General features: G+C 38.6%; 1 protein-coding gene across 1 annotated transcript; it reads right to left on the reverse strand.

Annotated features, from left to right (window-relative positions):
- Nucleotides 1-5175: 5175 nt before the first annotated feature.
- On the reverse strand, nucleotides 5176-120524 carry hs3st4 (heparan sulfate (glucosamine) 3-O-sulfotransferase 4). The gene is made up of 2 exons (XM_053612574.1): nucleotides 119612-120524; nucleotides 5176-5906 (listed from the first exon to the last, which is right to left on the reverse strand). The coding sequence occupies exons 1-2, from the start codon at nucleotides 120196-120198 to the stop codon at nucleotides 5252-5254; spliced, it is 1242 nt and encodes a 413-aa protein (XP_053468549.1). The 5' UTR covers nucleotides 120199-120524; the 3' UTR covers nucleotides 5176-5251.
- Between the last annotated feature and the right edge of the window lie 23655 nt (nucleotides 120525-144179).

Genomic DNA, 144179 nt, shown 5'->3' on the forward strand with positions numbered 1-144179 from the left:
AACGTCAGGGATTTATGAAAAACAGGAGATGGTAATGACACCCTGTTATCATAATCACGGCCGTGTTGGCAAACGACAATCACTTGTGGTCCTGATTAAAGAAAAAGAAAAAAAAATCCCTCCTCAAACGGAGCAAATTTCCAGCAACACTGCAAACAACTGAATTGGATTTTTCTTTGTCGGGTATTTTGTTGGTATAAGTAAGCTTCCTGGAGCAGTCGTCCACAATGGCTTGATGGATTGAGTGTCTGAAATAAATAATTGATGGAAATAAATGAACCACAAGCCAAAGAGAACTGTTAATGCTTATCTCATTTTCACAACGCTGAGGGCTCGATTTAAATGTCATAACACAAATGTAACTACAATATTTCTTGACTTGTACAGGGCCGAGTTCAGTAAAAATGGTGCAGGACTAGTATTAGCATATGTTCTATTACATAGTCTATAGTATATGAATAAATCCTTTTTTTCTCTCCTATAACATTTTGCTCTGTCTGAACCCATGCAAACCGTGCTGAATGCTTGTTTTTGATGCTTATGATGAATTTGATTTCTACTTAAATTAAAGGAACTGTATCACATTCTGCCTCACATTAGCATGGCCAGTGTTATTAAAATACCAGCATAAATGAATTTAATAACTTCCTTCAGTAATTCAGTAGCCTAATGCTAAGTGTGTAGTACTTCATTCGTGATTCTAAGAACTGAATACTGAACAGCATATCTGGAATTGTGCAAAAGGGTGTCTATGATTGCAAATGTGATCAAGTATGTTTATCAGCATGGCTTCAGTAAGCAGGCAGTGCTAAAAAATGAGTTCATCTGAACTATGAACCATAATAATAATAATAATAATAATAATAATAATAATAATAATAACAACAAATATTGCTGCAAACAGCAATGATTGGGGTTCAAGCACTTTAGGGCCTTTAAGGACATGCATAAAAATATATTACTTACTAAATCAGAGAAAAATCAAGATCATTTAAAATAAGTTTAAATTATATCGATGTTCATTAATGTCTAATAGCTGCTGAATATTGTTTGTCCGTTAGCGGTCATGTTTTTCAAGATTCACAACTGTCCTCATAGACACTGATGGGACCTTGGACAAAGACACTTGGTGCAAGATTTCAAGTCGATTGGAACAATGGTTCCATGCTTAGCGCCAATTTCATGTTTTGTCCTCTTATAGCACCATCACAAGCTTGGCCATTTTGTGCATGTGACCTCAGATTGAGCCCCTACATAAGTCTGCCAAGTTTGGTGAAAATAATATCTCATTCTTTTCAAGCGTTATAGCCATTTCAGTAAAAGTGACCACATCCTATGAAACCAAGTATAACAAACACTCTATAATAAAACAATTTCAGTGTTCCATAGTGTAGTTGTGAAACCTTATATGATTTATATGAACATGAATATAAAAAGTGCCAGCACCTGAGCAAGTATATTTGCATCCACATACATTTAAATCAAACCCTATGATTTCAACCTTGAACACATATCTGCACTGGAGCCAACCAGGAAAGGAGTGAAAGTTTTAACACTGACAATAACATGTTGCCGAGTCCTGTCCTGTAATAATCAATTTATCTTTAACGTCAAGATTTTCACACAGCAGATGTTTGGTAACACCCTACCGCCTAGTCCATCTGTATTGTCTCTGCACTCGATCACGCTGCCTTTTTTCGTCTACACCATGGACCAAACTGTAAGGAGTGAGATTGCTTTAAAGGCTGGTTACAAAGCATATGTGCGAATCGTTGACGTTTTCCTGATTAATTCCATGCATGACAATGATGTATCACATAATTGTTCTTGAATCAGCTGTTCTTATGCTGTTGAAAAAAGAATTAGCCAGTGAACTTATAGAGGACATTATGGTAAGAGGACCTACTGAAGGTATCCAACAGTGCTGTGTACTGCTTCACATTAGAGCTTATTTTTATAATTTATAATTGTCATTGTGGTAAGCTATGGTAATTCATGTTATGGTAATTCAAACCAAACTCCCAGTGCATCAGATATTGAAGCATGGGCAGAAGCTTTTAACATCACTCTATACACTATTTTGATTCACTGAGTAATCTGTTGTAATCAATGAAAGCCCACTAGTGTCATTGCTCAGACGCAAAAGGCAAACACATTTATTGGCTTTGTAGTTGTTTCTGTGAGATTGGGTGCATTATGAGATTGTGTTTATTTAATTATCAGCTAATTAAGACCAATCTGAACCAATTTCAAAGAGAATAAAATGAACATATTAAATTAACAGATGCTAATGCTATCGAACATTTGGAGAGTGAAAAAAAACACGCAAAAATAAATACTGACAAAATAAACTGAGGTCCAAAAGTCTGAGACCTAATCCTGTCACAATACTTTTGTTGGAAGATATATTGCAACAGAAATAATCGCGATAAATGAAATTATTGTCATTTGAAGACTATTTTATGCCACTGATATAATGATCATATAATAATAGAATAATAATGCACAAGTACACTCTTTCAAAGAGCAATAAACATTTAATTCCATATGATTATTCAGATGCTGGAATTTGAAGGTCAAAAAATAGTTTATGACTCCTGATGAAAATATCATTTACATTTGGTCAATATTTCAGCAATTTTACTCTGACTAAAATGGCATTGAATATTAGTCACACAATCACACATTTTATATATTAACTTAAACACGTATCAACAAAAACATGTAAAAACTGCCCTTATTGTGAAAACCTGATCTTCTGTAATAATAACATTACAATGAGTTCACTACTGTAGTACAATACTGTGAATTCTTTATGCTTTAGTTTTCGTTGTCTGTGTTTTAAGTGTGTTGTTATGGAAAGAGTGTATTCACAACATGACTTACCATTCTAGCTAGCGCCTTTCCTAAGTTCAAGTTCACTTGTGCATTTGTGTCATTTTGTGTAGAAGCGAGCTGTAATATTTGGTTTATGTTGTGTGTAAATATCTGATTAAACTCATATGTGTATAGGCTGCATTTGGGTGAGGTAATTAAGCCGCTAGTAAAGCGCTTCAGTTTACCGCTGTTCATTCACTGTTCAGCTTCAGCTCACGCAGCTTAAGCGGCTCAAACTCTGACATTATTGACTATGACTGGATTATTTCAAACGCTAGAACTATTCTTTCTAGATTTTTCTTCTTCAAAAAACTTTGTTAGTGCATTGGTAATATCTTGCATCCTTTTTTTATTTTTAAAATCAGTGCTAGTGCTTGCTACACATCTTAAATCCGAATGTGCATGTTTTTGCATTTGAATGTGCATTTATATCTTAAACTCGACAAATATTTGAAGTTCGAATTGTAATTTGACAGCACTAGAGCAGATGAGAGGAAAGAAGCAGCACGAATGGTTAAAATGTTGCTGTCAATCACTCTCATGTAAACAAACATGCATGTAAACACAATGAGCTATATCAAGGTCAACAACAATGATCGAGGTCACGTCTATATATCGTACGATAAGTCGATAACATAAGAACGTTAACGACGTAAGACCACAAAAGAAAATTCTTCTATTTTGCAAGCTTAACAAATTTAATAATTTTTTTTATTTATTGCAAATGATATTATCAGCAATAACCTGAGTGAAAAGTAACATTTTACTGAATATTTACATGAGTTTGAAAATGTCTTACTATTTGGTTTGTCTCCCTTTTTTACTTTAATGACATTGTGCAAGTTTGTGCAAAACAAAATGATTCATGTTCGATCAAATCCATGGGAGTGTCGTCTGAACACGTTCTTCAGTAGAAGGGATAAATCTCACGGAATATCTGAATTATTGTAGAAAGGATTTACAAATGCCATATAACAAATGTGCTTAAATTTAAAAACTAATAGGCCTAGTGCTCTATCTTGAATATTGAATACTTAACATTTTGAACATTTCCTTTTTTTTTTGTTTTGATTATTTCTTTAAAACCTTCGATTTATTTCCAGTTATAAATGAAAAAAACAAAACAAAAACAATAACAGAATTTCAATGTGGTCCCAGACTTTTGGACCCAGGGTAGGGAGGTCCTACATTGTTATTTAGCTATAGGAGAGAGTTATAGGTTTTAGACAGTCGAGTGTTTTGATTGGTCAACATTACAGCGTGGCAAAATATATCGTTAATGATGAAGAGACTTCCACAAACAAGAAATGAACTGTTTAGTGGTAAATGTTATACAGTTAAATACTATGACACTGTGCAGATAGGTCTAGCACTAAAAAACAAGATGGATAGAAAATCAAAAGTGTTATTCTTTAGTATGGACTGTGCATTCATTCATCTTTGAAGCACAAGGTTCATCCTCAAAGCCAGTACATGCGTATGCCATTTGTGCTGGAGAGATAAAGCAAATGGGCTTTAAATAGGATTATCGAGTGCGTCAAATTAGTCGAGCCAAAGGCGCCTTTCGGTGTGCGCACTGCAGTGGCGCTACAGGCTTCTGCCCATGTTTCGATATTTGGTGCGTTGGGAATGAGAACATGTTGGGTACATTCCTAAATCCAGTTAAGGAAAACACAAAAATGATGATTGTTTGTTGGAATTAATGTTGATGCTGAATATTCAGTGTAGAAATACAGATGCTTGTGCAGTTCTGTGGAATAAATCTGATCCTACTGTCACAGATTCTGAGTAGATGTAAAAAAATCCTGTGTTAATAAATTTGCTTTGATTCTGAACAAGTAAGACTATATGTCAAGACTGGACAAAATGATTTACTAGAGACACCCTTCAGCAGGTATATATAACATATGTGACGTGATCTAAAAAACACAACAAAAAAATAAACAAATAAAAACAGACCAATAAATCTATATGGCTGAGGGGGTAAGGACACTTTAACTCATTGCATGCATCATCATAGTAGACATGATTTTAGAGCAACGTCGTGTTCAAAAACAAAATGAATAAAAGCATCTTCTTTTCACAAATATAAATATATTTATGTACTGTATAATATGTATATGTATATATATATATATATATATATATATATATATATATATATATATATATATATATATATATATACACACACACAAAAAAAATTGCCACCATGAAGACCATTGGCTTTTTGGGGAATGGATTAAAGAGCAAATTGGTAAAATCTTTGCTCTAAATACAGACAGCTATTACTGATTGGTTGTGCTGAAGCAATGTTGGTGTTTTTTCAAGGGGGTGGGGGTTTAAGCTGGTGGAGCGGCGATGCGCCAGTCTGTCAGTCCCGTGGGCCGGGGGAGTCACCTCCATCCTCCATCTCCCACTGGAAATTCTGCCCTGTCATTTGGTAGAACATATTATTAAAGGGCTTGTAGAACTTGTGCAGTCTGCGGATGACATCCGGCTCTATTTTGGGGTGTGTCCTGCCCTTGGACTTGCCAAGGCACCGTGGGGTGCTGCTGTCCTCAGGCTTCTTCAGGCAGGGGAAGCCTTTGGTCTTGTTGAAGTAGAAGTGCTTGTCGGTGACGATGCGCTTGAGACCCAGGAAGTCCTGCACCTTAGTCATTTCACCGGCCGGATCCGTGATGAGCCGCTCACCACTCACAAAGTGCATCTGTGACAGGGGAAAGTACTGGAGCCAGTTTTCTAGATGCAGCGCATAGATGCCAATACGCAGCGCACTCCATGAGGCGTCAATTATTCCCAGTGTCCGGTTCTTGAAAGCGAGGACCTCGAACGTGGGGATCTCGGGCCGTTTGGACAACGTCTGTGTGTAGTCTGAAATGGCTCGTGTCACTGGGTTGCGCACCACTATGATCAGTTTGATGTCCTTCGCCATTGTGTGAATGCGTTTAGGAGCACTGTTCGTCACAAAATAGCTGGGCGTTTTCTCCATAGTGATCTGGCCCTCCAGCGTCGAAGGCATTAAGTCCCTGAAATGCAAGCAGACCAAAATTAGTAGAATAATATTTCATCTGGAGTAAATATGAATTTAGGTTATATGTGTGTATGGTCCTTAAGAGAACACCAAATGATAGTAGATGTGCAAAATCAGTACAAAGTAGATAACTGGGGGGTGGGGGGGTGCATATACATATAGCAAAAATGTACAACTAATTACATTACATGAAAAGAATGAAAATGATAGAGCAAACATGCATGCTCACTGCTTAATCTGTGTTAGGAGCTGTTTTGGCACTTTAATAAATAAGAGAAATCACTGCATAGCGTTAATGCTTTCTCGCCTGGGGGATCATTTTGTTTTACATCTTTCCTTGTGTCTTTCGGATACACCCAAGTCTTCTTTGTCGAGTCTGCAGTCTACCCTGTCCTCCTCCCTTTAAGCTTAAGAGCGCTTCAGTGCAGGGGGAAACGGTGATTAATTATGACGTTCCCTCGGATCATTTGTAGCAGAGGAGAAATGTCTCTGCCTACAGAGATTTATCGGAAGGGATAGTAGGGAGCAATTTGCCACTGCTGCAAATATTATGTTCAACTTTGTCCTCGGGACTTGCTTGAAAGATGAATCAGTGCACAGGCACAAGTCATTCATGAGTATTAAACGGGAATGAAGAAAACAGTGGTTTCTCACCAAGTCCAATAAATGAGATTTAATCTACATTCTGTGAGCAATTTATAGATTGCATTTAGAAAATCATCATTGTTTTCTTCCTGCTTTCTTCCTCGCTCACGCTGCATCACTGTAAGGGTTTATTTTACCAATAACTTATCAAAATGAAGCTGTATTAAAGCCTTTTATATGTCAACACACAAAGTGTGTAGTTGTAGTATAGCTGAGGATCCATTGTGTCTGCTGGGTCAAAATCAATATCTGAGTTCAGGGTTTGGATATGCTTCTTATGTAACAATACAGACACTTTACTTGGGCTTGTGCAATATTGATTTTTCTCTGATCGTGATTTTTCCATTTTAAAATATCATGATAAATGATTTATTCATCCAGAAACGTTAGCCTAAAAAGTAACAGTGTTATCTGCTGTGCAGAATTTTAAGTGATTCTGCAGTAATATGCAGTAAACAGTATAAAACCCTAAAAGCACCACATAACACACCACATTTTGATGTAATCTCTTTAGAAATCAGTTGTCTGTTGTCCACATAGCCGCCATTTTATCTGTTCATGCTGCTCAGAGTGTTGGACAGGAGACCTCAGTCAAAAGAAAGCAAAACATAACTGTGTACTTAATTTAAACTTCTAATTATCATCACAACTAACATTATTTGTAAAGTGTCATATGTGACACTTTGAGGGTCATGTTTTCGCTTTGGAACTAATTTTTGGCCAAAATGTCCGTTTCAGTGATATTCCTAATAAATATTTAAATATACAGTAATAAACTGATTATAAATATATACTTAAAAGTATACATACACTAGCTATGTTTCCATCTGAGTTGTGAATTTAAACTTGGAATATCACATAAAACATTTGCATAACTTGGAATATTGCACAAAACATAGAGCCGTTTCCATCCCATATGTTCTTGAGAACAAAATCTTCACTTCCGTGGAAACTGGCGCATCTCGCTTCCCGCCATTTTTACTTTTATGAGCCAATTATCCAATCACATGATTTGTTAAGGAAATGTCACATGACTTTTTGATGCACATCGATGAATTTATTAGGTAAATGTGTTTCCACCATGGCTGATATGCTTGTCTTCTTATTGAATAAAAATATATTATAGGCCTCATTTGAATGCATACATTTTTTTAATGCGCATTTTGAAGATTTTATTTTAGTTTCACATCGGGTGTATCCATCCAGCGTTTTTTTAAATTTTATTTATTTATTTATTTTTATTTTTTATTTTAAATGCTATCCCAAACTTCATAGAAAAATATGTGGATGGAAAAAAGCTACTGACAGATTTTATTTCACAGTAATGAACCCAAATTATTTGCCATTTACCGTGACAGTAATCCAGAGCATATGTGGTAGAGGAAGTACCTCTACTTCCTCTACCCCATATATACCACACTTCCTCTAGGGGCTTCCTCTATCACATATATACCACACTTCCTCTAGGGGCTTCCTCTACCACATATATACCACACTTCCTCTAGGGGCTTCCAGGAGGTGTCTGTTAATATCAGAGCATTCGAAATACCTGTGCAGATCATTCCAGGTTTACGTGTCAATCGGATCATCGCTTATTTTACTCAGGAGATAAAATCTGCCATATAACTCGTGCAAGCATACTCTGATGTTTTTGCAGAGCTCCTACACAAAGTGTAACGTGTGATATTGTGACAACGTAATATCACGAAGGGACATCCATCCATGTATCCATCTTCTATACCGCTTATCCTTTTCAGGGTCACGGGGAACCTGGAGCCTATCCCAGGGAGCATCGGGCACAAGGTAGGCACAAGGCCTGCCAATCCATCGCAGGGCACAATCATATACACATTCACACACCCATTCATACACTATGGACACTTTAGATATGCCAATTGAATGCATGAATCGTCTTTGGGGGAGGAAACTGTTATACCGGGAGGAAACCCCCACAGCACGGGGAGAACATGCAAACTCCGCACACACAGGGCCACGGTGGGAATCGAACCCCCGACCCTGGAGGTGTGAGGCAAACATGCTAACCACTAAGCCATCGTGCGACCCCACGAAGGGACAATAATATGGTAATATCAGATAAGCATATTTTTTTGTTTTCACTAAGACAATAAGAGCTATGGCTTTACATGCAAGATAAATTGTAAAGCTTTTGCTCACTCTCTCATGTCTTTCTCTTTATAAAAGCTATGACTTTACTGACTCAGTCAGTCTAATTTAACATGTTTTTGTGTTAAAGCCCCAAATGCTTGAAAATTAAACCAGAAAAATTAAACTATTACTGGTACATGTTACATAACTGTATTTGCTTCATGCAGAAAACACCTCACCTATACATTTTATTTTATGTCAGTCACAAATTTTTGAATGTAAAATATTTTGTTATTAGTATAAGAATGAAATATGTGTGCTACAAAATCAGTGACTTGCTTGTATAGGTCTCATTTTTGATTTTCTCAGTTGCTTGTATGAAGCTAAAATGGAAGTCAATTATTCACATGCGGCACACATTTTAAAATGGACCCCTAAATGAAACATATTAAATGGTGAACACACACACTCACACACACACACACACACACACACACACACACACACACACAGTATGGCCTCTCAGCACATACAGACACTCACTTACAAGTGGCTTTGTAATTTCATTTCTAAGCCAGCGTTGCACTCTTGGTGGGTTATTTCCCAATTGATTATTTCTGCCTATACATGGTATTGAGCTATGACCGTTTGGGATATAATGGGATATAAAACATATTTCTAGCTTGCATGGCACCTAGGAGCAGTATTAGTTTTCATTATGCACCATCAGTAACCTGCTCTTTCTCATGTTTATGAATGGATACATGTTCCCCCATCCTCTCTCCTTTCAAGGTCTTCAGCAGCTGACTATTTAATGTCAAGCACAAACGATAGCTAGGACTGTATGTAGGTGAGAAAAGACATAGAGAGAAATCTCAATGTCTAAGAAAAGGTCATGACAAATCTCCTTAATAGATCCTTGGATAGTGGATAGCTTGGAATACCACACCCACCTTCAACACAGGGCCAAGTTGTCTTAATATTGCGCTCATGCTTCTCTGGATGGTGCAGCAGGACATGCGACTTCTGCTCAAGGTAACCCTTTTCATTTAAGATGGGCCCACTACCAGCCTTTTGTCCTCATCAAGCCTCGGCACAACTCATTATACGTGTAATTGCGGAAATATGGAGATTACGGAGGCCCGATACCTTCATTTGCGATCGAGGTCGAACTCATTTGGGTTGGGAGAGAATCAGTCATGGATGATGTACATTGGAAATGTCAAGCGGGATAGGGAGGTGGAACAGCAAACACAATGCTGATAAACAAGCTGATTTACCTACGCCTCTCCTGGCCATGCACTCAGCCAGAACAGAAAGAACCCTGAAACGTAAAAGCGCCCAGGCATGGGTCGTTCAGGTGGGCAGATAAATAAAGCATGCGGCACTGGAAAAGGCACTTCTCACCATCTGCTGTTTACCTACTCAGACAAATCGCATAACATCCTGTGGCCTTTTGTTCTATAGACCTTGCCATGCTTGTATAACACCTGGATATGACACTTAAGCACAATAAACGATTGTGTTTCACATGGCCTGGTGTGTTATACAACACTTATTTTTAGCCCTAATAACAAACTCAAGCACAAAGACCAATTGTCACCAAAAAGTCATATTTCAGAGCCAGTAAAAACCTAAATTAGCAAGTTCCTGAGAAAGTTTTAGATGTACTCGCTATAATGCCATAAAACCAGTAGTGCAGCAATGCAAACGAATTATAATAATCTGCAGTTGCTTTAGAAGGACGTTCGAACACGGCTTTGCTCTTAGTGCTTTGAAGTTAAAAGCAATTTAATGGCCACTCACGGCAAGTGACAAACATAACGGCAAAAGATCTTCAGAATCACTTTACTCTGGTTTACTCATTTCTCTAAATAAACCTCTACCCTACTTACAATGAGGAGACATTTATTGAAATCTGGCAAAATATGTAGTTTTAGATCCAGCCAACACAAAGCTAAATACATAGAGCAGAGACTCATTTGCTGTACAGACATGGCAATTAAACTGCAATTCTTAGGCTGCAGAATAAAAAAAGGCAAGAGACGTTTTAACCAGCGAATGTAGGTTTTTTAAAAGCTTCATAAAAATGACACTGTTCCATATCACAATTTTATGTATTATTAGTGCTGGTATATCAACGTGGACGTCCTCTCAGAGCATTGCTCCTAAAGCAGGTTCGTTAAGAAGGGAAGGAAGTACAATGTTTTTAATGTTTCACAGCATTTATATGTGTTATGCCTACAGATGCCCAGTCTGAAGGCCAGTATCAGGCCAAAACCAGCATAAAAAAAGTGGATTGGATATATCAGAGGATATATATATATCAGATCCTGTAACAAACAGCAAAGGTTGTACATAGATTTAGAAAAGAAAGTTATTTTTGGAGCTAGAAATGTTTTTTTTTTTCTTTTGTTAGGATAGATTTGATTATATTTCTACTTTATTTTATTATCTACTTTATTATATGTATTATATTTACTGAATAAGTGTTTTTTGTGTGAAAGAGTTTAACTGAAGTGCTTCAGTTTAAAAAAAAAAAACAAACAAACAAACAAAAGAAAGAAAGAAAACAATATCAAAAGGGCCATAGTGACACAGGCACATTTGCCTCTTGGGTTGGGGGTTCGAAGCCTGTCTCCACCCTGTATGCATGGTGTTTGCATGTTCTCCCTGTGCTTTCTGCTGGGTACTCTGGTTTCCTCCCCCAGTCCAAAGCCATGTGTTGTAGGCTGATTGGCATTTCCAAAGTGTCGGTAGGGTGTGAATGGGTGTGTGAGTGTGTGTGCAATTGAACCCTGTGATGGGTTGGCACCCTGTCCAGGTTGTCCCCAGCCTTGTGCCCCAAATTCTCTGGGATAGGCTCCAGGCTTCCCTGTGACCCTGTATAGGATAAGAGGTACAGAAAATGGATGGATTCTTACGTTAGTTTTGGTGCCCTTATGTTAACAGCATTATTTATCAATCCTGAAAACTCTTTAATTCTTTTTATACATCAGTTAGTTCTGGTCCACTAATTTGACTGGTTGAGCAAGGTTTCAAGAGTGCCTATATTTCCTGCAACCTGAACTGCGTTTGAAACCATTACTACAGTAGACTTAGAGACATTATCAGCAGATATGGCAAACAATACTTTTCAGGAATATACTTTTGACTTCATCAGCTTTTCAGATGAAGATGAAAAGGAAGAAGGGACACTGAATGTACAAATCGATGTGAGCTAGCTAGCTTAAGGGATATACAGTTGCAATCAAAATGATTCAACCCCCATTGCAAATCAAGTTTATTGTCAAAATGTACAGACTTTCAGCTGTTTGCAATGAACAAATCAAACAAAAGCAATTGAAATAGTTCAACACAACGAATGTTTCAAGTGGTTTCCCCAAATTCAATTGAAAATGCAACTGATAATGACTTCTCCAGTTTCAAAATTATTCAACCCCCTGAATAGACTCTCTCACAACAGCACAAATATGCAAAACAGGTGTTGTCTCAAGCACACCTGATGCAACTAATCAAGGGCTTCATTAGTTGCACCAGGTGTGCTTGAGCTGGAACACATGAAATACCTGAACTGGCTAGGAGCAGAAAATACATGGAATACCTGTACGGGGTAGAAAGAGGAAGCTATCAATGGCTGAAACCAGATTTCTGAGAAGGCAGGTTGTGAAAAACCCTCGAGTGACTGCAAAAGACCTGCAGCAAGACTTGGTGGCAACAGGCACTGAGGTTTCAGTGAGTATAGTAAGGCACACACTAAATGCAGAAGGTTTCCATGCCAGAACTCCAAGACATACACCACTGCTGATCCAAAAATCACAAGAAAAGTCAACTCAAAATCATATAAATAAGCCACAGAAGTTTTGTTTTGATTCTGTTTTGTGGCGTGATGAAACAAAGCTGGAACTTTTTGTCATGAAGGATCAGCAGTATGTCTGGAGAAAGAAGAATGAAGAAAGAACACTCTGTCCACAGTCAAGCATGGTGGTGGCTCAGTGATGCTCTTGGGCTGCTTTGTGTCCGCTGGCACTGGAAACCTGCAGCATGTGGAAGGCAAGATGGATTCATTGAAGTATCAGGAAATCCTAGGAGAAAACAGCATGCTGTCTGTGAGGAAGCTGAAACTTGGGCATAATTGGACATTCCAACAGGACAGTGATCCCAAGCATACCTCAAATTCCACCAAGACTTGGTTGCAAAAGAAGTACTGGAAGATTCTACAGGGCCATCACAGTCACCTGACTTGAACCCCATACAAAATCTCTGGTGGGATTTGAAGAAGGCGGTTGCAGCACGCAAACCCAAGAATATTAGTGAACTGGAGGCCATTGCTCATGAGGAATGGACTAAGATTCCTCTGGAACACTGCCAGAAGGTGGTGTCTGGCTATGCATCTCGTTTGCAGCAGGTCATAACAGCAAAGGGGTGCTCTACTAAGTACTAAAGATGCTTGTCATGAAGAGGTTGAATAGTTTTGAAACTGGAGAAATTGAAGTTGCATTTTCAGTTGAATTTGGGGAAACCACTTGAAGCATTCGTTGTGTTGAACTATTTCAAGTGCTTTTGTTTGATTTGTTCATTGTAAACAGCTGAAAGTCTGTACATTTTAACAATAAACCTGATTTGCCATGGGGGTTGAATCATTTTGATTGCAACTGTAAAGTGAGTGTGGTTTCTTTGGGATCTATTTTCAGTAGCTGGGCAAAAATAAACAGAACATTTGGCCATATTGTGTCCGAAATGTCACAATGTTAATTTCTTACTTATTGAACTGTTGTATAAAAGCGATATCACATGAGCAAGTGTGTGCTTATACCGAACATAAGCATGCTGCGATTGGCTATGGCCGATATTCAGTAGAACTGCACTCTTGCTTTTGCTAAATTACTTAAACGCCGATGTTTTCACACATAAATGGTAGAAACCCTTTAGAAAGCTATAACTTTTAACTATTCTTGAAGAACTTTTTTTTTCTCCAAGATTGTACAAATCAAAAGCTCTTGACTGATCCCAGAGCAGGTGAATATTCATATAAATGGATGAAAACTAATGAAAATTTATAATGAAGGTAAATGATGTATGATTATAGTACATTTATTATTATTATTATTATTATTATTATTATTATTTCATTTATGTGCTCTGTAGAGTTCATTGGATGAAAGGCATCAAGAATCATTGTATATTTGCTGGCTATGCAGACAAAATCCTTGGAAGACCTTTTTTATAAGACTGTAAAACTATGGAAAATATTTCTTTTTGACACTTGACATGTAATAAGAGCCTGTCATACAGTCTCAATGGCCTCAGTCTGAGAGAAGTGCTAAAGGTATTGTGAATATGGTTATATGGAGAGAGAAAGAGAGGTGAGAGTAGTTAAAATGCCGCCGCTTCCTCCCAGCAGCAAGTAAGCCCATTATGTTGCTGCTGAACTGTTTTCTTCAGTAGGATGGTTAAGAAAAGGAACTGACAGCTGGTCCTGATCAAACTCCCTTTTCTCTGCTCCTCTCCCGCGATCCCCCAGAAGACTGTTCAACTTCCAACAGTGCAGCAGCCTGACACTTTTTTCTAACATCACCATCAGGCTGCAACGCTCAAATTAAATATTTATTTGCCTCTTGGATGTGGAAGATGATGAAATGAAACTGAGGCAGAGAAACTTTATGGATCTTTGGAAGATCACCATAAACTGGATTATTGCTCTATGAAACCACCTTCTATATAACCTTGTAAATTAGCTTGTTTTTCTTTCCAGCATGTTAAAAACGACGAGGACACAGGCACCGAGATGCACCTCTGGCTACGATGCAGTGAAATGGACAAAAACAAAGAAGAAATCTCGCTTGTTTTATCACTTGTGCAGACTGGACAACAGCAAACACCCACTCATTTGAATATTTATACATTTACTTTGCAGTGTTTCACCCTCATGTTGTTTACACCCCCCTGGATGAGCTGCTGAGAGTGCTTGAGGCTACACACATACAATTTGCTCACAACAGCCCTTGATAGTCTATGATTACAAACACAAGTAGATGTGTGGCGTGTGCAACCGCAGAGTACAGCAACAAAGTGATCAGTTTGTGTTTTCAATGTCACTGCCAGGAATGAATTGGCATTGCAAAAAAAAAAAGAGAACAAAACTGTAATTGGCAGTCACACCTGGGTACATCTGAGGATAAGCCTATACGATTTATATCCAGAAAATTGTGCACACCTGGTTCACTTAAGCAGAACTGATTAATTTGACATATTGGATGTGATAGATTTTATAGCATGAGAGGCAAAAAAAAAAAAAAAAAATCATGGATGAGCACTCATCCTGCTGCTCAGGGAGGGTTGACTGGTGGCTACGCATTAACACTCAAGCTTCTTTATGCAGGCCATGGTGTGAGTAACAGCAATGAAGGGCATCCATTAGCATAGAGGAAAGTATGTAGGCACAGGCACTAAATCCTGCTCAGTCAGAGAGCATATGGCATGCATTGCCATAAAAACGCTTCGAGACATGGAGCATGAAGTAGATCTATAGCGTAACAAGACCATACTATTTACAGTATTAACCAATTATGCCTTCAAATCAAGTGTGGCGTGTTTGGAACATATAGCGAGTGTGCACCATATACAACACAAACCCATGGGTATTTTGTTGCAAGCAAACTAGACAACTTTTATATTTTGCAATATCTGCAATACACTGAAACACCGGGATTGCACATTCAAGTGGAGTACATGTAAGTAACAACACACAAGTTGTCCCTAAAGTGCTCAGTTACCACAGAATAATACCAGACTGCCACTTTTCTTGCACTGGCTGATGAGCTGAGATCCTCTGGAGCCTCACAATGCTTTTAGACCCACATCCTCTCTGCCTGGCCCTGAGACTTGCTTAAGTCAGCATCACAGGACCCCATTTGTCCACGACGCTTTCTTATAATAGCTTGGTGCAAACTAGCATCCGGGGCAGCCGAGGTTTCATTTACTCTGCCACACAGTAAAGGAAGTATAAACAACAATATCAATAAAGAAAGAGCATTTCAACCTCTGTCACAGTAGTCATCAGTGGAACAATTGCACAAAATGCACTTCCTTTCTTGTTTAATATCTTGTTGATGGATTTACAGTGTGATTCCTGCCTCTGCCCTGCGTGAGTGTGTGTGCAATTGTGTCCTGTGATGGGTTGGTACTCTGTTAAGGGTGTCCCCCGCATCATGCCCTGAGTTCCCTAGGATAGGCTCCAGGCTCCCCCTGACCCTGTGTAGTATAAGCAGTATGGAAAATGGATAAATGAACTTGTCTACTCTTTGTTTTGGTCTCCTGTCAAACGGATATACGACTCAATCAATTTCTCCATCTGTAAGTGAAGCAGTGGTTAGCAGAGACCTCCAGAGGTTTTGTGCTACTTTATCCCTTGCACGGATCCCATCAGTAAACCTATACAGGAGCTGGAACATTTCTATTTAAGAGCAGGTTTTAGCAGGGGGATATCAAGACGATTGATTTTTTTTTATTCAGGTCTTCTTAGAGTTAGGCCAATGGAGCAGACTTCTGAAATGACCTGGTAGAAATGGCTGGTTGGCCAGTGCACCCCCTTCTGTTCATTGATTACTCCCTTGCGTGGAGTCGCAGTGAATCACTCACAACTTCACTTCCACCTCAGAGCGAACAATTGTCAATAGCTCAACTCTATCACTGACTCATATGTGAGGAACGTTCATGCCTGCAAAATCTAAAATAGTTAACCGTTTTAACGGTGATATTTATTATACTACACCTTACAAACTTCATTGCATGGATGAAGACACACTCCAAATGAACAATTTTGTAGAAAAAAAATTTAACCCTCACTATGAAATTATGTACAGTGCCCTTCACTAATATTGGCACCCTTAGTGAGTATGAGCAAAGAAGACAGTGAAAAATTCTCTTTATTGTTTAACCTTTTGATCACAAAATTCACAAAAATACTTTGCTCTCATGGATATCAAACAATTGCAAACTAAACAAAGGTTTATCAAAAAATATATTTGTTAAATATAGATGTGCAACAATTATTGGCACCCTTTTAGTCAATACTTTGTGCTACTTCCCTTTGCCAAGATAACAGCTCTGGGTCGACTCCTATAATGCCTGATGACGTTGGAGAACACGTGACAAGGGATCTGAGACCATTCCTCAATACAGAATCTCTCCAAATCCTTCGAATTTTGAAGTCCACACTAGTGGACTCTCCTCTTCAGTTCACCCCACAGGTTTTCTATGGGTTTCAAGTCAGGGGACTGGGATGGTCAAGGCAGGACCTTGATTTTGTGATCAGTAAATCATTTTTGTGTTGATTTTGATGTATGTTTTGTATCATTGTCCTGCTGGAAGATCCAACCACGGCCAATTTTAAGCTTTCTGGCAGAGGCAGTCAGGTTTTCATTTAATATCTGTTGATATTTGATAGAGTCCACGATGCCATGCATCCTAACAAAATGTCCAGGTCCTCTGGCAGAAAAACATCCCCGAAACATTAAAGAGCCACCACCATATTTAACCGTATGGATGAGGTACTTTTCCATATGGCTACCTCTCTGTGTGCCAAAACCACCTCTGGTGGTTTTTGCCAAAAAGCTCTATTTTTGTTTCATTTGACCATAGAACCCGATCCCATTTGAAGTTCCAGCAGTGTCTGGCAAACTGAAAACACCTGAGTTTGTTTTTGGAGGAGAGTAGAGGCTTTTTTCTTGAAACCCTTCCAAACAACTTGTGGTGATGTAGGTGACTTCGGATTGTAGTTGTGAAGACTTTCTAACCCAAAGACGCAACTAACTTCTGCAATTCTCCAGCTGTGATCCTTGGAGATTTTTTGGCCACTCGAATCATCCACTACAGTGCGTTGAGACGATACAGACACACGTCCAATTCCAGGTTGATTCATAACATTTCCAGTTGACTGGAACTTCTTAATGCTTGTGCTATTTTCTTATAGCCACTTCCCATTTGGGAAGCTCAACAACCTTTTGCCGCACATCACAGCTGTATTCCTTGGTCTTACCCATTGTTATGAATGACTAAGGGAATTTGGCCTATGTGTTACCTCATATTTATACCCCTATGAAACAGGAAGTCATGGATGAACAATTTCCTGTTCCTAGTCACCCAGGTGTACTAAAAATTAAAAATCAATGGGAATGTACTTCAAATATATTTTTCTCATATGAATTCATGGGGTGCCAATAATTGTTGCACTCCTACATTTAACAAAGATTTTTTTTGGGGGGGATAAACCTGTGTTTTGTTTGCAATTGTTTGATATCCATGAGATCAGACTATTTTTTGTGACTTTTTTTAAACACAAGCTCAAAAGGTTAAACACTAAAGACAATTTTTCACAACCTCCTTTGTTCATATTTACCAAGGATGCCAATATTAATGCAGGGCACTCTATGTAACAGAATTACACATTGCTTGCCTTGTTTTCTCAAACAAGGCAAATTAGGAGAAATTAGAAGGTACTGAGTCAGCACAGAGTATAATTACACTTCAAAAATGGCATCTTAGAAAGTGAAAATATCTTAAGTATAGTTCAATTTGTCTAGTACTTCATATTGTAAGATTACAATTAAATGATAAGAAATATAAGCTTACTATTACTATTATGAGATTACTATTACTAACCTATTTCTATTTCAAGCTTTACATTTTCTATAATTTTGCTTCTTTCCAGAAATACAATAAATGCATCAAATTAGCAAAATTATCTGTCTATAGAACAAGACTATTTAAATCTTGAAATTAATATAAAAATATCTAGAAATAGGTATAATAATCTTATATTTGGTATACTATAATCTTTAATAGGAAATACTAGATACATTTGACTATCTGACTATCTGACTATCTGGGTCTGACTGATGATAACTGCCCATGGTTTAATCAGCCACAATTCCCTTTTCTCCACTCTTTACTTATTTATTTATTCTTATTTTGGCACTGACCTCACACTTTTTGTGTCATCCTCCCTCAAATGCTGATGTATAAAGGGCACAAAAACTGCAAGCTAGTATGGCAGGTTCATACACAGCATGCATGGTGTTATGTGTGGAATACAAACTAACCATACCTGAAAATGGACACAAACAGCATAATACTGTATCTGTAATCTGCTCCTATGAGTGTGAGAGTAGCTATTTAAATGTTAAGATTTATGAGTACGGTTAATCACGAGCAACAGGTCAGTCAGTTTTTAGTGCAGAAAAAAACCAACAGGTGTTGGACTGAATTTTAAAAATCACATCATAGAGTAGCAGATATTTATTTATCATTTTATTCAATAGATGATTTTTTGTTTTCAACTGCAAATTACACAAAATTCCCAAAAGCTTCCGGACACCTGACCATCACACCCATACTGTATGTACGCCTTTCCCAAACTGTTGCCACAAAGCTGGAAGCACACATTTGAACTAAGATGCTCAAACCTGTTCCAGCATGACAATGCCCCTGTGCAAAAAGTGAGCTACATGAAGACATGGTGTGTGAAGAACTTGAGTGTCCTGCACAGAGCCCTGACCTCAACCCTCTGAACACCTTTAGGAAGAACTGGAACACCGACTGCCCCTTGGCCTCCTCACCTAACATCCTCACTAATGCTTTTGTAGCTGAATGAAAACAAATCCCCACAGCCACGCTCCAGAATCTAGTGAAAAGCCTTCCCAGAAGAGTGGAGCTTATTATAACAGCAAAGGGGGAATAAATCTGTTCAACAAGACCAAATGGAGGGTTAGGTGTCCATAAATCTTTGGCCATATAGTTTATATAGCCTCTGTGCAAAGTGGTTCAAGTATAATAAATAAATAAATAAATAAATAAATAAATAAAAGATAAACAAACAAAATGGAACGTCTGTTTGAACAGGTGAATTACTACCTTTTTTTTTTTTTTTTTTTTACATAATTATAGATGATTAATTGAATATGCATAACACTAATAAGCAGAACGTCAATGAAGATGAAAAATGCTTCAAACTAATCCATCAAACAAAACACACCAGTCACTCCTTCTCAGTGTGCTGCCCCGATACGTTTTAATGGCAAACAACATTAAGGCATGAGCAATGGAGTCCCAATCAGATTTGAAATATCAGTGTCTCTGTACCTCTTTTGTATGCGGACATTGACAGTGTGTGACCCAGTCAGTGTCTTACACACTCTCACACAATAATACATAGACATTTTGCTCTGATGCAGTGTTGTCCTCTGTTCTCCGTTTGATAGAAGCGAAGACTACCGCAAGCCAGTGTGACAGACAAACATAAGGAGAACGCGGCATGTTTAGAAGACAGTAAAGTGATAACCTTTCATCAGAAAAATAACCTGTTTTTCTCCCTGTTGACAATTTATACATACACACATACACACACACACACACACACACATACATATATATATATATATATATATATATATATATATATATATATATATATATATATATATATATATATATATATGTATATGTATAATTACACAGCACCTATTCACTGTCATTTTTGATTTTCCAAAACAACTATTACGCAGGTCACTAAAAGCTCGATTATGGCAGTGTTAGTCACTGCTGAGATGCGGCCATGTGGCTCTGTTCATTTCAGAACAGCTGCCCTGATGGAAATAGATCAGTAAGAATGTTATAATCATGTACTGAGGGGCCTAAGCTGCTCCATTAAGGTCTAAGCCGACCTAATACTGAAACCTCCGCTAATCCAAATTGTGCATTTGCTGGCACAGATTAAGCCCTGCAAAAAATGTATTATGGTGAAACTATGTACAATCTGTGTGTTAAACACGTTCATGACATACAATTCAATTTCATTTTCATGACATTCATTGCAGGATTTAAAAAAGAAAGGAGAGTTGGAGTCTAAATAGTAGTCTGGATTTCATAAAGAAATGTCATTTACGAGTTACATGGAGAGGAATGTGATTAGTTTTACGCTGCACTGCCAAGCAACAGTGTTCAAAAGCACCCAACAGCCAGCTTTATAATCCTGGCACATGTTCATCCCCACTGGATGTTTGTCCCTCACCTATTCAACAGCAAAGCCATAAAAAAAAAAAAAATACTGACTTAAATACGTAGTGCCAGCTACAGTATAACCTGATAAAACTGCTCCTGGTTCATTTAGCATTCCTGAGCTCTGGGGTTTGAAGTCAGTAGCTTCAATTAAAGTCTTCCTATCAAGTCTTGCCAGTTTATTTGACGTCAACTTCCTTCCACAAAGGACAGTGTTGATTTTGGTGGCAATCCGAGTCCAACTTTTAATTAAAAAAACCTCAGCCTCAGTTTAACCCAAGCATAAGACGCGCTCATGATCATTTCAGGCCAGTAATTTGCTCAATCTACAACATATGGAGAGTAACTACTGTTTACTCTATGTTACCCTTTTACAAATGTGCATCATTAATCTTTGCATCCTGTGAGGCTTTTTTTCTCTCTCTCGAAATACTACTGGGCATATGGAGTGTTGTAAGAGAGTGAGCAATGTTAGATATCAGTACAATCTTAACAGCAGCGCATTAAGGTACAACATCGTCATGACCAGCAGTTAAGCTTACTACACTCCATGGGTATACAATGAAGTCCTGATACATGACCATGTGTCTTAGTTGTAGAAACAGGAATAACAGTGATGTCGCTACAAGAGCCCTTAAGAGAACTTTAATAGTCTTTTCTAAAACGTCTCTGTCCATACAGGTAAAGCTACACACACATACAGTGATTTTATTGCTGCAAGTCACCATTCACTGTACTATGAAGTCGCCAGTAGGCGTTCCTACTACTGGTTGCCATAGTAACATTTATCAGTGGGTGGCACAACTACCACTCCACTTTTGACAACAAACCTGGTTTCTTGCCAATAAAATGAAACATTCTGGAGGGAGAGCATGTGTATATAAAAGTCACCAGTATATATGAATAGTGTCCTCCACTAATATTGGCACCCTTGGTAAATATGAGCAAAGAAGACTGTGAAAAATTGTCTTTATTGTTTAACCGTTTGATCTTTTGTTAAAAAAAATAAATAAATAAAATAAAAAATTCACAAAAATACTCTGCTCTCATGGATATCAAACAATTTCAAACACAACACAGATTTATAAAAAATATCTTTGTTAAATATAAGTGTGCAACAATTATTGGCACCCTTTTAGTCAATGCTTTGTTCTACCTCCCTTTGGCAAGATAACAGCTCTGAGTCTTCTCCTATAATGCCTGATAAGTTTGGAGAATACATGGCAAGGGATCTGAGACCATTTCTCCATACAGAATCTCTCCAGAACCTTCAAATTTCGAGGTCTATATGGGTGGACTCTCCTCTTCAGTTCACCCCACAGGTTTTCTACTGTGTGGGTTTCAAGTCAGAGGACAGAAATCGTCATGGCAGGTCCTTGATTTTGCGGTCAATAAACCATTTTTGTGTTGATTCTGATGTATGTTTTGGATCATTGTCCTGCTGGAAGATCTTCATTAGTTTGTGATTAGTACATGAAGTTAACTCATCATTAGTTCATATTTAAGTAAATATTAATTCAGGTATTAGTGCATGATTATTCATGTACTGTTATTGTAAAGTGTTACCAAGAAAATTGTAGGCTTTGCAAAAATAAAAATACTCTCAAACATTAAATCTCCGCTCCCATATCCGAGTACACCATCTTAGACGATCTGCCGCTCTTAGACCTAGCTTTGCAGCCATACGATCTCTTGGAACACTTGAGCTGTATGGATAATACTTAGGATTTTCCTCAGAGAGCAAGTCACACTTGTGTAAAGTTAAAAAATTACTGATTAAAAAATTTGCGAATGCACTGGGCGTCATGTTATAGTTAGTGTGTGGTGACGTGAGACCTTTTTTTTCTTCTTCATATATAGCCACACAAAACACACTCCAAGCAGCACTTTTCCATGCAAAAATGCTAAGATCTCTGCTAATTCTTTTTCCTCCATGCTGATTACCACTTGTCAAACATTGGTATCAGATTGCGTAACAGTCATCAATCTGATTACATTGTCCAGGCCCACTTGGAATATTTTCGATTATATGAATGGCATTGTAGATATTGCTCTTGCTGTAGTATTCATCTTCATCTCTACAGAAAGCCTTTACAGAAAGGAAAACCGCATTAGTCCTACACCAAGTTAAGCTACGTTCACACAATTGGACTCGCAGCGACAAAGCAACCGGAGACCATTCATTTTCAATGAGAGCTGGAGACTTCTGGTGACATGAGTGACAGCGACCGTTGGCGACTAGATGTGGGCGTGTCTAGAAAGTTTATGCAAATTTGGAGCGACTTCCAGTGGGAGTGAAGACAGTAGAGCGCACGTAATCCGTGATCCGCTATGCTGCCTGAGAGTCCGTCCTCTGTGTCATTCTCCATCCTCTGTAATACTAGTACAAGTGCTGGGGATTTGAAGAGAAATGGATGGAGAATGGCGCAAAACAGGTTGAGATGAAATTATTGGTGTTTATTATTAGTGTGTATTTCTATGATTGATAAGGAAGACCAATGTAAATTATGAAAGTAATCCAACGCCTTCCAATAATGTTTGTGTACACAGCTGCATAGGAAAAAAATAAACAATTTGAAATGATACATGTTTAATTCATATTCTTTCTTATAGAGCATGTTTGATTTAGTTTACAACAACTAGCAAACATGTACTATGATGTACTAGTGTACTTTAAGGTATCGATATTCACAGCATTTCAGTATGCAAATATTGTGATTATTATTTTGAGCAATCACCCAGTAAGCTAATTGAAATAAGGTGAGATACAGCAGGCAGGTCACCTTATTGTTAAGATTATTGTCACAGCTCGGTCCGATCAGAACTCAAATTCCCAAGATGCAACACTCACTTCTCATGCACGCATGCGCTCACCATCCCCGGAGTTCTGATCAGACACACCTGGCACCAATCACACACTCACCGCTAGTATTTAGGGAAGTCATTCACCCAGTTTATACGTGAAGTATACACTCAGTAGCTCGTTTCTCTGCGGTACCAATACGGTCTTGTTTGTTTGTTTGTTTGTTTGTTTGTTTGTTTCTCGTGATCCTCGACCCTTGTTTTCGGTCTCGACTATGCTCTCTGCCTGACCCCGTTTGTATTGTTCGCCCGATCGCTTGACCCTTGCCTGCCCTACGACTACGTTTCTTGAACTTCCCGACTCTACGCTCTACACCCGCCGCCCGCTCCTGCTTCCGTGCCGTTTCGAGGTTCGTGACAATTATACACACTCAGGCTACTTTGTATTGTGTCTAAATGTACTGACACACACAGAAAAAAAAAGGTGCAACATTTGCTGCTAGACTGAAATTAACACCTTCTTTCCAATAGCCATCAGTCTGGGACAGTTATTGTACATTCCTCACTCTCATAATTATATGCAATTTCCTTTTAATTCCTATGACTTCATTGTAGTTGCTCGATAACCCGCATTAGGGTGACCGACTGCATAATAAGCCGAGATTTAAACTGAACAGGAAAGTTTAAACTCCAGATGTAAACGTTAGCAGCAGTCGTCCTGCAGTTCTTTAGTAGCTTCAGTACCTTTGGCTGCTCTAGCAGAAAGCCGCCGAGAGCCGCAGTCAGCCAGTGAGCAACTGAATAAGCATTTAATGGTTACAGCAAGACCTGATGAAGTTGCTGTTTATTAGCAGGCAGAAGATTAACTCGATCCCTTGTGGTATAATTTAATGAATCCCACAAGTGGAGATGGAGAGTAGATATTGAATGGTCATCTGTCCTGGCAGCAGAGTGGTTTTACTCCAGAGTGTCTGGCAAGTCCTGGCTCAGGGTAGCACTCTATGTGCAGGTAGTTTCTGTTTTTCCACTGGTGTACAATGTAGTGAGCCTCTCGGTCTGCTCTATAGAGCTGAGAAAGAGGTGTTACTGAATTAAGGTTGCTAACATCTGTGATTTCCATGCAAGCATCCATCCATCTTAAGCAGGGTTATGGGGAAACCTGGAGCCTATCCCAGGGAACTTTGGGCACAAGGCTGGGGACACTCTGGACTGGGTGCCAACCCATCGCAGGGCACAATCACACACACACACACACATGCACTCATACACGCATTCACACACTACAGACAATTTGGAAATTCCAATCAGCCTACAACACATGTCTTTGGACTGGGGGAGGAAACCGGAGTACCTGGAGGAAACCACAGGGAGAACATGCAAAGTCCACACACACAGGGAGGCGGTGGGATTTCAAACCCCCAACCCTGGAGGCGCGAGGCAAACGTGCTAACCACTAAGTCACCGTGCCCCCCACACCCATCTGCTAATTACTGTATGCTACCTACAACTTTTAGGAAGAAATCTTAAAATTCATTTACCTGCCATATTGCGACACGGAAGTCTCCAAAGCTTGTTCTATCAGTGCAATAAGTAGAGAACAGGTGCTATGTTGTCGCCTGCCTGGAGAACCAATTTGCCCTCTTGTCTGGATTATGTTACAGGCTACAGTCCAAATTATAAATGGCAGATGTGATAGAACAATCAGCACTGTCTTAAATACCAGTCATTGCATGAAACGAGTAAAAAAAGAAAAAAGAAATGTTTCATATTCCATTTTCTGATTTAAGGCTGTAAAAGAAATTACTCGAGTTACTGAAAAAAAACTGCAGTTCCAATTTGAGGAGTGCATACATCCACTGAATGATCCTGCACTCCTACCTCTGGGTGCTTTCTTGTCAAACTTCGGCATTATATCTTCCCTAGCACCATGCAGTGCCAGCTCAATAAAATGAGAGAAGGAAAAGAATAAAAGAGTATCATTCTTTATCTTTAGAGAAAGCGACACAGAGCATGCCGACTGTGAAATGGCTGTCCCAAGTCATTGAACAGTTCACTGGCTCACAGTGAGGAGATGGATCTAGATACAGTATACAGCGTAATACTGGATGGATCTCAAAACAGCCCTCAGATGGCCTTGGGCCAATGAGCAGCTTGTTTAAGCACAGCCAGTAAATCACTGTACACATCTTTAATCTCCGGAGAAGAGATACTTTGCTATAGTGTGCCAATCTGCCATAAACACCTGGCACAAAAACCCCCCAACAACAACAAAACAAAGCAGGATAATGGTTTAAAGATATACAGATTAACTTTGCATAATGAGAGAGATCTTAAAACAGAAACCGCATTTATGGGATTTGTGTTTTTACAGTCACAGTTTACCAATAAACTTTCAATTCAATTATTTTTTTTATTTATACAGAGATTTTAATGATGAATATTGTCACAAAGCAGCTTTAAAGAAATCCAGATGTAAATTTTAAATGTATAAATTTGTCCCTAATGAGTAATCCAGAGGTGGCGGTGGCGAGGAAAAAAACTCCCTGAGACGAAACGAGGAAGAAACCTTGATTGGAACCAAACTCAAAAGGTAACCCATCCTCATCTGGGTGACACCGAATAGTGCAATTATAAATCACTTCTCTTCTATAACGGTATAATATAGAGTCAAAAAGTGCTAATTGTGTTAACAGAAACCTGAGTACGAGCATCAGAGTCATTTCTGAACTAATTCTAGTATTGGCGTTAAAGTGCACCTATTGTGGTTGTTCAAATATTACCTTTGACGTAGTGTGTTATAGAGCTGTTTTTGAATGTAAAACATCTGCAAAGTTTAAAAAAAATCTAAGTGCACGACAAACAGAGTTACTGACTCCCAAAAGAAGGAACCGGTTCTGAACAGCTGAAACGAGTCGTTAGTGATTCCAGACTTACTTCCTGTACTAACCTATGTAGGTTTGTAACAAAAAGCCACGCCTCGGGTCTTCATCAGCTGCTCGCTGACAGCAGTACACCAATCATAACAGACTGGGACATCTGACCAATCAGAGCAGAGTATGCTTTCTGAAAGGAGGAGTTTAGAACGGATCATTTAACGAGTCGTTTGTGATGCTGCGGGGAAAAACGTAACGCTGCAATTTAAATTATGAGCACATTAAAATGTTTTTTGACCTCAGATGCATGTAAATCTATTGTATGAGGGCTCTAAAACACAATTAGGCACGTTTCAAAACCATAATAGGTGCGCTTTAAGTCTGTCATATCAAACTGAAGTTATTAAAGATCAAAGGAACTCAAATCTTCCTTCAGAAAGAACAAAAATGCCTTTAAGGAGCTTTACGCAGAACGCTAGTCTGTGACCATAATAAAAACAGATTGTATTCTTACATTAAGGTCATATCAAATTCATAAAAATCATGACAAAAATGTTGGGCTTTTAAATTTTTTATTTTTGATAAATTCTCAAATAAGATACTCTTTTCTACACTTTTGGGGAAAAAAAAAAACCATAGTGTATGCTCAATTTTCTAAACCATCAATACAATTTTCTACACCAGGATTAGTTCACTGCATTGGTTTACTGTGTTATAAAAAGTGCAGTAAAACTCAAATTTGCGATTATTATCAAAGTCGAGATGAGCACTGAGGACCTTCCTGCTCAAAGTAAAGCAACTAAGCAAGAGCTCCAGCATCACGCAGCATCCCATAACTGCAAATAAGACACATCTGAAGGCACTGATGGAATATTCTGTCCCTCAATCTCCAGCTTCTCATCCAGCCTCGAAAAAGAAATAAAATAGATTTCGGTATCTCAGCAGAGAGGGAGGGATGAAAATCTTTGCGTTTATCACTTCATACATGTAAGCAGCGACTTGGGCACTGAAGGTGATGAGGAACATCATAGCAGCAAAGACTTTGTCCATTTATTTGTAAAATCTTTGAGATTTTGTCTATTTGTTCAGGACAGATAGGGCAATTCTGCACTCATTCTATGACATCATTGTTTCTATAGTAACAACTTACACAGGCGCTCCCCATAAACTGATTAAAAATTGTTGATATGGTGTTGAGCTATTTAGCAATTTTGTGTCAGTAGTTTTGTTTCCAGTTTCAGTAAAAAGCCAGGTAAAGCTGTTCCTTAAAAGACACTGAAAAGACTTCAGTGTGAGAAGATGCATTTTGTATGTGTGTGTGTGTGTGTGTGTGTGTGTGTGTGCATGCGTGTACGCGTGTGTGTTGTTAACCCTTTTATGCATCAATTATTCAAAAACATATCCAGCTTCTTTAGAGGTTTTGCATGTCATGTAGACTCATTGTCCACTTTATAAGGAACACCTGTACACCTGCTCATTCATGCAGTTCGAGCTTCAGTTAGTGTTCACATCAAACATCAGAATGGGGGAAAAATCTGTGACTTTAACCGTGGCATGGTTGTTGGTGCCAGATGGGCTGGTTTGAGTATTTCAGAAACTGCTGATCTCCTGGGATTTTCACACACTGCAGTCTCTAGTGTTTACACAGAATGATGCGAAAAACAAAAAAACAGAGTGAGTGACAGGTCTGTGTGTGGAAACATCTTGTTGATAAGGGAGGTCAGAGGAAAATGGCCAGATTGGTTTGAGCTGCCAGGAAGGATATAGCAACTCATATAATCAATCTTTGCAAACGGGGTGAGCAGAAAAGGATCAGAGCATGCACAAAACATCAAAGCTTGAGGTGGATGAGCGAGCTACAACAGTAGAAGACCACATCAGGTTCCACTCCTGTCAGTTAAAAGCAGGAATCTGAGGCGATCATGGGTACAGACTCACCCAAACTGGACAGTTGAAGATTAGAAAAATAAATCCCCTGGTCTATTTCTAGTCTTCAACTGTCCAAAAAGCTAAACGCTGTAAACATAAAAATAAAACAAAAACTCAACAGCATATTCTAGATATAAAAGTGCAGTAATCTATGAAAACTATATGATTTGAAGTTGATCAGGTTGAGGTTTACATGAGTTAGTGTGTAGTGTGTAAATTTGCACACACTCAGGAGCATGAGTAGGATACAAACTTTTTTTAAGTGAATTTACAGGACGATCATGAATACCGAATTTCTTGTGTAAACACTCATACGAAAGATTTAAAATAAATTTGTTCATGTCCACCTTCATGAATGAGGCCAATTACAGTATATGCATGTATTGTATATGTATTATTTTCATTACTTTTGCATGCATTTGTTTCACTACATTACAAAATATTAGAGGCGAGAAATACAGATCTAATTCTATTTTACACTGCCAAAATTTTCTCACATGGATTACACTAAAGGAGGGGAATATTTTTAGAATTTTGACAACTTTCTTACTCTTACTAATGAGCAGTACTTTAAGTGATAAAGGTTTTTACACTATTTATAAAATGCTCATTCAACGTCATTACACTGCTTGCTTTTTATGTGGTTCACACTATACCTCTCTTAGTGGTGTTTAACACTCGACCCTTCCACAACTTCATCACGACCCACTTGAAGAAACTTTATTGACACCATTTTTCCTTTTTTATCTATGAATTTTTACTATGAAAGGGTCACTGTGAAATTAACACGAACAGCTGAATCAGGGAATAAAATTCATATTATCCTTCAGTACTGGAGGAGTTGTTGTTGTTTGGTTTTTTTTTTGGTCAAATCAAGCAATTTGGAAAATTGCATAAATTGGTACCAGCCTAATAAAACTTTTCATTCATATTCTTGAAACAGAGGAAATACTTCCTTTTCCCTAGTCCTTCCTAAAATTCTCTTTAATTCCGGCACAGATAAGTGTACAAATATAACATCCCGGCAGGTGCATTTCCGTGACTGCTCATAGCAGATAAACCATTTTCAGGCACTTGGAAATTATGAGATTAAGGTGGGGTCAGTGGGATATCTCCTTTGCACAGCACCTCAGAACTGCAAATAACCTGTGTCATCAGACTAAGGGAGGAGGGCTCTCCATCGTCTTCTTTAATCACTGCTATAAACCTGAGAAGCACACGGCTCAAATGGATCAAATCCACCCAGCGGTGCTTTAGAATGCACACGAGCACTCGCACAAATCTTTAGGCCCGCTTATTTGAGGGGATCATTTACGACTCTGCTTTACGCTGGACAAGAGAAAGTATGCATTCTATTACGTGCTTCATATTAAGCCCCAAACACTCCTCAAATACAGATGGCTGACTCTCAGCAAACTCTCATTCCGTCTGGATATCTTTAAGGTCAACTGGAGGTCCAGTGCTGAAATCTGAGCTCATAATATCCTCGTGATTTATGAAGTTCTTCCCTCTGGTTTAATGAACTAAGACTAATTAATCCATTTTCCCTCTGTACGCTTTGAATGCTGAATATCGAGTGAGCAGAACGTGGATCATTTTGGCCTTTTAAGAAAATTTATTCACTTCACATCTGAACAATCACTCGGATCATCTTGTGTTATCGGCTACTTCATCCACAGTAAAAACTGTGAAGAAATGAGTTGACACAACCAAAGGCATACAGGAATAATTGAATAAGGACTCTCGGCGGGGGGGGGGGGGGGGGGGGCGTAGTTTACACTGGCTTAGTGGTTAGCATGCTTGCCTTGCAACTCTGGAGATGGCGTTCAAATCCCACCTCCACCTTGTCTTCAGGGAGCTTGCATGTTCTCCCCGTGATTTGGGGTTTCATCCAGGCACTCTGGTTTCCTCCCCCAGTCCAAAGACATGCGTTGTAGGCTGACTGGCATCTCTAAATTGTCCGTAGAGTGTGAACGTGTGTGTAACTGTGCCCTGAGTCCACTGGGATAGGCTCCAGATGTCCTGTGACCCTCTGTAGGATAAGCGGTATGGAAGATGGATGGAGACTAAAAACGATACAAAAAAAAACATCAATGGAAGTCTACAGCATGTGAGAGGGAAATGGGGGGATGAACGGGTCACAGTCTTGACTGATTGATTTGACACTGATTGGACTTAAAGCAACTCAGATGTGCATTTGAGCGGGATTATCCAAAGCCTGTGCTCTGACATAAATCTCAATCAGGACTCAAGCACAACCTTTTTCCCCTTAGCGTAAAATCATCACAGCTCCTTTGTCATCACTGTCACATATGGAGGAGAAGCACAGACATGCTCTCAAACCTGGCAGAAGTAGTGCTTTCCAGAGAAGCTCTTTATCATGAAGGTCTTTTTGGCTATTACAGCCAACTATTTCAAGACAGCCTTTTTGCTGTTATTAAATAGAACCGTTCCTAAGAGAGGAGTTATACATGAGTAAGGAGGAAAGTCTCCACAATGCCATTCGGAAAGCTTTTAGTGCTGCTGGTGAATGGACAAACATGGCGGAATGGACAAAAGTGTACTACAGTAGATGACGTTTTTCTCATAAAACATCAATCATAAATAACCTGATTTGAGTTATTTAAAAGTGAAAGTCAGTGGTGAAAGTGTGTGTGTGGTGGCCTGGAAAAACCTTTCACACAGTAAGATTTTGACATTTTCTGCTACATAGTCCTGTAAACTACAGGTAGTGCTAAACTGCAATATGTTTCTTTTTTACATGTATCTCAACACAAGGAAAGTTTTCGCATATTTAAAAACTCCTTACAGTACCTTACAAAAGTCCTCAGCCAGGATCTGTTTACAAGCTGAACTGATTAGGCGTATGTCCATGTAACATGTAGCCAGTGGTGGTTGGTGCTGAAATTCGAAGGGAGGGCTAACATCTAATACTTATCAATACCTTGACAATGAAACTATTAGTCAGTCCCTCCACGATTGCAGAAACGAACGCATAATCAAGTAAACTCCTCAATATTCAGAGCAGCTTGCAATTTTACCTTGGATTTTTCGCATATTTGGGCCAAGACATATGTGACGTCATCACAATGAGCATTCAGCCAAAGTCGAGTCAAACATGAGTACAGCTAAATGGTCTCGTTAACAAACAAACATCACTGTGAATGACAAAAACTGCAAAACAATTTTGTGCAATTACATTTTCTCCAATGCAAGTAGATTTCCGCCAAAAACACACACACACACAAAAAAAAAACACCCCAAATTTTGAAATAACAAACACGGGACACAGAAAAGTCGTAAATCTTTTGCTCAAAACACTAAACTTACAGTTCTGTCATCTGTCTTTTTGTGTAATTTGTACACAATGTGTGCTCAGTCAAAAACGCATGTTTGTCAACAAAATACACAGCAGTCTATTAATATTTACATTGATTTTATTTCACAAAAGGTTAAAGCTAGCGAGATATTACTGGCCATATCTTCTGAATCTTCATTGCAGACAGGAACACTTGCTGCTTTCTGTTTTGGCTTCCTGTTCTTGCTTCCTGTAGATGCCCAGATCAGATTTAAAACACTGATACTTGCCTACAGAGCCAAAAACGGACCTAACCGAAGGTATTCACACCCTGCTCTTCACCACACTCCCTTCAGGCCTCTAGCACAGGTCAACCTTTCTATAAATAAGACGTGCATCAAAACCATCATCTCTGTCCTGGCACCCAGGTGGTGGAATATCACTTATTTAACCTATTAAAAAAAAGCTTTTCATGCTATACTAACCTCTGCCTAACAGGATTTTAGCTCGGTTGTATTGATCTATTGAGTTAGCATGAGGATGTGTTTTTGATAGACACTACAAAGCACTTCTGTAAGTCGTTATGGATAAGGGCATCGGCTAAATGCTGTAAAAGTAAATGCTGGAGACTGATAATCCAACACTGTCTGTAAGATGCCTGTCTCTCACGAGTACTGAAAAGCCACAAACGCAAGTAGACGGAAAGCAAGCCTTCAGTTTGAATGCACAAGATATTTCTCACAACTCATTAGCCTCCAACTTTATTTTGCACATCTGTCCCATTAGGCAAAGTAAACTGATGCTACAGTACTGTATATGTGCAAAGGAACAGGTTTGCAATGCCACAACAACCTCAATGTCAGTCCGTTCCTGGAAACGAATGCTGAATTCCAGTTTGCTTTTATCTGTGCTGCAGAGAATAAATTCCCCCAAGGTCAGGAAGTTTATCCATTTCCTGTTCCCTAGCTGAGATATCCATACATCCAGTTTTGTATTAAATACATTTATTGCACTGATCATGTGCTGGATTTCTTTCGTTCTTCCTTGCAGAGTTTAGCTTTAATATGCAACTTATTACGGACTTTAATCAGTCCGTAAAGGATGACGCTGAGGTTTATTTTAGTGATTGTTGTGTCCAAAAATGCTTGATTTTCTATGTTTAAAATATATATATATATATATATATATATATATATATATATATATATATATATATATATATATATATAATATAAATTAAGTGTACATGAAAATTTTCAATATTTTCAACTTTTGTCCTTTTTTTTGCAGAAAATTGCAAGAAATTGTTTTGGTCTTTCACAGTGATGTTTGTTGGTAAATGAGACCTTTTACCTCATGTTCGACGCACATGAATCGAAAAGGGTTTTGGCTGTATGTGCATTTTGATGACGTCACACGATGCGTCTTGGGCCAAATCTGCGGTAATTTGGAAAAATTGCAAGATCCTCTGAATATTGTGGAGTTTGCTTGATTTTGCTTAATTTCTGTGACCACAAAATCATGAAATCCTGGAGGGACGGCTAAACAAGCAATGTTGAAGTCACATGGCCCTGATTTTAACATAATGTGGGAAAAATCCATTACTTAGACAGCTAGTGTTTGCTGATGAATGACACAGTGGTAAGTGATCCGAATTGTTGTGTGAAATCCTGACTGTACACCTAGCATTGCTGGAGCTCCATCTGTTGTGAAATCCACCAGCTTCTCAAAGGGAAAATATATATCCTGACCCATCGGCACATTTTTAAAGGGTATGAGTGTGAGAAAATCCTCCTTTCACATGTTCTCCTGGTGTTCGCTTGGGTTTTAAGCTGTCCAAATACATGCATGTAGGTTGCCCATTAGTTGTGAATGAGTGTGTGTGTGTGTGTGTGTGTGTGTGTGTGTGTGTGTGTGTGTGTGTGAATGATGATGGACTGGTGTCCCATCCGGGGTGAAGTCTCATGCCTTGTGCCTGGGGTTAAAAGGTTTGGCTCCAAAACCTCTGTGACACTCATCAGAATATGACCGAATTCATAAGAGTTTGCTTATATGAATGAATTCTTTAAAAGTATCCTTAAATATAAGACAAACAAAAAACAATTAGCTATACAATATCCACTGATTGATTAAATACCGACTTAGGTCTTTCAAAAACCTGCTCAGAATTCTCATCACCACAGGAGATGGACCTAGTGCCATATCTTTTCAACATTGTCCATTTTGTTATTTTTATGTTTTAAATGAATGCACATTCAGGCTCACTGCTTCTTTAACAAACTCGGGATCTATTAATGGTTTCTTAAGTTTGGTGAACAGGTGGCTGACTCATCACCATGAAACCATACAACGAGTGATGACTGCTGGGTCTTAAACACAACCTTTAACTCCCAGAATTTCTGAAGCTCACTCTTTCGAGAAATCTCTGTGTGTGTATTGGTGTGATGGTACTCCGAATTGCCCCGTTTGGCCAAGGTAACAGTGTGCTTGCATATCGCATGTATACTGTCTTATCTTTCACGCTGGTGGAAAAAAAAAGTTTTTCCCTTCCCACATTAAAATGATAAGTTTGTGGGTCTAGCTGGCTTTTCTGTACTCAGCAAAAATGGGGTTTGGAGACACAAAATACCTGAAGCAAATTTACTGGTGGATGTGTACATTGTACAAGCATGTCTGTATTTTAAATGTTTCTAAGTTTACTTCAAGAGAACTAGCGACACTAGATGAGCAAGTGAATTAGCAGATGAGTTTTAGATAGACCAATTACAAAAAAGACACTTACTATTAAACTTCTTTCTGAATATACAGGTCCACTGACGGTACATGTAAGCAATATAGCACGAGCAAGAGTGTGATTATACTGAATATCGGCACATCCTTGACTAATCACAGCTGTGCTGATATTCAGTATAACCATACAACTGTGGGTGCGATATCGCTTTTATAACCGTTATATAAACAAGAAATGAATATAGAGTAAGTGACATTTCGGACACAATATGGCCAAATGTTCTGTTTAATTTTGCTCTGCTAGCGAAAATAGATCCTGAAGAAGCCACACTCACTATATAGCAGGTCAGCTAGCTGGCTAGCTAGCTCACACTGATTTGTACATTCCTGTTAAAGGAGCTTCTGGTAAAACTGGTGTTCATTCTTCCTTTTCATCTTTCATATTTTAAGTCTAAAGTTATATTCCTGAAAAGTATTGTTTGCTAAGTCCGCTGATGATGTGACTAACCATACTGTAGTAAAGGCTTCGAACTAGGAAGTGGACTTTTACGTGGTGAACACAGAAGAGCAGAGTGATACACACAGTAGAACGTCCCAGTGCAGTTATAGGAAATATAAACTCTCCTCGAAAGCAGCTCAACCAATTAAATTAGTGGAACCGGAACTAACTGATGTATAATAGGTCCATATTAAATTATCTTGTTTTTTTGCTTTCTTTAATCTAGGATTATATCCTCAGAAGAGACAGAATTTGTAACAAGCATTTTTAATAGGTTTTTTTTTTTTTTTTTGGGACAGGACATTTCAATCCCCCTTTACTCAAATTCATATGAACTTGATTTTACTATGCAGCATACTTCTTGTCTTTAAACATACTTTATTGATGGAAGTGACTTCACTAATTAAAACCAATCCGTGTACAAAAGACAGAACCTATTATTACAAATGTGCGTATTCATTTAAAGCTTTTGTTCTGTCTCCCCCTGATTGGTAGATTTCATGTGACAAGCGGAGAAACTGCTAGAGTTTATTATTTAATTAAAAAAATATATAAAAAATCATCACTGAAAGTGCACTTTCAGGTCAATGTGTAGTCCACACTACAAAATAAAAAAAGACAGCAAGTGGAAATACCTTGAATATGGTCACATTTAGACAGTATTTCCTATATTTTTATTTATTCATTTAACCTTTATTTAACAAAGAAGTCCCTTAAGATTAAATCTCTTTTTTTGAGGGAGACCTGGCCAAAAGGCACACTAATACAAAAGTAACAGACTTAAAAGTCAAACACACAAAAGCAGACATAAAATACAGACATAATAATAATAATAATAATAATAATAATAATAATAATAACAATAATAATAATAATAATAATAATAAAACACATAATCCAAAATCAAGCTCATGAATAGCAATTTCACTCTTCAGTTACATAATTATAAGCTTACAGTAAACTAAATATAAGATTGTTGAACAAATTTTAATCAATTTTTATTAAATGTAAGCTTGAACTATTTATTTTTTAAAATTAATTTTATTATTCTTTACAAAGTAGAAATTTATAGACGACATAAGAAGCAAAATAATCTGCCAATAGAATAAGAAAATTTAAGGCTTAAATTAGTATGTATGTGTGATTTTTATATATATATATATATATATATATATATATATATATATATATATATATAATATATATATATTTATTAATGCCTAGAAATAGGTTTAATAATCTAATATTTGGTTTATTATAATCTTATAATAGAAAATACTAGCTAAATATGACTATATACAAAATACTTTCACTTGCTAAGATGACATATTTTGCAGTGTACCTTCAGTTAAGTAGTAAATACTGTACATGGTGTAACATATGCTAATAGTATATTCAGCGTATTCTTTAGAATAAACTATATATACACACACACTTTTCATACATGAAAATAGGAGTAAACCTTTGTATACTTTGCTTGTAAGTGTACTAATGAGCATCTAAGGTTCCCCTGAAGAGTACTTTTAATATTGAATATTAAGCTGCAGTTATATAGTAGTGTAGGTATGATGAGATGATGAGTCTGAAATAAGCATTCACTTACTGTAAGCATTTAGCAAATTATTTCATTTAAGGACCATGAGATTTCATGAAAATGAACCATTTCTAGCAGTACACTGGCGTTCAGTTCCATCGGCAGAGTGGAAATCAAATTATCTGACATTTTTGATCAGTATAAACAAATGAATTATTTTATCGCTGCAAGTCTGTTATAAGATTAATCAGGACCCTGTTGGGTTTCTGTGTGTAGAGTATCGTGTCTCTGTGTTAAGCTGCTGGTGAGCAGGGCGATGGGAAAGGTGAAAGGTGTGATCCCCTGTTGGGCAAACAATTCACACCTCTCCACTGGTACAGAGATAAAACAAACAGTGACCATGGTTTTACCCCTGATGTCCTGCTTGAATGCTGATGGTATATTTCATATTTCATTTCATCAAATGATTGCTCGTTGACCATTAGTGTTAGAGAATCTTATGGTACTTTGTGAACATGTTTGAATGTTCATCTTCAATGGAAAAGAACTTATCAAACATTTACAATCGGTATAAACAAATTATTTCCTCGCTGCAAGTCTGTTATAAGATTGGTCGAGACACTGTTGGGTTTCTGTTTGTAGAGTATCGTGACTCTGGTGAGCAGGGCAGTGGGAAATGGGAGGGGTGAGAGCCTGCTAACCAGCAGCTAAACACAGTGTCATGATACTCCACGTACAGAAACCCAACAGTGTCCTGACTCATCTTATAACAGACTTGCGGCAATAAAATAATTCATTTACTTATACTGATTGAAAATGTCTTATAAGTTGATTGCCCTGCTGGGCAAACAATTCACACCTCTCCACAATAACATTGGTACACAGATAAACAGACAACACAAATAAAGTTTTTTTGATAGTTAAACACCGTATACAACTACCACAATAATATTATAACTTGCAAACTTAACAGGCTAGGTAAAAAATAAGAGGAAGAAGAAATACCTAAGAAAAACTGCAAATTCTTAAAGCCCTGAGTGTCTACTTTCATATAAGCCTTTAACTACTACTGTGGAGTCTGACATCACAAAAAAAAATCAAAAGTACACACCAAAACAGGTGTAAATTGAATTTTTTTGTCCTCTGGTAAAAAGAGTTAAACTGAGACACATTAAACCTGCTCCAAGGTATTTCACCTGCTGTGTAGAATAGCTAAAGTGCCGAGATGCAGGATGCCACATGACCCTATATAAACTCCTTTTCATCTGTTATGTGACATTTGCAAAAATATAATTAGCAGTGCAAATAAACAGCAAAAGACAATATAGAGCCGAACACAGACAATCCTGGATTAATTACGGACTTTTTTGCACCCCGACATTCACACTAAAGGATTAACAGCCCACATGTCTGCCGTTGTTGTTATTCCGGAGCACAATATGAACACTCTAGCTGTATACTTAATGGCAGTTTATTTGCAGAGGTGATGCTCGTTCACATGCTGTACATGTGTGCTTGCTTTAACCTGCATATTAATAATATAATAGAATAGGATACAAACGTATTATATTGCACCCGAGTCCACAGTTGCTTGCTGTAAAAATCACCTGCATGTCAGTCAATTCATTTCATTTCCCATGCACTCTATAAACAGTTTCCCACAAGAGCTATTAATGGAGATGTTTACACACAATTCAAACCAATTAAAAGTTAGGAGTAACTGTAACACTTTACAAATATCAGTACATGAATAATCATGCACTAATACCTGAATTAATATTTACTTAAAAATGAACTAATGATGAGTTCAAGAATATACTAATCACAAACTAATGAAGAGTTAACCTTAACTATGACGCGGGTCTTTATTCATGTGTGAATAACGACCACATTAAGTACATGTTAGTGCATGTTTTTTTTTTTTTTTAGTTAATTTATTAATTAACACATAGGTGTAAACTAAATCAAACACGCTCTATAAGAAAGAATATGAATGAAACGTGCATCATTTCAAATGATTTATTTAAATTTTATATGATTATAAGTATGCCGCTGCATACACAAACATTGTATGGTGCTGGATTACTTTCATAATGTACACTGATTCATGGCGACACTAGAACACCGGCAAATAATCTTACAGAACACTGGTTTTAAATGTTAATAGATAATAGCGTCTGCTAAATGAATAAATGTTACTGTATTAATTTCATCCTTGTGGGTAAAGGAGCAGTGGCCCAGGCCCGAGCCTCCCAGAGCATGTTCTAGTACTACAATGAGATTTGAAGAGACATGGATGGAGAATGACACGCAAAACAGGTTGAGATAAAATTATTGGTGTTTATTATTAGTGCGTCTTTCTACGCTCAATAAGGAGGATTAGTGTAAATTATGAAAGTAATTCAGCACAATCCAATGGTGATTGTGTAAGCAGCTGCATATGGCAAAATATATAAACACGTTTAATTCATATACTTACTTATAGAGCATGCTTGATTATGTTTACTCCTACGTATTAATTAATACACTAACTAACAAACATGTATTAGTGTACTTAAGGTGGTCTTTATTCACGCATGAAGACTCACATCTAACTGAATGTCCTTATATACTGTGAGGTTTCTGTGAAGGTGATTGAGTCCAGGTGTGTGTAATCAGAAATCAGGTGAGTGTGAACGTGAGAAAGTCTGGTTGTTGTAGTTCTCGGCGGCCATGTTAGTAGGTCGCGCTGTTTTCTGGGAAGTGTAGTTATAGGCTGAGTCCAGCGTTCCCATGACATTATCCTTTCTAAAGACTGGTGATCCATTATGGATCCATTATCCACGAACTGTTTCAAGTGATAGCCTGACACTGTCAGGCCTCGAATCTGACAGGAAGTCAGACCGCAGTTATGCACCATCTCTCTTTCTTTCTTTGTTTCTATATAATAAGGTGAAGCATATGAGCCATAAGGAATAATTGGATGCCATGTGCTGAATTCCGAGCGAGGCGTACACATTTGAAATGGATTGCTAGATGATGAAGACAAATTGCAAATGATTCTCACTGCTCTCAGTGTTTGCCATGGGCACACAGCTAATCTGCTGTGATTATGGCTCCCTAATAGGTTCATGTATTTTTGACTGAATAATGATGACACCTTGCACAATCCCTTCTGTGAATTAACCAAGTCTCAACAGCCTCCTACAAAACAGTTGGTTTAAGTGAACCTAAAATAGACTTGCCAACTGTTGCCTACACAGACATCCCATTTGTGGGGGAAAAAAAAACAAAACACACAAAGACACACAACTAAGTCTGCAAGTTATATCTATTCTGATAACTGATGAATCCAGGAAATTGTATTGCTTAATCAATTTATTTAAAACCAAGAAAAAGGTGCAGATTAAAACCTAGACAGAAAAAAGAACCTAATTAACATACAAACATAATCCTTTGTTTGTATCATCATTGAGTCAGAAGAGTCAGAAGAGGAACCCACCCCCAAATATATTTATATATATATATATATATATATATATATATATATATATATATATATATATATATATGACGTTCCTGTGTTGTACTCTGATATGACGAGAGTTTTCACACACATGCATCAAAAGTCATGCAAATAAAATTAGCAAGCTAAGTGTTAACTAGTTAGCTAAGACAACCTAAAACAAATACAAAAATGCACAGATGACATAATACGGTTATCTGAAAATACAAACTGAAAGCAACAAATGCATTTTAGTCTTCATTCTGTGTTTAAACTAGCTAGCAATAACAAGCTACCTATCTACCGGCCCTGTTTGACAGACTGTTGCGCTGCACGAACGGCTGCAGAAGGCTAGTACAATTATACTACAGTGACGCGAAGAGAGAATTTGAGGGATTAGTGCAGAGAATGTGCTGTGCTAATTTCACCACAGTGTTGGCGAGTAGTGCCAAGATAATGCTGGTAGAGCACAGAGCATGGTACCTGGTTAAAGCTAGCTTGCTAAATAAGAGGAAGGCTATTGCTATAAGTGAGAGCTAGTTTGAGACGCAGCTTTGAATTCTCTATAGTGTGTATTGACTCGCATCTCACAGACATCGGATTAATTAACACGGTCTAGAAGGGTGCGGCAGACATTATGCTACAATATGTTCTACCATGAGTGGCTTGCACCAGATATGTTTTTCTATGAGAGCAAATAAACAAATCATGCATTCACCAGCATACAAGATTAAGGAAATCTTGTATGCATGATATTTTTAGAAACTCATCAACATAGACTTCCATACACTGCAAAAATGATCTGCCAGTAGAATAAGAAAAATACAAGCTTGAAATGAGTAATAATGTCCAGAAATAGGTTTAATGATCATATATTTGGTTTATTGTAATCTTATAATGAGAAATACTAGATAAATTTGACAATATTCAAGATATTTTCACTTGCTAAGATCACTTTTTTCTTTTTTTTTTTTTTTTTTGCAGTGCAGAGTAGAAAGATGCTTGGCTCCAATGTGAAACCTTCGTATACAGACACTACATGGAAACTGTGTGGTTATAACCACATGGTCTGGAGTGTGTTATTGTGTTTATATGTGTTTTATTATATTACACTTTTTACATTTTGCCAGTGATTACAATATCCAATTTATTAGTGAATGACACCGCATGCATTTAAACACTTTATATTTAAGACAATGTTGTGGAACGTCCAAGAGACAAGTTAGTTCCTGTTCTCACTTACGTTATAATTGAAATAAACAGTTGTTACTTCAGCAGCATCTCTCTCTCTCTCTCTCTCTCTCTCTCTCTCTCTCTCTCAAAACATGCAACTTGTCATTTTACCATGAAAGTGTAAACTGGGAAATTCTGCAAGCTCTGTGACAAAGCGCTGAGTCTCCTTCCATACTGTAAATGTTAAATAAATGTCTCCAAACAAAACAAAAAAAAATTCACCACATCAACCACTGCACATTTTTCTTTGTTAAACAACAATCTGCTTATCTGCTTATTATTATTAGTCTCAGATTATGTGGAGTGTCTGCCATTCAAGTCCCGGCGTATGAGCTTTTACTATAAAAACGATAACATATTCAGTCTGTCCAGGAATTTGCGATCGCAGAAATGAACGCAAAATCAAGCAAACTCCATAATATACGGAGGAGCGTGCAGTTGTTCAAAATTACCCCAGATTCGGGCCAAGACGAGTCAAGTGATGTCATCGCAACGCACATTCAGTCAAAGCCCTCTTTGAGTCACGTGTGTCAAGCATGAGTACAGCTAAAAGGTCTCATTTACCAACAAACATCACTGCGAAAGACCGTGCAATTGCGCTTTTGTCAAAAAGTTTTGAAAAAATCTGCAACAATCACACAATTTTTTATTTTTTTTTTTAAAAATCAGCAAAATCCTGTACAGACTGCGTATTAGAACGAGCACATGTTACAGCCGGTAACTACCCGAGCCGCATCTTTTGACCAATCAGAGACAAGGATTCAACTATGCTGTGGTATAAATCCACAATTATTATCCAGCTAAGCCTGTGATACATTGGCCTAATACATCTCTGCGAAGCAAAACTGTGATTGGTAGACTGGAAGCAAGACAACATGATTGCTTTGATGGTATCAAAACTGATGTGGTAACAAAAGTATAGAAGTGGTGTTAAATTATTTACCCACTTTTCCTCTCTGATTGTCTTCGAGACAATGACGTGCTTCTGATCTTTATCAGAGGCCGAGACGTCTATAATGCATCACTTTTGATTCCTGTACTCGTCTGAGTCTTCCCACCAAGTTATATGGCATCGCTAGACAATAAACAAATCTACATAATTGATTCATAGCCATCAGTTTTGTGTTTTCTCAGCATATCAGCCCTAGATCATCAGATTTTGCAGTGCTAATAACGTGAGTGTTTATGGATGCAGACGGCATGGCTGCTTTTGGAGACATTCTGATGTCACGGAGATGCAGTCATAGTACGGATAGAAGAGGCTCCGAGTGTGTCTTTCGTTATTAATAAAAATGTGACAACAGTTCCAGTATGATGGCCCTGAACCTCCATAACCTCCCCCCAAAACCTGTAAAATAAAGCTGGTGATGGGCCTAAAGCCTCAGCGCAGACACTCTACGAATTATGCTGTTGTCAAAAAATATGCTTGCACACATATTATCCAACTGCACCGTATAATTATTCACACTGTTCAAAGTGCTCTCAGTCTGATATCAGGATCACATTTGTTAGGTGAGTCTAGCTTTAGAAAGAGGGGGGGAATAAAATAGGTTTTTAAAAAAGGGGAAAGCTCAGTATAGTGGTGTTAGAGTGCTGGCTTTAAGTGATTTCAAATTACTAGTTGAGATGCCAAACAGATAATCAAATGCAGTGAAATGCTAATTTTTAAACATCTTATTTCGAAGCGCCTTTTTAAACATTTAAAAAAACAAAAAATAAAAAACGTCACTCTTTAAAACGCAAATGAAAGCGTGCCATCGGCTCCAGCACTCACTGCAAGCACCGCCTTTAATCTTTTCTGGGCTCTAATTCAACATCAAACCAACACAAGCACACTTTGTTCTAACTGAATTCGAAACTTGCAACCAGTTAGCATGCAGCGTTGCACACATCTTTAATCTCTCTCTCTAGGAGACTTGAAAGTCTCTACCTGCTTTAATACACCACCATTATTCTACTCTTAAAGAAAAAACAAAGTGGCCTGTCTCAATGGCTAGCGTCCAGTGGCACCCACCCCCATTGCAGTGAAATGCTTTGAGCGGCTGGTAATGGGCTGTATTAACACTATTATATCAGAAAGTCTGATCCACGTCCAGTTTGACCACTGACGCAACAGGTCTACGAGAGATACTTATATGGTGAACACGATTTCTTCAGAACATGTTCCAGGATCAACATTCCTGTAACAGCATTAATTTTTCCCCGTAACTGCCCACTAATGTCATTACTGTGTGGCTTTGATTACTCCCATCAGAACCCTTGATGCATTTACAAAATTTAAGCTGCACCGTTTCACCCCTCATACTAAGCAATATAAGCTAAGTTAGGTAGCAATACAACTACTAGCTACTGATAGTGTCTGTTTGCAGATAAAAAAAATGCTGCTACGGTGAGATGGTCAATGTCAATGACCCTGAGTTGAGCAAGTGACATCAAATCAACATGGTCGCTCACAGCATGAACGGTAAACAAAGCAGCGTTTCATACCTTTAAATGACTTAGACTGTAAATATACATCATTCATTACAGTTAGCTAGCTAGCTTGTTCCTAACAAATGATGAACATTGAGGCATCCGTGGTGTTTTACCCACGTTGCCGCTCAAACGCAAGGAGGTCAAAAAGGATGTAATTCCGAGCGCTGACTTCCCACTTCTGAGGTAAGTCAAATGCATGCACACCGGTGCACACTGATGATGTCATTTGACAGTGATTGGTTAACAGTTATGTTGTTTTGTGCAATAACAGAATGAGCCTTATGGCTCATTCTGGAATATGCACTATGTGAAGGAACCTTTGAAATATATGTGCTTTATATTACATTGCCATAGTATTGAAAATTCCAATATATGCAACCAAAAACAACCATTTTTATTGGAAGAACTCAATACAGTACATTTGCATAGACAATAACATCTCCTCCACTGCAGATCCCAACAAATGGAAATCCTACAAGTTAATGTGCTGTTTCTATTGCTCTTTTTGTTCATGTATGACTGCATATCTAGACACAACTCCAATTCCATCCTAATATACATGTATATTGATGGCATTACTACTGTAGATGCCTGATTTCCAACAGACAAAAATATAACGGAGTAGTGTCTCTCAACACCACCCAGGCTAATGAGCAAGTCGCCAAAAGTTAACCAATCATTATGAGTTGACCTCATCAGTGTGCACCTCTTACTCTTTCCATTCCTAAACCACTTGAAAACATAACTGTTAACCATAAAGATGAACAACAGCTCTGAAATTCCAGGGAGTCACCATTACCAATGACCAACTGTATACAGCATACATACCATACTATAAGCTTCTTTTCTTCCTCAGATAACTCGATGACTCATAGAAGTTGGTGAACACTGTTCAAGTGCACCATGGAGTCTGTCCTTACATGTTGCATCACCTCCTGCTCTGGTGTCTCACTTCAGCACTGGACTATGTTGCTGAGACACAGCAAAAGCACCAATAAAACACAATTTCTCACATCTAACATTCTAAAAACACTAAACACCATGAATACACATTGCTCTTGCTTCTCCCGACTAGCAGAGTATACTGAGAAATTTGTGCTGCAAACTTCAGGGAAAGCTTCTACCACTAGCAGACAATCAGAGTGAAAAAATCAGGATTTTGGACCAATATTTTAGTACAGTTAATAGCAGTATTGTACTCTTAAACTGTCAACATCTATTCAGCTGCGCAGACATGTGACAGTTTAACAGCCAGTTGGCATTCGAATCTGTATGATGGTGGTACAGTGAGTTTTTTAACTTCAAAATTCTCTGCTTTCTTGCTATTAATAAAACAAAATCTCATAACACACTTATATTTGAAATTCGGAACAGTTCCTGATGAAGCTTTGTTAGCAACTTCTTAACCAGCTTCATGAGTTAATGTCACCCAGTAGCAGGCTTGGGGAGTAACAGAATACATGTAACAGCATTACGTAATCAAGATACAAAAAAAAACCTGGTAACTGTGATTCGTTACAGTTACATCAAAAAACAAAGTAATCAGATTACAGGTAAGTTTTGTAAAAAATGGGAAAACTATCAGGATTTTTATTTTTTTTTCATTTAAAACCAAAGAAACAAATCTCTTGACATAACACAGTATAGACAGCTGCTTGATTATAGTTCTGGTTCTCTCTTGTTAGTCGTGACTCACATGAGCAACCTCCTGGTGTATGCGCATATAAATTTTGCGCAAAGTTAATTTGGTAGAAATGAACACACACTGTTCTCTGAAATGCTTTCAATAGGGTGACTATACGTCCTCTTTTTCAGACCTTAAAAAAGCGTCTAAATTTGAGAAAATGTACGGGATTCAACTTTAGTTTCATTATGATGTGCTTATGGTCTAATACTGCATCATATGTCCTCATGTTTGCATTGCTTTAACCCCTCTCTGTAATTCCCGCCTTCTCGCACACCAAATGGTCGATTATAAAAGTCTTGCAGCAACTACTGGCCAAATTCCTGCCTCTCAACCATTAGCCTACTCTCAGTGAGCATGCAAAGGTGAAGCGCTGTTGTGTACGGCGTCAAACACTTGCTTGACAATAACAGCAAATGACAGCTGTCCTGAGGCGAAACAATGCCCAAGGTCATATAGGGTCATATTTAATTTCATGTTATCGCATTGCTTCGTATTACATGGCCATTCAAATGTATAAATGATGGCAGAAGGCACACACGTGGCATCTAATATTTTATTCTATGGACACTGAAAATAATGTAGGAATTTATATATATTTATGTTGTGCTAATAGTGTTAATAGTGTCTTTTTCAGTGTATTAAAACCTGTATTGATATTAACACTGTTTTGAATGCTATTAAGACGCGGAAAAAAAGGTATCCTCTTTTCTGGAAAACCAGAATATGGTCACCCTAACTTTTGTGATGTAATGTTACCCACATCAGGGACAGTGATCTTTTATTTATTCATCTATTTTCTTAAAACAAATCCAAACATTGAACATGTTTTTAATCTTAAAATATGCTCGAAATAAAAGTATTTCAGATCATATTATTTTTCCCTTGACTTTATTTAAATGTGACCTTGAAGTAATCCAAAAGTAATCAGACTACATTACTTTCATTGTGATATTTGGATTACGTTACTGATGACAATTTTTATGAAGTAATTGTAATGGAATACATTTTTAAAATAACCCTCCCAACCCTGCCCAGGAAGCCCCCCCCCCCCCCACCCCACCCCACCAATAGGCCGAGCTTCTGGTTGCTTCTTCTACTTTCATTCATTCATTTTTCTTTCACTTTTCAGGTGAGGATTGTGCTGGCCGAGAGGTTCAGTCCAGATTGCCCAAAACATTGTCATGCTCCTCACCTCTATCACAGACAGTTATGCTGCATTCGACTCACCTCAGAAGTGGGAAGTCAGAGCTCATAATAACGGCATTTTGCCCTTGGTGCCTTCACACTACAAAATGGGAAAAAACACCTTCATGTTCATGATGAGTGATGTATATGTACCTCCTCAAAACAGTGAACTGTAGAGTCAGTGTTTTAGATTGAGTATGTTTGTATGTTGATTGATCTAAAGCTAATACTTGTATATTCAATATAACTCATTTAAAGGTAAGAAGTGCTATTCAGAGTTAACGGAATACAAGTAATGGTGTTATGTATTCAGAATCCAAAAGAAAAGTAACTGTATTCAGCTCTCCTTACATTTTGAAACACCGATATTCAGATTACAGTTACTTTATATCTCTCCTAATGACCACAAAAGAAAACAAATTCTCTTAGCTATCTAGAAAACATTTATCTGAGCACAATGGCCAATTAAGGACACTGGAAAGGAGGACCTCCAAAGCCGAAACACTGGCCAGTCATTTGGAAAGGAAAAATGGCAAATAAGTAGCAGAAGTAGAGAATCTCAGATTAGCCTGTAATTCTGTAATTCCAGGTAAAATACGGGATTATAACACTGTTGCTGTGCAGTTAGTGATTATTTAAACTATTTCTTTCAGTCGTGTTTGTGTGCGTGTGTGTGTGTGTGTGTGTGGGCGCATACTGAATAGGCCTATCCGATTACCGTTAGCCTACAGTAGAAATAAATCAATGAAAATCGAGTAGGAAAAGTGGTTAACTTGCCTACACTGCTTTGCTTTGTGCCATTCTCTAACAGAGTGATTTGTCAGTCGTGTTCCCTGACTACATGAAACTGCGGTGCCAGCTGAACTTCATGCAGAATGATGTGGTTAATACAGTAGGCTAGACACACTTTTAAAATGGACACACAACTGTTGTCTAAATGTATTATATGACATAAAACACCTAATGTGTGTGAATGTGAAGGGAATGTCTGGTGCTGTCAGCCCATTATTTGTTGCTTTTTCAAGTGATTTTTCAAGTCACTACTTCTAGCAAGCTGCCAACCCGAAAAACCGATCAATAACAAGCAAAAGCAGACAAAGATTACCTATTGTAACACACGTCCTAATTCTTCCAACTGCGCCTTGAAAATATGTATTGTACTTACTGATTAAACATATGAAAGAGTATTGAGGATTCAGCTATGGATTTCGGCCCAACCCTGGTGCTACTTTGTTTAATATTGATGCTGTGAGCCGTGTTGATTTGAAGTCACTTGCTGAACTCGAGGGTTGAGGAGACCATTCTGAGTTTCTGAGTAGGAATTCTGAGTTGAGGGGGGTGTGATTTAGTGGGCACGGTGGTTTAATGGTTAGCATGTTTGCCTCGCACCTCTGGGCTTGGGGGGTTTCCTCCCCCATATCAAAGACATGCATTGTAGGCTAACCGGCATTTCCAAATGATCCGTAGTGTGTAAGATTGTGCCCTACGATGGGTTGGCACCCTGTCCAGGATGTCCCCCGCCTTGTACAGGCTTCAGGCTCCCCATGACCCTGTGTACATTAAGCAGTACAGAAAATGGATGGATGAATGGATCTCTAGTCAAATGCAGCATAAGTCCAGGAACTTCTCATTTTAAAAATGTTCTTGTCTGGGGAAAGTATTTAGGTTAAAATTCAAACGGGGCAAATTAATAACAAAATATGATTCAGAAATTAATTTACACGACACATGGACGTTAACGATGTATGATGTATGATCTCGTTCATCAAGAGGACCCACTGGTCATGTGAGGTAAGATGCAAGATGCTTCTGAGGGCCTCTCGATGTGTCTAGGTTTGTGTGAGCGGCTGAGTCAGAGGAAGCCAGCACCTGTCATGCTGTCATCCTTACTGATGATGACAGAGAGGTATTGCTTCAGGCTTGTCACACACACACACACACACACACACACACACACACACACACACTCTCTCTCTCTTTCTCTCGCTCTCTGCACCTGATCTGCCTCCATGTGTTTTAAGACAGGAGGGGGAGGATATGGGGGGGAAATACTTCAGCCATGCATCCATTCCATTACAGCCGTCAAACGGTGACACGTGGCATCTCACACAGGGATTCGACGGGTTAGAAAGCCCTCAGACTTCCTCATGGCTCGCTCAGAATGCCTCCGACTTCTGCATAACTGTCAGACCAGACCCCGGCAGGTGAGCTGCCAATTTTACCATTCTGATGAATGAAACTCAATGGAGTTTGTCAGAAATATACACAAACACACACACACACACACCTTGGGTAAGTGCTACAAATTCACACCTATACACATACACACATACATGGGTGCATGCAAACCTACACCTTCTACGACATGTAAAATGATCCCAGGAATATGACAAATCCATGAACACCTATTGCTAACATGCTTAGTGTAGTCATTATGTGTTCCGTAATGATGTGTAGTCTGTTCCATCTAGCTCCTATTCATTTCTTTTCCAATAACGCTAATATGTCACTTGGATGGATCTTTGCCTCAGGCGCAGTAGGGATGCACTGATATGTGATGAGACTTCGCTTCACTCAAGGACTCCCAAATCAGATGATTATTCGCTGTCCTAGGCAGCTCGACTCGGAGGAGGAGGAAGAGGAGGAGGAGTTGGGACTAGAGTGAGGAGAAGCATGCCTGTAACGAGCTCAGCAGTAGATTTGTGAAAGAAAACCCTTAGCAGAAACCTTGTGGAAAATGAGTAGGTAACGGACAATATTGACACGGTTTCCCATCCCTTTCTGATCTCTTTAAAGAGCTGCCGGTTTTCCTGAGCCAACCCAAACCCAGTTGTCCTTTAATACCTCTACAAAAATAACAGCAGCACAATACTCTCACAGTTTCACTTTATACTTCTGTATTCATTTTCACAAAGGTTGATTTTCAGTACAATTACGGACTGAATGTACGAAAACTTTCACAATTTTACACGGAAATCTTTAGCAACATGTTAAAAAACAGGGGTTTTTTTCTATGAGACATTAGATACAGTACATAATGGAAATGTAACAATGTAAATAATAATAATAAAAAAAGCACGTTTTCATATACGTTGAATATCAACGTTCTGGTACAAGCATACAATGTGTAGCAACCTATCAAACGTTCACACGTATGCTCCGTGTCACGGAATTGGGACAAACACAACACAAACAAGACCAAAACTAGGAGTCTAAGCATGAGCTATGAGATACTGTATATGAGACACAAACTATAGTTTAACGCACAGACAGCACAACACTAGACAAAGGAACGAACCAAAAACCAGTTCGCCTGCTATCTGTCCTAAATAGTATCCGAGAATTAGTGTGTCCCAAATTCTAGTATATTGAAATGCGTATCCTAAAGGTACCCGGATTGTCTACTATTTCCGGTAGATTCCCGAAGTGTGGATCCGTGGAGACATTTTCAGCTAATATTACCGTACTGTACTGTTAACTTGATCTTATTCGCATGGCATAGGGTTAGAGATGGGTGTGGATGAAATAAATTGTGACATACTGTACAGAGCACTCAAGTGAAAGTTTGATACGTTGTTTGATACTATGTATACAACACATGTTCGATACAGGACATTGATATTCACCGTATATAAGGTGCTGCAAATAAGTTGCATGCAAACTCCCCCCCCCCCCCTCCAGTGATATAAATACCACTGAACTGACCGCATATAAACTCCCAGAAGCAAACTTCTTTATGCCCACTAGCAGGCTATCTTAGTGCAATGTGTGCAACAAATGATAGTCATTTACTCCCGAACGCAGGCATTTCAAAAGGTTGCACGGCAAGGAGAGATGGGGAGAAGAAAGAGGCTATTACCTACATAGGTGGAAGTGTTATGATGGGCGGTGTGATATAGTGAACTTGGAGACTTGATGCGCAAGTGAAAGTGAACAGAATGCAGTAAATGTGAAGACAGGAAAAATGTCATGTGGAAAAATGGGTAGATCAGAGGCACGAAATCAGGCACCAAACCTATTAATGATACATATGCTGAGGATTGACAGGAAAGGCATCAGGTCATCAGAGTGCTTTCATTTTACAGCAATTAGTTGGCAGGCAGACGAGAAATCGCCCTGACTACAGAGCAGATCAACATGAGGCAGAGCGAGAGAAAGTCATTTGGTTGGAATAAACGTGCAGGACCTTTGCTGCTTGGAAGATGGCAAGGATTTTATTTATTTATTTATTTGTTTAATTAATTATTAGTTGCTATAAAAATACAGTGAACGTTAAGGATGTGATCTTGCTGACCTTCAGGATGAGGTGCCAGTCATGACCTCCTAATCGTCCAGCCAGAACATGCCCTTTTTTGGCCATTAAACATAAAACAATGCCTTGGGTGACCACAGATAAACTGACTTCAAAAGTACAGCTCTGTTTACTTTTTTCTCCAGATTATAAATTGGTAGTATAGTGGCCTGGGTCATTTGCTTTTTCCAAAGGAAGGGCAGCACAAAAACGCTGACGGAGCTAGCTGAGATGAACGTGAATGACGTAAATATCCCGATGAAAAAAAATCTCCCCAGTGCTAAAAGTGAAGCCAGACAGACTGGCACTCTGAAGAACAAAAGCACAGACATACAGCGTTATAAAATATGGATGATATTCTTGTCTCCCTAAACACTGTTTGACCAAGTAAATGCTTTTGTTTTTATTGCAAGCCAGTGAGACTACAGTGAAAAAAAGCACTGAGAGAAACTTGTACAATCCACAGAACCGACGGAATCAATGAAAATACTACAGTACATATTCAGAGTGAATGGTAATAATTCCTTTACATATGTAAACATCCAGCCATCCATTTTCCATACCGCCGATCCTACACAGGGTCGCAGAGGAGCTTTTGAGCCTATACCAGAGAACTTGGGGCCCATCACAGGGCACAACTGCACACACTATGGACAATTTGTGAAACGCCAATCAGCCTACAACGCATGTCTTTGTACTGGGGGACCCGGAGGGAACCCCCAAAGCACAGGCAAGCTCACTGCTCACAGGGCAGAGGTGGGGTTCAAACACCCAACCCCGGATGTTTGAGGCAAATGTTCTAACCACTAAGCCACCATGCCCCCATGTAAACATGAACAGGTTTAAACACTCTGAATACGTGTTTAAAAAAAAACATCACAATTCAATTCTCACGGCACTCATTCTTAATACCTAGCCACAGTTTTTTTATGTTTTAATGTAGCTTGCTTTTACTTTTCACTCATGCATAAACTGATCCAAGTGTCTTATTTAATTACAGCGTGTAAAGCACTGAAGGGCGCACTGCTTCATTTCTTTGCAGCAATGCACATAACGTTAATATGACCTGCATTAGCCTTATTATGTTGAATTTGGGGATCAAATACATTTTTTCGGGCTTTAAGGAATGCACGGAGAGTTAATTTGATGAGAGTTTGATTGAGAATGCATGGAGAGTTTGATTACATATTGTTAATCAAATATTTAATTTAATCAGCTTTCTGTTATGCTTTAGTGGACATGCTGACAGGAATGGTCCAGAACTCTGGTCATTTTTAGAGGCTGAATTGAGCACATGTTTATGCAGCAAATAGAGATGACACTGATCCAATACCCAATACCAGCACCAAGCCAATATCAGCAAAATTTTTTGGGATTTTTCTATATTTTAAATATTTATATTTCATTATCAGTTATTACATTAAGAATAGAAGTTCTCTGGTTGAATAATAATAATAATAATGATAATAATAATGAGGATGAGGATAATGATGATGATAATAATAATAATAATAATAGAAACATTTTAAAGCTTAGTAGTTTTTAAAGAACACAATATCGGATGGTTATCAGTATCGGCTGATATTCAAGGTTTCAGTATCGGAAAAGAAAAAGTGCATCATGCAGCAACCCATTAGCCTGCAAACTATAGCTGGGAAGATTTAAAGCAAATGTTTGAGATGAGGAATGCAGCACATGTTTAAGCCACAGGACAGATTAAAATCTCAACGTCTCCACTGAGCTACTTGCTGCCTGCCAATTTTCCAAACAAGCCGAGAGGATTTTGAGGTGTTTCCGAGTTTATATAACGTGTCTCACAAACTTCGAGTTTGTTCCTTTAATCTCGAGAGAAACCATATACGTTCCACAATTCTACTTTCAGGAGCCATGTAAATCCCTCCTAATTTTAAACTCACCACTTTATCAGCGACGAGCACTGATGCGCGTCATCATGACGGTGGCAGGAACGGTGATTGCAGCTATGAGAACTATCACACTCCTTTTTCCTGGACCCTGGACTCAGCAGATGTTTTAAAGATGACATCGGATGTATAGGTTGCATGCGTCTTTTTTATTTCATGCGTCATTTGGAGCCAGAGCCACAAACCTATGTGGGAGACATGTTTGCAGCAAAACTTTCATCCACTCCAAATGGTTTCTATGGTAACCGCAAGGGAGGCTTACATGAAAGGTTTCTCTGTGTTGGTAAAATGAAGAAGAAAATAGCAGAAAAGATAAGGCTAATATATTGGAGTAACCTAATAAAGAAGACTCACATGTAGGCAATGGACCTGTGGGAACATCTATTGAGGTATTGAAGAAATCAATGTATGTGTGTCGCTGAAAGGTGTTGTCACATAACAGCGTTTGTAAATCCATGAATGAGGCTTATATAAGTGACTACCATACAAGTGTTTGCTTTTATTGTTCTTTAATTTCAACAAGTCCGTTTATTGATTACTGCGAGGAACCCAATTACAATCCTTTGATCCGGTCAGAACGAACGGGTCATACAGGTGCAACGCTCTATGCTCGGCCAAGCTCTGGCATAAACACGAGAAAAAAAGTTGTCTTCATTCAGTCCATCGCAGGGTATCATGTACACACACACACACTTCACACACCATTCCTGGGACTGTCCTCCCCAGGTTTCTGGGAGAACCAGAGAATCTGAAGCAAACCAACACGGACATGAGGAGAACAATACACACAGAGAGTAACCCATGCTCAGGATCCAACTCAAGCTCCAGGGACCCTGTGTAGAGTACAGCACCGTTACTGCTATTAACTGTTGTTATTTTGTTTAAAGCTTTTGTTTTTTTCATTTAGTACTGCCCTTCAGCAGCTACATAAGATATGTACATGTTTCTCAGAAGACAAAATAATAATCATTTACACCGACCATCCTGTTAAAAATGTACACCCCCCTGGCTCTTAATGTATCATGTTGCCTTCTTGAGCATCAGTGAATGTTTGCACCTTTTGTAATAGTTGTGTACGAGTCCCTCAGTGTCCTCAGATCTCAACGTCATACTGTATAGTCACTGTTGAAAGGGGAGCAAATATACAGAAGATGCTGGAAAAGTAAAGAATGTGCAGGACCTGGAGGATTTTTCTGAAGAACAGTGGGCAGTTTAATGGCTCAGGACAAACAAGGGACTCGTGAACAACTATCAAAAAACACAGTTGTTGATCATCCAGATAACGACACACAGTATTAAGCAAAAAGAGTACAGTCCTCTATTTTCACACTCTGTAGCATTATTGGTGAGGCGGGACACAGCGATAAGGGGCGGAGTCATTGGCTTGTCAGCTCGCCTCCTATTGGCTCGCAGCAGGTGGAGTTTATCGTCTCTGTGAGCTCTGTAAATAGATAAAGCAAGTCAGCGGCCTAATTAAAGCACAGCATGTAACACTGGTTTGTTTTTGCTTATGTTGCAGAGGCAGCACGCTGACAGAGCTACTGTAACAGATAACTGCACAAGACCTTCAACAAAGGGCGGAAAGGTCACAACAACTGGTACAGAATTATGAGGACCTTCATATTTAAAAATCTTTTTTGCTTGTTTATGTTCCTCTTGATAAATGTCTCAGCTGTGTGTGGCTCTGGGTTTTTCCCCCCCTTGCTCTCTTGGTAAACACCACATGGTAATACTGCTATAGAGAAATAAAGATATAAAATAACAGTCATTTGCTGAAAATGGAAAGTCATTTGCTGGAAATGGCAGACTAATCTGCTATGTAGATTTGTTATCTCGACTAGATTTCTCTCTCTCCCCCTCTCTCTCTCTTCATCTTTACACACTCTGCTTTCTAGGGGCTCTCAGCTGTTTTTATTTATTTTTTTGATTATGGCAAATGGAATGTAGAGGATTAGAAATGTGTAATCTTTTAGTAGCTGTGTGGTCAGGGATTGCAGTAAATGACACATACAGCAGGACTTTTCTCGCTTATGTTTTTGCTGTGCAGTCCTGCTGATGAGACAAATCTGTATCATCTTTTTTGCAAAGTCTGAATCATAGCACACTGCTGGAAATCTTGGCCTTATTAAGGATTATTTGTGGATTTTAGGCGTGCTCAGTGGGTTCAGAAATAATCAAATGTATACTACTCAAAATGTAGAAAACCAAGACAGGTCCACATTTTACAGTTACAAAGTTCGACATAAACGCTGATGACCATGACTTAATGCACATTACACTTGTTTGTTTGTTTTTTTCTTAAAAGGAAAGACCATGCTTGTTTCAGAGAAGTGATAGTAGCTGAGAAGTAAACTAGAAGGAAAACTAGGTTTTCCTCAAGTAAACTGTATTCCCTCAGAAAACGTTACCACTGGTGCAGAGGTACATTACAGGAAGTCTTCGTTCTCATTCCAAATGTGTTTCAGGCTTAGTCACTGTGAATAAGGAAGCCGCAGGATGGGGGGGGGAGAATGTACTGTAAGTAGGAATGAGTTGTAAGTCTGGAGCTTTATAATGAATTGTAGTTTTCAAAGTCTTCTGACTTCAATGATAAGTGTTAAAAAAGTTCTACTCGGTGGGCAATGTATCCATGTATATTCCAGGGAGGGCTGGGGGAAAATCATAGGCCTTAAAGGATCGATTTTTGTCACTCATCACTTCTCGTGCATCACTGCAGAAGTTGTTTACTGGCTCTCCTGCTAGAGATGCAATCAGCTGTACACTGGAGAAACCAAGAGGAGACTGGCTGATCATTTAGTCGAGCAGCTTTGTAGCATCAGAATGAAGGATTTCTCCTTTCCGATGGCAAGACATTTCAGTCATGATGGACATAACATTAACGACATCTCTGTCTGCTGGTTGTTGGTATGGGAGCAATGAAGGGCAGAAACATAAGGAGACGGAGCTCTTTTGGATTGAATGTGTCATGTTTTGGAATTATATTAGTGACTTTTTTGAATATCTACTGGTCTAAAGGTGCGTTCACACATACAGCGACTTGCACCTTAAGAAGCACTTCTGGTTTCTCTAGAAACGTGTACTATGCTCTATAGACAAGGTGTCCCAAAAGTCTTCATACATAGGGGGAAAATAAAACTTTTTTTAGCTAAATGTCTTCCAAAATTTTCCATACTTAGTTGATTATATATTTTTTTAGATAGCCTTTTAAGAATGCCTTTGACAAGAGAATAAGGTATTGAAATTCGCATGGCTGGATCGGGAAGCTGTCGCAAGGTTGTGATGGACTTTAACAGGAAACATGGCAAGTGCATCACACACCATGACACTGTTGCCAAACTTATTAACAAATTCAAAAAGACTGGAAGTGTGTGGACCAACCGAGAAGTGGACATCCACGAACATCCACGGATGGAGGCACAACTGAAGTGGTGCTGGCAAACACTGTCCCCTGTGTATGGAGATTGTTGGGACACCCTGTATATACTGTATATGCAGTATATTCTATTATATTTAGAGGTCGAGGGCACATTCTCAACCAGCTCACTAGCATGGAAAATAGTAAAAGCTTAAAGTAAAACTAAACGCTGCCCACAGCCAAGCAGACAGGATTGATCAACATCAATCATGGCAAGGGAAACATCTGGAGTTGGCAGAGTGCCGAGATGCCTGTTAATTCCCTCAAATTCCACCAACGTCCAAGCATCTGGACAAACTGTTGAGTATCCTGACCATGATGATGTTTCACTGTGCTGTTTGTGCCAATAACACACTCTTCTTCCGTGCCTGCAACTCAGATCAATGAAGAACAGCAGGTGATATTTGGGTACAGACATTCACCTCCAGCTGAGCACAGCCACAGGGGACAGCTTACAGGCAAACATGTTCACTCTACAGTACAGAAAGTGCGCCTCAACTCCACGCTGTAATCACTTTTATTTGGTCATAAAAGAACAATAATTATTATTAAAAGTGATGACAAGCAAACAGACATTCATCATCGAGCGTGATGAGTATCCTCAAACCAAATGAGGTATGACTAAACGGCCTCCTTGGAAAATAGAAATGCTGGATTTTGTGCAGCTCAGAGCAGAAGGAAATGAAGAAGCATGACATTGTGGAGTGGTTTTTAAAGAATACGCAAGCAGAGAGTTTTGTGCCAGTTGCATAAACACACCAATCAGCACAACAGACACAGCGAGTTGGGCAAGGCAGGATGAAAATCCATGACACACTGTGACTAAAATGGGAATCCTAAATGAGGTGTGTCTTTCCTACACACATGCACCTCATCACAGCGAATTAAGGCTGCGGTTCGATTTCAAAACACCCATCGCCAAACTGTGCCTAAATCAATCCCAAAGCAAGTGTGTGTAATAAAAAGATTTTTGCCACCAATCTGCCCCCTTTTTTTTGTGCCTCTCACGGGTCTTGCTGAATAGCACGAGGCGCTTTTTCAAGCTCGGGATTTTGATGCAGAAATCTCTGTGCCACACGCTCATCTTTTTCACGACAACAAAGGGCAGCAAAAATAGATACATGTGATCAAAGTACATCTGAAATCTGTGATAAGAAAAATAAATCAGTCTGATAAAAAAAAAAAAAAAAGAGAAGGGAATGAACAAGGGAGATGTTCAGTCTGAGAAAAGAGTGCGAGTGTGTATGAGGAATCCTGTAAATGCTTTGCATCACTTGGGGGTTATGTTATCTGCAGTCTCTATCAACGTTTAAAACAGAACTGGAGGCAGAGAATTGAAAAGGGATGGAGAAGAGACAAAATACAGTAATCATTTTAAAAATAAGGCGGGGGGGGAGAGACGATGATTGGTTGGTGGTTATGTGAGACGGATTTGAGACAATTTGGTCAATCTATGACTGTCCCTGAATCTCCTGTGCAGGTTTAACTAGGTCATACATTCTCCACATTTTGTGCTTGAGATATCTAACTAAATCCGCTCACAGGCCATTTCCTGGCAACAGCAGAGGATGACGCAGGTATTAAAAATTAATGGACAATACACTGCTCCCTGAATGCCAATTACATCTCCAGAGGCCTGTCCTCACGGCCCTCAAAATACTGACGCAAACAATGAAATAAAACTGTCTAAAAATAAGGCTTTTAATTACATTTGTGCCACTTTGCATAAATTTAATACACAGGCGCAGCGCAAAAAAAAAAGCAGGGTAAACAAATATTCAATAACAGCCCATGGAAAGGTCAACATTCCTTACAGCTTTCTTTAGCCACCAGTTTGTGAGGGTAAAAAAAACAAACAAAAAAACAGCGATCTACATCCTGACACAATGTACAGCACAGAGGAGAGGTGGTTTTCACACTGGGCACGTGTGCTGCGGTCCGAATCAGAGTGTGATTGTTCCCGGCGCCCCGTAGCTTTCTTCTGGTTTCAGACTCACTTGATTCTTTCGAACCCCGGTGCATTTGCTTTCATCTTATGTCATCACAAACATGCATGGAGAACACAAAGCTCATGGGGACAAAACTTCAGAGTGTCCCCTTTCAAAAGAGACCCAAACCATGCATGTACTTCAAATGGATCAAGAACAGCTTTAATTTTAATTTGGCTATGCCTTGCTTAGGCATTTTAGGCTAATTTTACTGAAACTTTATGGGGTTAAACACTATATGTTTAAACACCTGACCGTCACCTTTGCTGTTATAATAACCTCCACTCTTCTGTGAAAAGGCTTTCCACTAGATTTTGAAGCATCCTTGTGGGAATTTCTACCCATTCAGCCACAAGAGCATTAGTGAGCATGTTGAGTGAGGAGGTCTGGGGTGCAGTCGGTGTTCCAGTTCATCCCAAAGGTGTTCAGTGGGGTTGAGGCCAGGATTCTGTGCAGGACACTGGAGTTCTTCTACTCCAACCTTAACGCACCATGTCTTCATGGAGCTTGCTTTGTGCACAGGGGCATCGTTGTGCTGGACCAAGTTTGGTACACTCAGGTGGTTCCTGGCACCCCCAGCAGTGTTGGTCTGGTTTCAAACTCACTTGATTTTAGTATCCCCGGATCATTTGCGTTCACTGTCCATAATCACAAATGTGCACGGAGAACACAACGCGACTCACCATATTTTTTGTTTGTTATTATTTTGGTGCTGTCATGCGCAGCAGATATTATGTGCAGAATTGGACCTCTGTGTCCCACAATGTTTCCCTGTCACTCATGGTACATGTGTGTTGTGGAAACTAATGATGTCATCATTGGCTAAAACACACACGCAGGTTACTTTACTTCCTGAGCAAGTGCAGACCCGAGTACGAGTTGCGTTCATATTCAATGGAATCGTGGATCAGTTCCAGTGCAACCGAATTCAGACCACCTCTTACAGCTAGTCTCGGGTTCGGTAATGCGGTTACCAATTTATCAATTTTTTATCCAAAGTGTGCTCTGTTTGAGACTAAACTGCCATTGTGAAAGCCCCCTAAAACCATGGTCACACCGAGAGTGACCACTGGTTATGAATGAATGAGTGTGGTAATCACAGCATATGGTGCCATACGAGCAAACTGGCATGTCCAGTACACGTCCATGTTAATTGAATTTGCATTGTCCTTCATATTTGACTGACTGCTCCCACCTACATGAGAGTTAAAACAATCCACTCCTGGATGATTTGAGTCTCAATGCACACATCTAGAACAGACATTTTTACAACCAACTACTGCAAATCCTCTACCTCAAATAGATAAAGAATGAAAATTTTAGCTGTGTTCAGGCATATATGGATAAAATTTTCCCATCCGCATGAAGTGTTTTTGAAAATCTCAATCCACAGAAAAGCCACTAAAAACAGCTCACAGGCACTAAAAACAGCTCACATGAGTATGACACCCCAGTGATAGCATGTCATAAACTGTTATGACAAAAGAATAACGTTAACACAACGGTTAATACTTGTGGACTGTTCATGGGGTGGAGCTACTGTTTTAATTGATTATAAAGTCGACAAGACCCAAGTGTTACCCAAAATCTCAGTTTGCAACAATAGTACTAGAGCAGTGGAATCAGGAGTCAGCAATACATCATGTATCAATTCCCTGTGCCTCCAGATTGGTTTGTAATAATAAAACAAAAGTGAAATTGCACTGCAAACATTTATCGATAAATAGATAAATTCCACACGTTCTACATTCTCAGCCAAAAAAGAAACGTCCCTTTTTCAGGAGACTGTGGCTTAAAGATAATTTTGTAAAATCCAAATAAACATAACAAACATAACATAACAAAATGTGGGGAAAAATATATATATATATATATATATATATATATATATATATACACACACACACATACATACAACCCCATTTTCAAAAAAGTTGGGACACTATAAAATGTATACAGGTTAATAGCATGGGTTTATGAGATTTGCAAATCATTGCATTCTGTTTTTATTTACACACACACATACATTTTATATATATATATATATATATATATATATATATATATATATATATATATATATATATATATATATATAAAATAAAAAGAGAACAGCTGAGGCTTTAAGATTTAAACATGTTCTAAGGTAGCAATGTGTATATACTGTATATAAAATGTGTCTTTATATGAATATCAAAAATATCAGTATGCATGTAGACACTGCCTGCCAATTCACTTAAAAAAGGAACAATCATTATTTTGACCTTTGGAGAAAAATTGACATCCTCATTAACTGCTGTGATCAACAAGATGACTAGACATTATATTGCCCATTAACTGCTTACTGTAATTATTAAAGTCCCAATATCCAGCTTTACCCACTTTCTTCTAACCCAATTCTAAATATTTATATTTCAATACTCTTTTTTTCATAAGACAGTCTCCCAGCGAAGTCCTAACAATCTCAAGTTAACGACAAAGCCGGCATCCAAAAGCACATGTTTCTTCCATATGTATCGTTAATGGTCCTTCCGAAGACATTCTGCTTCACCTCTTGAAGTCAAGAGGTCAGAGCCTAATTGAAACACCAAAAGTGTGCCGTAAACAATATATGACCAGGCCTGGTGAGAGACAGCTGTGCAATCCGTCTTGCTGTCCTGTTCACCTTGCACTGACAGAACACAAAGTCTCCTGTAAATGTCATGACTGTATCTCAGGCAAAAAAGGGAAAAAATGGCAAAATGTACAGAGCAGGTGAACAGTTTTAAGGCAATGAACCAATTCCATTTTCATGTTAGCAAAGCTGATAATGAAATCTCACACTCCTCACAGCATTTCGTGACCTCCTGTCATAATTACGTGCGAAAATGTCAGGTGCAGCCTTCTCATAGTATTTCCCCCCTACTTTCTTTTACTAGTCATGTTGCCATCCATTCCTCCATTCCATTCAAATACTATAATACATACCTTTACTCTTATATTCAAATACTCTAATACTATAATACAGTACATACATATACTATATATTATAATACTTCAATACATACTGTACTGTGCAAAAGTTTTAGGTACATGCAAAGAAATGCTGTAGAGCAAAGATGTTTCTACATTTAAAAAATACAGTAAAGAGCAGTAAATAGTAGTAAAAGTCAATATTTGTTGTGACAAAAAAATTCAAATTAAAATAGTAGTCTCAGGTAGAATTAGTGCAGTTTTATAAGGAAATGAGCTGTAAATTTTATTGGTCATCTTGCAGAACCAGCCACGGTTCTTCTGGAGAACAACTTATTTTTGCAGAAAAACACAGTAGCCTTCATTGTGTTTTTGTTTGAAAAGTGTCTCTTACTCAATATGCTACTTTTTAATGACATAGAAACATTTTTCTGTAACATTTAATTTTGTGCTAGAAAACTAATGTTTAGGAATCTAAAATGTTTTTTGTACAGAATCGATAATGCAGATGTCATTAAATAAAAAATCTAGCAAACAAAGTTTGTACTAAAAAATTAGGGTGCCTAAAACTGTTGCACGGTACTGTATATATACTCTAATATTATAATACTCTAACGCATACAAATACTATATTCTATAATACTATAATACATACATATACAATATTCTATAATATTCTAATAGTATAACACATACATATACTATAATACATTCATATACTCTTATAGTCCAATACTTTAATGCATATATAAAACACTCTATATACACCAATACTATGATATATTCCCACAAGATTTCGCTGGGGTCGCAAGGGATTTTTACCAACAATTATTATTGAGTTCTATGTACAAATTTTAATTAACCTGGGCCAGTGGTTCTTAAAATGGTATCCACGGCACATTGCCAAAGGTGTACTTGATTGTTGTTGTTTTTTTATTTTATTTTGTTACAGTGGTGCAAATCACAACCCACATTAGTTATTATGTATATTATGTCCAAGCATGAAAGTCAACTCAGGCCTAATGTGTGGTATATGGCTCCAAAATATATTATTTGAAAAATCTCAATAATGTTAATGAAATTCATACTGAGGGGGACTATAGAATTTATTTTTATAGTTAAAGGGGTCTGTAGCTACACAAAGTTTGAGAACCTCTGGCCTAGGCTATATATTTAACTAAGTTCATACTACTCCAAACTGCATCAGTGCATTTTTTTCTTTTTCAGGAGTCCTATTTCTGTGGTTTCTAACTATTAATGCTATATTTTGCAGTGTATGCCCATAATCTAAACAGCACTATATTTCAGGTGTTAGCGTACTGCTGTAGTGGACAGTTGGGAATCGGTTAAAAGCAAAAATCCTGTTGGATTAACAACCATTCTGTGATCATATGGCATGTTTATACTATATTACAGTACAACAAACCCAGCTCTGACAGTCAGTATTTGAACAGTATGTTTACTAAACCAGTGCAAGAAAGCACAGATGCTTGGCCTGTGTATAAAACAGACTTATGTGCTTATGAAAATATTACATGAAATGCACCACATGACCCTGACTAAACCAACAAACCCCATATATTTGCAAGCTCAGATTTTGTGCAAAGCAGGATGCAGTACATCAAATCAAAGCACTGATCTAGGACGGATGGAAAACCTAAGATGAAATACACACTTCCAACCTGACTTTGATAAGCTGCGGTACAACAAACCCAGCTGTGTCATGAGATGTGATGAGTATGAAAAATGCAATTACAAACAGCACTTCATACAGTAAGTCTTGTTAAACATATAAAAAATAATAGCCATCAATGATTGTTTTCTATTTCATGTATGATAATTAAATGGAATCAATGCAATATATGTGCAGTAGGGTTTTTATAGATTTTTTTGCTAGAATATTTGTAATAATTGGTGATTTCTAACAATCAATGCACTATTTTACAGTAACACAATTGGGTCGTATGAATTTTGGACTCTTGAAATGGAGTCACGGGCAAAATAAAAATAAAAAAAGATTGAGAATCCCTCCTATAATAAACTCAAACAAGAAATCACATTATGAAACATACAGTATGACGTTAAATAGGCCGTGAATCCATCAGCCCTGTTTAAACACATCTTAAACATAGGTTTATTTAATTGTTAGATTCCAAAATGTTTCTGTAGTAAGAGTCAACATACTGTATTTATTCTCAGTTAGTTTTGTGATCTAGTCAAATCGCTAATTCACTCATTCATTCATTCATTCATCTTCAGTACTTGCTTTATCCTTGTTAGCGTCTCAGTGCTACATAATCACACTGTATTTATACGTAATCACTGTAATTATATCTGAGATGTCTCTATGAACTATGAAATATTTGCAACTATATATTTTCTCATGCAATGCAGTAATATTTAATGGAGTTAAACATTAATAATTAGTCACTAAAACATGGTAATGATAATATTTAGTGCAGAACAGTAAGATGGTATAGCATGCAAACATGACCAGGATAAAGTGGTTATTACACTACAAAAAAAATAATACTTCTATCTACTGTAGTATTTCCTATTATAAGATTACAATAAACCAAATACACAATTAGTAAATGTATTTCTAGAAATTTTTGCTCGTAGTCTTGTTCTATTGGTGGATAATTTTGTTAATTTTAAGCATTTACTTCTAAAAAGTAAAAAAAAAAAAAAGATCTGCACTGCAACAAATGACATGTTAACAAGTGGTAATACCTTGAATATAGTCAAATTTATCTAGAATTTCTTTTATAAGATTACAATAAATCAAATACAAGGTTATCAAACCTATTTCAAGCCATTTGCACTAATTTCAAGCTTGAAATATCCTTAAAAGTCTCATTTTAAGCATTTATTTCGAAAAAGAAGCAAAATGATCTGCCACTAGAATAAGAAAACTACCAGCCGGAAATGAGTAATGAGTAATAATGTCTAGAAATAGATTTAATGATCTTATATTTGGTTTATTGTAATATTATAATAAGAAATACTGGATAGGATTTGACTATATTCAAAATATTTTCATTTGCTAAGATGACTTTTTTGCAATGTGCAAATAAACTAATAACATTAAAAGCTTAAAATTACAAATAACTAGAAATAGGTGTAATTCTTTTATATGGCTTAGTGGTTAGCATGTTTACGTCACACCTCCAGGGTTGAGGGTTTGATTCCCAAACTCTGTGTCTGCAGAGTTTGCATGTTCTCCCCTTGGTTTCCTCCAGGTACTCCGGTTTCCTACCCCAGTCCAAAGACATGCATTGTTGGCTCACTGGCATCTCTAAATTGTCTGCAGTATGTGAGTGTGTGTTTGATTGTGCCCTGCGATGGATTGGCACCCCATCCAGGGCGTCTCCTGTCTTGTTCCCCACGCCTCCTGGGATAGGCTCCAGGTTCCTCGTGACCCAGTAAGGATAAGTGGTAGAGAAAATGGATAGATAGATGGATGGGTGGACTTTTATATTTAGTCTACTGTAATCTTGTGATGAGAAATACTAGATACATTTAGCTATATTCAAGATATTTTCACTTGCCAAGATGTCACTTTTTGCAGTGTAAAATGACATTGCAGTGATTTGAATATAACTAACTGAGTATAAATGTAGTGACTATATTTATATGACTGGAATATTGTACAATTTATCTCAATCTCAAAAATGGTATTAGAAAGAACAGTGCATGATGTACAAAATCAAAAAAGGCATCTTAGCAAGTGGAAACATTTTGAATATAGTCAGATCGGTCTAGTATTTCCTACTATATAAATAAAATAAACCAAATATATGATTAGTAAACCTATTTCTAGTAAATTTTATCCTTGACATAGTCTTGTTCTATTGGCAGATACTTTTGCTCATTTTAAGCAGTTATTTCTAGAAACGAAATATATGGAAATACAGCTTGCTGTTGATAAATCTGTAGGTTTATGCCCATCTTTACATACTTGTTACTATATATGCTTATTAAATGGCATAAATACAATTTGATTGCCTTTCTTGTTGAAAACAGTTATGTCCTTAATAATTTGTCAGCCAAAATGGACTCATCAGACAGGCTTACATGCCATGTCTGTAAAAACACCTGAAAGCAGTATGAATCAATTTGTAATTTGTTTTTCCAGTGAGATATATATATATATATATATATATATATATATATATATATATATATATATATATATATATATATATATACACACACACATACATACAGACAGACAGACAATTACTATAGCCTGTTTATTCCAGGAGGAAAAAAAAAAAACAACAGGATTTTTATTGCAGCAACAAAATATTTTCCATCCTGAGGGACCATAACTATTTTTGGTGAGATTTTGGAATTTTATGCTACATATATTTTTTAAAACAAGCCAATACTTCATGACATGCGCTGAGCAGGCCATCAGCCTACAGTCCTGTGAAATAGTATTTGCCCCATCCTGATTTCTTCTGTTTTTGTGTACATCTCATACTAAATTGTTTTAGATCTTCAATTGAAATACAACATAAAACAAAGGCAACATGAGTAAAATCAAAATGAAAGTTTTTATTTATTTATTTTTTATTGAAGGAAAAAAAAAAAAGTTATCGAACACCTATCACCAATGTGTAAAAATTATTTCCCCCTCAAAACTTAAAATCTGGTTGTGCCATATTTAATTGCTAAAACTGCAAGCAAACGCTTCTGATAAGTAGAGATCAGTCTTTCACTTACTTCTAGGACTTACTCCTATGCTTTGGATCATTGTCTTACTGCATAATCCAGTTGTGCTCGAGTTTCAATTTACAGACTGAAGACTGGACATTCTCCTTTAGGATTTTCTGGTTTACAGCAGAATTCATGTTTCCCTCAATGTTGCACAGGACCTGAAGCAGCAAAGCATCCCCACACCATCACAGTTCCACCACCATGCTTGATCGTAGGTATGATGTTCTTTTTGTGGAATTCATTGTTTGGTTTACACCAGATGTAACGGGACCCCTGTCTCCCAAGCAGTTCCACTTTCGACTCACCAACTTCACTCCACAAAACATTCGCCCAAAAGGTTTAAGGATCATCAAGGTGTGTTTTGGCAAAATTCAGGTGAGCCTTAATGTTCTTCTGGGTTAGCTGTGGATTCCATGGATGCCATTTTTGCCCAGTGTCTTTCTCATAGTGGAGTCATGAACAGTGACCTTTATTGATGCAAGAGAGGCCTGTAGGTCCTTTGATGTTGTCCTTGGCTCTTTTGTGACTTCCTGGATGAATAGTTCCTGGATGCTCTTGGAGGAATTTTGGAAGGTCAGCCACTTCTGGGAAAGTTCACTACTGTGTTGAAGTTTTCCATTTGGAGATAATGGCTCTAACTACAGTTCTTTGGCATCCCATAGCCTTTGAAATAGCTTTGTAACCCTTCCCAGACTGATGTATTTTAATCACCTTCTTCCTCATAATTTCTGGAATTTCCTTCAACTTTGCCATAGTGTGTTACTGGGTAAGACCTTTTAACCAATGTCATGCTGTTGAAAAAGTTCTATTTAAGTGTTGATTTGATTGAACGGGGTTTGCAGTAATCAGACCTGGTTGTGTCTAGTCCAGCAGAACCCCATTATGAATGCAGATTCATAGATTTGGGGAAATAGTAACTAAGGGGGAAAATACATCTTCACACAGGCCCAGTTGGTATTGGACTTCTTTGCTTCAATAAATAACATTATCCTTTAAAAACTGTATTTTGTGTTTGCTCAGGTTGCCTTTGTTTTAATTTCTGAAACAATTTAGTATGAGATATACACAAAAAAGAAGCAATCATGATGGGGCAAATACTTTTTCACAGCCCTGTATATGCACACACACATACTCTCACTCTCTCTCTTTCCCTACAGTGTTATTTCTGATTCGAGCTAAACCATGCATAAGGCTCTTTTTTACTAATTCATGGGGCTGTTTTTATTGTTAAAGGATGTGGGACATCCTCACAGAAGGCACTTTATAACAGCTGCAACATACCCATGAACGAACTCTGCTACTTTATGGCTATATTGTGTTCCAGTGTGTAAGCAATACGCCCCGGGTGTAAAGGCGCTAAAAGCGATGGTCTAACCAAAAGCTAATGCTTTTGCTCTTGAATGAACCTAATGGAAGAAAAAGAAGCAAGCCAGTATGTGTGTGTGTGTGTGTAGGTAGTTATTGGAGCACATCCATTTCATAAATGCAGAAATATTGCTTATCATCGCTCTATCTATCTATCTATCTATCTATCTATCAGTCAAGCCAGCCGTGAATTTGAGTCATCGCCACGTTGCCAAGCAGGTGCTAACTTGATCTTTCTCGACAGTAACACAAAAACAGATCTTTTTATTGCACACATTGCCTGACTAACATCTGCATTTGTTGCGCTGTGCTGGTTTATTGCAGTTGAGTAGTAATGATGAATAGCTCACTGGTGGGATCTTATTTGTCTCCTTGATCAATGTTATCTGCCATTGCATTTTCTTTCTCTTTTTTCTTTTCTTTTCTGAGAAGCTGACTGTTCCCACTACTTCAGGCCACTGTTCTTTTGTGTCTCACTTAAGATAATGTCACCGGAAGGGCGCAAGGAGTGCTTTCGTCTCTTCACTCACTCAAACTCCACTCTGCGCTTTTTCATCAAGCACTCAAGAAGACATGGGAAAGTGTGTTAAAAGGTTATCAGCGGCCTTCAATGATCACTATCAAAGACAACCGAAGTCACTGAACACAGCACGCTGCCTAAGATAAAAAAATAAATAAATAAATAAATAAACAAACTGGAAAAACACACTGACGGGAGCATATCAGAGTAAAACATCACTTTAAAAAGGAAGAAAGGAAGAAAGAAAAAAAAGAAAAAAGCATTGTTTCCAAAGATATCAGAAATGTTCCAAAACGTTGCTGTCAGGGCATAAACAATGTTCCTGAAACTCTGACTGAACCCTGTGTGATCTTCTGAACCCTGAAAACAAAATGTCTCATGGGAGAGATAGAGAAGTAAGGAAACATTTGGCTTAAAGCACAGGAATGGAGAGAGCAGCAAAGACTCACATGTACTCATGTTTGTGTGAAGTAGAGTTTTCCCCACACAATCTGCAGGAGATTTCAACACAGAGAGAGAGAGAGAGAGAGAGAGAGAGAGAGAGAGAGAGAGAGAGAGAGAGCGCGAGCGAGAGAGAGAGAGATGCTTTAAAAAAAAAAAAGATTAGCCAGGACGATAAAGAAAGAAAGAGGAAAAACAAGCAACATAAGTCAAAATGTTATGTCAATATTCGTGTGGGGAAAGTTTTTCATATTCAGAGTCAGGTTGTGCAGGTACTTGTGCAGGTACTAGATGATGTTCTCTAGTTCATGCCTCCAAGGATGTGAGCTTTCTCTTGAGTAGATGCATCTAGACCAGCAGCTTTTAACCACAATCACTTACTTTAAATAAAAAAGAAAGAAAGAATATATATAGATAGAAAATAGACAGACTAAAGAATTGTTAATCAATTTGCTGTTAAAAGTAAGATGTAATAAAAAAGCAAATGTTATGTTACTAATATGATCGTGGGAGTCTGGTATATCAGTGCTTATCATTAATCATGGCTAATTTGGGTTCATTTAACAATATGGCTTCCACGTTTCCATCATTATTCATCAGCTTAAAAAACAGCACTTACTTATTTACAATATTGCATTTTACTTTTTTAACATGTATTATGTGGAGAGAGTTGAGAATTATACGAACAACTTAATGAAGCCATAGGATGATAAATGTGTGTGTGTTTTTTTTTTTTGAGGACAGACGTAAGCCATTTTATATTTTAATGCTATTTTAAATATGCCATTTTATCTTTTAGCCTTTAAATGTATTATTTTGAGTTGTTTGGCTAATTAAACACTTACAAGTGTTTATATCTATCCATTTTCTGTACCACTTAGACTACACAGGGTCCTGGGGAAGCCTGGAGACTATCCCAGGGAACTCGGGCCATGAGGTAAGAGACACTCTGGACGGGTTGCCAACCCACCACAGGGCACATATTCACACACTACGGACAATTTGGAAATGCCAATCGGCCTACAGCATATGTCTTTGGACTGGGGGAGGAAACTGGAGTACCCGGAGGAAACCCCAAAGCGTGGGGAGAACAAGCAAACTCCACACACATAGGGTGGAGGTGGGATTCAAACCCCCATCCCAGGAGGTGGGAGGCAAACCACTAAACCACAGTGCCCCATATACATACTGTAGATATATTCATTACAGCTACAAGGTGTGGGATATATTTATTATGCAGCACTTGAACAGTCAGTTCTCAAAGTTGATGTGTTGGAAAGAGGAAAAATGGGCAAGTGTAAGGATCTGAGTGACTTGGACAAGGGACAACTTGTGATGGCTAGATGACTGGGTCAGAGCATTATACATTATATATATATATATATATATATATATATATATATATATATATAGACTGTATATAATTGTATCCATAAACATTGTAGTCCTTGAGATATGCAATGTCTATAGTTAAGACATCTCTGTCCCTGCATGTTCAAATCCTACACCAAATAGTGTGTAAGTTTGCAATTATCTGAGGTCTGAATGTACCAGTGTCTGATGTAAGGCTACATTATGTACTGATACCAATTACATACACAAACAGCCAGCTGCCAAAATGAGAAAGTACTCCAGAGTGAATGTGATATTTTTTTTCTTTACAAAATGTACAGACAATCAATTAATGAGGTAACAAGCTAAAGATATACAAGCTAAAATATATGGATTATAATTACACCTGTATAATCAATCAATATCCATTTTATACATTAGACTAGTGATTAATAGAAAAAAAAAGATTTTTTGCACAGAGTGTAGGATGTAAACGTGTACAGGGAAATGAAACGTGTAATGTAATGATAACACACTCTAGGACTTTGATAGCTGCATTAAGATAAATGCTCTTTTCCTGTAGTGCTGTGGTAATGAACACTGTACATTACAGTAGGTGAAGCTGATCTTCAAGCTGTTTAGAGACTCTCACATGGACTAAGTTTGTGCATTTTCCGGTTTATACACACTCCAGCTTGCAATACAGGTGCTAAATTAAAAATGATGAATGAGAGGTTTAGTCATTGGTTTTATAAGCAGACCAAATGGCTTGGTGGTGGTGAGGAGTGCTGGGCAGAATGGTGAAGAGAGCGCAAGGCACTGTGGGTAGAGCAGCAGCGCTTAAGCACACCGGCGCCTCCGTTTTTATATTTCATCTGAGTCAGTTAGAGAATCGATGCAGGATGACAGGTGACCTGGCTGCGCCGAAACTCCTCTGAACGGCCTCCAGATGTCTTGAATATTTGAGGTGGTGGGATTTTTGTGGGCGAGAGAACAAATGCACCAGGTGTTCGCTCTCACTCTTACTTTGCTTAATCTGGAACACAGGAAGCTGATCAACAGCAAACAGGTAAACATAGAAAATGAAAAATATGAAGAAAATGAGTTTTACTCCTGATTGGATGCAGTATGGACTGCGCATTGTGCAGAGCTGAAAGCACTGGAGCATTATAAAGCTATAAAGTGTTCATTTACATGTTTAATCTCTACAAGGCAGTATTTTGACTTCAAATGATTACCAGCAAGTCATAATTACTACTTTATCATTCAAACACATCTGTGCCTGGTACTTGTAAAGCTAAAAAAGGTGGGAAAAATCTTTACACACACACACACACACACACACACACACACACACACACAGTGTTAATATCTTCGTGAAGACCAGGTGATTCTTAGGAAATTTGAAATTAACCTGTCATTATGAGGACATCCCCCCCAAACCAAACACCTCCACCTCCTCACACACACACAGCTAATATCTTTGTGAGGACCCTGTAATCGTGAGGACATTTGACGCTATCCTATCATTATGATGACGTTTTCCATCTCCCCAACCCCCACTCCTTCACCAGCTCACACACACACGTTGTTACTATTTTTGTGAGGACCAGGTGATTCTTAGGACATTTGAAATTAACCTGTCATTATGAGGAAATGTTTTACCCCCCACGCCATATATATACACACACACACACACATACATATATATATATATATATATATATATATATATATATATATATATATATATATATACACACATATATACATATATATATACATATATACATATATATATACACACATACATGCTCAAATTCAACACAAGTTTGATAGAAACCGCAATACAATTATGAGGATCGCTGAAACTCCCTGTAATAAACATTTTCATGTGACAAATGCATAGGTAAACAGAGTAATGCTAATTTGTGCTTCAGTCATGCTTTATGGTTCGTATGATTTAATGAGTGCCACGTGCATATAATTACTTTAATTGCTAACATCGTTCAGCAGGATTTAAATGTATTAACATGTGTTATACATATTCAGTGCAAGCGAACTAAACACCATGCTCAATTGTGTTTTATTTATTGAAGAAATGTGATGCTTTGTAAGCAACCACAAACTAACTAAAAAAAGAAATTTGATCAGTTTATAATTAACTACTATTTTACAACAAAATTGTATTACTTTTAATTTATACTGATCTCTCTTAAACTTTTAAACATTGCCCATGACTCTATCTTGCTTTAGCCTTTTCCAAATTAAGTTAGTGACTAAATTGTTGTGGCACAAACAGCACAGTATTACACACATCAGTCATCATTTAGGGAAATTTTCATCTAGTTTATCCTTCTCTCTGAGGAAAAGTTTCAGCTGTTCTTCTATATGCCAATGCCTAGCTAACAAACCAAATCTGACCTGCAGTGTAGAACAGATGGCTTTTATAATCCTCAAACCATCATATTTTATTTCCACTAACTCAGATGCTTATTGATTAATGGGCTGCTCCATCACCAGAACATTTAACTGGTCGATTTTTAACTGCCGCAAAGGAATGGGGCCATACTCTATCCTGTAACAGATTCTTAAAAAAAAAAAAAAAACTATTTCAAATAATAGCAAATAAACATTCATAAAACTGTGTCACTAAACGAAATCTGTGTAAATCATCCAGCAAATTATTGCTGCGCCACCGCAGAAATTAGAGCATGCTGTACCTCTGTAGGTGACGAATGTAAACCTGAACACTGGAACACTGCTAGACAATAAGGTTTTTTCCTGATTAGGACAAAAAGAACATGGAGGAGGATGAAATCTGCGAGTAACTCCAAGGAATCAAATATAGCTAATCATCCTGTGATGCTGCAAGGCAATATATGAGATGGCCTATCGTCCACGACTTAATTAATTGTCTTAGGACTTGGATTCATCTGGCTTTCATGCAGGAATGAGAACAAAAGACAAAAAGATGAGACAGGAGAGAGAGAGAGAGAGAGAGAGAGAGAGGGAGAGAGAGAGAGAGAGATGCACGAGCGCATGTCAGTCGTCTCCAATATTGAATATTACACATTACGCCACAAGAATTTCTAATGAACTCCGTCCAATTTCATTTGAACGGTTATCAGAGGGAGATTTGATTTCACCATCCTTTGTGTGTGATTATTGATTGTCCCAAGAAAGGTGGGGGTAAACAGCAGGTAATTAGTATTCATAGACACTTTGCTGGATTACTCTCAATACTGCTTTTATTAGCCTCCGAGTGAATAGAAGGGGGTGTGGGGTCCTTCATGCACTGAGCTGAATAAGTAATAAGCTCATCTCCAGCTTTCGACTCCTTTCATAGTCCTTATATTCAGAAGTGATTATGCTATATAAAGGAAAACTCAAGTGGAGGATGGATCATGTTAACCTTTTTTTTTGTGTGTGGCTTCAGGGAAATCAAACCTGACAGAACGTCTGTAGCTGAGCACTCATTATAGCAGTGCTACATCAGACAACATGTCTGTAATATAGACCTAAGAAGAGTGTATGTACCTAGTCCATGTTTTTCTAAATAGGCCAAACAAGGTGGCGAAGGGGAAAGCATGTGGCGGCAGTGACATTATTGACGGAACGGGATTAGGATGAGCTCTCGTAGTGCAGGAGCGGCAGAAGGATGAGCACAGTGGGGACCAGGGCAGCACACGCTCTGTTTACTCACGCTAATAACTGCCTCCTTCATTCCCACAAACACTGATTACCGCAGCCGCAGCGGGAGGCCGTCGGAGTGTATGCTTCCTGCCTCTGCCACTTTCATTTGCCATTATGAAACTTGCGATGCCATTGGCACATTAGCGATGTCACTCTGAGGCTCGTTCAGAGGCGGTTAATGGTAATTGGCTCGCCAGAAGGTACTAAGTTGCTGTTGTTCCACATTACCGCAGCTTGTTTGAATTGGAGGCAAAAATGTCCCTTTAAAAGCATAGAGCAAGGAGAGTCTTAGCAGTTTGTATGGTTGTCCACAGTGGTCCTGGTGGCAGTGCGAAGCCGTTAACTCAGATGGGATTTGTGGGATGGATGAGCAGTTGAGAGAAATGTGAGCTGGTGGAGAAATTCCAGGTCTAATTTACAGGAAAGCTGTTTCTGCTGCTGTTCAGCACGGCTTACCGCAAATGGCACCCCGTGAAGCCAACACATTGCGCTTAGTGAACTTGTTCCTAACATCCTGAATTACTTAGATATCTCTACTCTAGTGAAGTGCACAAAAAAACCCAAACTTATTGCAACGTTTTATCCGAATGTTTCACTACATTTGACCATCCTCAGTTTCTGGGATGTGGTCGTAAACTCGCAAAAAGTCTTTTCATGGTTTTTTGTGGAAGAGATGGAAAAGAAATAAACAAGAACGCTTGCCCAAGAGATACTATTTACAGTGCATGCACGGAGACAGATGGGTGTCTACCTTTTCCTTGTGCATCCAATGCATTATTTAAAAATCTCTTAATGGCACTTGGGAGAAAGAGAGAGAGACATTGAAGAAGCATCAGGAGCAGTGCACCTAATTAAAACAACTCTTTTTATTTATTCACATCTTCCCTGCACTTTAGGATCGTCCAGGTGGGCCCATTGGAGCTCTGATGGATGGCTGGCCCTCAGGCTCGGCTGTCTCTCGTAGGCTCTGGATTGTCGTATTGATTACACTTGCTGCCAGTCTTCTCCAGAGCTGCCAATAAGCCCTATCAAGCATTCAACAAGGAAGGGCCTTGCCAAATAAAGGCATCAATCTGGAATCAGCAAGCTGAAACTGTCTCAGCTGCAACATGAAAGATCACATGAAGGGCCCTCTAGTAAGTGACGGAGATACCCCACTGCACACCATCTTTCACCCTGCTGAAGCTTCCCCACCATTCCTACAGTTAAAATGTACACCTTGGTCCTCAGCAGCTCAGTGGGATTTTTAGGTGACCAAGAGATGCTATATGTGGAACCGAGTGAAGGTGAAACCGCTTTTATTTTTTTCTTCAAGTTCCGGAATAATTTTTCACAACTATTTTTTCCTCAGCCTTGTCTGAAGCCGACTCTGCTACAGCAACAAGCTCAATGTCACAATATATCACAGGAGGAGAAACAGAGGTTGCAAAACAACAGATTTCATTCCAAGATGACATTTTTTTCCCGAGGATACACTGTTGGGGGTGTGTGTGTGTGTGAGTGTGTGTGATTGTGTCTGTGTGTGTGTGTGTGTGTTTTAAAGCAAAATGCAGTGCACAAAGGAGAAAGTACTAATCCAGACAACAAACAACCCTGGATTGTAATTAATTCAACAAACCTCTTCCTGCAGAATCGAAGATTACAGTGTGCAAACGGCTGCATAATTACACGCAAAAAAGTTACACAATTACAGCCACACACTCTCATTCCGCCAAAACAGGTGCATAAATGTATGCAAATGAGGACAAAGCCTATAATCGGTTATCTGTTTCAATGGCGTCCTGAACACAGGGGAGCAATTTCTGTCTCGCATCACTTGTTCCAGCATTATGAATGACAAAAGATCAGACACACCCCTTGTAAGACATGGTAATTCTTTCCGCAGGTCCATCAGGAAGGAAAAAAAAAGATGATGACCTGAAATTGCATGAAGGAAGAAGTGTGTCTTGTTCATTCCCAGCTATTGTGTTTTTAAAGATGTAGTCTTGTCAAAGAAGTTTACTAGTTTTAGTGCCACATGCTCCAGAAAAGAGCCAGGATTAGACTAAAGGAGAGAACAGCCCTTGTCCAACAGCCACTGCTTATCAGCAAGCAAATCAACATAGTCATTGACCCCTGTACCCAGTGGCACTCATTAGGCCAAACTCTGACAGTGATGGAAGAGAAGGCTCGTCCTGCAGGTCAGGGATGAAGAGATTAAGCGAGTGTCAGGGAGATCTTCCTCTCTCCAAAGCTTCACACTCTGGGCAAACTCTTTCACCTCGCACATGGAGCCCCATGTGGATGTTTGGGTCTCAGGGGACTAACCATTCTTTTGTTTTATCCGGCTGTCTTTCCCATAGTAAGGGTAACAGAGGTATGAAAAAAAAAGAAAAGAGGAGCATATCCGCAAGGGGTAGGCTGGAGTGCAGCTTCTCCAAGCGCTCGCAGCTTTATGGGCACACAGAGCTGAGTGCTCAGGAATGAGAGGGGATCAACTGCAGCTTTACAGCACTTTCTAAAGTAGGTGAGGCTGAACGAGACAATTCGATTCAGTGTCCCAATACCAATGCCTATCGAGTTAAGCAAACAGTTGGAATGAAAACTAAAGATATATGACATTAACATTTAATACTGGTTAATTCTTATAAGGTTTGATGTATAATGTGCAGGCATGGTGGCTTAGTGGTTAGCATGTTTGCCTCACACCTCCAGGGTTGGGGGTTTGAATCCATACCCTTGTTTCGGGGGTTTCCTCCCCCAGTCTAAAGGCATGCGCTGTAGGCTGATTTCCAAATGGTCTATAGTGTGCAATTGTGCCCAGTAGTGAGTTGGCACCCCATGCCCCGAGTTCGCAGGGTTAGACTCCAGGCTCCCCCACGACCCTGCACAGGATAAGCAGAACAGGAAATGGAAGGATGCATACTGATAAGCATATTTTTTTTCAGTTTGAGGTGAAATTTTCTGCTAGAAAACATCACTTGCAACATCGCCTGAACTAAAATAAACTAAGTAGCACATATTGGTAAGTATATCAACTCACCTGACAAAACCAATTAGCGTCATATGTGAACAAGCCAACTGTTTCTGACTGAGACCTCACCAGATGAGGTGCTGAAAACCTGCTCAGTCCCACAGTGAGCCAATTATTTTCAGTTTTGCAAATATGCCTCTCTCTCAGCAGTGAAGCGCATGGGGACTAGAATCACAGGGCTGGTACGTGGTGCCGACATAGACACATTCAAAGGATCCAACTGCCGCCCCTCCACCTCCCCTCGTCCCACCTCCACAAACACACTCATCGCTGTGCCTCCGTTAACCGCACTTCTAAAATTAATGCGACGTGTAATGTTAACACAAAAGGTCTGATGCAATGGATCTGATTGCTGTGTGTAATAAACAAAAAGAAAGAAGGAGAAAAACATGAGGATTGAACAGAAAGGGAGCATTTGGTAGCTCATGGTAGCGTAGGGATTCTTTTCCTGCAATATGTGGGAAGTGTGGCTAATTTCATTCTTTTCCAGGGGCGGGTGTGAACGCGGGAGAGAGTGGCATGCGCCTCACCCACGAGCTGTAATGTAGCAGACACAACGAGCTGCTCTATCAAAAGAGGTATTCATTCTCCCCAGGCCATTTCCCCAGCAGGAAAGAAGGACCGGTACCAAGTTCTTTTTTTTTTTCCTCTCTCTCTCCACTGCTATCATTAAACCTGCAATTGAAAAAAAAATCTTTTCCCAATTGGGTATAAAGAGTGAATGAAAGGAATGACTATTTGAGGGCAGGTGCATAAAGGAAAGCTAATTCCCCTTATCTAAACCTCCAGCAGGGATTTTAATTGGCCATTCAACTATTCAATTACAGTGGGTTTGAATAGCACTTATTTTATTTTTTTGACTTTCCATTATTACAACGTGTGAAATCCATTATCAAAAACCTGTTTCCTGTAATACCATCACACTGAGAAATGCACAGCTGTGGTCAGGAGTCACTAGAGACATGCTGAGAAGTTCCTTTGCACAGACATTTTACACTGGATTTTACTTTGAATGTTTTCCTGAAACACTTCCTAGCTGTGCTTCCTAGCTTGAGTTATTGTCATTAAATTTCATTCTATACTAACCACAGCTGTCATATAATAAATTGTTTTATCTTATGCAGTCAGTGGCTTAGTGGCTTGCACTTTTGCCATGCACCTCCAGGGTTGGGGGTTCGAATCTCACCTCTGCCCTGTGTGGATGGAGTTTGCATGTTCTCCCTGTGCTTTGGGGGTTTCCTCCAGGTACTCCCAGTCCAAAGACATGCATTGTAGGCTGATTGGCATTTCCAAATGAATGTGTGTGATTGTGCCCTGCAGTGGATTGGCACACTGTCCAGGGTGTCCCCCGCCTCATGCCCCAAGTTCCCTGGGATAGGCTCCAGGATCCTCCACGAATTCTTATGCCATTTTATTTTATTTGAACATTTATAACCCAAGTTATATAAGAGGTTTTTAATATATATATATATAAAAAATAAGAGCTATGGCTCTGTCTGATGTTCTATTTCTGCTTAGAACTCTCTGCACTTGTGACTCACTTTCTGCTGCTGGTGTCGCACATGGACACTCTAAAGATTTTCACCTCCCTAAAACACTTCATGCCCAAGTCTCACTCTTGCTTCAGTGGATTCAGATTATGCTTATCACCTGCGTGTAGCTTGTATGCCTATAAGGCTGCTAGGTTTTCCTTCAGTAGAAGCATTCAAGACAGGGTTCAGCGTCTAGACCACCGCCTTTAAACACTTTAAACGCAAACGTAGAAAATGCAGACTGTGAATAAGGATTTTGTTTCTTTGCTGTCAAATGCAATATGATGTAGTATAAAAGCAAGAGACAATTTAAAAATGAAAAAATAAAAAAGATGATAGTGTATATGAACAAAAAGACTTAAAGTATTGAAATAAACATCTCATAGCAGTCGAACATATTGCTAAAATACTGCTGCATGAGTAGCCTCAGAGGTTCTAAAATAGCACTTGATCCAGTACAATCTATTATTTTGTACTATATATGTATGTATAACTCAGACAGTTATTCATGCACCCAACTTAATAAAACAACTAGATACTAAATCAAATTTATCACACTTTGAATTTTCTCTTTTAAGCTGTCAAATTAATATGTAATGCTTTTTTTATATTTCATGTGCTCTGCTAGAAAGAAAATATGCCATTTTGAAGGATAAGCATTCATCTGCTATACTTAGAGCACACTTGTGCTGTAAGTGTTGTTCATAATTTTATCCATAAAGGATTCCGCCCTTGAGATAAGCAATTACTGTAGAGGTCATAAGTTTACATATGCCTTGTAGAATCTGCAAAACGTTAATAATTAAATAAGAAGAAGAATAAGAGGAAGAATGTTTACACAATAATAACAGTTAATAAGTTGCACAAATGAACCAGTTCAAAAGTTTACATTCTTAATACTGTGTGTCGTTACCTGGATGATCAACAACATGGTGTTATTTTTTGTGATAGTTGTTCATGAGTCCCATGTTTGTCCTGAGCAGATAAACTGCCCACTGTTCTTCAGAAAAATCCTCCAGGTCCTGCACATTCTTTACTTTTCCAACATCTTTTCCAACATCTTTTTTTGCTTTTCCAGCACCCCTTTCCAACAGTCGCTATATGATGTTGAGATCTGAGGACAACTGAGGGACTCGTACACAACTATTACTTAAGGTGAAAACATTCACTGATGCTCAAGAAGGCAACACGATACATTAAGAGCCGGGGGGTGTAAACTTTTGAACAGGATTATCGGTGTATATTTAGTACTGCCCTTCAGAAGCATGTTTCCCAGTAGACAAAATAATAATTTATACCAATCATCCTGCTATCTCTAATTATGATTTGATGTCCTCCATGCAGAATTTCTTTTTTCCATGCACATGGATACTTATGTATTGTATATTGGCCTCAAATCACATTCCATAGTTTTTCTGAGCAACACCAGTGAAGCTCTGGAAGCTAGTAATAATGTGACAGTCATACAGCAGCCACCACTACAGTACCATTACTAGTGGCACTGCGAAAACGAGGGAACCATACGATTCATAAGGAGAAAGGCACTGTGGGGTGCTAGCATATAATGCAGGCAGCTATTACAGATTAAACCCTTTTCAATTCAAACTCAGTGCCTATAGACTCTATGGGATATCTTTAAAATGTCTTTTACAAAGTGTGTCAGCATCAGGCTATTATAATAATACCAGCATGTTGACGTCTGCTCTGGACTTCTGAATAAGAAGATGTGGAGCTCCAAGTGATGACCCAATAGTTGTGAAAGCACTTAGCCCGCATTAAGTCAATTCTCTTGTTAAGCTGATCGCAGGCGAATATTAATTGCTGCCTTTGCATTCAGCGGCAGTTCTTCGTGGTCGCCGACATCCAATTAGTCAAAGTCACTCTGCAGGTTAGCTGGGTCAGGGAAGTTTTCAAAAGCCTTACTCTGCATTGTGATACGGCCGTAATCTGCTCCCCCTGTCCTGTGTGATGAAAAAAAAGCAGAACAGCACCAATTAAGGTGAAATCGGGCCTGTGGGTTTAATTGTGCACTGCTGTACTGTATATCTCAATGAAGGAGAGCATGTTATTGGAAACTGTTCGGGAACATGTATTATAAAATCCTGCAGTAGATCCAATGGGGAACGTTCCTGACAGACACTCGGTCAAACCATTCTAGTACGAGTCAATGCCAAATGATTGTGGACAGATCATCAGGGCATACCCCGGAGTGTATTTCCATCTAAACCCTGCGTGTTATTTGCCTTTTACTCTTGTTTCTCATACCGGATCCTCTCTAAGGAAAAGGCACAAAGCAGATCTACTTGCATTCCATACTATGTAGGTCAGCTGCCTCTGAGCAAGGGTCAGGAACGGTGGTGCATTTTCAGAGCAAGTCTGGAAGAGAATCAGAGAGCTCCTCTGCACCCAGTGGACTGGCTTTGTGTGTTTAATGTACTGTGAAGCAATGCACTACAGGGAGAAAGGAAGAAAAAAAAAGTGCACATCTAATACAGTAAACCAAGTATACCCTTTATAATTCCATCATGCTGCTGTACAAATATTGAAAATTCCATGAGAAAAGGAATACGCCGGATATAATTCATTTCTTAAAGTGGAAAAAATAAGAGCCGCACATACAAGAAAAACAAACAAACATAATTTCACCTTATTTGGCTGGATAGTGTTTTTGTTTGCTTGCTGCTGAGCCAACCACCTGAACTGGTTTGATAGTACAGAAATGCAGCCAAATATTCAGTGAAACATGACCAGCACATAACAGGAGCAGCTCGGTGGTAATGCAATGAGACTGGAGCAATGAGAAGTATTACCACGCATTGCTCGTTCATCGTATAGGATTGGCTCACCGTAGGTCATATGACCATATGGCAAGGCAGAACACTGGAAGAGAAAATCGTAGGCATATTCTTTCCAAGGAACAACACCTACTAATATATAACCAGTGTTTATTTTTGTAATCATTCTATTTTTCATAGACGTGTCTTATGGATGCAATGCCAACATCAGAGCTATGCACATCAGATCAGCCACTAGTCTCATACAAACATCTTGTCAATAACTCAGAGACTCTGAGATCTTCACTTGCCATGTTACGCAAAAACTCCAGCGGCATGATGCCGACATGATTTAAGACTTTGCAAAAAGTGCAAGATCCACAGCAATCTTTTTCAATGCCTATTTATTGACGCGCCATGCACTCCCGGTCTTATTTACTTGGATCCAGTACCTTTACAGAGCAACAGAGTTTTTTTTTTTTTTTAATTAAATAAAAACATAAATAAAGTAACACTACTAATACAGTCTTTTAAACAAATGACCTTTCTTTATGCATCAGCTCCATTCCATGGTAACTAGTAAACATCAAGTACTTAATCACTATATGTACTCACCAATCAGTAGAGCTATGTGAACACAAGCTTTCGAAAGAAGTAAACAGCTGAATAAAGTAAGCAAAAGGGGCAGAATGAGCTGCTAAATAGCAAGGGAGTGTGAAAAAGAGGAGAACAATCTGCAGGCCAACAGCAAACTCCGAACTATCAGTGATGTTGCTGTTGCTAGTTTGGCAGTAGCTTGCAGAATCATCTTTTACTTGGCAAGCACACTAGCGCATAGCGCAAGGAATAGACTGTTCCAGTGTTTGTAAACAAGAAAGAGACAACATGGTTGCCAAAAGACTTGAGTAGTCTGGTCACCTGAAGAATCGATCAAGAATTTTATTTAGGAATCGGATTGATATTAGCTAAAGTCACCCACTTCTTATTATTTTAGATTAGCATTAAAAGACTATTTGGTTAAACTAATTGTGTAATGGTATAACTCTGAAAGATCCTTATGGCTTAGCATCCTGTCAGTAACCAAATGATGCTAAGCGGTGATCTAGCCTGCAGTGACCGGACAGGTACACATATCTCATAGAAGCTCGGGGCATTTATACTCAGAGACTATACAAGTCTCTTTATGCTTACCACTGAAAGCTGAGGTCTTTGCACTGATACCCAAACATTTTAGCTAGCTAAATGTGTTCATTATCTGTTCAGGGCAGTGGTAACTCAGTGGTTAAAACGTTGGGCTACTGATCGGACTACATTCGAAAGGTTGCGAGTTCAAATCCCAACATTACCAAACTTACACTGCTGTTCCCTTGAGTCAGGCCCTTAGCACTAGACTGCTTAGTTGTATAAAATGAGATAAGGCTGTCCTCAGCAAGAATGTGATCTAGCTATCTAACCTAGTTTATTGATGTAGATTTTCGGTGAGGTTTGTCAAGCTAATTTCTTATTTAGCAAGCCAACTTCATTGATATGACTGATATGATAGTTAGCGGACTTGAAATGGACACTGCAAAGACAGAGCTCCTGACCGATTATCAGTCTGTGACGAGAACTATCTTCGGTTGGCTAGGAAATGTGTCCGAATTCGATAATATACTGCAAAAGCTAATGTGTTTATGAACAGTTTCCAGACTCTGACACCCAACAGGACATCATGACATTTTAGAAAACAAAATCTGACTCGATGTTAAAAAATCTCTGTGGACTCCTGCTGTGTTTGTTCATCCAGAATACGTGGCTGATGTCACAGTGATGTGTCTCACTCAGGGGTTTATAACGTACAAGTGTTCTGAGTGAAATGTTACATACCAAAAATGTGCAGTTGATTCCTCCAGTCCTACAGCATGTCTGAAATTGCTCATTGGACCACTGTGATCATACTAACACTAGTGGCCTTACAGTAGGTTTATACAATGGCACTGAATGCTACTGTATTATGTAACACATTCAGAGCACTGTTGTTGCTGCTGTTGGTTAAAAGGTTATATAAAAATCCAATTTGATACACATCCGGTGTTTCAGGTCTCAGTGCTGAAACTCAGTACAGATCAATACATCCCTACTTGTACTGTTATATATTTGGTTAGCTTGTTCTTATATATCCGAGCCTGACAAATACACTTTAATGCTGTCAAACAAATCACTTCCCACTTTACAGTTCCATCTCATCAAAGCTAGCCATATTTTGTAACTAATTAACACATCCTAGACCCGATGAACTGTGATATGGATGTTGCTCTCCGGATGTTGATCTCCGGATGGACAGAATGCTTGTTGTGTTTTTTTGTTGTTGTTTTTTTAAGACATAGTGCTTTCATCGCCCTCAACCCCCTGTAAACCACCCCCCTCATCTCCACCACTGCCCAAACATGTTGTCATGGTTTTCAGGCTGTCACTTTGAGCAATGGCTTGTCATTGTCATACTGATGAACAGGTCGCATTGAGAAGCACAGCTGGAGTTATGTTAAGCATAAGGCAAAGTGACAGAAATGCTAATCAAGTATCTAAACTGACAGCGCACAGCTATTGATGCATATCAGCCAATCAATGATTTATTAGATGCAGGGAAAAGCATGAATTGCTGTGCAAGTGCATCTCCTGGGGAAACAAGCCACATAGCACTTAGAGGACAGGACTATCCATGTGTATGTGTGTGTGTGTGTGTGCAATATATCCTGACCACAGGCTATGTGCTTAAGCACCATTACAGAATATGTGTGTCTCGGGGAGAGAGAGAGAGTGTGTGCTCTTAAATGTGTCTCCAGTTCTGAGTAAGCTCTTTCCCAAGTCTTGTACCCGGAGCTCCAGCAACACCCTAATTATCGCAGCATCACTCTGTATTTCTCCTTCAGCTTTCATTTCGGCATGGAACTTAAAGAGGGGCCTCGACAGAACGGGACAGCAAAGTTAAACACCACCCACCTCAACTCCGTCTGCCATTAGTACTGAAAGGACAGGAAGCATAAAAGACATTCTGCCTTTGCATCTCAGCCAGAGCTGAGAAAGGCATGTTTTTTTTTTTTTGTTTGTTTGTTTTTTAGGTGGCTGACAATTAACGTTCAGCCTTTATTTTAGAGATGCTTCAGTAAAGTAGCCAATTTTCCCACGTCAACAATTTGGCAGTGCATAATTTAGTCGGAAGAAAAACATTTTTTTAAAAAACAAGGCATCCTGCTCTCGGAAGATTAAGGTAAAGATGTTGCAGCCATGAGCTAATTAATAATTTCGTACACTGCAGTAGAATGAATCTTGCAAGCCATTCCACATCTCTAAATACTTCTCCTGATAGGTTTTTCCTCATGGCCTTATCAGAAGATGATGTCTAACTGACTATAGCCTCTTCATTTCCGTTAAAGCAAATTCATACACAGTGCTAAGTACTGGCACAGCTGGTTTCTGCATAATTTATAAATCATAACATCTGAGCAAGCAAAGCCGTTTCGCTGGTCCCCTGTGCGAACCAAGACCAAGTTCCTGCTTGCCAAGACACGGCGCCTCGCTGGGGCTGTTCGTTTTTAATATCGAGCGGAGTAAAATAGAATTTCTAATAATGTTGATTATTCTGTGTGCCAGGCCAACATGTTGCTTTTCTTTGCACGAAGGGCGAATTTTCCAAGGATGACAGATTGAACTGAAAGTGTTCTTCCAATTGGGACAACCCTCACCACAACCAGACTCAAACAGACTAGCAAAACCGCACACGCTGTACGGTACAAGATTAATAATTCAGTTAATTTACGCTATACTTAATTCTACAGTAGATAACCCTAACCTTATATACTGTACAGTAACCAAAAGGAACCAATTTTCCTTTTGAGTTTTCAAATTAAAAGAAAAAAGAAAAAGACCTGGTCCAGGCAAAATATCTCCACAAGGTCAAAACTATCAGAAATATCTAGCCTTGATGATACAGTATTATAAACAGTCCCCCCCCAACACACACACACACTCACACACACAAAGACAAATGAATATTCTCTATGGATCCCATTTGAGTCCTCCATTAGCTTTGATGTTGATAGCTATTAAAAAGATTTCTTGCTTGATGTGTGTAATTAATGTTCGCTCTTTGTTCTCGCTTCAATGTCTGAGAGGAAGAACGTTCACAATTCCACACTCGTTTCAACTTCATATTCATAGCTTAGCATAATCAGATTTTTTCAAACACCCCCCCCCCCTTCATAAATGTGAAAAAAGCCATTTCCTTGATGACAGCGTGGCATGACAACATCGCGATCATCCAGCACTTTGGGAAGAAAAGCTGAAATGTTGGAGGCCCGTGTGATCGGTGTGCAAAGCAAGTACTCCTTCTGACGCATTGGAGAATGAAAGAAGGCCAGAGCACTCGACATTCTCATAAGAGATGCCAGAAAGAGGAACGAGTGGGAGATTAATGGTGTATAAACAATATGGAAGGGCGGATAAGCAAGGAGTCGAGTCATATGCACCTCCAGAGCAATTCCTGTCATTGGCATTGCCGTAAATCCCTCGAGCTATTAGAGAGTCCATTGAAAGGTTTTTTTTTTCCTCCGTCCACCGAGTGGGTGTCATGAGTGTATGCTACAGCACCTGCCTTAACTATATACAAATGTCTGCCTGAGTGATGTAACATTATCTTCTCTTGCCTCATAAAGCAACGTACAGGTAAAACATTATTCATCTGTGGTACAAGTCACACCTGAGTGCTTACAGTTGGGAAAGATCATAGAAGATCCCAGTGGAGGCCTGATCCTGTGGTGATGAAGTAGTGTAAATTTATATGCACCCACCCACCCACACACCCACACAGGCATCATGTTGATATCCCGTGATAAAAGACTTAATTTCCTCACAGGCAGACTGACTGCAACTCTGTGTGCCAAAAAATAATAATAATAATAATAATAATAATAATTCAAAGACCACAGACTCATTAAACACAATGAGGCGGTGATTCACACCGTTCTAATAAGTAGTCTAGTAGTCATGGAAACAGCATAAGGACTTAGTTGTTGCTGCTCAGAATTATGGATTAATGAACCTGTCGTGCAAACTTTTCTGTTTTACTATTAGAACCCATAAAACAAAATATACCTTACTTCACATAATGATCAGCTTTTTTCCCCCCCATTTGTCCGGCTGGATAATGCATTTCCCTTTAGTCTTTGTGTACCATTACAAGAAATTAGTTCAACCACAATGCATGCTCCTCATTAGCAGTGAATACAAGTGCAGACCACAAAACCACAGTGCAATGCAAAATGAAATTCGCCACTTTTGGTAAAGTGAGCTGCTTATTACAAAATACACACTTCATAAACAACAGAAATGCACTCGCAGTCTGGTTATTTACATGAAATCGATTCCATTTCAGTTGTTCTTTCAACTATTCTTTCTTTGCATAATTCTTTTATTCAACTAAAATCAGCTTATTTTGGAGCAATTTGACCACTGTGACCTCACTAGATGTGAGAAGAGGAGAGGAGAGGAAACAGCTTTTAATCCTTCTCTTTTGTCATATTATGTTTGATCATGAAAAAGATCTGTCACTTCTATAGCCCAGGTTCCCCAATGCAACATTATGCTGCCACCTTCAAACACAGTAATAATAATAAAATAATAATAATAATAATAATAATAATAATCTTGTACAGTGTGTCAAAACTCTGACTAAACACCAATTAAACTGTAGCCAGAGTCGTAGTAAGGTTGACCATTTACTGTCACACTTCCTCATTAACATACTGGTGAAAACTGTAAATAAAAGCAATACAATAATATTCAGTGTCCATGTTCTTGACTAAACATTACATTGTGAATAGCTGTGAACATGAATATACACTGCTGTTCCAACTGTAAGCAGCCATTAACATGGCTACTAGCATTGCTGTTAGCTTGTTCACAATAGTAAACAAACCATTTTTAAACAACTTATCAAACATAATTTTTTAAAAACAAAATCATTACTAATATATGATCTTTAACACGTCTAATGTCACATAAATTAACTTACAGCATTGCCTCTATGATGCTTCGTAGTGTATACAAGTGGATTATTAGAGGGAGCACACCATGTCTGTCTCAGAACCAGGAAGTACTAACAGGAAGTGACTAAACAGATAGTGACATCATCACATGACACAAATAATATTAATTTTACAAACGAGTTTGGTAAACTGAAAAGTAATTATCAACTTCCCATTTTCAACTAAAAATAAATACCAACAAATATTAAGTAAAGATTTGAGAAAGTTAAACAAATTCATTAAAGGGCAACACACACCCCGCCTGACCTATGTGAGGTCACTAAAATCTTGTGGGAGTCCAGAACGTTAGTCTCTATATCAGTCTTTGGGTAGAGGTAGAACAATTTCTGCAATTGGTTTTTACATTGCTAGTCACCGTCACCTCAACCTTTCTTACATGTCCATCCTTCCCAGGGAATATGACAGTGATCCTGGCCATGGGCCATCAGTTGCGGCCTATCTGCTTGTCCCTGAGCAGAACTAGATCTCCAACTTGAAGGTTTCTGCGAGGCACTGTCCACTTCTGTCTGTGTTGCAAGGAAGTAATAGTAAGTATTCACGGCTCCAGTGGGTCCAGAACTGGTTTGTAAGAGCTTGAACTTGTCTCGATTGCTTTGTGTACAGGTCTTTGTCCAAGAAGTATCCAGGAGGAGGTGGAACTCCTGTCTCCTGTGTAAGGAGCATCGATAGTGAGAGTATGAAGGGTTGTTCCGGGTCTGTAGACACAGGTAAGAGTGGTCGTGCATTTATGATAGCTGTGACCTCTGCCATCAGTGTGCAGATCCACAGTCCTGCTGCCCTGATCGCTCCTTCTGTCAAGTGACGGCCTTGATGTTTCACTTGTTCATGGTGATGTTGTGTGAGCAGTAGGGAGATGTGGCAGAGATCTTTGGGCAAAATTATTGGGTTCCTTTCTGCATTTGCAAGCTGAGAGTGCTTTAGTCGGCCTGCAACACAAATAAGATTGTCCTCCATGATTGGGCTGAGTTTCTGCAAAGGGCTACTTCTGGCTACTGCTTGGTTGGCTTGGAGGGCTGATGGTTCTTTTGCAAAGGCTGCTGTTGTGTTGCTTTAAGGATAACATTCCTTACTTGGGCCGTTTCATCCGGAGTACGACATAAATTACATCTGTGCCAACCTTTGCATTTGCTGTTTTGGTTTGAGTGCTTGTAGGATTCATCGCCCATGTGGACGAGGAGTACTATTCCTCTTACTAGGGGGGTGAAGGTGGAGAAGTGTTGGAAGTGGTCAGAGGTAAGCGCTGGATCTTCCAGGTTAGTAGCACAGGTTTGTACTTGGATTTCGGAGTCCTTTTCAGGTTCAATTAGCTCAAATGTCTCACTTGCTTGTGTTTTCTATGCAGGTGGCTAATGCAGGGACTGGTGAACCAAGAAGTCTGTGCCAGGCAGGATGCAGGTAAAGATCTCGACACATGGTCTGCAGGGTTTTCCTCTGTACATACATAATGCCACTGTTTAGGCCTTGAGGACTGACAGATACGTTGGACTCTATTGTGGACCTACACATAGAATCATTTTGACTCATTACAAATATAGCTGAGCACTACTTTGCTGTCTGTGTAGAACTTTATGGCATCTAACTTTAGATCTAGCTCATCCTGGATGAGGTCTGCCATCTCTACTGCTAAGACGGCGGTGCACAGCTCAAGCCTTGGGATCATAGGCTCAGACAGGGGTGCTAGCTTTGCCTTGCCCATAATAAATCCTACTTCAACATTCCCATCTTTCTGAAGTGCTTTTAGGTATGCCACAGCGCCTATTGCCTCGGTTGATGCATCTGAGAACACACACAATTCTGCGTACACTACTTCAGTGAGTGAGGTTGTTGTGTACGTACGCGGAGCATGAAGCTGTTTTAGGTCTTGGAGTGAATCTCTCCAAGCTTCCCATCTGCTTAGTTTGTCCTCCGGTTGGAGTGTCCCAGTCTGACAGTTCAGAGGTATTTTCTCTGAGGAGGGCTCTTCCCTGGATCATGACAGGTGCCAGCAGACCCAGTACAGGACCCAACACTGTTGACAGTGGAGAGGACTCCACAGCGGGTAAATGGTTTGTTCATGGTCGATGCGGAGTAGGTGAATGTGTCGGTTTATCCACTCAGATCTAGGTCCTTGATTACTGGTGCGCAATCTTCATGACTTCATGAGACCTCCATGACTGTCTGACAGTCCGACGCGAACTTGTGTAAGTGGAGGTTTGATTCAGCGAGTGAGGCCTGTGTTCATTGGAGCAGGTCGATTGCCTCGGCTTCAGACGGTACAGATACCAAGCCATCATCAACATAGAAGTGCCTTTCCATAAACTGATGAAGCTGTCAGCGAACAAACTATTGATTTTGAACACAATAATAGCCTTGAATGATCCAGATCCTGAATACGAGCCAGATGCTGAATTTACCAGGGGAAGCGCAGAAGGTGCCACATTTGCCTATCATAATATTTCTTGATAATATTGTTTTTAGGCAGGGGCATAACCTGGCCTGGGCATTGGCGGCTGTAGCCCTGAAGATTTTTTCTTTAGCCCCAAATAATTCTCCACTTGGAGTGGTTTGTCACTACGTAACTGAATGTCAGTAAAAGAAGATGGTGGTGTTGTAATTTTATATCTTCAGTGAACGGAGGTGAGACCAATCAGACAGGGTTTACAGGAAAATACATAGAAATACTCGTGTCTTATTGGCTGACAGCTCTTAATTCTGCCAAACGCTAGCTCTCACAGTCAGTGTGAGTAAAAATAGACATACAGCAATTTTGTTGTCTTTGTTAAACCAGTAAAGGGGTTGAAACTGAAACAGTAACATCCTCTGATGCTGAGCAGGAAAACAAGGTTTGTAAATGTCTATATGAGTTCCAGTTTACGTGAACATGATATGAGTAGAGCATAAGAAAGATAATATACTTTGCATAACACTGTAGGAGCTACCTATAACTTAGCTGTGCCTCCCCTTGGCTAGCGACACCAAACTAGCCAAGTTAGAAAAGTTTTAGATTTTATCGGTCTGGTAGTCCTACAAACAGTGACATCACCCAACACCAGGCAAGTTTTATGATAAATCCAACTTTTTCTGATCATGTCACACATTGACATCTAAGTTACCTCAGCTTCCATAAAACAAAACTTTATGGGAGGCTACTAGCTGAGCTTGAAAAAAATGCATGGAGAAGAATCTGGGCTCAGCCCAGTAACAGTCCCTGTTTTTAGCCATGAAAATTATAAATGATAAAATGACTTAAATTATGAAAAGATTAAATATTGTAATGATTTTCATTTTGTTAAAGTGACTAAACGATTGAAGGAAAATGCTGTGTGTGAATTATAAGTGTGTAATTTTAACGGTGTATATATTTTACTATGTTTATGGACAAATAAAAGGCCAAAATATAACAAAATATGCTGTATTTTATTATTTTATTATATTTATTATTATTTTCCATCCGCATTAGATATAAACTCCGGGTCGCTAACGACCCGAATATGTAATAATGATTGGCGAAACATGTACGCATTTAAGGGTTCATTTGTATAGTGCCTTTCTAGAGCTCAAGGACACTTCACAGTAAAAGACAATAACAATACAGTACAACAGTCAAACATATGGGTCATATGGACAGTGGACATTTGCCCAGTCCAGAGCAAAAAACAATGCAGTTGTATAGTTATAAAAATCTTACAACATTCAAAACATAACAAGGGACAGACAATTAGTGTAATGTACCATAGACAGCACAGAAAGTGTAAGCAGTATAAACAGACAAACACAATTAGTATTACATGAAGCAAATACAAATTATGACTGATAGTATTGAGTGAACAAATGGGTTTTGAGCTGAGTTTTGAATTCTGAGATAGAGGTAGTTTTCCGACTTGCCAAGGGGAGTGAGTTCCATAGCTTAGGTGCCACAACAGAAAAAGACCTGCCGCTCATTGGCGAAAGGTGAAATCTGGGAACAAGGAGAAGTTTGCACCCAGAAGATCGAGACAGAGCATTAGGCAGCAGATGCTACGCTGCCCACCCCACCATCACCACCATCCCCATCACAGTTTCCCCCCTTCCTCTACAGAAAAGTAATTAGCACCGTCAGTAAGAAGTGCACTTCTCTCCATAGTTTGACCTAAAACCAGTCAGGCATGACCTGGGCCTGCTGTACAGCAGAAAAGGGACATATTATTTTTTAATTGAAATGAGACTGGGTGTATGTATTTTAAGGTGGAATTATTTCAGTGTGTGTAGCTAAGAGATTAAACTAACCAAGAATGCGTATGTTTTAGAATTTATACTTGCGACTCTGTAAATATTAATAGTGCTCTATGATCATTACGAATCTTCATCATATCATTGTGAATCGAAACAGTGTTGCATTATGATTAATAGTGACACTTGAAACAATATCAAGATTTTATACATTTATTATTATTATTTTTATTGGAAAAAAAGAAAGTAATAATCAGTCCGTACAGGATTTCTGAGTTTTTTTTTGTGATTGTTGCAGCCAAAAATGCTTGATATTGCTGCGGTTTTTTCATATGTGATGCGACTAATTTTTTTGTGCTTTTTTTGTGGAAAACTACTTGAATTGGTGAAATTGCAACTGCACGAAAGTGTCATTCACAGTGATGTTTGTTGGTAAATGAGACCTTTTAGTTGTACTCATGCGATGTGATTATGTCACATGATGCGTCTTGGCCCAAATCTGCAGAAAATCTGTGGTAATATAGAAAAATTGCAAGCTCCTCCGAAAACTGCAGAGTTTGCTTCATGTTGTGTTAATTTCTGCGATTGCAAAATCATGAAATCCTGGAGGAACTGTAAGGTAAGGTGTTTGGCCATCGCAAACCACAAGAACAGATAAGGAGAGATTCTCTGGAACTGTACTGGAGGAATGGACACCATTCTTCCAAAAGATATATCCTCATTTTGTGTTTTCATGATGATGATGATGATGATGATGATGATGATGGTGATGATGGTAGCGTGCTGTCTAATACATCGCTCCAAAATCTCCCATAGGTGTTCAGTTGGGTTGATATCTGGTGAGTGTGAAGGCCATAGCACATGGGGGCGGAGTCATCCTGGAAGAGACCACTCCCATCAGGATGGAAATGTTTAATCATAGAATATCGTTCATAAAAATAACTTAATATATACTCTATAAAAAAAACTTGAATCTTATAAAATACAGCCTACCAACATGTGTCCTAGTGTGCTAGCAGAAAACACCGTATTTGGAATATATTGGAATAAATTTGTTTCTGCAGAATGTACTATATTTATTTACTGGATACCATTTGAAGTAATGTGTAACATTCAGCACACACAAGCTTGCATAATACAACACTGTGCATTTTGGAGTATATTTGCATTGGAACTCACTCAAACCAACTGGGACTACAATTGGCAATTCATGCTAACAGGGTCTCCATGCAAATTACAGGTGGATATGAGGAGAGGGGGACAACGCACACACTCACTTGTGTTTCACTAGAGTGACACATCTTTCTTATGATAAATAGTCTGCATGTCCTATCCAAGCAGCCCTAAAATGCCAGGAAGGAAGAATTACTGTGCATCCAAGATTTGTTTGCTGTTATTAATGGGTCAAGGAAGAAGCACATTAAATCAAGGCATAAGCGCTGGCTGTAATAAAGAAGACTGCTGAGGTGGAGGGCCTCAGCCAAAACAAACACGGCTATAGACATAGCGAGCCATGAGCCCTGGCTGCCGTAAACACTGCAGAGAGAACTAATATCTGGTCTTAATCTGTCATATCGAGGCTAGTGACCTGGTGCAAGCCCCTGCATGTCCTTAGACAGAGTGAGAGTCTCTCGAGAGGAAGTAAACTCAGACGAAAGCCAAACTTGAAACGAGCACTCTTTCTGCTGGGTTTAGGTGAGAATCCGCATTCCAGTACCGTTTTTTAACACCCCTCATTAACATTAACCTCCAGAGTTAGAAATGAATACCAACTATATCACTCGAAGCACAACTTGCAGCAGGAGATTCTTTTACATCGGGATGCACTTGGACTTGGCAGCAAGCACAAAGTATCTGAAATGATATCCTTGATGATTTGTATCATATTTTCTTTGAAGTATAGAACAGTGTCCGATCAGCTTGCTAAGTATGTGAGTCACTGTGTGTTTAAGAGACAAAGTGTGTGTGTGTGTGTGTGTGTGTGTGTGTGTGTGGAGGGGGGCATATGTCTTCATGTTCATGTTTTGTTAGCAACAATTTTGATGAATGATGTATACTGTATTTACCTCCCCAAAACAGTGAACTGTAGAGTCAGTGTTATAGATATAACCAGCAAACATGTCTGTATGTTGATTGATTTAAAGGACAGTCTTGTATATACAGTATAGTATAACTCATTTAAAGGTACAAAGTATTGCTGTGTTTACTGTTTTTGAATTGATATCACTTGCTGAACTGCTGAGTTCCCAAGTAGGAATTCCGAGATCAGAGACCGGAAATTACGAGTTATAGTTATCTCCAGTCAAATGCAGCATCACCGTGCAGTGCCTTTTGTTTAGCTGTACATGGAGCCTATCTCAGGGAGCATCAGGCACAAGGTAGGGTACACCCTGGACAGGGTGCCAATCCAACACAGGGCATAATCACATACACATTCACACACTACGGACACTTTGGACATGCCAGTCTACCATGCATGTCTTGCCGTCTACCATGCATGTCATGCAAACTCCGCATGACATGCATGTCATGCAAACCCCCAACCCTGGAGGTGCATACACCCTGACCATAACATGATAAATCTATAATAAAAAATAGACTCAGATAACATGGTACTGAGAGTTTTGTAAACTAACATGAATGCTTCCTCATGTGAAGATTAGGGAGGAAAGTAAGTATTAAGTATTCTTCCCATGACAGTTTTAATTATAGTAGCTTACTGAAACACACACACACACACACACACATACACACACGCACACTCAGCACATGGCTCAGGGAGAGAGGAAGAAATAGAGACCACCATCCATCCATCCATCCATCCATCCATTTTCTACACCGCTTGTCCTGGTGAGTGGCAGCATGCTAAGCTGAGCAACCAGACCTCCCTTTCTCCAGCGACAGATTCCAGCTCCTCCTGGGGGATTCCCAGGTGTTCCCAAGCCATCCAAGAGATATAATCCTTCCATTGTGTCCTCCCAGTGGGGCGTGCCCGGTAGAGCTGTACAGGCAGCCACCCGAGTAGCATCCTTACCAGGTGCCTGAACCACCTCAACGGGCTCCTCTCAATCCAAAGAAGCAGTGACACTACTCAGAGGCTATCCCGGATTACAGAACTCCTCACCCTATCCCTAAGGGTGAGTCCAGCAACCCTGTGGAGAAACCTTATTTCCGCCTCTTGAACTCATGATCTCATCCTGTTGGTCATTACCCAATGTTCATTACCATAGGTGAAGATGGGGAGGTAGATTGAAGTGTAAAACTGTGAGCCTTGTCCAAGGGCTCAGCTCCTGCTTCACCACCATGGGCCAATACTGCAGATGCTGCAGCAATCTCACGCTCCCCCTTTCCATCATTTTTGAACAAAACCCCAAGGTACTTAAACTCCTCCACTAAAGGCAGCTGCTCCCCCCTAACCTGGAGCGGGCAATCCACTCTTTTCCGAGAGAGAACCATAGCCACAGACATGGAGGTGCTGATGCTCATCCCAGCGGCTTCACACTCAGCAGTGAAATGATTGAGTGCATGTTGGAGATCACAGTCTGATGGGGCAAGAAGTACAATATCATCTGCATACAACAGTGATGCCACCTCCAAGCCCTCAAACTGGATACTCTCTCCAGCTCGGCTGCGCCTTCATATCCTGTCCAAGAAAATCACAAACAGGCGTGAGGACAAGACGCAACCTTGGTGGACTCTAACACCCACCTTGAACGTCTTCGACTTAACAACAAGAATACAGACACAGCTCTTGCTTTGGGAATAAAAGGACTGGATGGCATGCATAAGCGGCCCCAGTACCCCATACTCAGTCAACACCTTCCACAAGACCTCCTGGGGAACAAGATCATATGCCTTCTCCACATCCACAAAACACATGCAGACTGGATTAGCATACTCCCATGCTCCCTCAAATATCTGTGAAAGAACAAAGAGCAAGTCCATTGTTCCATGGCCTGGATTGAATCCACATTGTTCCTCCTGAATCCGAGGTTGAACTATAGGACTAAGTCTCCTTTCCAGCACTCTGGCATAGGCTTGATCAGGGAGGCTGAGAAGTGTGATCCCTCTGTAGTTGGAACACACCCTTTGGTCCCCTTTCTTGAAGATGGGGACCACCACCCCAGTTTGCCAATCCAGTGGAACTGGACCTGCCTTCCACGCAACATTGAAGAGGCATGTCAGCCCTGCCACCCCAAGATTGTCCAGTACTTTCAATATCTCCGGACAAATCTTGTCTACCCTTGCAGCTTTACCGCCGCGAAGGCCCTTGACCACCGCAGCAACCTCAGCTACAGCGATAGAGCCGATCTCACCAGAGCTGTCCACCAGGTTGGACTGTGATGCAGTCCAAAGCTAAAAATAAATAAATGAATATAACCACAAGAAGCAATCTACAGGGTCCAGTCACCCTTCCTAAAGACACCAGACATGAACATAATGTTCACAACAAGTTTCATGACGAACTCTCAGTACTAACCCTGCCATATGCCTACTGAACACTGTCTGGCTGATGTTTTTAAACATATCTTAGAAAATTGTTTTGTGACATAATATCGCAGTATCAATATTATATAGTCATACAATATTGCCCAGCCCTGGTGCCTACTTTTTTTAAAAAAATTTTTGCTATAGTTTAATTGAGATTTTAATAGTTTTTATTTAATATATATTTAGTAAATTTAATATCATGTATATATTATATCATGTGACTTTACAGTTGCGGTCATAAGTTTACATACGCCTTGCAAAATCTGCAAAATAAGAGGGATCATAATATTGCATTTAGTTTTCCATTTAGTTCTGCCCTGAATAAGCTATTTCACATAACAGATGTTTACATATAGACACAATAATACCTGAAATAGCTTATTCAGCGCAGGACTGAATAGAAAAACAAAATGCTATTTTTATTAGTATTATAATAAAAACAGCAAATTATATTTAAATTTATATTTACATACACATATGTAAATATTTATTAACATTTTACAGATTATGTAAGGAGTATGTAAACTTATGACCTCGACTGTACATGAGAAAAAAATAAATACTACTCATATGTGCTTTAATCTGAAAAGAAAAAAAAAAAATATATATATATATATATATATATATAGAGAGAGAGAGAGAGAGAGAGAGAGAGAGAGAGAGAGAGAGAGAGATAGTGCTGATGAGACAACATACACACTGTACATTATCTGCTGTACTAAAATGAAAATACTCTTCATATATGTATTAGATATAAGTTTTTTAAACTGTAAAGCAAATGTACATAATGGGGTACACATTTTGGGTGAGCCTTTTCATTAAAATCTTTGGTAAAGCTGACAGATTTATACACCAGAGCATGAGTAATATGAAGAGCACAACATGTCCATTTCTGCTCCTGAAGACAGAGCTCACAACACAATTCTCCATGTGAGAAAAATATTGTTAGAAAATGCTATAAATCCTTATGAATAACAACAAATGAAGTAGACTGTGATGGGTATAGGATTCAATTTTCATATGTTCTCCCCCTCTCTACATCTGCTTACATCTTTGCAAAAGAAAGAAAGAAATAGCATAATTTCAAAAACTGTCTGTAACATTTCTAAAAGAAAGCCGAAGTTATATTTGCTGTAATTTACAATGCACAGCAGTACACTGGCTCACTGCAGTTCCTATTACAGCTTTCGTGCCGTGGGAATGTCAGCGATTACATTCATTACCACACCAGGATTGCGCCACCGCATTTTCAGTAATTGACGGAACATGCAGCGAACTTTGGCTGCGTCTTTCACATGGGAATAATGTGCCAGAAGGAAGAAGAAAAGTAAACTACCAGAGAAAATGGGGAACGCGAGCTAAGAGCAGTACAGAAGCACGGTGGGGCTTCACATCCTTTAAGTGGGTGGCTTTTTCATGGCCTTTCATACTTACGTCAGCTGTCTGCTATACATGCTAACTTTTTCTGTCAAGACCATCAGAATTCCTACCAAACTTCCAGAGCAAGCTTGAACTTCAGAGTTATTACATAAGAGTTTATAAGAGAAAATTAGTGCCACAAACTACTGCAAGTGGACTGATAAAGAGCTAAATTAAGGAGTAATCAAAATGATATTAGAAATAGTAGATTCATCTATGTCTTTTGCTCCATGTTGCCTTCAGGAAACAGGAACAATTTTGGCTTTCTGCAAACAAAAAACAATGACCAATTTTCTGAGTCTGTGTTTCATGAAGAGATGAGGATCCATTACTAACCAACAGAAATGCAAAAAATTGGTCATATGATCCACTGGCAGACAATTTGATTCTTCTTTCAGCAGCTGTGCAGATGTGCTGCAGCACCATATTCTCTCGAGTAAAAAAATGACCCTTTAACCAATGTTTCAGTCATTTCGGTCATTCATGTTTATCGGTAAGTCAATAAACTTTGAATAACGTTATATCAGAAATATATAAATGTGCATGTTGCCCTGACACAACAACATAACCTAATGGAATAACACTAGGCCATAACAAAACTATTAGCTTGCTAAATAAGTATTTGCAAGCAACATAGTTAGAATGATCTCAATATTGTTTGCATTATAACCACAAATTAATCATTTTTTGAATGTGTCTGTATATATATATATATATATATATATATATATATATATATATATATATATATATTCTTTTTATATATGTTATGAATTATAGTACATTATTCTATTAAGTATAAGATAAATCCCTCTTTGTTCTACTGAACTTGAATTTAAAAGAAGTATAAAGCTGAGCTAGAAGATGAGAGGATGAGATTGCATTTAGTGATGAAGAAGATGATGAGCAAGCCTACAGGCAGAAAATAAGAGTGAGGATGAGAAACATGATGATGATGAAGATGATGGTGAATAGGGATGTAGAGTGACAAGGAATTATTAATATTGGAAAATTAAACAATGCATTCTGAATACATTTAATTTTTTATGCATTGCACTTTGTTCCACATACTTGTTAAAAAATGTTTCTTTTTGTCTATTGTGTCTATCTACTGTGTCACTGGATGGAAACAGATGTAAGGAAACAGATGTTATTGAACTACAAACAGCTGCAGAAATACTTTAAAGAGCACAACACCTTTGTCGGAGACATGGCTGAGCACAAAGACCTGTGGAACTGGCACCACACACACACACACACACACACACACACACATACACACACACACACACACACACACACACATATGGCACTATATAAGTGACAGAGAGGTAAATACAAAACGGACCAGATGTTCTACAGTTCAATTAGGACACATTCTCCCTTAAAAAAATGTGTATACATGCCATGTAGATGGAAAGGTGTTAAGTACGGTTAGAACGGTTACAGTGGCAAAGGCTTCAAAAACTGCTGAAAGAATATTTACTGTCACGTATTCCACGTAATGAAGGTTAAAACGGATGCAAATGCAGATTTGAGTTTATATAGAGAGAGGCAGGCAGACAAATCCAAATCGTGAGACAATAGCGTGGTCGAAATAACAGGCAATGGGTCAGGCGATCAACAAACAGGCATAAATGAGGCAAGGCAAGAATGGAGAACGAGTAACAAGAAACTAGATCAAAAACCATGAATCAATACGAGGAACAAGGTACAACCGCTTGGTATGGTGATAACACTCAATACTTCGCAAAGTCAAGGTGTTCAAAAATTATCTTTTATAGCGTGGAGTGAGTGAGTATGAGATTGTCAACAGGTGTGTGTGATTAGAATTCTGGAGAAGGTGAAAGTATGTGTGTGTGGGAAGTGTAGTCCATGGCGGCCATGTTTGTAGGCCGCAGTGCAGGATGGGAAATGTAGTCATTGGTTTGCGGTGATATGACATTTACTAGCAAACTAATGCTATTTCAGAACAAAGATCAGGTATCACTCTTTTATGAGAAATAAAAGACGACCTACAACCAGACCAAAATGTCCCCATTATATACACCATATGATCAAAAGTTTGTGGACACCTGACCAGTAAATAATTGTGCTTGCTCTGTGGTGAATCATTTTGGGTTTATTGGAATTGAAACCTCAAAGCTTTGAGGTTGACTCTCAGTTTTCAATGCCTGCACGCTTTTTGGAGTCGACATTGATGTGAACTGAAAGCAGGATGAGGACTTGATGACGTGACAAAAATATAAATTGTGTATGCTACAAAAAAACCAAAACAACAGTGCAGTGTTAATCAAGGCTACTGTGTCAAAGAAACAGTCTAACTACTTACAAGCTAATTGATCAAATAGCTTTGCTACACACTGCCAAATACTGCATGATGCACAAGTTGTGTTTTGTCTTCATTTTCAACCCATTGAATTTTCATATAAACTAGCAACCTTTTGGCCAAAATAGCATGAGATAATGTTTTCTGATAGGGCAGAAAAAACAGATAAATAATATAACCATAAATGTGTAATACAGCTAGAAAACTGTATGTTCTACCATATACATAGCTTTTCCACTGTTCCTCACATTCTCATAAACGGATCATTAAAAAGCGTAATATTACTCACATGAAAACACAAGTATCGTGAGCCCATCAACATAGTGTAATGTAAAGTGTTTCCATACATTAGAACAGAAATTTCTCAGTTGTACTGTGCTTCTCCATTTCCATTAAATGTGTTTTGAGTCTCAGTGACGTTACATTGTTGTAACCTGACTAGCACCTATTCACACCAATCCAGAGCAACGTTATTATGACGTATCTCGGACTTTCAGGGGAGTGTTGTGGCTACGTGATGACAACGTAATTTGGTTATCTGTGATAGTGTGTGACAGAGTACTTCATAACACAGTCCAACTATGAAGGAAACTTAGAAAGGAAACTCATTGCCAAGTGATTTATCAATTAGTTGTTGCCGCCCTAATAAGAAGAAGAAGAAGAAGAAGAAAAGAAGGAGAAGAAGATGAAGAAGAAGCAAAAGATAAAGAAGAAGGCAGTTCTGCTACTACCTCTGTTATTATTACTACTACTACTACTACTACTACTACTACTACCACTAATAATAATAATAATAATAATAATAATAATAATAATAATAATGATACCTACAGTATTTATGTAATGCTTTGCATTTTTGTGCTGGTTTATTTGCAAATACTAACCGTTAATGTTAAGTTTATGCATATATCATCTTATTTTAATATTGAATAACGAAATGTACATGAAAGATAAGAACAAACAAACAAACAAACAAACAAAAGCACCACACTGTCCTGGTTGTGGCATGGAACTGTGTGTGTGGTGGTACTGGTACAACCGAGGGGTTATTTTTATACAGTACACTGTATTCAATATACACAATATGGCCAAAAGTATGTGGACACCTGGCCTTCAAACCCATATATGGTTCTTCCCTGAACTCTTGCTACAAAGTTGGAAGAACAGAGTTGTATAGAATGTTTTACATGCTGTAGCTTTACAATTTCCTTTACTGGAACTAAGAGGCCCAAACGTGTTCCTGCATGACAATGCCCCTGTGCACAAAGCGAGTTCCATTAAGAAATGGTGTGTTAAGGTTAGAATAAGGTTGAAGAATTCGAGTTCGAGCCCTGACCTCAACCCCACTAAACACCTTTGGGATGAACTGGAACTGGAGCCTCCTCACATCATCATCAGTGTCCGACCTCAACCTCACTAACACTCCCCACAGCCACACCCCAAAATCTAGTGGAAAGCCTTCCCAGAAGAGTGGAGCTTATTATAACAGCAAAGATGAACAAATCTGGTATGGGTTGTTCAACAAGCATGTATGGGTGTGATGGTCAGGTGTCCACGTAATGGAGCCCCCCCCTTTTTAGCAAGGACTTCATTAAAGGAATAATCAGCAAATCCCAATACAGAATTCAGTGTGAGGCACACAGTCCTGAATCGGGTTAAAACCTGTGTTTGTCTGCTGAAGCTTATGAAATTCGAGTTCCCATAAGAGGTTAAATGGATCTTGTCCTTAGTTCGTAATGGAAGCCCTGTGGCCCATACTATGAAATAATCATATCAAGCAACAGCTCTGAGGCTGATGCATGTGAATGATGGATCCCGTAAGCATCCAGTGCACTATATACTGTACAGTACCTCTGCACAGCAAACACAGTTCAGGACCTTACTGAAAGGCACTATGACCAACATCTGTGTGTATCAGCCCTACAGTCGGCCAGCATTGATTTGTAGAGAGCGTTCACTGACAATTATAACCAAACCTGTGTCAAACACCAAACACAGCTGCTTGTGGAGACTCATCTGATGGGAAGAACAGAAGCAGGTGTTATAGACTGGAACGCAGCATGAAGGAATGTGCATGCATTATGAGCATGGCAAATTAAACTATCTGTTATTAAATACAAGCTATAACATTCCCTCCTCAGGCAGCGCTCTGTTCATTAACTAATTATCACGGTACATTAATTCTCCAAGCCCTGAAGGTTTTATTGGATTTACACGAGGTAATGTGTGTGTTTAGCCTGGTAAAAGAAGTAGGTTTATTGCTAACAGATCTGAGTTTCAGGAAGAACCGTGGCGGTGCAGAGCCAGAGGCTGCTGGGATTGCTTCATTTACATTCCACAGATTACATCAGAAATTCAGAGACACTGTTTTCCCTTCTCTCTCCCTCCCCTCTGTTGTTAATTGGGGATACTGTGGCAAGAAACACATATGCACTGACACGTAAGCACAATAACAGCATCAAACACAAAATCCCTAATTAAGCCGTGTTAATGAGGATGGCACATGCTTGACCACGACTGTGATATTTTGCCAGGCTGTAAATACAGATTTTATTTTAACTTCTACAAATGATCAGGAAGTCCTTTGTGCCTGCTGCGTGTGCTATTTACCATGTGGTTCGGTGTGCAAGCTTTTTTGAATCTAGAGGTGGTTGCTCTGGCAAATTTTCCCCTCCGTCCGAGGACATGTTTACAAAGCTTTCATTTATGAGCAGCTCCCAGGCCCACTGAGCACAGTCCCAGTGTGACGTTGATTAGGAGGCTTGTCAGAAATAAGCGAGAGAGAGAGACCCCATTCCACCTGTTTTCATTTAGTTCTGCCGATTTCTGCCGCGCAATATCTCGTGCAGAAAATCCACCATGACATGAGAGTGAATTTTGCCCTTTAAAAAAAAGAGTGAGAGACGGTTGATCTTCTTTTCTTTTCCATGGCAACTTCGATCATAGTGTGGCCAGCGTGCTTTCTGTGATCCTGAGTCACTGCAGTAAATTAAATTAAATAAACCTATTAGTCACAGAACTGCTGCCTTCTCACCTCTGCCCAGATGTGCTTTCACGGTTTGTTGGTCCTCTGAAGGAGCCTGAGGACTCTGTATAGCAGCCCTTGTTTACAAAGTGACCTTGCATTGAACAGAACATAGGCTAGTCTTCATTGTTTATCAGCCAGATCAATTAAATAGCGCACATAAAACGCTCCAAGCTCTGAGTTAAATATACAATTATATCAAAATCAATTCATGTTCAAGACTTCCTGTCCTGGAACTGCAGACAAGAGGCTTACGAGGACGAGACTGTGCTTACTAAAGGAAGAAACGAGTGCCTATCTCTAACAAAACACCTATAGACTATATAGAAGAATGACATCTCTTCACATTTCTCCCTATGCTATTAATGCTATTATTTCTCTCTCTCTCTCTCTCGCTCTCTTGTTCTCTATTACTGTTGTACATGATAAATAAAATGTGTTTACTTTGGAGTGACAAAAGGAAATAAATTGTGAAACAGATTCTGTTATCTTCCAGAAAAATCACACTTATACTAAGATGGGTCGAAATTGATTTACTTAGGTGGGAACAATTCAGTGAACAAAGGCTACAGACTTTTGTTTTGCATTAACGCTACATTTCAGACGATGAATTTGATCTAAAATGGATCAGAAGTTAAATACTAAATAGTTCGGAAATTCATTTAAATACTCCAAAGATTCTACTTTTCACTTTACTTTTCACTCAAGTTGTTGTCAATGATATAATTTGTATTGAAAATTGTATTAAATTAGATTTACTACAGTACTGTGCAAAAGTCTTGGGCACCTTATTATTAGTATTTGTTTTTAGTACAAACTTTGTAATAGATTTTTTATTTTATGACTTCTACATTTTTAGAGTCCCAAACATTAGTTTTCTAGCAAAATATTAAAATGTTACAGAAAAATGTTTGTATGTCAATAAAGAAAGCAGCAGATTAAGTGGTAAGAGACACTTTTCAGACAAAAAACACAATGAAGGCTGCTGGATTTTGCCGCAAAAAGAAGAAGCGAGTGCGACAGCCAAAGTCTCCAGAAGAACCGTGTCTGGTTCTGCAAGATGCTCAATAAAAATTACAGCTTATTTCCTTATAAAACTGCACTAATTGTACCTGAGACTACTTGGTTTGTTTTTTTTTAAAGCAAAGGGTCATCACAACAAATGCTGACTTTGTTTCATTTATTACTGTTTACTGCATTCACTGCTCTTTATAGTATTTTTTTAATGGAGAAAAAATGTATGTCATTATTTTTGAAGGCATCTTTGCTGTGCAGCATTTATATGCATGTGCCTAAGACTTTTGCACAGTACTATGAATAAAATGCCAAATGGAGAAACTTCTAAAAAAAATAAATAAATTAAAAAACAAAAAAAAAAAACAAAGGAAGTCGTTAAGCACACACCATTCCTCATCACTCTCAACACATTCTAGTGTTTAAAGCAACTCCTGTTCCTGCGACTTCAGTGTAGTCCAGAGGTCTCCTATATCACTTAGACACAGCCATAAATAATAGCAGTAACCCATGTCACACCCGATTGAATGTGTTTGACAGATTTAATGACAACAAGCTGTTAAAAGGTCTCGATTGCAAAGGTTGCATCACCTTCCGTACTGACAGAAGCAATTCAGTGCTGGAACTTAACACTCCACTACTCCAAACCTCTCATACATCTCTCTTCAGGAAAAATACAGTTCAGCACGTCAGTTCATTTCATAGGAGTTGTAGTGTCGAAATGCGACTACAGGACTACAGCAAACAAAATCTAAAAATATACTCTATTCTCAAAACTGGTATCATTATATTCATTAAAAACCAAATTGTACATTTTACAGACACACAAATAAACAAATAAAACAAAACTTAATATAATATAATATAGTATAATATAATATAATATAATATAATAATAAAAATGGTAATGGTGAGTAATATGGGAGAAAGAGTGGACTGTAAATCACTGAGTGTCTGCATGAAAAAGAGTGAAATAATGTAATAGTGGCTATTTTTTCATATGTAATCGTGCGATAAATTAAAGCAACACTCTGTTTTGCACAACATAGCGCTTTTTGGTAGATTTCTGGACCAGGACATTCACTGTTGCCCTTTTCTGTTTGTCTCTATACCTGTTATCAGGCTGTACAGGATTGCGCTGAGTTTTTTTTGTGATTGTTGCGGCCAAAAATGCTTGATTTTGCTATGGCTTTTTTCAGAATGTGACTGGCTTTAATTGGCAAAATTGCAATTGCACGTAATTCTTCCACAGTGGTGTTTGTTGGTAAATAAGACTTTTTAGCTCGAAGAGGACTTTGGCCAAATGAAGGGTGTGATGACGTCACATGACACGTCCTTGCCCAAATCTGCGATAATTTTGAAAAATGGTAAGCTCATTACAATATTGCCGAGTTTACTTGATTTTGCGTTAATTTCTGCTATCGTGAAATTTCATGGTTTTAAGAATAACTCTTAGCTACTAATATTTTGTGAAACTTAGAATTCTTACTTGCAGTTAAACTTTAAATGGTCTAGTCCTTTCTTGTACATTCTATACATTTGAAAGTGTTTTGTTGGAAAAGCTGAATAAATCTAAAAAACATTTTTAGCAATGTTGTGTTGCGTTTAATTATCTTAGATACATATGTGCTGTCAGAACAAGTGGGTTAATGAAGTGCAACAGCTAAACAGTAAAGAGTATTTACACTTTTTAACACCCATTGAGAACATGCGATCGTTATTCTCTCGCACTCGCTTCTTCAAAACTCTTCATATTTACTTTCTGCACGAGCACCCAGATCACACACCAGTTCAGCTCATGTCTAAACTGCACCACAAGCACAAACGCAAACACATGTCAGAATACAGTCATTCTAACAAAACAGCAGCTCTAGTTTTCCTCTAACAAGAAAACGCTGTCAATAGGACCCTAATACTACAGTACTAACCTTAATGTAACACTATTCACCATGTTATGTGAATGAAAGTAGTAAAACATTTTTGGGACCTTGGCATTAAAAACAAATAAAGAAACAAAATAAATATATAAATAAATAAATGATTAAATCCATACCAAAAAATCTTGAAAAATTATCTTGTGTACACACAAAAATGTGTTATTTTCATGAGAAAAGTAAGTGGTGCGAATGCAATAATCACATGAAAAACATTATACGTTAAAAAAAGTAAAAGAAAATCAAATAAATCCTATCTAGCACACATGATTCATTTCCATTTTCACAGAATGTTTTTTTTATTTTTTTATTTTGTCTTTCTCCACCACTTTCTTTTGTGTGTGTGTGTGTGTGTGTGTGTGTGTGTGTGATGAAAATGGCACATTTTTGTGTGTACGTAATATACTCTGTAAACAGAATGCTGTTTTTGTACACTCTTGGGCAAAAACAAAAAGGCTAAATATTAAGCTTTTAATGGTCTTAAGAACTAATAATTGGTCAGAAAATGAGCAAGAATTTAAAAATGCGCTCCTGAGACTTCCTGCGCCTCCATTTCCTCATTTAATTTTGCTGCAGTGACGTGTTTGGGAAAAAGCTAGAAACAGGGAAATTGACTTATATAGTCTTCTTGTACTCAAATGTAATGATTAAAATGTTTGATGTTAAAATTCAAACTAACACATGACTGGGTGTACAAAATAAAAACAGAGGTAAAATAAAATAAATAAATAAATGTTTTAAACAACAACAACAACAACAACAATAATAATAATAATAATAATAATAATAATAATAATAATAATAAAAAGCTGTCGGCAAGTTTACCCACAAGGCTTAAACATTTAAAGAAATCAAAGGGAAAAGCTATCTCATACTAATTTACTTTATCTATTTGTCTAACTCTTGCTAATTTCCTGACCAATGATTTGTTGTTACAAGCATTAAAAGCTTAATATTTTACATTTTAGGGCTTGGCCCAGGGCTGTAGCTAGGGAGTTCTGGGCCCCTGAAAAAATATCAACGTGGGCCCCTACTGTCCTCCACCTATATCATATCCGGTATAAGATATGGGCATGGAGGCCCACATCTACAGTGCTATGCAACCTAATTGGGATTTCTTACAAAATAACAAAACAGACAACATAAATACAAACTAATAAAATAATAACAAAAGGCAAGAAATAAATAAAATAAAAGAAATTAACAAAAATTACCAGCAATGTCTTAAAAAGGCACTTAAATTACTCATTGTCTTCATTTTTGATGAAGATAATATGCTACTGCATAATATATTATTAAATAAAGCTAATAAATGTATCCATCCAAGATAAATGAGTTGTATTCGTGTTTTCTAGAAAGTATTGTTATCTAAAAACATATCACATCAGCAGCCGGCAGGTCTGTAATCCTTCTGATATCATTTCCCCCCCAGGTGTTATACAAGCCAACTCTATTTACATAATTGCGCAAAATATTTTCATTACATTTCTGGTACCCAAGATTAATGTTTTTTTCCCCCCCGACATTTTCAATGGCTCAATCGCCTGTCCTTCCACTGTAACTTTACTTCTAACCTCAACTGTTCTCAGAGCAGCCTCAAATCTGATTGGTAATGTTCACTAGCTGGGGTGGGACTTACAATTTCATTGGGTCCCTCTGCTGTTTGTCACTGACTTAGCTGAAATAATTAACAACCATCGGACTAAAACATTTTTAAGGAGCGGAGAAGAGATATTTGGAAAACTTCTTTCACGAAAATGCATTTTTCATGGTTTTCATTAAACTTTCAGGTACACAAGCTGAAGTATATAGAGGCCTATATAGCATAACTACTGGATTTAGTGGGGCCCCCTGGGCAGTGGGGGCCCCTATAATTGTCACCACCTTTCACCCCACTAACGACGGCCCTGGCTTGGCCCATTCTTTTTGCCCAGGAGTGTACCTTATAGCATGTATCATTTAATGCAATATAAATATTTACAAATGAAACAAATACAACAACATCAACTTTCTGCCTCCATGAGCATAAGAGTTCTTATTTGGGATTAAAGAATGGGATTATGGAATAGTGAACTTCTACATTCCACAACTGCCCCCCCCCCCCCCAACCCCCCACCCCCACCCCAACACACATCCACAATTAAACAAGCCAACATGTTTGACAATTCCTGTCTTCTTTCATCAGGCATAGGTTTTACACACAGGTTATTTAAAAATGAAACTCATTCATGCATTACTTTGGGATTCATGTTACAGCGATATGTTAGATGTCATTGGTGCAGAAATAGTGATGAAGGCATCGCTTTACTCTGAACCTTACTGTTTCTTATTTTTTTTGTCTCTCAGTATTATTTTTTTAGGGTTTTCATTATAGTTAAATATTCATTACTTAGAAAATTGCTATGTACTTGATATCCAAATTGCCATCCACTTGGTTGTGAACTTCTGCACATGCCGGGCTGCAGAAATAGTTTTCAGCTTGAGTGAGAAATGAATTCAGGGATTTTGAAAAGTCTTCACTGAATGTTACAACAACATGTCAACATGTTACAACTTAATGTCAAAACAATGAAAAAATGATTCATGTACTACACAGCCCTGGAGAAGCCACAAAACAGATTTTGTTTTTACAAATCTTGTCTGCATGACGTACTAATTTTTTGTATTTTGAGTTCTCGATTTTAATAAAATTGGACTCACATTTTGGTTAATTTTTCTCCTCTCCTCTGAAAATAATGTGCCCGCAGAGTGCTCTGGAAGCAGTGTGCCAAACAAACAAAGCCATTTCACTAGATATTTTGACTACCGTTAAAATGTTATTCTGAACATTGTTAGCTCCAGTACTGCTGAAATAAATAGAAAACTCTGCCTCACTCCACATCTTTGCATTTATTTCGCTAGATACAGTGCCTCCAGAAAGTAACCCCCCCCCCCCCCCCCATTATTTCTCTTCTGTTTGCTATATTGCAACATCAAACTTAATTACATCAAATTGGGATTTTTTTTTGTTTCCATTAAACTGATTACAGAAATAAACTTCTATATACTACTTTATTTAGAGGTTCTGAGAATTATGTGGGAAAAGGGAACCTTAATTGAAAAAATACCTCCTTAATTGATAAGTATTCACCCCCTCCGAGTTTAATTGTCCTTTTGCAGCAGATTTGAGTTGTCCCGGATGTGTCTCTGTGATATTTTAGCATTCCTTAATTTTCTCCAACTCTCAGTAATTTTCAGGTCATGCCACAAATTTTCATTTGATCTTATGTCTGGCTTTGACTCTTTTTTTCAAAACATTGTAGTTTACTTTGTAGATTTTTTTTGCTCTGCACTTTGGCTCAGTGTCCTTTTGGAACAAACATTTTCACACTAGACCAGGGGACTCCATGCCCCAAACCCCCATCCCCCAATGATCTTATCTTATTGCAACATGTAACAACAATTTTATATACATTATCATTATTAATAAGCATAATAATTTTTGCATATTCAATAAGAGACAATAAAGAACTAATTTAAATTTGAACAGTTTATTAAATTAACTGAAATGATGCATTTACAATTAAATTAGCTAAAGCAGTGACAGGATCATTGAAACAAATCAGTTCTATTTGTGAATGAATCATTCAGACTGGTTTAATCAACGGGATTCACCAATTCATTTAAATGAATCGATTCAAACAAACGATTCACTCAAGAATCGTACATCATTATTCACTCGATTCACTCAGGAATCGGACATCATTACAACACTTTTCTCATGAACTCACCCGGGGAAAATTAAAGCGGATTTATATGATTTCAATTGATTCCTTATAGAAAGCTGTTGCAAGGCTTCAGAAAGCTTGAATATATATATATATATATATATATATATATATATATATATATATATATATATATATATATATATATATATATTCAAGCTTTCTGATATATATATATATATATATATATATATATATATATATATATATATATATGTATATACATATGTATGTATATATATACATAAATCTCTCTCTTTTTTTAAACAAAAAGAAGGGTGTTTAGCTGTCTTCACTATCTTGCTCTCTCCTTTTTTTCTGTTTTTCTTTCCTCTTTTAGTATCCTGACTGTGGCTGCACCATCTCTTGCCATCTACCTGATGCGCGTAATGAGTCACAACTGTGAAGTGCTGCCTTTCGGAACAAACCGCAAACGTCTTAAGGGGACACAAACACGCACTCGGTGCAGTCTGAGTCTGAGTCATTATTGTGTGCTTCTTAATAGCTTACTTGCGTGAAGAGGCCATTTAAATACCAAAATCATATGGAAAGGATGGGGTTCTGCTGGGCCCCCTGCCTGACCAGGGTCCTTAGAATCATCCCAACCTTCCCCCCGTTATGGAGCCCCTGCTATAGACACAGTTATCTTGGTGACTGGAACAGGTTCTCCTCATTTACCTCCATCCATGTTGCCTATGATGGCAACAAGCTTTCCAGTACCTCGTGTTGAAAAGCAACCCCAGAGCATCATGCTTCCATCACCATGCGTCATCACAAGAATGGTGTTACGTCAGTGTGGGCTGTATTTAGTTTGCGCCAAAACTTATGCTTTGCCTTTAAACCAAATGGCTCAACATGGCCTTTCTCAGAAGTTTCATCCTTCTGGTCACTACCATTGAGGCTAAATCTGTGAAGAGGTAATAATGTTGTTGAGGTCTGTACAGGTTCTCCTATTTCAGACACTTCTCTGACAATTGTCCTGCTTGTCCGAGCACTCAGTGTGGCCTGATCTTTGTATTGTCTTTTTTTTTTCACTTTGCAGTAATGGATTTCACAGTGCTCCTAGGAAGGTTCAAAGCTTTGCTGATGTTTTAATCACCTTCACCATCTTTCTTCCTCCTAACAACTTCATGTCGAAGCTTTACAGGCAGTTCTGTGGTCTTCATGACAGCAGGACTGATCTGATCTGCCATTTTTAGCTATGAGACCTCCCTAAGTCAGTTACTGTGCAAGCATATAATTCCACACAAGTGGATTTCGGATAAACACAGGTGTACCTGTTTAACATATTTAGTGTGAGTGCTCAAACAAATTAAATAGTTAGTCTTAATTTAGGTTCTTAAAAGAAGGGAGGGGGTGAATAGTTATCAATTAAGCAGTTTTTAAATTCTGAAGACATACTTTATTTATATACACACTTTATTTCGTTTTATTTCTGTAGAGAGTCACATTCTAGTATTCTTTAGTATATTTAATGTTGAAATATAGCAAAAAAGAGAAAATATACTCTTTTTGCTGTATGTGTGTGTGAATACTTTCTGGAGGCACTGTATATAGATAAACTAATATTAGGATAGTTACATTTAGGTTGCATTTGTTAGCTAACATTACCTGTCAGTGAAGTCCCCAATGGTGAATGACAGTGTAATAATAAAAGAATGCAATATTAAATATATTAACTGAAGGTCTTCTGCCTGTTTTATTACTTGCCATTCAGTTGGCAAGTGCTCTCAGTATGTCTCTGTAAAGCACCCTAATATCAAAGTATATTATAACATAGACATGTCTCTATTATAACGTAGACATGAGCTGTAAGGTTAGGGTTAAGGTTCCATTAAAAATAAATCACATGCAGGTTACATACCAGAACCAAATAGTGGGCAGTTTTATTAATTTGAGATCTCAATACAGCTAACTGAGGTAATAAATGAAGTATAAAAAGTGTATGCATACAATATGATTTCATAACGTAGATTTAGTATCTCATGGCCATGTTAAACTAAATGCTGTCTTCTCAGGTCTTTGTAACTGTACAAAGAGAAAACAAACGTAAACTCTAGACTGAAGAATGCTGTTCATTTGCTCCATTACAGAATTTTTGCTTCACGATTCATGTATAATTGTTTGTAGCTGCTGGATAAGAGGTGATGCATCTATCTCTCTCTACCTTCATCCTCTCTATCTCCATCTCCTCTCTCCCTTCATCTTCTCAATCTCCATCTCCTCTCTCCCTTCATCCTCTCCATCTCCTCTCTCCCTTCATCCTCTCCATCTCCACTCTCCCTTCATCTTCTCAATCTCCATCTCCTCTCTCCCTTCATCCTCTCCATCTCCTCTCTCCCTTCATCTTCTCAATCTCCATCTCCTCTCTCCCTTCATCCTCTCCATCTTTGTCTCCTTTCATCCTCTCATTTCCATCTCCTCTCTCCCTTCATCCTCTCTATCTCCTCTCTCCCTTCATCTTCTCTATCTCCTCTCTCCCTTCATCCTCCCCATCTCCTCTCACCCTTCATCCTCTCCATCTTCTCTCTCTCCCTTCATCCTCTCCATCTCCTCTCTCCATTTATCCTCTCCATCGTTATCTCCTCTCTCCCTTCATTCTCTCCATCTCCTCTCTCCCTTCATCCTCTCCATATCCTTCTCCTCTCTTACTTCATCCTCTCAATCTCCATCTTCATCCTGTCCATCATGAATCTGTAAATGTCATGTATTTCCATCATATTAAGGCAATAAATTATTTGAACTCTATAGCACATACATTTTATATAGAAAGCTGTGCATCATACCTAATAATTTTTATTAGACTATAAGCGACTTAAATTCAAAATATGCATGGAATGTTAGATTTGTGCTACATAGGAGCTTAACCTGATTTTCTGAGCATATTGAAATAACCTTCATACGTTTCATGTCTTCCAGGTTGCAGGGTTTTTTCTTGTATAGAGATTTCATGGCATACATTTTCAGATGTATCTAAGTTACATGTTTTTAATGAATGAATGAATGAATGAATGAATAAATATTCTATAGAAAAAAAAAACTGCATTTGTAAAAGAACGCAACAGCCAAACACACTAGGGGGTGCTCAACATTTTTGATGTAGTTTTCTACACTTTCATACAGTACAGTTGTATAGGAGCAAACAAGATTTATTTAAGAAATTAATTTTGAATTATTGCAACAATGTATATTAATGTTTTGCTGCTTATAGCAACTGCTTATCAGTCCCCCAGGATTTTGCAATTTTGCACTCACAGAAATTAATGCAAAATCAAGCAAACTCCACAATATTTTGCCAATTCAAGCAGTTTTCCACAAGAAAGCACAAAAAACTCTGCGAGTCGCAAATTTTGAAAAAAAAAAGCCACAGCAAAATCAAGCATTTTTGGATGCAACAATTACAAAAAAACTCAACGAAATCCTGTACAGATTGATTATAGTTATTTAGGGCTACGTGTTCATACTCAAATCTAATAATCAAAATGCACAGAATACAATTTTACAATTTTGAATACAAATTGAAATGTTTGCTGAGTCATTTTGATTTCATAATCAATCTCGAATTAATTATTTAACTTACTAATTCAGTTTGATTAATTATTTCTTATTTTATGTAATGTGAGGCTTTGTTTAACGTTTCTGATGTCTGTCTGGGAAATTGACAAATCAGTAAAGACACGAGTTTCTTTATATTTCGAAATTACTTAATGAATAAAGTCCGCACACATTTGGATCTGTTCAGTTATTTATTTCAAAAGGAATAATTACACATATGTTTCAGGTTTAAGCCTTTGTCAGTGATTATATTTCGGACCATATAATATTATACTGGTGAATATATTTTTTGGCTATAAGAATAAGAAATCAGTGTGATGTTACTGTATTTACACATTGCCCAAAATCTGAATCTCAAGGTGAAATATTGTGGTTGCAACAAACTGTCAAGATAGTTGAATGTAAATAACAATTAAACAGTTCCAGATTGACCCTGGAAGTGGATTTCATGGAAGAAAAAAAAAGTCTGAACTGAACTGTGATAACAGTGATTATGCCTCTTTTTATTCAATTGTCTAAGCAGCACATCAGTTAATAGATGATTCTTAAAGTCCCCATGAAATCAAAATGAAAGTTTTGTGGATTTTAATATGAATATGTTAGCCTTAAAGTTATCTGTAAGCTAGTGTGCTCCAAAACAATGACAAAATTCTCTCAGTACCACCAATACGGATCAAGAGTTTTGATGACATCATTCTGCACGTCAGATTCTCATCAGATTTTCTGTCCAATCAAATGCTCTCTAGAACCTGAAGTGCCCCGACCCCCAACATTATAAAAATCCATGGTACTAACTGTCAGGTACGGCTTAGCCCGGGCTGTGAGGTTAGCTAAATGCTATTAGCTAGATAAAAAGATGAAGGAGCCACTCGCACTTCAATGCACTTCATAGGGCCTTTAAGAATTTTATTTTAAATATTAGCTGAATTATACAATTTTACTAATGAATTAGAACACTTCGCTATTCTATTTGCTTTGGTGCATTACTGAGAAAATCATTACATTTGAAAAAATCCATCATTTACCTAAAAAAGCATCAAATAAACACGCTACGATAATCCAAGATATTCAGAAAAATGTATCACCTTCTGATATACTGATTAGCATAATGCATACAAAAAAACCCTTAATAAACCCAAAGACCCCCAACTACTTTTTATATAAAATCCCTTGTGGCAGTGCAAACTGCAGGAAGCCATTGTCACATGAGGCTTTATTAATTGTGCATGCACACATTTACCGTGCTTCGATGCACTTTGGCAAAATTAATTCACTTGCTTATTTGTCCAAAAAAATCTAAATCAAACGTTGGCACTTTCCGTAAAGACTATGTAAGCAGCAGTTTGCACTTCCAGTGCTTGGTGGCTATGCTGTCTCACACTGCGCTAAAATTATTCTAGCGGAATACCCCATAGTGATTTGATGAACGAAGGAGCATGAATAAATAAAATGCATAACGCAGGGAGAAACATCAAAGGCACTGGGACAGTCAGAGCAAACAAGCTTTACGGAGGCCAACGAATATGTGTGTCTATGTTCATGGCAGTGACTCAGGAGTGTAAACACAGGAATTAGCTCACACCTCCAGAGACTGAGCACATCTCCCTATAATTGAATTAAGCCTGTCACATCTCCCGAGCTGCATATGCTAGTCAGTGGTATGGATCAGTCATAGCTTTTGTACTGGCAACATCAACAGGATTGCAATTTCAAAACTCCCGATACACTGCTGAGATGGTAAGTATATTCCTTCCAAACTCCATCAAAGGCTACACTTGATTACATCCCACCAGCCTAAAACACACTATGTACAGTTTGTTTCCTCTGTGTCCTGAATGTCAAATGTCATGTGTCAGATGCATAGCGGGAGGTCTGATTTCCTCGTTTCTACATCCCCTTGGAGGAGTCGCAAAAACCTGCAGAGGTAAATGTCAGGTCAGGAGGAGAACGGCTGCTACATGCTGCCAACAACCTGTCTGTCCTCGTTCCATGGTCCCAGCATGTCAAATTTCCTGTCAAACCTGGAGGAGCTCACTTTCGGGTTCTTGTGACCAGAAAGACCACAAAATAAAATAGGAAGGAATAGGAAAACTGGAATCTTGACAAGTATGACTGACATAGTTAATTCTATCCTGATGCGTTTAAGGATGCTGTAAAGAAATCATTAATCCAAATGGGATTCTTGTTCTTCCTGACTGGAAGCATGACTTCTCATGTCTGTGGAAAGTGTAGAAACTAATCCCCTAGGAATCCTTTTAAATCCAAAACAATTTCAGCCTACGGTTTTTGAAATAATTGAACAGAATTTCTATACCCATCGTTTCAAGCAATCCATCCACTGCTACGCAACTAAAATAAGCTTCAAAGAGCCTTGCTGTTGACAGCAGAAGAGGAGAAATTCTGAAATACAGTCAGGTTCTCAGTTTGAAGGACGCAAAAAGCCGAAGAAGAAGCTGTGCATTAATGGCAGCCTGTGTACCAATGTCATTTTTTATGTCAGCAAATTAAATTGGCAAATTCAATTCTTGGCTTAAGTGAATTAAACTTGTGCAACTGAATGATGATCATCGCTTTAGAATCTTGGTAGCAGGATGAGTCTCAGCAGGAAGCGAAAGATGAATGTCAGAGTGGAGGATTATGGTGAGAAGGAAGCAAGTAAAGGCATAATTGTGTAAAGAAAAAAAAATCTGCCTAGAATTTTTTTTTTTTTACTTTTCAGCCATCAAGAATACAGTGTTGTGACTCCCACTATAATTCTGGTGTCACAAAAGAAATGGACTCAAATAACCCTGGCGGCTGACCCCTGAGTAAGTGGCACGATATGAACTAGCTTTATACCTCGACTCTGGAGGCCACAGAAAACCTTTTTCAGACTCTGTGGCCCTCTGTGAATGCTTATGCCTTAAGGCGCCAGGGCTTTAAATCTGAGATGTAATTGAACTGTCAAGATACTGTCTGGGATTGTTTCCTAAGGTCCAAGTAAATGTGCATGCAATAAGATGCAGATTCGGGGATGTGTCTAGATGCCACCCATATAAGGTCGTTGCAAAAGGGCAATTACTTTCTTTATTTTCTCAGACCATGTCCCAATCTTTGCAGCAATGAAAGGACTGCAAGGAGGAAAGGCAGTACAGTTGTGTTTCCAATCCCAATATCTGGGAAATGGAGAATGAACCAGGTGGTACAAACACACGCTCACACCTAGTAAAAAAAGATGACAGACAGAGATACACATGTAAGGTGCCTGTTGAGAAAGCAGATAGAGGATAGAGGAGTTTCTCCTGCACAATTTAATCAAGTGATGCAGAAAACACTGAGACACAACAGCTTGCCAAAGTCCAAGCTCTTGACGTGCGACAGACTATGCTGCTAATTAAAAAAAAGTTAAATTCTGAAACTACGGTACTGGTATCCAAAGACCCAGAAGCGCATCTTTGTATGTTTTGGAGAGGGCTTATCACTGACTGCCAGATTTGGGCATCCTGGGATAAAGTGTGGAAACTCGGCAGCAAGATGCCACCCAATCTGGGCTTGGGATGACGCCCAATCTTCTCCCCTTCCCTTCTTTACCACTCAGGAGGCTAGGAGTCACAGTCAGGAGTGTGGAGCAGACGTACTGAGGGTAAACTCTGGATTTGAGACCCTGCCTTCCCTGTTTCTCTCAGCTGTACAACTGTTTTGGCCACTGCATCCGACTCCTGTCTCATTTCCTCACAGAAAAGATCAACGTCAATCTCTGTCTATCCCAGATTCACAAGACATGGCATACTGCCACCGTCAATATAACAGGAATTTCAATCGGATGAAGGAGTGCGAATTGTTTGAGCGGCAGAGTTTTAGCATGTAGCAAAGAAACAAAAGTGCTTCAGTTGTTAAATAGATAATGGATTAAGAGTACTTCACTGTGTAACCTTGGACAGGGTCAAGGCACTGTGTGGGCTACATTCATACAGTTCTCGCATTCATCAGAATGCATTTTCTTGGCAACAAAAAGAAAAAGACCTTGGTTCTGGCATTGCTGATTTTTCATTTGAAGTTGCTAAAAGGCCGCATCCCTTACTCACTCATGACCTAACATGAAAATTGAGAAAGTCTCCTGAGGTGACGCAGCCTCAGGATCTTCAGATCTAGACACTATGTGGTAATCAGTGAATGAAAGGCTGGTGGGCCGTACATCATATTAGCGTTTATTTCGTGTTCAGTATAACCACAAGGGACACAGTGAATAAGGCAGAAAAGTAACCCCTTCCCTCCTAAGTGAATAAAATCCAAATATCACTAAGATATCAGATGTTAGCATGGCACAAATATCCAGATATAGGTAGGCTTTTTTATTCTAAACCAACATAACAGTGAGGTCAATGTATTTAACTGAACTACAGGTATTTAACTGACACCAGGCCCTATTGCAAATGAAGCTTTAATTTGTCCTCTTGCTCTTCAGCACGTCTTTAAAACTGTGGTAGAACCTCAGTGATTGTGTGAGTCAGCTAATGATGGTGCAGCTATTAGCACCTGCCAGAGAGAACGCACTTACTCACTAAATAAAAACTGGAACTTCACTCGAAAGCAGTAACGGTTAACTTCCTGGCAAGCCTGTTAACTGGTGTGTCAGGTGGTGAGATATATGTCACCGAGCTGTAGCATCAGACTTTAATCTAAAGCCATGTACCTGCTGAAGGAGGCATAAACACCTTTTACACTTCATATTTTATGATTGAAATCAAGACACAAGAGTGCAATGCATTTGTGAGATGTGAGATGGACCGCTTGCTTCGACTCATAAGAAACACGAGCGAATTATTAACAGACATGGCATTTCCCTGGTAAGCTCAAACTGCTAGACATACCAGCTCCCCTAGTGCTTGAGTGGTACATTTGAGGGGGGTTTATTTGTATTTTTTTTTTTTGCTCTGACTGCAGAAAACCAAATTAGTCAAATGTGTGGACACATCAGACTCAATTTATGTTTTTCATGATGGTAAATATGTTTGGATTTACAGGTTTATGATTGCATTTTCTAGGACAAAAATAGTCACGTTGGTGTGTAGATATGCATTTCCAGCCCACATGCCACACACCAATAATAATAATAATAATAATAATAATAATAATAATAATAATAATAACACTTAATTAATAATTATAATTATAATAAATGACACAATATTAGTAAATAATCCTGGTTTTCATTTGTTTAGGACTTTTTGGTCACTGTGAAATCCCATACATTTTATTGGAACATTTTAATTTCTTCACTGTTATTCTAAATTGTGGAAAACACACACAACCTCACATACATATCATTTAAATATGATAGATAAGATAATACTTTATTAATCCCCTGATGGAGAAATTAGGGTCTCTATAATGAAATAATTATGAAACTCCAGGACATTAGAGTTTGCCACATAATGTGTTATGAATGTAGTGATAAAAAAAATGAGCAACCATTTAATTCCCTCATAAATATATTTTTTTAAATAGCTAAACTTTCAAACTTTTTTTGTCTTACATGTCATTAGTCATGTAAAAGCTCAGCTTCCTTGGCTAAAGAACATACAAGCAAATTTGTGTCCACTTAAGGGATTTGTCTGGTCCAGGGACCTGCAAACACCCTGGCACTGTTTGGCGTTATTTATGTAAGCCTGTCATCCTTCTGTCTAATGAGCCCCAAACTACCAGCATAATGAAATGGCTTGTGTTAACACGCAGTAAATGAACAGCCCAGGGTTAAGCTGCCCTCTGAAGTGAAATGCAGCAGATGCTCCTGCGTCCCTACAGCCCCGAGTCGCAGTCTGCGGGAAAGTGAACCCACTGCATGATCACACGCCAGACATCCCTTAATGCTTTCTCTCTCCTTTCAGATACTCAGTTTGACTGATTAGAGCTTCATTTGCAGGAAGAATGGTACTCTGAAAGTACCGAGTTATAGTACTATCATAACAGTACCTTTCTATAAATCAGAATGGATCCGAACCAGATGCCAGGTGTGTGTGGAGGGAGGTAAAGTACAAAATGTGGGATGTAGGAGGCTTTTGTTTGAACACCGTTGACCTGAGTAAGCACTTCATGATTCGGCTTCACTTGGGAACAGGTCGGCGCAGGGCATCAGAGCGTGCAATGCACCTGACTCACCTCCACACAGACTGTAATCCAGTGGCCAGTGCATGCAATCTGCTACTCATTAAATACAACAAACACTGTATGTATGCTAACGATGGTACCTCGCAGGAACTGTTAGTGCTATAAAGGCCCAGGATCAGGATTCCTGAATGAATCTGCATTATCCTAAATTACAAAACAGGTTTTGAGCAGCAGGCTATGCAGAGCTGGCTAAACAGATCTGTCTTCGATTGTTAAGTACGGGCGTGAATGTACTGCGTATGTTTAGCAAAAAATGTGTTCTGTGCTGATGCTTTTTGTGGTATAAGATCTAGCTTTTGGAGCCAGAGTTTTAATGCAAAGTTAGGCTGCCATGTGTTGAAATCGGACATGTATTTTATTATTGTGCTTTATCATGCATGATAGTAAATCATTATAATTCTTTCTGTAATTAGTCAGTCAGTCAGTTAGTTAGGACAAGGAAAACAACAGAAGTGCCTGAGAGAAGTCTGCACCTGTGTACTCTTGAAATACTTGGAATAATAGCATTTGATAAAATTCAAACCTCATCATATAAATATGGTGTTGGTTGCTGTATTTCAACAGGTGTGATGTAGCTGCCCTAGTTAGTAGTTAATGTTAAAATGTTGATCCATGTGTCCCTTTTATATTTCACCGCAGGTTTCTGCTTGCACCAGATGCACAGAGAAATGCAAAGTGTACACCTGCAGTGATAAACTGATCTCCACTTATATACTGTGTAGAAGCACTAATCTCCACCATGCACTATTAGTGCTCATGTTTTACACTGCTTGTGACACGGCCTACAGCTCGGCTGGCTGGGGAAATAATAATAATAATAATAATGAAAGTGAATAAAAGAGGAAAAAAAAAGATTGAAAGATTGAAAAGATTGGAGGGGGAATTATTATATGGCTTAAACATATTTGGTGCTGCATGAGATATCAAACACAAAAGCTCTAGCAGTTATAGGGAGGTGTGTGTGTGTGTGTGTGTGTGTGTGTGTGTGTGTGTGTGTAGAGAGGGGAGAAAAAAATACAAGGATAAATAATACTAGAAATCTAATAAAAGAAATAAAAAATAAAATAAAATAAAACGTGATAGAAAAATCGCATTGATCGCCTGTTTTATGGGCACGTGAAGGCTATTTAACACTTGGATGCAATAACAATAATTCACATTAAACACAAATTACGAATTTAAATCAGACAATAATCCAATAATGTATGTGTAGCGTGCATGCGGGAATAAAGCGAGCGCGCGCACCTGTACCAGTCCAGTCCTTTTTCGTAGTTCCTGTCGAAGAAGTGCGGCTCATTTCCCACCGCGCGCACGTCCGGGTGAACTCGGAGCGCCTCAAGCAGAGCTCTCGTGCCCCCTTTCTTCACCCCTATTATAATAGCCTGGGGTAATTTCTTCTCCCCGTAGTCCGAGGTGCAGTTCGCGGCTCTCCCCAACCCTCCGTCCATGGTGCTGGTCTCCGGATGCTCCAGGTTCAGCGCGGCGCTCTTACTAACAGCCGTCTCCGCCCGAGCTCGCTCCCATCGCGCAGCCGTGATCTCCTCGACCTCGTATTTCTCCGTGAGCAGGTTAGCCGTGACGGTCGTTGCCACGAGTTCGTGTTCGAGGTGCGCGCGGGAAGGGGTGGAATAAAGTTTCTCCCGCAGCGTGGCCAAAGTTGTGACCTCCGGTGCCTGGTACGCGTAGTTCTCCAGCACGGGGAAGCGCAGCGAGTCGTAGCAGCTCATCAAACTGTAGAACAGGTACGTGACGGACAGCGAGAGCGTGAACATGAACAGGATTTTGCGAGGCACTTTAGAAGCGAGCAGCGCCGTGCCGGGCAAAAATGCCATCTCTGATAGCAGGGATCCTCTCAGAGAAGTGGCCAGACATGTTTCCTTTCCTCTCGCACCCTCTCCGAGTCTTGCATGGACACTCAACAGCGGTAATCTGTCACTATCAGCCCCCTCGAGTTGCAGCGGCAAGCTGGAGTCCAGGAGAGCCACTTCGCATGGTTATAAAGACGAAGAGGGAAGAAAAAACAAAACAACAGAGATCGTTAAAATTCCAGGAGAGCCGCGCGTCGCTTCCTCGAGCATCGATTTCTTATTCGGGCGCTGACAGCCCTTTGTCACAATTCATCGGAGTGAACTTGCAGATGAGAAAGGCTGCGGTCGGGCGTCCTTCCAAACGTGCGGCCCGGCTTGACACGCGCGCGCGGTGACGGGCCAGCACTTGGCATTTTACACACACGCACGCGCGCGCGCGCGCAAACACACACACACACACACACAAATAAGGTATCAACAGGGAAAAAAATAAATAAATAACTGGATATACACCAAAGTCACTGAAATGACGCACGAGGCACCGTGCGCACACACACACGCGCGCACGGTTGCGGTTTGTTTCCCCACTCGCCAGTTTCCTCCACGCGGCTGATTTTCTGTGCAAACTGCAATAACGGTACAATCTGAGCGCGAGCGCAGTCCTCCCAGCCGACAAGCCGCCAACTTTGAGCGCGCTGAAAGTGAGCAGCCTGTGCATGAATAAGCGTCGCTGTCTCTCAGTGGCTGCGAGCGTAAGCGCCTGGTCCTCACGGTGCGCGCTCATTGGTGGACGCGCTATCAGCCGCGTGAGCTCATCAAACCGGCGGAGTAGCCCTAATGGGGGGGGAATCACATATATTGCAAATGTGATCGTAAGCTTTTCCATCTGTGGAAAGTCCATTACATGTGAAACAATGTAATGTAATGTGGAACCGTCTAAAAAACTGCATTGCGTGCCCAGGTGACTTTTCTGTCAAACTCAGACTGCATACTGATGGACTAAATATTATATCAAAGCTTGTCTAGTTCCAAAAATGCATACTATATCATTCATCATGATATAACATGGTTACGCCAAAACAACATACTACATTACTAAACAGAATGCCAAAGGCCTCCAGTTTTTTTTCTGCTGCTTTTCACTGCACAAAAATATACACTATATTGTCAGAAGTATGTGGACACCTGTTCATGACACCCATATGTGCTTTTTGAACATCTCAGTATAGATTTATTCCTTGCTTGCTGTTATAAGTCTTTCCACTAGACTGGCTGTGGGGATTTGTGTTCCTTAAGCTACAAGAGCATTAGTGAGATCAGACACTGATGTTAGGTGTTATAAGTCTTTCCACTAGACTGTAGTATGGTCTGTGGTGCAATCAGTGTTCCAGTTCATCCCAAAGGTGTTCAGTGGGGTTGAGGTCAAGGCTCTGTGCAGGACACTCGAGTTATTCCAGTCCAACTTTCTCAAACCATGTCTTCATCTAGCTCGCTTTGTGCACAGGGGCATCGTCATGCTGGAACAGGTTTGGGCCTCTTAGTTCCAGTGAAGAGAAATTGTAATGCTACAGCATACAGATACATTCTATACAATTATGTGCTTCCAACTTTGTGGTAATAGTTTGGGGAAGAACCAAATATGGGTGTGATGGTCATGTGTCCGCATACTTTTTACCATATAGTGTATGTGGTGTAGTTATTCCTTGGAGCATACACCACACCGCAAAAAAAGCATGTGAAAGTATCTTGAGGAGGCTACAGTAAAATATGTCTAGCATTTCCTTTTATAAGAAAAAGAAATTAAACCTATTTCCAAACATTTTTACTAATTTCCAGCTTGAAAAAGTCTTCTTGTATTGGCAAATGATTTTGCTTCTTTTTAGAATGACGGTAAAAACCTAAAATTAGCAAAATGATCTGCCAATAGAGCTTTTTGGCTTGAAACGAGTAAACATGTCTAGAAATAGGTTTCTTAAGCTTATATTTAGTTTATTGTAATCTTTTAGTAGGAAATAGTAGATATATTTCACTGTATTCAAGATATGTTTTGAAAGGGGCTAAACAAATGATAGCCATTTGCAGTTACATTACAGTAAGATTACTCAAAAGATATTAAATAATATGAAATATATTGTTGCCTACTAGATATATCACACTGTGTAATGTCTTACTACATCAGTCAGTACACAGTAAGTAGTAAAAGTGGCAGTTATGTCTGTTTGAAAAGGTTAATGTTAATGATATATCACTACTAATTTATTTCCTCTAATTAACATGAGTACAATTCAGATAGATTGCTGTTCCATGATCACTTTTCAGCCTACGTTTTGAAGCTCACATCTGCCCTCTGCTGTTTATGGATGTGCTCAGACATAAAGCTTGATAAAGTAGAGAAAGGCTTGGTGAAGAAAACGGCGGGTGGGCTGAGCTAATGAGTCTATGTGCAAAACTCTGATTTAAATGTATGGATGACAGATGAAAGTTCAGATCACTTGGACCCAGCACGAGCTCTGCCGTGTGTACAATATATTACTGAGTGACTGAGAATGTTGTAGAAATGGAGGCCAGTTCAAGGTGAAAAAGCTTATTTAGTGCTAACTTTCATTTGGCGCATTTTGCAGCAACACTGTGACAGACCTTATTATTCACTGGATTGACTGGATTCCCCAGATTACACTTAGGCTCTTTAGGGAAATAAATAGCAGCGCTCTGAGGTTGAGTGGCACTGAGCATCGTGTCCCTTTTTATTAGACATACCCCATTCATGGGTTCTTCCATACTCTAGACCTACAACCTCTTTAGCCTGAGGTCTTGAGTGTCAATTAAAAGTATGAATCAGGGCGATGGCATTTTGAAAATTGACTATAACGTGATTGTATTTAGCTGCATGTTCAAAGACTCGCATTAAAGCTGACATCACACCAATCCCTGTGAAAATACATGTGCCTGGCAGTGATTTCCTGCCTGTTCAGGTAAATGGGACGTACAATGATGCTAAAGGAAAGAAAAGATTAAGCAGCAGTGGCTTGTGACTATCGAATTTGCTGTGGCAGTTCAACTTTAATAAACATTAATATAGCCTCAAAGAAAATGAAGTTGAGAGGCTATCACACTTAACTTGTGCTATAGGCTACTATCTAGTGAATTTTAGAGCAATAGGAACTAAGACAACATAGAGTCATCCAGCATACAGTCTATCAGCTCATTTTGAGCGGTTTTAGATGTTCAACTGTGTTCGAGGTAATATCATTAACCAGGGATGGCATGTTCCAGCAAAATTTCCAGCCTGAATACATCTCAAAAAACACCTGAATCTAGCCCAAAATTTTGCTTATTGGAAAATCATGATTTTATCAGCTTTTCCATTGGTAAACAAGTATTTCACACATATTTCTTTCACATCCTCCACATATGTCTGGACATTATCCACTCTGTCCATGTACTTCATAGACACACTGTCTGCACTTAGACTGCCATTTGGCCAAAAATGTATTCAATTTAATTCAGATTTTTTGCATTAAAACAAACTCTTGGTGGCTGTAGAATATATTAAAACTAGCCCAGTCTGGCAATCCAGTCATTAACTGTCCTGTCCGCTCCCTCTTCTCCACTGAAAATATGTATAGCTCGAGCAAGAGACTGGAACAATTCTGCTCATATGGATCTCTATTAGCACTTGTTACAGTTCCTGTTTTTGACCACTAGGTGCAATAATAATGCTATAGTGGCTAATTGGGGCAGTGTGTGTGCCTCCCGATAATTACGAAAATATCTATAAACGTGAGTAGATCAACAGAAAATCAGCATATATCTGTTAAATATCAACATTTTTTAAATTGTTGATCACTCAAAAGCAATAATTAGTATTTCAACGGAATTTAAAATCTATCAAGTTTTGCATGAGGACTGTATGAAGATTAACTTTCTTTGAACGGCTAATATACAGTAAATGGTGGGGCTCTGCTTCAAATGCGCCTGTGGACGAGCCACCCCTGAGATTAAGTTTTGACAAATTGTGCTATAAGCATTTGCATGAAGTTCAATTGTACATGCTATAGATAATATTGCTTGATTAAAAAAGATTAAAATGTGCCATTCAAAGTATATATTAGAAAATAGAAAATAGAAATAGAAAAAAAAATACTCTAAGTAGGATTTCCCACCACTCAGCCCTTTTGAGATGCACTGAGGTCTACTTAATGCTAAAACAGACTTATGATGTAAGTCTCAGCACAAGAATAATACAGTCATTGCCGACGGTCACTAGTGCCTGCCTGCTCCATGGGCCTCGGTTGATTAATTGAACACTCTGCCAGTTCTGCTACCTCCACAGAAGTATTATAATGAACATGATAAAAGACCATGTAGCTGTAAGTAGCTCAGAGGAACTTAATTGGTGTGCAAATGAAAACAATTATCACCTCTGTTAATGGATAGCTCACTCATTCTTAAAGCCCTAATTAGCACTTGCGAAAAGAGTACTGTACAGTGGCCGCCCCAGGATTAAGTCTGATTTGACTGGCGGACAGCATGAGAAATGTACATTTTGGATGTTTTTCATTTTACATTTGGAACTCACTTTGTTTTGTATCTCCAGAGAGAGAGAGGGAGAGAGAGAGAGAGAGAGAGAGAGAGAGAGAGGACTGTTCAACAGACCGCAGAGTTTAAATAAAGTTGTGTCAAGAAGCACACAACAACGTGCAGGTCCTGCAGTTTCTGGCTTTAAATTTTCTCTACAACTCTTTATAGGGAAGCTGGTGTTTGATGCTGTCTGTGACCTGGAGAGAGTGGGTGGCAGGCTTACTGCAGTAAATCAATTCCGATTACACTCTTGGAACCACTTATAATGAATAATCCAATCTCTCATAATTAATATTTTATCTTTTATAACACCTACCCCTCTCAGTACAAATATGGATTCATTAACTTTAAAAATAGATTTGTCCCCAGCGTGCTGTTTCATGGGGCCATAACCTCAACACCTCAAATTGTCAGTTTATTGATTTAAGGCTTAGGGCACTTACTGAACCATTTGGAAAAAAAAAAAAAAAAAAAAGGTTTTCAGTAGGAGCCAAAAAATAAAGAGTAGGTATTAGCTACTGAAGACAGATTGGGTCACAAGGTATTGTCATGCATACTATATATAGAGATGTACATAATTACCTGCATATACTGTAAAGATTCCCATATTAAATTAATTATTAGTACAGACGCCGATATTAGCATAACTTGTTGGGATGAATGGTGTCAAATTTTAACTACTGCCTTGATGTAATTACACACTATGAGTTTATGAGTAGTTTAAAGACACATGCAAATAGAAGTGCATGCTTTAAAACATATAGTTAAAGCCAAATGTTTCCATATGCCTAAGCTAAAGATATTCAATCTCAGTTTTTTACAACTTAGTTTTTAAAACAATCAACTAGAGACGGATTTATTTCAGCTTTAATTCACTATATCAGAATTCCAGTGGGTCTGAAGTTACACACACCAAGTTGTCTCTTTAAACGGTCCACTAAACAGTAACAAAGTGTAACAAAAAATTTGGCAGCAACTGTATCCACCATGTCAGAGGTTATTTCTTTTTTCAGTGTGGGAGTAAATAATGCAGTGTTTGTAGTATAAAATTCCATCCATCTATTCATTTTCCATACCGCTTATCCTACACAGGTTTGCAAAGAAGCCTGAAGCCTATCCCAAGGAACTCGGCGGACAACCTGAACAGGGTGACAACCCATCAAAAGGCACAATCGTGCACACACATCCATACACCACAGACAATTTGGAAATGCCAATCAGCCTACAATGCATCTATTTGGACTGGAGGAGGAAACCAGAGTACCTGGAGGAAACCCCCGAAGCACAGGGAGAACATGGAAACTACACGCACACAGGGTGGAGGGGGGATTTGAACAGCCGACCTCAGAGGTGCGAGGCAAACATACTAACCACTAAGCCACCGTGTAGAAAATTAGTAGAAAATTCATTTACCCAAATGAATAAAAATTTGTATTGCATAATTAACCAAATTCAATGTCCTAAAGAGACAAACCCATTCTTCACATCTTCACTATAAAGGATTTTATTTAAACTTTGATAATAATAATAATAATAATAATAATAATAATAATAATAAAAATGATGACTTTTAATGACTGAGTATAGAATACTAAATGTAATGACTGAATATAGAACAATATTTTATTATCTGTATTGTATACATTCAATGGAACTGCACAGATTGTTAATGTTATAGTTCTGTCTTGAATTGTGAATTGTCTGTACAATGCAGGAGAAGGAACTGGACATGATGTTCTCTGGGCGTGATCACATGTGAACATGTCTACCCCTTATATGGAACAAGGGAGTGTAAGAGAACAGAAAAACAAATGATGTACTCAACAGGCCAGTAGCTCAGGGCAACAGCAGAGATGCATTCATTGTCCAGCCAAGATAGAATACAAGAACCTTTGCACGCCTCAGAGGCGAAAACATCCACAAACATGGAAGCATATGGAGAGAGCTGAAAAAGCCTTAAGACATATAACTCCTCTGTTGGAAATGAAATCGATAATCAGCTGATAGGAGTAGCATATTTCATCTTCATGAAGTAATATCACCTTTACCCTTATATTTCAGGCCAAGCTCAAAATAACAACACTATAATAACATTATTATGTGTTTCAAACTTGCAGAGAGAGAGAGAGAGAGAGAGAGAGAGAGAGAGAAATTTGTCTTTAGGCTATGGTATCATAATGCAAGTATTTTGCAGAACAAATTCCACACTAAGTGACACTAACATAAAACTCTTTCAGCACATTTTATTGTGAAGACTGTCAAACTTTAAAGCTGAATAATTTAATCCATAATCAGCTGATATGGTGAGCATGTTTCACATTATAATATCAAATAAGATCACAAATACTTTCTCATCTTAATTCTTAGACAAGAAGTATACTAGGATAACATTGGCATAGTAGGAAAACAAACAGAGTCTGAGTAGGTTTTATTTTAGGCTATTGTATTATCATATATAGCATTGTGCAGGGTAAATTCCATATTAAGTGGCATTAGTATAATAGTTATTCAGCGCATTATATCTTGCAGATTGTCAGCCACTAAGCCTGAGTCATTTCGCTGCTGATGGCTTTGTACACATCTGCTAGTTCAAGATGTGCGTTTATGCAGAATGATGGACAGTCAAGGCTTGGCAGGGAGGATGTCTCACACAGGGAACTCATTCATGATATCTGAGAGATGAAGACAGTTAGGACCACCAAAGAAGAAGCAGAGAAAGACTTTGCTAATGCTGAGAAGGTGGAAAGTCAGAAAATGGCCCAACATTTTGTCAATGGAAGAGTGAAATGATGAATACCAGACCTTTATCTAATCAATAGCTCTGTTTTCTTGCCATGTTGAACAGCCTGCCATTGCGTGGACTAATTAGATGATAAAAAGTGATGGATGCATATAAAATTCAGTTGGCCCTTATATTGGTCCGTGGGGGTTTTGGAAGCATTTCTGCTGAGCTTGTAGATCCTAAATTTACTGTATATGAATGCAATTAAATCAATTTATCTGAAAGAACACTAGGCTCTGGTTAATGCACACACAGCACTCGTTGACCAGGTTAAAATACTCAGGAAGGCAAAATATACACAATAAACAAAAAGTTTTTGTAGGTGGTGGTTCAGTGTTACAGTTATGGAATACTGTTCGGAAAGTTTCTATAACCGACCTACCAAAGCGGAGCCCTTGAGCACAGCTCAATTGTAACTCTGTCAAATGTTCTGTAAATATAAGAAATGAACAGATTCCTATCCTATATTTTGTAAGCACACGAACCAACGTGGTGAAGCGCGACAGATTTTCACCTAAGTACGATTTCACAGAGCGCAGATTGCAAATCCAAGAGCAAAAACTAGCCACTGTGGGGGAAGTTGAGCAGGCGGATCAGAATTACCTCAAGCAGGGAACAGAAAACCAGAGAGAGTCTCAGAGAGTGGGAGAGTATGACTGTCAGGTACCTTGGGGAGGATCGGATCACACTAACAGGAACTAGAGGTCGAAGGAATCCCCCTGTGGAGAGACTGCCAGACCAAACAGTGCCCCAAAGGGATCAGGATTCATACAATGACTCTTCTTCTACAGCTGGATTGTGCAGCTTAGTGAGCTGTGTTCTGTATTGTGTGCCTAAATTGGGAATGAAAGGTATTTGTTATTATAGCTTATACCACAGTTCAGTTGAATTCTCTAATCTGATTGGTCAGAAGGTGTGCATTTATTTTATACAACCTCATGCTTCGGACAGTAGTTTCAGCTGTAACATGAAGACAGGTTTATATTAATGCACTCTTTCTAATAAGTTACAGTTTCTACAGTAACAGCTCATACCCAGTGACTTGTAAAGTGGAAAATCTAAAACCAATAATAAACAGATCATTGATGTGGTGTTTTTTTTGTTAGGAGACATAAATTTAGCATTTATGGAAGAAATTTTCCTGCTCCAAAAAGTCTTCAGGAGAGAAGAGTTCATGCTTTCCAGTTTCTAGGTAAAATGAGAGAGAGAGAGAGAGAGAGAGAGAGAGAGAGAGAGAGAATGACTTTATTGCGGCTATAACGCAAATGAGAACAGGAAGTAACTTGTCTCTCTGACGTTTCGTAACAATAAATCTAAATGTAAATCATTAAAATGTGTGATGTGTCATTCCTTAATAAATTAAACATTGTAATCATTGGCAAATCGATGTTGTATAAGCTGAATAACATACTCCAGACCACAATGTTATACCAAAATAATGCCCTTTGGAGTAGTAGCGGCACTGCACTAACTTTTCTGAAACATCACACAATTTATTTTTGCTAACAATGTAAGTGTTAGTGTTAGCTACTTCATTGAAGTAAGAAATGAACATGTGTTATTGTATGTGTTATGAAATATGAATAAAAGAGCCAATATGCCAATTCTTGTGATGTAACACCAAGAAAAAAGTGGATACATGTCAGTTTGGAAGCATTTATATTTGTAGAACCTACATTTCTTGATGAGGGTTGAAATGTATTGGAATGTTCTATTTCCACTTATCATTTATTTAAAATCTTGATTATGGGTTTTGTTATTTTTTGGATAAATTTTTAGCATAAAAAATAACTCCATACCTTAAAACAACAAATTTAGTATTTAAAACACTGAACAGACTCAGAGGGACTCAAGAAGCCTTGAGAATGAGAACATTTGTATATACTTTCAGGATTTTTAAATGGCAACAGAATAGAAGCTGCAGTTTACAACATCTGTTTCAGCTAAAAGGATCAAGCCACTCCTGCTTACCTTGTTGGCGAAGTGTATTATTTATACACTTGGAGACCTTCAGCTGATGCAATACCCTCCTGAGCACTCAATTTTCAACATTACTCTCAGCTCCAGAGAGAGATAATCAGATGGATCTGGAGATGGTCAAAACAACTCTGAAAGCAATCCGGCAGAAGCAGATCCCTCAAAGCATTGAAAAAGGATCAAGACATGTCTAAATAGATTTAAGGCCTGCAATGACCCTTTTCTCACTCAAATTGATGACTCAGTGTGGTAAAACACACTGCCTATGTGGCTCATAAGAGGAACAGTGTCCATGCATCATGTCCTGGTGTAACTGCTCCCAGAGGAGGTGCTCCAAATTTCCAGTGGCGCAATATCTGAAGCCAACTGCAGGGCGGCGATGTAGTCCTGAGTCTGCAAAACTCAGTCTGCACACTTCCCAGGTGTAGCACCCTCGGCATAATTAAGGCCGGTTCTACTATGATTTCTGCTCCGGGGTCGTGCATCAATTGGATCACTTGCAAGATTAATTAGGCCTTGGTGTAGTGTTGAAATGGATTGCTGCCACTTGCTAAGATCATTAGTGCCAGCATAGCAGCCTTGCACAGTGGAAAGTGAAGATTTGCAGCTTTGCATGCTAAACGAATAGTCTATCATCACCTAATTAAGGGATTACTGAAGACACTTGTGTCCAGTCCCCTGGACAGTTAACCATAACTGAAGGGCAAAAGAGATAGATTATCTTCACTTGCTCAGTGGTAAAGAAACTGCTGACAATGTTGCACACACACACACACACACACACACACACACACACACACACACACACACACACACACACACACTCGCACACAAATAGCAAGTGGCTATTAACACACTAAAAAGAGCCAAAGGTGCTTATTAATTTTTAAAATGAAAGAAGCAGAAGAGTTCCTCCTGGCCAATCAGGGAAGTCCTACCAGGCTGGATATACAGTTACAGTTCCCAAACTCTGTATTGGTAAGCTTTGCATCATTCTAAAACTACCAGTGAGGACGTTATATACCTACCTGAAGTAGTGGAGTGCAGTTGAACCAGAGATGGCTAATTATAATTCAAGATCTCTTTCTTTCCACAGTTCATGGAGCTATTTCCACAAAAAAAAGCAAAAGCAAAAAAAAAAAAAGACTCTGCTATGTCACCTGCACATCTTATCAGTAGCAAATAGATGGTTTAAAGACATAGTATGTTCTGAATAATGCAAGAATTCAAACAGTGTTGGAAAAATTTCAAGCCAGGCGTCCACTTGATTAGAAATTCACACACTGGCTGCACATTCTGAGAGAGCAAATGAAGGGAGGCGTGCGGGAGGCAGTAAAGCTCTACTGGCTGTAAGCCTACCAGTGTATAAGACTTGTTTTTCATTGACTATGTCAGGAATCAAGAGGGCTAATCCCTCTGAGACTTCAGATGAAAGTTTCAAAAGAAATAATGAAAGGCACAGTGCCTGAGGGTGCATATCAGGGTGAACATACAGAGAGCAGAACGAGAACCGCAGCAGCGCACGACAAAGCATGCAGCAGGGAAGAACATGAGCATATTTCTTGCTTGCCTCCACCTCCTCCAGTCCAACAAAAAAAATATATAAAAAATTCACAGTCTTCCCTCTAGACAGAAACAGAAAGGGAAGGGGGAAACAATATTAAAATATTACGTGTTCAGAAACCAACCATGGGATTATGTTCTCATGAAGCAGAATATAGGCTCAATATATTTATATCCTCAGAATGGGGATAAAGAATAAAAAACTTTTTTTACTTGGAACAATTTTGTCACTATAAAGATTTTGTAAAGGTGTTACTAATGACTGTTTCTTTATACACACACACACACACACACACACACATACATATATATATATGTGTGTGTGTGTGTGTGTGTGTGTGTGTGTATAAAGAAACAGTCATTAGTAACACCTTTACAAAATCTTTATAGTGACAAAATTGTTCCAAGTAAAAAAAGTTTTTTATTCTTTATCCCCATTCTGAGCATATATATATATATATATATATATATATATATATATATATATATATATATATATATATATATATATATATGCTCAAAAGTATATGGACACAAGACCTTCAAACTCATATGTGGTTCTTCCACAAACTCTTGCCACAAAGTGGCACACAATTGCATAAAATGTCTTTATATGCTGTAACATTGCAATTTCCCTTCACTGGAACTAAGAGCCCCAAATCTGTTACAGCATGACAGTGCCCCTGCGAACAAAGTGAGCTCCATGAAGACATGGTTTGCACAGAGCCCTAACCTCAACCCCACTGAACACCTTTGGGATGAACTGGAACACAGACTGCACCCCAGACCTCCTCAGTACCTGATCTCACTAATGCTCTTGTAGCTGAATGAACACAAATCCTCACAGCCATACCCCAAAATCTAGTAGAAAGCCTTCTCAGAAGAGTGGAGCTTATTATAACAGCAAAAAGGGGATGTGATAGTCAGGTGTCCACATACTTTTGGCCATACAGTGCACTTCAATAACAGACAGCTGTGCTTTTTTCAGGAATGCTCCATTCCATACAGAATGATGTAATGATTTAATTTCTGAGATTGTAGCCACTGACTGTGACGAGATCAAAGAGGAAGTCAAAACTGCTACCTTTTTTTAGGTGGCTAAAAAAATGTGGCTTATTTGCCAGATCTGCAAAACCCACTCTTGACCAAACAATACATTCCTGAGAGGGTTTCATCAGCAGATGAGGCCAGCTGTACTTGCTCACAGCACCACCAGTCAGGCAATCTACTTTACTGTACCAAAAGAGCTAAAAAGACATGTTTTTACTCCCTGACGTCTGAATTTAATCAATATTGGGCACTGGTCTTCCCTCTCTGTCATAAGCAAGCAAGAACATCATAAGCACATCATAAGCAAGCAAGAACATGAGGGGAAAAAATTCAAAAATCTGGGTCAACAACATTAGCAGTATCTGCCATTTGGTGCCTAAAAGCAGATGAGCTTTTCTTGAAGAAGGTAGTGACAACATTGAAGCAGGTAGTGACAACTAGTGAGCTAGACCTATAAATAAACAGCAGATTTTTGAAATATGTCAAGAACACAACTTTATACTTACAATTTATTTACAGAATTTACAATTTACAAAGATAAAATTAAAAGGATATGTTTAAGTTTGAGATGTCAGCGATGTTCATTACCGTTTCAGTGATTGGCAGATGGCAGATGATCTTCCAATCATCATATGGAGTAGCCATGCCTCAGGGTAGGACAAAAATGCATTTATGAAAAGCACACTGTCCAATAAATGTTGAACTATTTTTCTTATGCAAAATCAACCTGTAATACACATTTTGACTCACACTGAAGCACAGCATCTGTGTGGGACCCAAAATTAAGTTTTAAGAGCCTGGTGAATGTTAATCTTTGCATCGTTAAACAAAGTGTACTTGAATATGTCATAGGATCCCATTGAAACCATGCATCAATGGAGTTCTATGGGCAACTCATCTATTGTCTTCTATGGACATTTTCACTCAGGCTACTCTGTCCACTGAAAACAGTAAATGAACAAACAGCACAATACTGCATTGAGCTATTTGATATTGTAATTTGCTCAAATATTTTATTTCACCAAAAGTAATGAATAGCATAGACACACTGGTAAACAATATCTGTAAACATTTCATTGCAACATGTTAATGCTTCCCATATAGTCTTAAAGCTACACTCGCTCAATTCTCAAAACTTCGTGGCATGGATTCCATCCTTTGTGGCCCATGTTGACATGATTACATCACACAGTTCCTGCAGATTTTTCAGGTGCAATTTTATGATGCGAATCTCCCGTTCTACCAGATCTCAAATGTATTCTGTTGGATTCAGATCTGGTGATTGGTAAGGCGACTGAAGAACATTGACCTAATTGTCATGTTCATGAAACCAGTTTGAGATGACTTTTGCTTTGTGACATGGTGCATTATCATGCTGGAAGTCATTAGAAGATTGGTAAATTGTGACCATGAAGGGATGCACATGGTCAGCAACAATACTCAAATATGCTGTGGCATTGAAGCGATGATTTATTGGTATTAACTGGCTCAAAGTGTGCCAAGAAAACATTCCCCAGACCAACATTTATGCCACGGGCGCAATCACTGAAATCATACTTTTTCCCCATTCTGATGGTTGATGTGAACATTGAGGTTGCACATTACCTGAGGCTACTGGCCCGTATTTGTATGATTTCATGCACTGCACTGCTGCCACATGAATGGCTGATTAGAATAAATGAGTAGGTGTACAGTGCTAAGTGTTAAGTGATTGTATGGCCTATACTAGGTGATGTATAATAGGTGATGTATACAGTATATGTATAAAGAGGACTGCCATAAAAAAATTCAATTTGAGATCAAAACCAGATCTCAGATATAGATCAATTATGGTGTAACTCAATAATCAATACCTAAAACATAATTGGTATTGAATTAACATACACAGAAACCTTTGGGAGTTTTTATAAATGAAAAAAGACTTGTCCCTATGCAGCAAAAAAAAGCTCTCGTAATCGTCCCATAAAGAACCAACACACATACAGTTGCATATTTTCTAATTATAAAATGGATTACCAAATTTATTGATATCACTCAATGAACACAAAAAAATCTTTTAACATATTACCTGAAAATGTACTCTATATTCAGTTAATAAAGCTTGGGATATCTGCCTTTACTAAAGATGTGTTTCACCAGCACCTTAGCTGTATTTCATAACAACACTTCAGAATCTATCAATGGAGTGAACTTTATTGTTTCATCAGAAGCACTTGGGTGTGGTATATCAATGCTGCTTCTTTTCTCTCATTGTAAAGAAACCTAATCTGCCTGCTTTGTGTTGTCTGACTATATGCCCTGATGTCTAGCCTTGGCCATGGCTCGGGAAGCCAGTCTCTCAAAGGAGGAAGCCAGCTGAAATTTGAGTGTACAGTTTATGATTCACTAGGCATTTGTGGCTGCTCAGAACCACAATGGCTTGGTGCTAACATATTCTTTTTTCAGTGGATTTAAGTAAGGTTAACATTGAAGAAAATATGTGTAATTTAAGGATACCATGAGGATTAACACTTGAAGTTATCAGCTTAATTATAGTCATGCAGTGATGATTTCCACAATAAAATTTCAAACAATTTTAACTTGTAAATGATATCTACAGTACAGTGCAAGCTGTACAAGCTGTACAGTGCAAGCAAGATTACAGTTATTAATTTGGCATATGCCTTAATCTAAAGTTATTTACAAATGAGGCAAATTACAATCCTAGCATAGAGGTGAGCAGTTGCTTTCTAAAACTAAAATGTTTTTCAAAACATGATCCATATTTTTTTTTATTTTATAATTTACAGCAACAAGTCTCTTCCTGTAATGCCTGACAAGGTTGGACACACTTGTTGAGTTCCTAAACTGTTCCTGTACCACTTTATCCAGAATAGTTTTAATTTCCTTTATATTCTTAAACGTGTTCCCTTTTTAGGGTCAATGTAGACATTCACTAAGCCAGTCACTCGGCCACCCCATTAAAAAGATTTGGAGTGCTGCTTCCTTACTTTATCCCCACATCAACCAGAACTGGAGGGTGTCCTCTCCATAACCTAACACTGCTGACTGCACCTTTGCTGAGCCAAAAACCATCCTTGCTCATGCAACCAATGCCTGAATCTCCTGTGCTGAATGTGAAGCTAGGCATATGCTAACACAAGAAGAGTGACTAGTAGGCTTACACCTCGCTGACCAACACACAAAAACTAAAAAAGCTTAAGAAATATCGAGAGGTTCAGACTGGTCACGTAGCCACGCTAGTATGCTGGAGCCTGATGTACCACTGTGCTGTTAGCAACCACATAGCCAGAACATGTGTGTCTCTCCTGCATTCATCCTGCCAAAATCTCAGTACATTGACTCAGAAACCACTTGCTCACCTCCCTTGGCTCAAGGACCTGTGGATAACAGACCATATTGTGTTTCAACCGGAACCTTGTGCCTTATGTGCAGTCAATGCCTGCTACTGGCCATGTACTTACTGGCCACATGTTATCGACCTAATCAAGCCACTGGTTGTGCACATTCAAGCTTGTGCCTGCAGATACATAGTGCAAAACCAAGAAATGCTTAGAGATTCTCTCCAAACATGTGGTTGCCTATCAGACTGGTTGATATCAGGCATAGCTCAGATAAAATCACTTTTTTGGTTTGGAGCCACACTCTATGACCATGCCCTTTGGCAGAACCTTCCTAGCAGCTTGGGATCTGAGCCCCTAGGTGATATTTTGCCCCATTAGGCTGTCAGACATGGCCCATCAGCCTGTGGCTATTACCCAGGCTTGATCAACAAACACAGGTCATTTTAGTAAAAATGCATGGACACTGACCTGCTGAAGAGGGGAATTCATCTTATGAAAGGGGTATGCCTGTGGGCGGTGTCTCATCAAACAGAGACATTCAACATGGTCGCCTCCCTCACCAGAGCAGTGTGGTGTCACGGGGGTAAATGGACCCTTAATTTGAAGTCAGAACACATCAACCTGCTACAGCTGAGGGTGACCCACTGATTCTACCTACATGCTGTAAGACACTGTGACATTCTGATTCACAACAGAGTGACTGCTGGGTGCATAAATCACCAGGGCAGCATGAAGAGCCCCAGCATGGGGACCCCAGTTCTTGTGAGGTAGCATGAGGACCCACTTTGCCCAATGCTGAGTTGACTAACTGTCAAGCACAGTTCTCTCTGTCGGAGATAAATGGCCCTCTGTATCAGGAAGCACTAAAACCATGATTGGTTAATTGGCTTACTATATGCATTTCCACATTCTGCCCATGTTGCTCAAGATTGAGCACTCACACCTGTTAAAGACGATAACTTGTTTGGAGCTCATATGCTCATATCAGCATTTTTGAAAGGAGCTGGATGCCTACATCCACATCCTAGCAACCACATAGCCACCACATGTGCTTCTCTTCTTTCGCATTCATCCTGCCAACACCTCAGCACCTCCCTTGGCTCAATAGACCATTTGCATATCAACCTGAACTTCATGCAGCTAGTGCCCAATGCTAAGCACCCAGCATGAGATCTCCCACTCATATTGGAGTCTTTCAAGTCCTCTCTCTCTCTCTCTCTCTCTCTCTACAAGTCCATTCAGGAGGGTGCACTGAAATGGGTTTAATTGAAAAAGACCTTTCTTCTGGCATTCACTTCAACAAGAAGTTTAGGGTAATTGCATACCTTGGTGATAAACTCACCCTGCATTCATTGGGTGCCGTGTGATTCTACAGTGACCTTATGGCCAACCCTGGCTTCCCGCCTAAAGTTACTTCACCCAGGTTTGTGAAGCAGGCAATTGCCCTTGCAGGGCTCTATGAAGGTTGATCCTTAGAACATTCTCTTCTGTGTCCAAATACAGTTTTATGCAAAATTTTGGGCACCTCTGATAATGATCATAACAGTTTATAATCTGCTTGGCTTTCGAAGCAGCACCTTCCTTTGGATATAATTTATACCTTACGGAATCAGTAACATTTCAGTTCTGAAATAACATTTATTGAATCAACAGAAACAACGCGATGTGAGTCATAACAAAAACAGACAGGTACAAAAATTTGGGCACCTCAAATGAATTATCACATCACTATTTAGTCTAGCCTCCTTTTGCTGAAATAACAGCCTGTAGTCGCTTCTTATAGCTATTGATAAATTCCTGAATTCAGGATGCAGGAATTTTGGAACATTCTTCCTTGCAAAATGTCTCCAGTTCAGTCAAGTTTGATGGTTTCTGAGCGTGGACAGCCTGCTTCAAATCATTCCATAGATTTTTGATGAAGTCTGGGGAATGGGATGGCCATTCTAGAACATTGTATCTGTGTCTGTGCATGAATTCCTTGGTAGATTTCGAACATGCCTTGGATCATTGTCCTGCTGAAACAATCAACCCTGGCGTAACTTCAACCTCTTGACTGATTCTTGAACATTGTTCTTAAGAATCTGCTGATACTGGGTAGAATCCATGCGACCCTCAACATTGACAAGGTTTCCAGTACCTGTGCTTGCCACACAGCCCCATAGCCTGATGGACCCTCCACCAAGTCTTACAGTAGGAAGCAGGTTCTTCTCCTGGAACGCTGTGTTCTTTTGCCGCCATACAAAGTGCCCACATAACTCTATCTTAGTTTCCTCTGTCCACAGCACATTATTCCAAAATAATTCTGGCTTGTACCGATGAGCCTTTGCATACCTCAAACGATTCTGCTTGTTGGCAGTATGCAGAAAAGGCTTTTTCTGCATCACCCTTCCATTGAGCTGTTCCTTGTGCAAACGTGGACTGTGGAACGATGTACAATGATACGATCAGCAGCAAGATGTTCTTGGAGCTTTTTGGAGGTGGTCTGTGCTTTGTCTGTGACCATTCTAACCATTCTTTGCCTTTGCCTTTCAGATATTTTTCTTTGCCCTCCACATCTTTCCTTCACAAGGACTAATCATGAGGCCCTCCATTTTCTAACTATATTTCTGACTGAGGAGACAAAGACCTTAAACCTTTGTGATAACATTTTATATCCTTCTCCTAATTCACATTGATGAATTATCCTAGTTTTTAAGTCAGTAGGAAGTTCTTTTGAGGTTCCCATGTTGCTACTTTCCAGTAGAGATTCAAAGAGACACAAAACTAGCAATTAGCTACCTTGAATATCCTTTTTCATTGTGTTAATCAAATCAATTTTGTGTTGCAGTCAATCAGCATTAAGTGACTACAGGTTTTCAAATCAAAACAATTGAAAGGGTGGCCAAACCTTTGCACAGCTTATTTTTCACATTTGATTTTATTTCATACAACTCAATACTGCTACACAAAGAATTGTTGTCTGAAAAACATCACATTTCTATAGAAACTGAATGGCATATCACTATGATCTTTTCTTAGAAAGACAGAGTAAATTATCATGCAGCCTCAGAGGGGTGCCCAAACCTGTGCATAAAACTGTAGTACCTTACATTGGGTGTTTATAGTAAATACCACATCTATGTCATTACATGAGTTTATGGGAGGTCTTGTCATAGTGCACACATGCACAAGAGAATCACAGTATACAGTACAGAATACACAGTATACAATACAGAATCTGCTGGTGGTTATCCAGTATTCACAGAACCACAGTTACATTCGTAACTAGTGTTTACATCTGTCTAATTATATCTCGATTTCTTAATTAAGTTAAATTAAATGAATTAAGATTAGTTGTAAGTAATATTCTCCCCCAAATAGTCTCAGCCTTTTTCTCTGAGTGGAGGACGGATAGATTTCTAGACTTTTCAAGGATGTTAGAAAGTGAGGAATATAAATGGAGAGATGTAAGTGCACACTTCAGTGGCTGCTAATTTGATCCATTTTAAGATAGCGGTAAAGAATTTGGACAGTGTAAGTGTTTCAATATTTGCATTTACTGTATGCTGATATTGACTGGAATAAATAATTATGCTGAGAACACTCCCTAAAACATTGTTGAATATAAGGTATGACAATGATCCACATTGTGGAAGGGTATTTTGAGCTTTAGTGTGTCTAAAATGTCCAAAGTACAAATAAACTGTAGTCTATGTAACACTGCTGATTTTAAAGTAGCTACCATCCAAGCTAACACGACATTACTTAATCTTTGTTAGCTGTGCTGAGAAGTTATGTCTTCTCTGTCAATGCATGAATCTTAGTATTCTGCACACAATTCTGTACCCAGTACTGCTGGCATTTGACAAGAGAATGTAATTCATAACATTACTTGAAGTTAAGGTAATAGCCTAATGCTTTAGATCATAATGTAAGGATTTATTGAGGTTTTAAAGGGAGGTGATGTTCTAATTAAGCTCATATTTTGTATTAGGCTGGGTATTATTGAGAGATGGCCAGTAACAAGAGATGACCAAGGGCACAGGTTGACCTTCCTACTATGTGAGTGAGACAGAAACTGAAGTAAATTTATGGCGATTTTATGTGTTAATTGCAGTCCTATTGTGGAGGCCTCCCTACACAGGAGGTCTCAAGGAGGAGCTACACATAAAAATATATAACCTTAACCCTAACCCTATCCCTGAACAATCAGCCTACAAAGAATGTCTTTGGGGTAGGAAACTGGAGTACCCAGAGGAAACCCCCAAAGCACAGGGAGAACATGCAAACTCCACACACACAGGGTGGAGGCAGGAATAGAACCCCCAACCATAAGGCAAGCATGCTAACCACTAAGCCACTATGCCACCCACCAAATTAAATAGGAAATCATTTCTATTTAAGTTACCGTGAGGTAGAGAGAAGCATAATTATCCAGATTTGGTGTCTGCCTGTTAATTGCGAATGAACAACAGGGAGTAGGCTAATATGTTCTAGACTATATATGGTTAATTTGATTAGCAAAGGCAAATAAGATTTAGATACTTGATTCTAGATTGGTTATAAATCGTCATTGATTTCATCCACCTCACCAAAGTTCAGGTATGTCCATGGTTTACTTAAATACCCAACATGACCATTATTTTAGACATTCCCATATGTAAATAAAACAGAATATTGTAAGATTAAGACTGTGAGCATTAATAATCAGGTTCATATAATGTACAAATATTTACAAATTCAGCTTTCAGGTGGGTGATTAATGGTTTAATAGCTCTGTTTCTTTCAGTGTCAAGTTAACTATATTGATTTATTATGTCTCTTGGAGAAGGATATGAAAAAACTGGAGAAAATGTGAGCAGGCTGTAGCTGTGTTTGCAAGATAGTATTGAGAAAGAGCTTGTTTGTGATGTTTGTGTTCTTGAATATTTTATAGCCTGCACCACTACCCACAACCAACAAAATATTACAAAAAGTTGTGTTCAGGTATACATTAGTACACAATAGGTTAACAAGACCTTCCGATGATATGATAAGCTGGCATCAGATTAATGAGTCTTTTATCATAATACTCATAATACATTTCCAAAAAAAAAAGAAGAAAAAAAAACATGTTTGCTGTTAATTATACTGCTGTAAAGTCCAGAGGTATTATAATAAGGCAATGATATTGTCTTCACTATGGTCATCTTAGAATGAGTGAACGAATGGCGCAACACAGAATGTTTTTTGTCTGCACAGTGAATTACAGAGTCTACACTTTTGCTTCCAGAAGCAACAGTCAGTAGAGATAGTGCATAGTGCACAGGCAGGAATGCTTGATTGCTCCTCAGATTGCAAGAGCTGTTTTAGACTTGTGTCTCTGTAGTGTAAGATGGTAGGTATAAACTCCATAAATAAAACAATATGTGACTGCTTGCTCTTTCCTGAGCTGAATATATTGGATATATGTGTCCAATGTAAGACAGAACTTTTTTCCTATTGAATGTATCAAATGCAGGTATTCCAACAGCAAGGTGTAATAATGTTTGGAACTGTGCCACTGTAACTTAATGCTGTCTGAGACCATTCAAGCAGGAGGGTCTTCACAGGGTCTTCTGTGCTGCTAACATGAAGGCAAATCTTGTGTCGAGAGCTTGACAAGTACAACTTGATCGACAAGTGAATGTGATTTATAATGTGATGTGTTCCCATGCACACAGCTGCTATATCTTGTTCCATGTCATGGTGTGTATGTGTATTTCCAATCTCATTTTTCATTGTCAAGTGGATGCATAACAAGAGCAAAGGAGTCTGCTAGACAAAGTGGAAGAAATATCCTGCAAGGTCACACTGTCGAATTTCAACAAGCCTGAGAGGAACAGGCCTTATGTATGTATTCGGACCACGTCCTGAACAGAAAGCAACACAAGCAATATCTTCCTTTCTCGAGTCTCTCAACTGTCCAATTAGCCTTATCTATTCTTTGCAAGACCAAAAATGTGTCATTTAAAAAAGAAATGTGTGAGAAAAGTAGAAGATGCAGACGTCCCCTGGGCTCAGAATGTATTACCTACTTAATATACCTAATTATGTAATGATTTCAATGCACTTCTTATGTCACCTCTGTTTTATGGTGCAGAAGAAGTCCTCAAGTTGATAAATGAAGATTTCAATTAAAGATGTTTTTTATGAATAAGAATGACCACACCATGTCACCATGATTCACTTCAAAGGTGCGTCCCAAATTTCACCTTGATTAAATTCTGCTTGCATATTCTCTGTGGTCTGTTCTTTGCTGTCTTCTCATCTCTGAACCCACGTCCATGTATCTCATTGTCTTGTCTGTGCATGCCTTTTTTCCTTTCCAACATGAAAAAGAGAAATTCTGCTCTTAATACAACAGTTCTCTCTTTTCTCCCACTCTCCTTCATGCATCCTTAGATATTACATATTACGATGCATAAAAGATAATAGTGTTGTGTCACAAAGGCAGTCTCCCTCAGGCAGCTGTCCAGAGTGTAAATCATGCAGCCCGAGCCATCCATGGTGGCACCTTCCATAAACACTCCTGACCACTGGCCATAGCTGTCTATTTCTTCATCAACATGCTACACAATAGGGAGATGGTTATACTGGGTGTACCAGATAGCAAGACATGATGGATTCAACTAGCCACAAAGCCTCACAGAAGGAGCAGCTGCAATGGAAATAACACATAAATAAATCACAGGTCATGGGGAAAAGTACAGGAACTACAAATATACACTAATGGCTATATTTTATGTGTTTATCAATTGTAGCATACAGCCATACAGAATAATATTTTGATAAGCAATATTTTTTCATGATATATTAAACTAAATGTATGTATATAGTAACAATTTACACCGATCATCCTGTTCAAAAGTTTTCACCCCCCTGGATCTTAATGTATCGTGTTGCCTTCTTGAGCATCAGTGAATGTTTGCACCTTTTGTAATAGTTGTGCACGAGTCTCTCAGTTGTCGTCAGTATGAAAAGATGGATCTCAACATCATATAGCCGCTGTTGGAAAGGGTTCAAATATGCAGAATATGCTGGAAAAGCAAAGAATGTGCAGGACCTGGAGGGTTTTTCTGAAGAACAGTGGGCAGTTTAACTGCTCAGGACAAACAAGGGACTCATGAACATAAAAACTATCACAAAACATAAAAACAGTCGCTGATCATCCAGATAACAACACACAGTATTAAGAATCAAGTGTGTGTAAACTTTTCAACAGGTTAATTTGCGTAAATTCAGTTATTACTGTGTCTTGTGGACTATATGTAAACATCTGTTATTTTTAAACAGAAATTAAATTCAAGGCAGTACTAAATATAAAACAAATTGCAATTTTTATGATCTGTCTTATACTCAGAAAAAAAGAAAAGTCCTCTCACATTCAACTGCTTTTATTTCCAGCAAACTTCTTAACATGTGTAAATATTTATATTAACATGAAAAGATTCAATAACTGAGACATAAACAGAATAAGTTTCACAGAGATTTGACGAACAGAAATGGGATAATGGGTCCCTGAACCAACTTAAAAATATGTTGTTGTTTTTTTGTTTTTGTTTTTTGGTTGTTGTTTTTTTAAAAAAATATATTACTTATTAACATTTTGCAGCTTTTGCAAGGTGTATATAAACATATGAACTCCATTGGATATGCCTTACAATCACATAATTAATCATTCCAGGATCTAAAAACCCCTCACAAGTGTCTGTCATTGTGCTCGTTGTAAATCATAAAGAAAAAACCTTTTTACCTTTTGTATTTAATATGGCATGACCCTAATCATTTCAGCAGTATCTCCAACTTGGAACTTGTTAACATAACTATCAGCAGTCTTGCCAATTAAACAATCTAGCATAATAACTATTATTGGTCAATCTTAGCATGTTAACTAAGTTATCAATATTTACAACTTACTATTATTAAAATATCAATGAGAAATCTAAATCTGCTCTCTAAAAGATCAGTTTATATCTTTGCTGACAATATACAAGATAAGAGTCAATCCAGTAATGATCCTACATACATCCCTTAGTGTCATTTGAAAAAAATTATTTATGGCAGCAGATATGAAGGTTTAAATAGCATTTTATGTGGCTTGAGGTGATGTACTTCACCCTCCCACAGTCAGCCATTTGCAGCACAATATGTTTTGTGGGATTTAATATCTCCTCCCCAGGTGAATTCGTAGCAGTCAGAATGGCCAGCTTGAGCTTTTGTTAGGTGTCATTTATAACCCTATGGCTGTTTAGTGAAATTGCTAAATGCAGCTTCGATTGTCAAAACAATGCCACTTGTGTTATAAAAAAAAAACAAAAAAAACCCAAAAACTGTTTAGCTCAAAATACAACTTGTGATATGTCACTGCAATAATAACTATAAATATAGTTCATATTGGTAGTAATTATTGCAGTATAGTTCATAATATAGTTTCAGTTCCTTATTATTAAGGAAATCCAACAAAGTCCAATAGAGCAACTGAACATTCTGGCATAATTTTGCTCTGTATTGTTAAGTGGCATAAGTGCTCAGGTCCAGGTCATAGGCTTCCTTATTTCACCATGTTTCCTCTTGAACTACCATTTGTCTCAAGTACACAGTTTAATAACTTTTCCACAAAAATAAATGAGATGGGGATTGTGTTAGCAGCAGCCCTTTTTTTCCTGCCAGGCATTTGGGACCAAAACACTTATGATTAATAATTCATA

This window comes from Ictalurus furcatus, chromosome 24 (assembly GCF_023375685.1).
Source record: "Ictalurus furcatus strain D&B chromosome 24, Billie_1.0, whole genome shotgun sequence".
Classification (NCBI taxonomy): domain Eukaryota; kingdom Metazoa; phylum Chordata; class Actinopteri; order Siluriformes; family Ictaluridae; genus Ictalurus; species Ictalurus furcatus.

Excerpts from the sequence above, each read along its gene's own strand:
- hs3st4 (XM_053612574.1), bottom strand. The coding sequence starts at position 120,198 with ATGGCATTTTTGCCCGGCACGGCGCTGCTCGCTTCTAAAGTGCCTCGC. Across the intron at positions 5,907-119,611 it reads AAAGGACTGGACTGGTACAG|GGACTTAATGCCTTCGACGC; the intron begins GTGCGCGCGCTC and ends CTTGCATTTCAG.